The sequence below is a fragment of the Glycine max genome, chromosome 5, assembly GCF_000004515.6.
Source record: "Glycine max cultivar Williams 82 chromosome 5, Glycine_max_v4.0, whole genome shotgun sequence".
Taxonomy (NCBI): domain Eukaryota; kingdom Viridiplantae; phylum Streptophyta; class Magnoliopsida; order Fabales; family Fabaceae; genus Glycine; species Glycine max.
Window position 1 is genome coordinate 40,381,690 of NC_038241.2, and position 133,484 is coordinate 40,515,173.

The window sequence follows — 133,484 nt, forward strand, 5'->3', positions numbered from 1 at the left end:
GCTGTGTCTTCACCCTCGGAGGCTAATTCATAATTCTAAAATTCCAATACTGATGTCTCTTTTTCAAGAATCAATTGCGGTCAGAATTTCGAAAAACTCCACGCAACATATAAAAGTCATAAACTACTTACCAAACCTTAATTTAAATATTTTAGCGATATAAAACTTTTGTATATAATAATTATTGATTAATGATTATTATATATTGTAAGGTTGATGAATTTTGTAGTAACTGGCCAGAGATCATATGTTTTTATTTGGTATTTGAGAATGATAAAAAAGACAGAACACAAGACACTGCATTAAGAGAATATATTTAGGGTGGTTTTCAATCGATTAACAATGTAAAAATGTATATGAAAATTAAACTTTTAAGTGTGTGTTTAGATTTATAGTAACAAAATTGATTTTGAATGAAATTAATTTTATAGAATTAATTTTGATAAAAATAGAAGTTACTTATACTTGTTTTAAAATTTATCATATATTTTTATATCTTAATTGATTCACTATAGTCTATCATAATTTTAAAAGTTATCTAAACACACTAAAGACAATATAGTAATATTTGAAATTAAAATAAAAGAAACAGATATATATTGATGATAAAAGGAAATAAGTTTCCATTTTAGGGGGTCATCGCTTAGGGTTTGCATTGGTGGTTGGTTGTTCCATTTAGCATGTATCATACATATGCCTTTATTCGTTTGTCATTCTCTTTTGGTGAGGAATAATGATTGATGTCTTATCTAAGAGAAGCAAGCATGCTGGGTGTGGGTAGGTGCAAACGTGGAGGATAATCCACAGGTGTAGCTCTAGAATTGTGGATCCAACTGTGTGGACAGCTTTGGAGTATGAATTGCGATAGCATCAGCTAGGCATGTGAAAAAGGACGAATAAGTAGTGTAGGGGAGTCTAAGCATCAATCGCTTTGCCAAACTTGAAGCAGCAACCATAAACTAGGGTCACGCGATATAGCCCAAGAACATTTAAGTGTAAAAATATAATCAATCTTTGTTATATTCACTGCTAGATTATATATTTTTTTTATCATATCCCAATAAATTCTGATATTTCAGGAACGATTTTGATACCTGATCTAACTAGATGTATCAAGACGATTTTAATATTTCACGGACAATTTTGATACTGAAAATGCCTGAATGTACCTCGTGGGTGCTTACGTATAAGTTGTATAACGTGACTAGATAGAGTGTTTAGGACACGATTGACATTTGAGCCACCGTTTACACAACGATTAAAGGATATACAACCGTCAGCCTTAAATGTGTGGCACAAAAAAACTAAAATGATGACAAATGATTATTCAATCATATAAATAGTTTCTCAGTTTCAAGGGTATACCACAAAGACTCAAATGATGACAAATGGGCTGGCGCTTATCTGATGACATATAATAATTTATAAAATAATATACATCAATTTTTTTAATCCATCGTCAATTATTTAATACTAAGATCGGTATCCCAATTGATTTTGAATAATTTAAAAATGGAAGTTTTTATTAAAAAAGTTATTAGATGAAAATGAAAATTATAAAAATATAGTAAAGTAAATAATAGTTTTTTAATATATGATACGGATACGGTTGGTACTAGAAGTGGCGAGGGAGAGGTGGAAGTCACGTGAGGAAGGGACAGATAGCCTTTGCGAAGGACATGAAGGGCATCCACAAGCCGACAGAATACATCCTCTCCGTACCATGAACTCAGATTTCGATTGCGACACATGTACGGATTCATCCCCTATCCACGCGTCTTCCTTTGACCAAACACGTGTGCCATGTCCTTTTCCCCTACTCCTCCCACCAGTTGCCCATACTCTTGCCACGCGGCATCTTCTTCTTCCCCGCTCTCGAGATTCGCCTGAATACTCTTTTTATTGCCCAACTCTATCCATCTTTCTATTAAAAAAAAAACTAGTTTTAATGCCTTGATATTATCCTCCACATGAAAAGGAATGGGCAGAGTCGCCAATACCATACTGCACTCATAAATATTAAATAATAATAAAACTAATCATACGCGAATATTTCATTAATATTTTTATTTCTATTTTTTTTATCACTTTATAAATCTTATTATCGCATCACGAAAAGGTAGAATAAGATGATAGATTCATAACCCTGAGTTTTTTTTATCAAACTATATGACTTGAATTATGAGTCTAAATATAGTAGGGAGTAGCTTTCCCATTTTTAATTTGTGATTTAGATTTAAGCATAGGCTCACGTACTACCCTTGGTTAGTTGGATAGCTTATCTTTATTTCAACGCAGACAAAAGATATGAACATCTACCATTAATTGGGTACTGTTTGCTTACCTACTATGCAAGGTATAAACATGTAGAACCCTAACATTTTATTAGCGAGAGGAGCTTTAATTGGCCACTGTTTGCTTACCTACTATGTAAGGTAAGGTATAAATTAAACATGCAGAACCCCCCAACATTTTATTTGCGACATGTGCAGGCTTGGGTGTATCGATTTACTATATCTAGGTAAGTTTTTTAACTTTTACAAACTTTTCAAAGCACGGAAAGAAATCGAAAATCGAATGGAACCAACTGATTTTGCTTTAGATTTTGTTTTAATCGGATTTTTTGTGTGGGTGAAGTATAACCTTATTAAATTAAGTATAACAATTTGTAGCTTACTTAAAGAAAGCTTTCCTCTTACCACTGAAACTATAATATTGAAATTTGGATTAAAAAAATATGCATTCTTATAGAATATTTTGGTAGTGATCCTTAAAGAATACATTTTTAATTAATATAAAAAATTTAAAAATGTAAATTAAAAGAAAAATATTTGAAATTATTATGTAAAATACCTAAATAATTTATATAAATGAGTAAAATTATAAGTAGCCTTGAGGAGAAAAGAGTAACATTTAAAAATAATAATTTGAGTCTTTTTTTATGGTTTATACAAGTTGACCAATTATTAATAATTAATTCTTTTCGAAACATAAACGACATGAAGGTTATAATAATAAGTTTTGTTTCTCTCTATTCAAATAATCATAAATATTACAACCCTTGACTAATAACATGTTTAAGTAACTCAACAATCTTTTTAATATAAATTACATGTATTCTTTTATTAGAAATACACACTCCTATTTAAGTTATACTGTTGTAAGCAATAAACTCAACTATCTATAAATTATGTTGAACTTATTGGTATGGGTATTAACATCAAGAAGAAAAGTGTTAAGGTTGAGATTAATTAAGGAGAAAAAAATGTATAAAATTTAAAAGCAAAATTTTTAAATTAATTAATAATCTGATAACTTATATATAGAGAGATTATAAATTACATTTGTGAAATTGAGTATCGCAAAGAGAAAACATGGTCCTTTATTTTTAGAAAAAATCAATCTAATAATTTATCTTTTAAATTTATATTAAATTGATCTTTCCGTCAGTTTAAAGATACGTTGTTAATAATTTTCAGATAATGTGGATAAAAAATTTCCATAAAACAATACTTATTGGCATGAATTTTTTTTTGAAAGCGTAATTGACATGATTATAGTTTTAACCATTACTAACTGTCACTATAATATAAAAAAATATAAAAATTTAAAATCATTTTGGGAAGAACTACTTCATTTTCATACTCAATTCCTCAAACCGTGGGTTCAATTCCTTTTATCTGTTCGAAAAAAAATACACTTGAACAAACTAACAGTTGCCTATACAAAAAACATCCAAAATATATAAATTAAAAACATTATTATTTTAAATGATGAAAGAAGAACAAAGTATAATAAGAGACATTCTTTTATTAAAGACTTAAAAAACAATACGAACAATTTAAAAGAGTTAAAACTTTTAAATTGATAATTAAATTATTAAAATAAAATACACGAATCAACATTTAATTTGATGTAATAATTTAAAATTAAATTCACGAATTTTATATTTATTTGTTTGGATATTTTTAGAATTAATAACTAGATAATTTGGGATTCATAAAATTTAAGTAATAGCATGTACGTAAATAAAATAAAAATTAGTGCAGTTCACCCCTAAATAAAATATTTCGTGTAAAAACCATGATTTATGTACATAATTTTTCAAAAATAAAATTGCATATCTTACCCAGTGTCATCATGAAAACCGCATCAATCATTGAGACATTGGATTAGCGGATTAGAGGTCAAATTGGTAGACTACTTATTGATTAGGTTGACTATATATATATATATATATAACAAAATTTAAATATCATGATCAAACTATAAATATTGTATATTTTTTTAGGTATTATCATTAAATAACTAATAAAACTATTATTTTCAGAACTAAATATAAAAAGTGATCGGGTGACTATAAATAAATCTAGTGAAAATATATAAAACATGTAAATATTACATGATATAATAATAATAATTATATGATAACAATTATTATATATTATTATTAAGATAAAAATAATAATATTATAGAAGTATATTATATGTGATTTAATAATTAACTATTAATAATTTACACGTCATAGAATTGGGAAAAAAAATTCAACTGAATCAAACTAGATTAATTTAGTCTGAGTTATATGTGCCATTAAATCTGACTACATCAAACTAGATCAATTGTATTTTTTGATCTTATACTTTAACTAGACCATCTTTAACACTAGTTTCAAATTAAATCGATTGTTCAGATCTTTAATGACTATGCTCTCGTCCCGTCTCCATGTGTCTTTATTCATTCTCATCGTATGATTAAATTAATTAAATAGAATTAATTTAAATAAAATTAATGATAAATTCTTAAATAATTAAAATATTCGTAAAAATGAATTTAAACTGTGGATTATATAAAACACATTTTTTTATTAAACATATGAAAATGAAGCTTACGGCTTTTAAAATATAATTGATCACCTTGATGGGTGACCTTGGGAGGATATTACAGTGCACTAACGAAAGTAAGTTGCTACTTGTGGGGCTGTCAACATTCGCCGGATTTGGAAGATCTACTTACCTGTGCACCTAAAAGTGATTGAACCAAACGAAAGTAGTCAAATTAAATTAGATATGTTTATTTTACTTTTTAGTTTAATTTTCATGTATTGTTTGTATAAAAGAATCTGCTATATCGTTTAATTTAAAATAATTATTTATATAAATTTTAAAATATTATTATAAAACTCAATAAATTTATCATGATAATTTACAATTATATAATAATGTTAAAAAAACTATTAATACATATTACATACACTATTTATTTTTTACTACTTTTTAGAAAAAGAGATAATATCTTCTAGATATAAATAGAAGTATATTTGATAGTGCAAGTGGTGACTTAAGTATTTATTCAAATTTTAAAATTATTAACATACACACACAAAATAGGATAATAACTAATAATTTAATTTTAAAAAAAACATATCTAAATATATGTATTTTTGCCCGATTCTTTTAAAAATTATGTTGATACGTCTTAGCAAATTCTATTATTTGATAAATTATTATAATTTTTTATGCATGATAAATTATTATATAAAAATATATATAGTAAACTTGATTGTAAATTTAATAAAATAAGTAAAAGAATTATATCGAACTATAAATTGTTTTTTATAAATCCATAAAAATCTATAAAACGATAAATAGACGAGTCGGCAAAGGTTTGTGGTGCGTGGTCTGTGTTCGTCTAAAGTGGTAGACGCACGGACGCTATAATTTCGTTTCAATGTTTCGTCTAGGAAAGAACTTCATATTAGCCACAGAAAATATGATATACATAGCAAGTTTTAATGAACATGTAATTAGTAACTATAGCTTTTATTTTATTGATGTTTTACGATAATTTTTTAACTTGGTAAATGCATATTTGAGTGGAATTATTTTTGACAAAATAATTATTTTTTTCAAAATTTCTCTTAAGAATTAAAAATAATTCTTTTCAAAATAATTAATATAAATACATACTTAATATGCTATGAAAATGTTACAGATAGAAATATTATGTGTTGTTAATAAATAATAATTCGATGCAAAAAAAATGTTATTTTTTCATTTTTCTTCTTCTTTCTTTCAAATTTGAATACTAACAATTGAGAGGAGGATTTTAATTTTTATACTCAAAAAGTTTCGGAAGTTTTCTTCTTCTCTTAAAATTGTCCTAAGATATCTATCATTTTCATCGTCAATGTACCAAAAAAAGAAATCATCTAGTGTAATTTTGTTCTTTGTTCTATGTGCGTATGCTCAAATATAATATTAACAAAAAGCTATAGCAAACAGAAGAGTGTGAAGTTCTTTAAAAAAAAAAAAGAGTGTGAAGTATTTGAATAAAAAATTAATGGTTATGTACTGTTACTATAAAATATTTTAAAATGTTAGTCAATAAAAAAAATATAATTAATATAGCATTTAAGGTAGTTATTGTGTAGTGTTTTGTCTTAAATTGAGTAATTGAAAAGTCTAAAATCAGAATAACACTTGATATGAGTCACCCTTTTATTTATGTTGGTGCATTTTTTAATCTAATATTTTAACACATTAGTATTAATTATAGTTGAAAAGAGAAAATATATATTAATTAAGAAGATTATGTAAAAAAAATTAACGTCAGAGATATTGCTTTACTTCTTAATTAATGTATGTATTATGACCTTAAATCATATTTAAAGAGAAACAGAAGGAGAAAGAAAAATAAGAAGAGAAGGAAAAAGTAAGAATCAATGAATGTGAAATCTTGGAAGGGTATTAGTCCATAAATCAAAATGTAGAAATGTTAACAAAGAAATTAGTGGGTTAGTTTGGCGTGGGCCTGAAGGTTGAACTGAGAAAGTGAAAGTCATTAGACAATATATCCATCATCCATTCTTATCCAGTTATGTCCTGTTAACAAAGCACGCCACCAAGTACCTATCATTGCACTATAGTCCTTAGATTGTATGCAAGAGGCTGAGGAGTATAAAAATAATCGGGATTAGTTATGAGTTTGATTCAATTTATTTTAAAGAAACAATTATTTTTTATTTGTCGAGAAATTAAAAACATATATAATTTTAAAATTAAACTGTATCAAACATGCGACAGCTGTGTTGGTTTAGTTGAAGTTAATCAAAAGTTCTTTTCTATTTTTTTTTTCTGAAAAATTGAAGATTAACTTCAATGGTTCAATTACTATATAGATGGATCAAGAGAGGGAGGGGAAGAAAAATGAAAAGCGAGTCCAGTGATTTTTAAACAATGGCATACGTTCACCCATTATTGGGGTGAATTTCGGTGAGAAGTAAAGAGACGAGAAGGAAAAAAAAAATAGATAAAGTGGTGAATGTAATAAATAACTGATAATGTAATGAGGAAATAAGAGATTGATGAAAAAACATATAATGAAAATTAGATGAAAGAGAAAAGTAAGTGTATGTTATGTATTTTCATTTTTAAATGTGTATGTTATCTTGTTGTGACAATATTTTCAAAATGGTGTCGTTTTCCTCGTAAGGTAATGGAAATGGGCTGGACCACGACAGCCGGGTGGCCCATAATTGCTAAGTTCTCTAGATAATAGGGCTTGCCTTATTTGGATGAGCTTATTACCTTCGAAGCCCGCGTTTATAGATTTGTACTTTATAATTATCCTAGGTAGGGGCCCATATGTGATTAATTTCGCCTTGGTGTTCAAATTTAATACATTTGACCGAAGATTTTTTGTTACTGGAAGGAAAGAAAAAGAGGAAAAGAGGGGCTACAAAGGGCTCTATTTCTATCATATTCTCAAATAATGAATAATAAAATGAAACATAAGTTATAAGTTTTGCGGTTAAATCGATGAAACTTATAACTTAACGCGTTAGCTTTAGATAAAAAGAGCTATATTGAAACATTGTTAAAAATTAAAGGATTTAATTGAACTTTTCAAAAATAAAAAAACTCAATTAAGCATTTTGAAATAATAAAGGTACGAAATTAGTAATTAAGCTCCACATTTTATTGGTTGTAAGTGAACTGGCTGATGACTCAAATGAAGTTATTTAGCACGTGGGTGTAATAATAAGTTAAGATTTTGCTAACTGATTTAATAACTTGTGGACATATTTGTCCCAACCGACAAGTATCTTTTTTTACAATGCTGTTTGAGGCTTGCAAAACAAAAAGCAGAAAAACTTTTGAAAAAGAAGAGAGAGTAAACCAGGTTACAGTTTTGTTTTGTTGTGGGAGTTGCTATTGCCACCCAGCTTTTTCTATTCTCATCACCCTCATATTTTGAAAAACATACCAAATGACATTCTTGCCCTCTCTTATTTTCCTACCCCCTTCCCCTCACTCCTTACCCTCTCCCCCCCACTTTCCCCTCTCTTGTCTCTTGCTATACATTTTTATTTTTATTTTTTAATTTAGTTATGATTAAATGAAGATATAATTCATATGATACTGATTACTACTAAAAAAGGTACTAGTAAATCATATCTTAATTAAATTAATTTTTATTTAAATAATGTGGATAATTTGTATCACCATTAATTTGACTAGATTAAAAAAGTACCTCCATCAACAATTAATCACAAATTTTTTATTTGCATTATGTAAGAGAGGTACAAAAAAGTAGATAACAGAATGTGAAACAGTATTTTGTTGTGTAAAAGGAGTGTGAAATAATATACAACAACAAAAATACATTTTTATTGCATATTTGATACAATGGAAATACATATATGTGGTATTTTTTTTGGTATCCCACCCTTACACAACAAAAATACATTCCATTATATATGTATATAATGAAAACATAGTTTGGTCAATTGAGAATTGTTTTTTTCTAAAACACGTTGGGGTGTGATAGCAAAATTTGGGATGTGAATCTAATCTTATACCCAGTCCCCACACTGCACAGCATCGGCTACTAGCACAATTTTAAAATCAAATCTGTGAATAACGTGACAAATAAATAGAATTGTTATTCCTGGCGCTCAGTGGTTGTTGGGTACAGCTAGTCAGCTACTACTCTTTGTCTGTATGTTGAATTGAATGCAAGGAAATCACGCGTGATACACACCACAGATATCAATCATATCATAATATACTGCTACTGAAACGATTTCTTAATTAAATGAAGATAATTCCTATATGTCCTTTTTAATTCTTCATTTGTTAACATTTACTTTTATAATAATCTGAATTAGGAAGAAAAGTAAGATAATTTTGCTCACTTTTATACTTTAAGATGTGATCTTATTAGTATTTAATATTTGTATGATTGAAACAATCAACATGAGTATTAAAATGCTGCAAAAGAAAGAAAGATATTTAGAGTAGAATGTAAGGTGCCGAAATTAAATTGAAAGTCAGCAGATTAGTCGATTGTGAGTAGATGCCTCGTCAGAAGGAGAAAGGTTCAGCTCGAGTCTTGTACTAAACCTCAAGATATGATCCCCACGTAACTCTGACTCATGCTTATCTTCTTCTTCATAAATTTTATGTTGCCCCTCCTCAAGAAACAATCTATTTCGTTTACGACCCCTGTACTTTGTCTCTCACACACACCTACATTTTTTTATTTTTTTTATAATTTTACCCATTCTCTTTTTAAATAATAACTATTATAACTTGTTTTTTTTTTAAATACATCACATACTTTAACCAAACATAAAATGAAGATAACATAATTTAATTAAAAAATCATGAACGTATATTGCTTTAGTATTTGACAAAAAAATAAGAGTATATTTTTACTGTGTTTGGAAGTTTCTTACAACTTCGGTTTGATATTTTATGCTCAGAAGAAGATTTTTTTTTTTTTTTTTTTCTGTTGAGGACTCCGAGCTTCCAAATTCTCTGGGAAGGACATTTCATGGGACTATATATACCCTCTTGTCAAACTAGGCTGCCACCACACTCATTTCTTTTTCTCTATCTTTTGTTCTGCTCAGCTCGATCTACCTACCTTGGTTCTTCTCTGTTCTGTTATTTCAGTGCAGCAGCAGAAAATGACCATCCTCATTGAGCAACCTGCCCTTGGTATGATTTTTGTTTTGTTTTTATTTTGGTTCCCTATTGTTACACCATCATAAGTACTAAGGTCACATTGCATGTCTTTAGAGTTACAAGTTGAAGGCAACAATGTGCATGCTGAAGAAACCAATGAGCTTGTATTGGAAGGTGGATTTCCATTGCCAAAGGATGGATATATGGCCCCAGAAATCAATTCATTTGGCCACTCCTTCAGGTTTTAATCCCATTTCATATTTTCTGTTCTAAGTTTTTTTCCAATTTCAAGTCATCTTTAATTATAATTTTAGTATGTATTAGGAATTAAAGTTTAAAGTTTCTTTATAACGAAACCGACACTGGACAATGGAAATATTTGGCAGAGAATATGATGCTGAAAGTGAGAGGCAAAAAGGTGTGGAGGAATTTTATAGGTTGCAACACATCAACCAGACATATGACTTTGTAAGCAAAAGCCATGTTTCATTTTCACCAATTATGTGTCTACTTGGCGATTTCAAACGAAGGAAATGCAATGCTGATGGAAATCCAATTTGCTAACTGCTAAATAATGTAGGTGAAGAGAATGCGGGAGGAATATGGGAAATTGGACAAAGCTGAAATGGGCATTTGGGAATGTTGTGAGCTGCTGAATGAATTGGTAGATGAGAGCGATCCTGATTTGGACGAACCTCAAATTCAACATTTGTTACAGTCTGCTGAGACCATCAGAAAAGACTATCCTAATGAAGATTGGCTGCATTTGACCGCACTCATCCATGGTACATACCCTTCGAATCTGTTTACAAGAGAAGTGCAACCAATAATACACTCTTACTAATACACATTTTATCGTTAATTAAAATTTATTGAAAATGTGTTAAATTTATTCAATAATAAAAATGTGTTCAAAAGAGTGCACTTAAAAGTATATTATCTTTTTAGAATGCTCTTTTCGTATACGATAGATCATAGAGTGTTTGTCTAAAAGGTCAATTTATAATTTAGAAGGGATAGTTATCCTTTTCCTTATTTGACCTGATATGATGACTTGAATGTTTGGATCCCATTCTATATATATAAAAATATAGCGCCAGTTGTATATTCAAAGAGAGGTCATTTTCAACTAACAGAGACTAAATTAATATTGTTGACACCTTTTTCAGATCTTGGAAAGATTCTTGCGCTTCCTAGCTTTGGTGAGCTTCCTCAGTGGGCTGTTGTTGGTGAGAGCGGTTCCTTAATCCTTATTTGTATTAGCTTTAGTTTTTCCTTACTTCTAAATTGCTTTAAATTTGAATCCAACATTTTAATTGAATGGCCAATGGGATATTTGCAGGAGATACATTTCCTCTGGGCTGTGCCTTTGATGAGTCAAATGTTCATCATAAGGTAATTAATTTCTTCTATGAAGCCCGTTAATGACACTACTTTTTAATCTTAAATTTTAAACTGAACTAATTTCTCTGCTGCTGCAGTATTTCAAGGACAACCCGGATTACAAATGCCCTGCTTATAGCACTAAAAATGGGATCTACACAGAAGGGTGTGGATTAGACAACATAGTGATGTCATGGGGACATGATGATTACATGTATATGGTGAGTCTGCATGTAGTTTTTGATTGAAAGTCTATATATAGCTCATCACGTAGATGTTTTAAATTTTATACATATAGCGCCTAATATGTAAGATCTAATACATGGGGCATTGGAAACTGCAGGTTGCCAAGGCAAATGGCACCACTTTGCCATCTGCAGGATTGTTCATTATCAGATATCATTCTTTCTATCGTAATCATTTTAATCGTTTTTTGTTTATTTTTAAACTTTGCTATGTAGTAGGTTCTCTGTGTCCACTGTCCAGCAAATATAATGACTGTAACATATAATTTTGCAGCATTACACAAGGAAGGTGCATATACTCACTTCATGAATGAAGAAGACGTTGAGAATTTGAAGTGGCTCAAAATTTTTAAGTATGCTTCTGTTTTTACTTCTGTAGATTTGTTTATATGTGCACATCTTAATTTTACAGCTTGTCACATAATTAACCAAGAATATGAAATAATTTTGTACAGCAAATATGATCTCTACAGCAAGAGCAAAGTTCTAGTTGATGTGGAGAAAGTTAAGCCATACTATGTGTCACTCATTGAGAAGGTGAGAGTCAAATTCAGACAATCTCCATGATTTGGGCAATTTTATTTTATTTAGTAGTTGTTCTTTTATGTGGGGTTCTTATTTTCTTTTTGGCCACGTACTTTCTTTGCAGTATTTCCCTGCCAAGGTTAGATGGTGAACCATTTGAATTCAAGCCAAGGTTTTGAGGAGATTGATAGATAATTATTCTGGCGAGCGAGCAATGTATCAAATAATTTTAGTTCTTTTTTTCTTTTATACAAGGATTCAGACTGCACCTTATTATATTGAATTCACCCGCAAAATTGCAATCTTCAAATAGTAAAATTTCATATCCAGTCAAGAAATAAATAAATGATTTCATATTGCGATGTCCGAATGATCCTCTCGATCTGCACGATTATTTCTTCGTTATTGACCGATAAATTACATATCGTCATATCGAGATTCACTCAAATAAATGCAACCTTCCAATATGTAATGAACAGTGCTGCAAAATTGCTAAAGGAAAAAGAAAACTAAGAATAGTGCTGTAATAACTATAGGTAACTGTGATAGTTATAAATACAGAGGGACGCTTGTTGTCGCACTTATCTTAGATTCCAAGTGGGTATCAATTATCAAATGCATTAGGATTTCAAAGCGGAATTGGGTTGACTGGTTGAAGAAAACAATCACCATCCATGGCAGAAAGCTGGGCTTTGTTTCAAGCAATTCAGTGGGTAACACATTGGCTATGACAAGGTCATTTTTTTAGAGTGATTGCAAGATGGTTGCTGACTATATCAATCATGTAACTACTGGTATCTATAGCCTTCATATATATAATATATGTTGTATTCTAGCAAAATGTAGAGGAAGCCTTTTACACTTTTTAAACTCCATAAGTTTTATTAGGAAACAAGTTAATCATGTTGTCCATTGTAAGGATTTCACGATTTTATGCTCGTAACTAAGTCTTTGATTATGCTCCCAATTGTATTTGATAATTGATTTCGAATGAAATTTCATAATCGCATTTTTCATTAAAAAAATCCATTAAAGTATTGTTTCCTATTTTATTATTATATTTATTATTTGATTAAAAGTTTCATTTGACAAGATTCTTATTAAAATTGGAGAATTGTTATATTATGATAAAGAAAAATAAAATTTATTATAAAATTCTTGTGAAGAGAACTTTAGAAATTCAAATACATTAATATATATATGGCGTTGTACATAGCTCATAATATCTGGACGAACAAATTTTGGTTGAAGTAGAATGAGGCAAGGAATGCGTAAGCAAACCAAACTGGAGTGAAATAATACTATAATTTTTTTTTTCATACACACTGTTAAAAAATTAAATCACTGCGAACATATTACGTACTACTTCATTGTGGTACACAATGGGTACATGAAGTGCGTAACCTCTTCAATTATTTCTTGCAAGACTATCAAATTTATTCTTTATATATCAAGGCAAAAGACCAACAAAGATCCTATATTGTTTCACGTCTTAACAAACTAAGGATTAGGCAGCGAAATTTCTTATTCTATCATATAAGGAATAGAGGAGAATTTGTTAGAGATCCAACATTGATTTATTAATATATAAATAGAGGAGAATTTTTACCTTAAAAATCAAAATTATAATATGATATGAAATTATTCTATTGATTAATAAAACGTTTAAATATAAGTGATTAATGTATTGAATTTAAGGTTGAATCGTTAAGATAATATCTTAGTTTGATTTTTGAGACAAATAATTCTCGATCAAATTTTATTTACCTCCCGATCAAATTCTAAATTAATTATAATTCATTTCTCCTCATGGATTGAACGATTAAGAAAACAAATTCCCATTGATTGTTGTTGGGGACACAAATGTTTGTTCCTCATGCTCTACGGGAAAAAAAGTAAGAGTGACTCCTTAGGAGTTATTTTTCAAATTTTTTTCTTAATGTTTTATCTCTTTCTACGTCTTTTACATCTTTATTTCTAACTTAAATTTCACTAATTTTTAACTAGAAATTAAATTTATTATTATTATTATATCATTATTTTGTTTCACCGAAATTAATTATTTGAATATTGCATTTTGACAATCTCCTCAGGAACCTAGGCTTAGGCTTAACCTCAAATGGTTCACCATTTAAGCTTGGCAGGGAAATACGGCGATGCAAGTGGCCAAAAAGAAAATATGAACCAAATGTCGCAGTCATTTCTTTCCCAATTAAAAGGTCAATTTTAAACTTACAAGGCATAATTATCCTGATCCATATTATTTATTATTTAAAATTTAAAAGAGAGACATTTTCAACCATCGAGTGATTAACATGCATAATGTTGTTGGCTAGTTTCAGATCTTGGAAAGATCATTCTCCTTCCTAAATTTGGTGAGCTTCCTCAATGATCTGTTGTTGGTAAGAATCCTTCTTTAATCCTTAATCTGTATAACTACCTTTATTTTTTTTTTTCCTACTTAATTCCAATTTGTTTTCAATTTGAATCCAACATTCTAATTGAATGGTTAATGGGATATTTGCAGGAGATACATTTCCGGTAGGCTGCGCCTTTGATAAGGCAAATATTCATGACAAGGTAATTAATTATGTTTCTTCTAAGAAACCTATATATGACGTTTCATTTTTATTCTTAAATTATCAATGGACCTAATTTCATTCTTGTTTCAGTAATTCAAGGACAACCCGGATTCCGAATACCCTGCTAACAACACTAAAAAGGGGATCTACGCCGAAGGATGTGGACTAGAGAACGTAACGATGTCTTGGGAACATGATGAATACATGTATATGGTGAGCCTATATATACAAAGTTCATCACTCGGATGTTTTTAGCATTTATCTTTAATGTAAGATCTAATACATGGTGCATTGGAATCTGCAGGTTGCTAAGGAAAATAGCACCACTCTTCCATCTACTGGATTGTTCATTATCAGATTTCACTCTATCGTAAGCATTTTCCTCTTAATTATGTTTTGGATCTTGTATGTAAAATTGTGCTATGAACTTGCCTCTGTGTGTCCACAATCCAGCAAATAGAATCACTACAAGTCTACAACATATAATTTTGCAGCTTTACATATGGAAGGTGCATATACTCACTTCATGAATAATGAGGAAGACGTTGAGAACTTGAAATGGCTCAATTTATTTAAGTGTGTTTCTGTTTTGACTTCTGTAGATTTGTGTATTTGTGCACATCTTATCTTCACAGCTTTTCACATAATTAACTTATAATATGAAATAATTTTGTACATCAAGAGTTTTATTTTATTTTATTTTCTATGTGGGGTTCTTATTTTCTTTTTGGCCACCTGAATTGCAGTATTTCCCTGGAAAGGTTAGATGGTGAACCATTTGAGGTCAAGGCCAAGGCTTTGAGGAGATTGGCTTTTAGTAATATTCTGGGCAGCGAGCAATTTACTAAATGCACTTATGTATTCACTTGCAAGATGCAATCTTCAATAGTAATAAATTTCATATCCAGTCAAATGATTATTTCTTATGATTCGCATTTTTTTTTATTACGATGCCCAAATGATCCATTCTGGTTATGCACGATACTTTCTTCGTTATTAATTTACCGATAAATTAAATCGGAATTTACTCAAATAAATACAACCATCCAAGATAGTAAATAGCTATGACTATGATAAAATTATATAACAGAGGGATATTTTTGGTTTGACTTGCACAGCGTTGACCGTTCACGATGTGCATGCACGCACCTAGAGGCTTTGATAACAAAAAGGAATTTGTAAATTTGTGTATTGTGGTAGAAAAATATATCACAGAAGCAATTTCATGTGGTCTAATTGAAATAATTCGGTGAGCTATTTTTTTCCTTTGTTTTTTAGCCTGTCAACTTGTTACAGTTAATCTCATTGGCGTAGTACATTAACCAAATCGATTGTTATACAAGAAAAAAAATTGCTCACTAAAAACGTTTTATTGATACACATTTTTTATTGCAATATTATATAAGCATAGGAAACAATATTTTTTCCCTGTAACTTGGAGCTGGGCTTCTATTTAACATCGTATGCTTGACATGTAAGAGAAAAAATTGTAAGAAACAAATTAATTTTTATCTATTATAAGGGTTTTTTGGTGTACATCTATAGCAGGGCTTTAAAGATCATGTTACAAAATTTTCTTGTTAAAATGTGATATAAAATATTTTTTATAAATTAATTAATAATTATAATTTTTTATTATTTTCTTATATATAGTTATTAATGCTCTTACATTTTACCTTCATAACTTATATATATTTATAAAGACTTTTGGGAAAAATGTATTTTTTGTTTCAAATGCTTTTAAATAGACAAATTTACCCGTTTGAAAATACAGGATTAGAAAAATGCTAATTGACACTCTCTCTAAAACCAAGTTTAAGTAAAAAGTATAGAAACGTTAAACATATTTTCCTATTATATTTTTTCTCATTGCAAATGTGTTTTATGTCATGTCTCATTATTTATTTTTCATCATAACGTATTTATCTTTGTAATTTAATTTTATTGTACAATGTGGAGTGATATATTAATATGTAAATCATTGTAATAAATGTAGTTACTTTTTAAACCACGAGCTTTTAACCAGAACTTATTTTTAAAAAGGTACAGTGCAGCGTAATAAGCACGAGAAAAAAATGATACAACAAACTATAATTATAGGAAAAAAAATCTTGAATATGTCGCTTATTTTGGTCTTACAACTGAAATGCCTACTACAACAAATGATATGTATGATATATAAAAATAAATAACAAACACATGAAAATAATTTTCGCAGCAGCAGCAGAGTGGCAGTGAATGTGTGACACAACAAACTACAATTACAGAAAGAAAAAAAACTGACTAAATTGGTGAGATAAGAATTAAGACTGTTAGACACGGAATCCCATTTGGAATTTGTGATAGAAGAAAAAATTTCGCTGCCTAATCCTTAATTAGTTTGTGAATAAGACGTGAAACTATATAAGAAAGAAATATAATAGAGTTGTGGGATAGAAAATTGAAGAGTTACGCCTCATGTCATGTACTCATTGTGAATTGTGATGCACGAAAAACTAGTACTATTTCATTTTATTAGAGAGAATAAATTTTAGTAACTCTTTAAATGCGTAATGGAATGAGAAGAATCCCAGGAAAACACAAAGTCGCGACGGAGAGTGATTGATCTTATATCTACTAACACAACAACCTCAATGAAGGAAGAAACAAAATCAAATATATGATTGATCTTATATGGTTTAATTTTCGATAATGTTATGACTTTTTTAAGGGACAAAGTTTATTATCATAATTTATATACTACCAAGTATTAGTTTCTAGCTTTTACTCGGGAGATAATGTTTTATATATAAAAAATTAATTTTCAATTTTTACACACACCCAAAAAGTATTCTCAAAATCTCAATTCTGGAGGTATAATTAGTTGCAACTTTTGAACATTTTTTTCTTAAATATGGTACAACTAAATAAAGTATAATAAGAGGATATTCGTTTTCATTTGTGAATATATGATACAAACATATTAAAAATATTTCTCTATTAACATACTCTTCAAGATAATCCAAGAGGTGTAACACAAGCTATTAGTAATTTGAACCCTTTAAGCATATGTTAGAAGTTCAATTCTTGGGAATGAAATAACATTTGTGGAGAGAAAAATTGTCTCTTAACTCATGACTTTCAACGGTGAAATATTTTGTTTTTAAAAAAAAATACTCTTAATAATACATTGTTTATTATTAAGTAAAAATAATAGTAATAAATATGATTCATTAAAATAAATAGTAAAATTAACACAATTTTATAATATTTGATAAATTTACCCCATTGATAAAAATATATATTAAAAAAATGTTATTACCATTCATTTTATATAAAAGAGTGATAATATATAATCACTTCTATATACCAATATCTCGTTAATACATATTATTTTTCTGTATTTTTATGGCATCATATATCATTTATCATATTCATATGTTTTTTGGTAATACAAAAATTTAGCAAGTCAACCATTGAAAGAAGAACAGAGAAAGTGATGGTTTGACTGGGAAGGCATTAATAACGTGAGAAAGAAGAAAGGAGTCAACCGAAGAGAAGACGCGAAGGAGCGAGGTGCACGTGGCGTACGTGCGTGTTGCCCCACCGTAGGTAGTAGCGGCGCTCCCCTTCGTCCCTTTCCTTTCATTTCTCCCTCCGTTCCCTCCTCTTACCTTCTTAACTTCAAACTTGTTCTTCTTCTTCTCTACACTTTCTTTACTCTTTTCCTTTTTCTTCATATTAATATATTTTTCTCTCTCTCACAGTTTTCTTCTTCAGCGCTAAGTTTCCTAATTCCTCACCATTTCATTTCCTCTTCCCCCAAACCCCCAAACCCCCAAACCCTATTCCCTTCACAATCAACAATCTCTCTGTGATGAGTTTGCCTCCTTTTTAATGGCTCACACTCTTCACAAACCCTTTTCCATACTATTATTGTTATACTTCACTTTTTCCTTCGCTTCACAACACTCACACCATGGATTCTCGATCCTCGATTCCGATTTCGACGCGCTCTACGGCGACTACACGCCCCCTTCTCCGCCGCCGCCGCCTCCGTTGCCTCACCCGCCCTCCCTCACGTGCCTGGAGGGTCTCAACGGGACGGGCTCCCTGACCACCACATGCGATCTCAATTCCAGCCTAATTTTCAATAGCGACGTGTACATAGAAGGGAACGGAAGCTTGAACATACTTCCCGGCGTGAATTTGAGTTGCCCCGTGTCTGGCTGCGTTATTTTGATTAACGTCAGTAACGAATTTAGTTTGCAGAGTGGTGCGGCAATAGTTGCAGGGACAGTGCTTGTGGCGTCGCGGAACGCCACCTTGTTTGGCGGTTCCGTAATAAACGTGACCGGATTGGCCGGGGCGCCACCGGCGCAGACGAGTGGGACGCCGTCGGGGACGCAGGGGGCGGGCGGAGGGCACGGCGGGAGAGGTGCCACGTGTGTTTCGGATAATACAAAGCTTCCGGACGATGTGTGGGGTGGGGATGCGTATTCTTGGTCGTCGTTGGATGAGCCGTGGAGTTATGGGAGTAAGGGTGGGACGACTAGTAAGGAGGAGAAGTATGGTGGGGAAGGAGGCGGGAGGATTAAGTTTGCAGTTGTGGACTCCATTGATGTGTCTGGGGATCTCTTGGCAAATGGAGGGGATGGAGGGATGAAGGGTGGAGGAGGTTCTGGTGGCAGCATTTATGTTAAAGCTCATAGAATGTAATGTATCGTGTCTTCTTCCCTTGAATCTTAGTCTTGCTTTTGTTAATTGAGTTTTATGATGATATTTTATACTCTTTTAATTATTATGCTTGGTAGGTACTAGTTAGTTTCGCTGTAGAATTAGGAATGAATGTGTTAGAGAGAAAATTGAGGTTGCGTACTGTAGAAAAAATGGTTAGATTTCGGCTTAGGTGATTTGAGCTTGTGTGGAGAGGATTTGTAGAATCTTCCAGTTAGGGGAATAAATAAAATGCAGGGTAGCCTAATCACTAGAGACAGAGAGAGGCTAGGAAAAACTATAGGCAAAACTATTAAGAAGGATTTAGAGGGTCAATAGTTTTGTCTATAGAAGATATCTATGATAGAATATCAATTGATCTGTGTAGATGATCTCACCTAATGGAAAAGGTTTGGTTGTTGTTTGTAGTCAGTATCACTGTCAGTACCCGACCTCATAGTATGCTGTTGTAGCTTGTACTTGTTTTTGCAGAAATACATGTGAAAAAGATTTTTGGAGTCTCTTGATTTTGATGCTTTTTATTTCTTGTCTGTGGTGTGGAATGTTAAAGAATGTTTTCAGAGTGGTGTGGTGATAATTGAGGTTGCATGAATGGTAGAAAAAATGGTAAAATTTTGGCTTTGTTGATTTGGACACTGTAAAGATTTGTGGAATCTCCCAATTAAGGGAATAGATCAGATGCAGGGTAGCCTAATCACTAGAGGCAGAGTGAGTCTAAGAAGAGCTATAGGCTAAATTATTCAGAAGAATTTAGAGGTCAATGGTTTGTCTATACTCTACAGACGTGATCTATGATAGAATATTATGCTGTTGATTGATTTTTGTAGCTGACCTCACCTAATGGAATAAGGCTTGGTTGTTGTTAGTAGTTAATGTCACTATTAATTTAGTACATGATCTCATAGTATGTTGTTGTAGCTGTTACTTGGTTTTGCTGAAGTATATGTAAATAAGATTTGATCTTATTGCTTTTTATTTCTTGTCTGTGGTGTGGAATGTTAAAGAATGTTTGCACAGTGGTTGCATGCAATTGAGTAGTCTCCAACAGGAAAAAACTAAACAAACATTGCATCGCGTAACTTCAGTTATTCTCTATTTCTCTGCGTAACTTCAGATTTCTTGTTCTAATAAAATAGTTTGCAACTAATCGTGTCCTCTACCAAGTGCAGAACTGGAACTGGCACAATCAGTGCCACTGGAGGTGGTGGGTTTGCTGGCGGTGGAGGAGGAAGAGTTTCAATTAATGTCTTCAGCAGACATGACAATACAAAATTCTTCATTCATGGTGTGATATGATGACTACTGTGTTAAAGATGCAATATTCTTGACCTCCATATCACTTTCATTTTAATTTTAGAGTAAAACTTTGGTTCTAATAGCCTGACATATAATTTAAGATGAATAAGTACATACATGCTACATAAAGCTTGTTTTGTTTCTTGCAGGAGGAATTAGTCTTGGATGTTCCAGAAATGCTGGTGCTGCAGGGACATATTATGACGCTGTTCCTCGGAGTCTTACCATTTGCAATCATAACTTGTCTACTCAAACTGATACTCTTCTGTTAGAGTTTCCTAAAGTGCCTCTTTGGACAAATGTTTATGTCCAGAATCAGGCCAAAGCATTGTTTCCTTTATATTGGAGCCGTGTTCAGGTGATTTAAATACTGAAATAAGATGTATTAATATTAGGAAAAAGGAAGAAGAATTTTTTCGAAGAAAAAAGTTAGAAGAGGGACATAAATAAGATGAGAAAACTCTTTATAAACATATTCAGAAGAAGACCTGGCTAATAATTAGTTACCGTTGGAACTTCAAATAAATTTTGAAGTTACTTGATTTGGATACCCTTTTTGCTTGTGGTCAATGTCTTATGACTTTTCTGTTTGGGAAAATATTTTTCAAATAATTACCAGGAATTGATAATAGACTAAGCAAATTTGATACATTTAGTTACTATTAGAACTTTTAAAGGAAGTCTACATTGTTTCATTTGGAGGGCTTTGTATTGTGTTTTTTATTAATGCCATCTTTTGTATCATCTCAATTGAGATTTGAAGGATAGCCAAAATACCATTTTTATTAACTTGCAGGTTGGTGGACTAATTCGCTTGACTTATGGTGCTGTTCTAAGCTTTGGGCTTGCTCATTATGGTTCATCAGAGTTTGAGTTAATGGCGGAAGAGCTTTTAATGAGTGACTCTGTAGTCAAGGCAAGTAGAACTATTAGACTTCTCTTTCTAAGAACAATTGTATTTTTCTACTTGGGTTCTGGGGTTTTCTTATGCTGCTTGCTTCCACTTTTGACTTGCTATGTGTTAACTAAGAACTGCCAGTATTAAGTTTACTATTTATTTCCCACTCTTATCCAATTTTTATCAGAAACCATATCCTACAATTAGTTTAGTATTTTTATGAGATGGTTATTTTATGAGACTAATAATGTCTTCCCATCCATGATCTTTTACCCTTCTTTTTTGTTTTTTTAAATTAGATATATGGAGCTCTTCGTATGTCTGTCAAGATTCACCTGATGTTGAATTCAAAGATGCTTATAGATGCCAATGGTGATCAAATTGTTGCAACATCCTTACTTGAAGCTAGCAACTTAGTAGTTCTCAAGGTTGTTATCCTTTGCATTTTTCTTGCTTCCAGCAGAACTATAATTTGTATTGCTCTGCCTTAAAAAAAAAATTGTATTGCTTACTTGGGAGATGCTAAATCATGTGGATTGTGGCTATGATCAGGATTCTTCTGTTATTCATTCTAATGCAAATTTGGGAGTTCACGGGCAAGGATCTTTGAACTTGTCCGGAGCTGGAAACTTGATTGAAGCGCAACATCTGATTTTGTCATTGTTTTTTAGTATCAATGTAAGTCGAAATCTCATATTCTCATATTGCTGTTTATATGTTTTACTGTTTCTTTAGAACCATTTAAAAGACTATTGAAGAATGTTCATCCTTCTCTATGTTGACTTGATATATATGCACACTTGATATGAAAGCTGGGATAGTCACGTGGTTCACTTTGATGGAATTTCTTATAAGAAAGCTTCGGTAATATTAAAAGTTCCATTTATTATGGTATTTCATATTATGAATTTATGTTGACAGTTGAAGACATAGGAATTTTTAAGCAATGGGCTAGGGTTTATAAACTTGGTGGATTGAAGGTTTAAGGTGGGATACTAATTATTCTAATTGGGTATTACAAATTTAGGTTGAAGATAAAAAGAATTAAGAATTTCAAGCAATGGATTGGGATTTAATGATATTTGAATGGCTTAGAATTTTGGCAGATTGAAGGTTTAAGTTGGGATATTTTGTATGCTAATGGATCACTGATAACTGATTAACACCAAACTTGGGCTATTTGGGTGCTGCAAAGATTGCAATGTAAAGTTGGTTTATTGTTGGATCGGTGTAGCTCACATTAAGGGATGAATAGTCAATAGTTATAATTTTTTTTAGACAAAAATTCTGTTTGAGGCCTTTCTTTCTTAGATAGAAAGTTCTGATGATTATATTAATTGAATTGAGTCATATTATATAATATTTTTTATATACCATTTGATGTTGAGATTTGGTAGTTTTAAGCCACTATGTCACTACCCTTTTTAATTTAAATATTTTTACCATGTTAAGAGCAAAGAAGATTGAATTTGATAAATATGTAGTAATGAAACCTCTGCCCTTTTGCACATACAACAATTGACATGGATAAGTTAAGTATTGCCTACTTGTTCCTTGTATAGTTATGCCGCTTCCAATTTTGAAATTCTAAAAATTGATTTCTTAACCTTTAAACTGTGTACATGTATTATTATTTCTGTACTAATGCATTAACTATCATCTTTGAAACACAAAGGTTGGCCCTGGATCTGTTCTAAGAGGACCTTTAGAGGCTTCTGGTGATGATATGTAAGTTTATGCAATGCATGTTAAGAAAGCTTTGGCGTGCATTTCTTTATTTGGTTTAATATTTCCTTTTGCGTTATTGTGTAAAATGGTAGGACTCCACAACTTTACTGTGAAGTTGAAAATTGCCCTGTGGAATTGCTTCATCCACCTGAAGATTGTAATGTTAATTCATCACTGGCTTTCACTCTTCAGGTTTTTCTTTAGCACAATAAAGACTTAAATTGGTCAGATCTCTTTGTATAAAAGAAAATAATTTTTCTTGTTTTCTACTGCAGATATGTCGGGTTGAAGATGTTATTGTTGAAGGCACCATAACTGGTTCTGTTGTGCACTTTCACTGGATTAGAAATATAGATGTTTCTTATTCAGGAGTAATCAGTGTGTCTGGGCTGGGTATTGTCATGCCCTCTTAATACTCTTCTCCCTACTGAATTTCATACATCACTTGATAGCTTGCATTATGTTATGATGGTCTATTAAACTGTTGTTATTTGAACCATTTGCAGGCTGTACTGGTGGGTTAGGTAGGGCAAGGTATTTTGAAAATGGTATTGGTGGTGGAGGTGGACATGGAGGATATGGTGGGGATGGATATTACAATGGCAATTTCATTGAAGGTGGTTCCACATATGGGGATGTTGATTTGCCGTGTGAACTTGGAAGTGGCAGTGGAAATAATAGCCTAGCTGGTGCAACTGCTGGTGGTGGCATCATTGGTAAGATCTGAATTTAAATTGAGTTGTGACAGAACAAATATTGTTATTCAACATTCTTTGGTGAAAAGGTGATTTTATGTTATTATCTTTTCTTTTGACAGTGATGGGTTCACTGGAGCACTCACTGTCAAGTTTGACTTTGAATGGCTCACTTAGAGCCGATGGGGAAAGCTTTGGAGATGACCCAAGAGGGAAGGATGGTGGGATTACTTCAAGCATTGGTCCTGGTGGTGGTTCTGGTGGAACTGTTCTTTTGTTTATTCAGACTTTGGCACTTGGTGACTCTTCTATAATCTCAACTGCTGGAGGACAAGGTAGTCCTAGTGGTGGTGGGGGTGGAGGTGGCGGAAGGGTTCACTTTCATTGGTCTAATATTCCAGTTGGAGATGAATATGTCCCTTTAGCAAGTGTTAAGGGAAGCATTATTACTGGGTTGGTACATTACAAAGTATACTTATAATCTGCATTTGTTTTAAGCATCTGTGACTGAAGAAATGTTTGATTGTCCCAGTTCATGGATTATCTGATTCTTAAGAGTTAGAGGCAAGTTCATGACTATTGAAATAGTGATGGTACTTATGGCTTTTTGGATAAAGCCAACAGTTCCCTCACTGGGGACTAGTACTAATGTTACTCTTTCTAGATGAATTGATGTATGCTACTGTGCTTGAATATGTTACACTGTAGGAGAAACCAGAATTTTTCTTTTGCATTGGGGCAAGGCTTGCAAATTTGTAATCATATAACTACATTGTCGTTTGCAATTGCTCCTTAAATTGACTTGCAAGGCTTGTGATTTTGTAATTTAAAAGTTATGCTTTGGGGTTAGTTTGGGCCATCTAGCAGATCAATTTTTTTAAAAAAAATTCAATTCTAGTGATTATATCCGGGAAGCTTTGACTGTGTTCATATCTGACATATATCATCCAGCAGACCCTGACCACACCTTTCAACTCTTTTTGGCTTTGATTTTTTTAAGCTAGTGTATATCATGTGCATGGGCATGGATATGTGCTTACATTTGTGTTAAGTTTCATCTATCTTGACCAGTTTGGTTGAGTTTTTATTTCTGATTACAGAGGAGGATTTGGTGGAGGTCAGGGCCTTCCTGGAAAAAATGGATCTATCAGTGGAACTGCTTGTCCCAGAGGGCTTTATGGTATCTTTTGTGAGGTAGATGAACATTCATCCTTCAGAATTTTCAGTAACTATTTGTGTGGTTGGAATGGGATTTAGAGGATTAGGTAGCTCAACATCATGAACTTTAGTTCGTTGGGATCATTTTCTGTTACTCTCATATTATTTTATCAATATAATCTGTAAATTCCTGTTTCTATAATTGAGATGAAATTTTGAAGATCAACTTCTATGTTGCTCTGACTCTGTTGCTTGCATTTAACTCTGTTGCAGGAATGCCCTGTTGGTACTTATAAAGATGTCAGTGGGTCTGATAGAGCTCTTTGTCATGATTGTCCCCCTGATGAGCTTCCACATCGTGCCATATATATTTCTGTTCGAGGTATTTTTAATAATTAGTTTGCTTTTATCACACCATAAGAGAAGAGTAAAGGCTAAGTTATTTATGTGTGCATTTAATTATAAAATTTATTGCATGAGTTTTACTTGATTAGATTTCCTATTTCCTTTTCAAAAGGTGGTGTGGCAGAGACTCCTTGTCCATACAAGTGCATTTCTGATAGATATCACATGCCAAACTGCTATACAGCTTTTGAAGAGTTGGTCTACACTTTTGGTGGGCCATGGCTCTTCGGTCTTCTACTCTTGGGTCTTCTTATCTTGCTTGCTCTAGTTCTCAGTGTTGCACGAATGAAATATGTAGCTGGCGATGATTTACCAGCTGTTACGCCTGCTCGAAATGACACTCGACTGAACCACTCTTTTCCTTTTCTTGAATCACTGAATGAGGTCCATAACCAACTTGTGAATTTCAGGGATACTCACCAACTTTGGAACGTTACAATCAAATTTAACTTTGCATTTCTGTGATCTTTCAGATTATGGAAACAAACAGAAGTGAGGAATCTCAGAGTCATGTGCACAGGTTGTATTTCCATGGCCCAAATACATTCAGTGAACCTTGGCATCTACTTCATTGTCCTCCAGAGCAAGTAAAAGATATTGTGTATGCCTCTTTTTCCTTAAAACATAGTTGATCCTCATTTAGTGTCGATGTATTTAGTATTTTAGTTATGTACACCCTGCAAGAGGCTTTCAGTTCATGTTATGCATTAAAATTGACCATTTAACTATTAAGCATATCACTTCATAATGCAGATATGAAGATGCCTTCAATAGATTTGTGGATGACATTAATAGTTTAGCTACTTATCACTGGTGGGAAGGGTCTATTTACAGTATCCTTTGCATCATTGCATATCCCCTTGCTTGGTCATGGCTTCAAATGTGTCGGAGAAAGAAATTACAGAAACTTAGAGAATTTGTTCGATCAGAGTATGACCATGCATGCTTGCGCTCTTGCCGTTCACGAGCACTTTATGAAGGGCTGAAGGTACTTCAGAGTAAATTTTATGAATTTGTTCCTTACCCTAAATTGGGCTCTTGGCATACTAAATTTTTGTCTCAGTTCATTCATTACTGCCCTACTGAACTTAATTTACGTTATGTTTATACAATTTAAAATATCTGTAATAAACTAAACATGGGTTCCTTGATAACAGTGACCTGGTGATAGAACTGGATCAGAATATAGGAAAGTTGTGCAGGGTTTATAGACAGAAACCTCTTGTCCATTGATCTGTATCAATGAGATATAAGATCAGAGATGAGGGGAATGTGGATACGTGATAGTACAACACTCTTGTAGCCTTCGAGGTGTTTGAGTCTGAGAGACCAGAGCTTTCCCTCCCAAATTCAACTCCAAAACCAAAAACACTCCTCACTATCATTTCCCTCCTATTAATTTTATTGTTCCTCATAACTAGGGGATTTGCTTCCCTTCTCTAACCAACTAATGATTCCAACTAACTGTTGCTTCTTGTTTGGGGGGGGGGGGGGGGGCAGATTCTTTGATGGATTTTTTTTTCTTAGTTGGTTTTAACATGCTACAGGTAGCTGCAACATCTGATCTGATGCTGGGATATCTGGATTTCTTCCTTGGTGGGGATGAGAAAAGACCTGATCTGCCTCCTCGTCTTTATCAAAGATTTCCCATGTCTATAATTTTTGGGGGAGATGGAAGTTACATGAGTCCTTTCTCTATTCACAGTGATAATATTCTTACTAGCATCATGAGTCAGGTTTGCTCAACTCAAAATTTAGTCTTTTTTATGAGATCTGGATGTTTAATATGTTTGCTGATTATTATGTTTGTCTGCTTTCTAGTCTGTTCCACCAACTATATGGTATCGATTAGTGGCTGGTCTTAATGCTCAACTACGATTGGTTCGCCGTGGACATCTAAAAATAACTTTTGGTCCTGTTATCAGCTGGCTTGATGTATATGCAAACCCTAAGTTGGCTACATATGGGGTACGTGTTGATCTTGCATGGTTTCAACCTACAGCTTCTGGATATTGCCAATTTGGACTTGTGGTATATGCTACTGAGAATGAAAGCATGTCCTCATCATGCGAAGGTTATGATGATTCAAGAATAACTGAAAAGGAGACATGGTAATGCTAACTTATTATTTGTTTTGTTGATTATTTTATGAATTTAATTTCTGAGTTCTATGCTTTTTTATGTGCAGTTTACTTTCAAGTCCCAGAAACCCTGCGCGCTACATGAGAAGCAATGAACACCTGATGATGCCTAGAAGGATATCTGGTGGGATATTGCATGCCAAAAGCCTAAGAACACTTAAAGAGAAGAAAACTGTATGCTATCCGTTTGCTTTTATTATTTATAATACAAAGCCAGTCAGTCATCAGGTATTAAAATATTTCCCTTGTCAATTGTATGTTATCCTCAAATGTTTTCTTACTCTCTTGTATTATTACAGGATCTAGTTGGTCTGGTTATCTCTATAATACTCCTGGGAGATTTTATCTTAGTATTGCTCACCTTGCTTCAGATGTACTCGCTGTCTCTGTTGAGCTTCTTCTTAGTTTTATTTGTCCTCCCTCTTGGTGTCCTATTTCCATTTCCATCTGGAATCAGCGCTTTGTTTAGTCAAGGACCTAGGAGATCAGCTGGGCTTGCTCGACTGTATGCTTTGTGGAATCTAATGTCCCTAGTCAACGTAGTAAGTTGTGCTAAAGTTGTACTTGTTTTAAACTAATGTGACACAATAGTTACAAGTGTAACCATTATTGAATTATTTAGTTTACCTGCGTACTTCTTGTATGCAGTACTTAGTTTTTCATTGTATTTCAATATCGTTTTTCAAAGTGGGGTCAAATAAGCTCCCAGATATTTGTTTTAACGTTTAACAGTAAAATGGATCTCTTGAAACAGGTAGTTGCCTTCTTTTGTGGCTTTATACATTATACAGCTCGTTCACATAAGCTTTACAACTTTCAATCCTGGAATTTTAGTATGTAAGTAGCTTTTACCATTTTACCATAATTTTGGCAGATAATGAAAATTGATGCCACAGATTTATTTACAGTCACTATTTGACAACTTTCTGTATACCTTTGTGCTACGCTGTGGGCCAATGCAGGGATGAAAGTGAATGGTGGATACTTCCATCTGGTCTGGCCCTCTGCAAAATCATTCAAGCGCGTCTTGTTGATTGTCATGTGGCCAACCAGGAAATACAAGATCCCTCATTGTATAGCAGTGACACTAACGTCTTTTGGAATTCTTGAAAGTTTTACTTTTTTGGTCTTTTTTTTTTTTTTTTTGCATTTATTGAAGTGTAAAGCTTTAATGGGTGGGAGCAGTCACGTTAAGTGGCATTGTGTAAATTCTAAAATGTTAGGAAAGGTTCGGTAAAATGTGTCGTGTGGAGTGTGTTGATTATATTGTTTGTTTGATGATCATCTGTTACTATAGTTGTACAATTGACATAAGAATTTAAGGCTTTAGCCCTTCTGTAAAGGTTGGCGATTCTGTTAATATATTTATCTGACGCATACTGATTAAAATTTCTTGGTCTCTATTATCTCATGACACGTTTTACCTAAGCAGTGGAAGTTGCTAAAGACGGTATTGTAGATTAAAATTCTAACATTGCAAACAAGACGATGACCAGTCCCACGTTTAAAAACATCCATGCAACAACCGCCAACTTGTAAGGAGAAGCGGTGACAAGAAATACGGGGAAACATAATTGCAGCTTAGAGAAAGGGTCACAAGCGGTGTACATTACTATTGGTGAATAGTAAACATAAAATTTGTTCAAACTTGATTTATTTATTAAAGCGAGTCAAAGTTCAAGCCTGAATTAATCTTGTACAAAAATATGAAGCTGAAACTTAACTCTATTACCTCATTTAAGACAATTATTATTGTTATGCTCAAAGATGAATTCAAAATAGAAACAAAATATTTATATATATTCATAAAAATGTCTTAAAGCCGAAAGGTGAAAAATATACTGATGGAGATGATAGAATTATCAAGGTGATAAATGAGATATTTTCAAGCTAGTAATGTTGAGCCTTGAACTTAACTAATTTAAATGATCCTATATAATTTCAAGCTTGAACTTTTTTGTTTACTTAACAAACAAGATTGAAACATTAGTACAGTTGAATTGGAATAATTGACGAATAGGTCAATTCATTTATGTCCTCCTTTCTCCAGCTTTTACAAAACAATATTCGGTGAAAGATACTTGACAAACAATTCATATATGAACACTTGTTGTCTACTTGCCACAGTAATTTAAACGAAAGAATTCCTCATCAGGTTGAGATGTTTCATGAAGAAATTGATGGTAATAAAGGGATCTATTGCTTCGACGAAATCCTCAATATAAAATAAAACTAAGGAGTTCAATCCCAGTAACAACTAACAACTAACAAGGGATTGGAGCATCTCTTATTCAAATACTGGAAAGTCCTTTTAAGATCCATTCCACGAAATTTAAGCATTATGATATTAGATAACCACATGTTACAGCTCATGGTCGACCAAGTACCATGAAACGTTTTTTTAACCCTTTAAACCCATATACATCAATAGTCAATTCAATACAATCAAGGGGGAGGGAGAAAAATGAAATGAATTAAGATCTTTGGTGTTTTATAGATAAAGAAAATTGGAGATTAACTGCGGTGGTTTTTCACTTTATCTTACACATAAAGTAATTGCAGAGAGAGCCAACAATGGTATAGAAATTACCAGGAATGCTTGTTTTATTTCTCTTAAGAAGTTTTATCCAGCAGCTGAATTGGAGACAGAATATTTGCTTTGCTTGTCTCCACAATGCAACCATTCATGACAATTTCCTCCAACATAAAATGTACCTTTTCTAAATGAAACATGATATCTAGCTCATTCTGAAAATTTAAGTTGACAAAAAATGTAAAATCAATGTTCGGTGGAAGCTAAGATCAGGAAATGGAAGGAATTGAAAAGAAAGACATTTAGAAAGTATGGCAGGGAGACAAATTCCTTTCAATAAAACATTAAACTCCACAGAATAATCACAGCAGCACTAACCACATTGCCAAAGTGTCGATCCATTGTTTCGACTAAAAGATGTATAAATTCCAAAATAGCAAGTTCGTTCTGCAAAACCATTCAAGTAGAAGCAGGTTTTCAAATGATATCATATTTATTTATGAAAAAAGTGATACATTAATTTAAAACTTTGTTGAACATATGTTTAACAAGGCAATTAACTTCAAGTTTTTAGCTTACAAGAGAAACATCCTGTGTGTTTCTTTGGTTTTCATTTTGGTCTAAGAGACAGGTCACATATGAAGACATTTGCAATAGGCTAAGATCAAAGCTAGACTATATATTTCATGAGTTACTAAGCATTTAATATTTAAGATTATCTGCCTGTTTCAACTTATTCATTATCTTTGTATGAATCAATTCAGAATGAGACATATTAAAAAATAATTTGGTTTACCTCGTCAACATCAACTCCAACCAAGAAAAACAAAGATGCATAGCGTCTATACACAATTCTGTAGTTGCGGTGCTCAACAAATGAACACTTTCCATAACGAAAAATGCATCAGCTACAACTATGTAAATCAATTATTATAAGTGAACAACAACAACTACTACATCAAGATGCCTCAGCTGGTATAAACTGACAATAAACTCTCGTGATAGAAATGAATAACGTAACGGATCAATTCTTGTGTGATTACAATAAAGTTTAAGAGTACACGCATACTTTATCATCTTTTCATTATTATTTTAATGCATCACTTTTTTGTTTTTTTTTTTTATTATTGATTATCTCCGTAGGCACTATGCATGCTGGTGCAAAAACTATTAATATAAGGAACATATAACAAATAATAACCAATAAGCCATTTCTCTGGAAAGTTTAATATACTTGTACTTGTACAACGTGCCTCTTTGAAAAGTAAGCCTAGTAGTTGGCCTACACCAGGTGATCTTAGGCACTATGTGTCTAACTAGTTGTTTCATTTTTTTAAAATAAAAAAATAAAAGTTAGTTGGTGATTTGTGAAAGTAATTTCATAAATAAAACAATAATTTATAAATATAATTATATAAATAAAATAAATATAAAAATATGTGCACCAAAACATCCTATTTTCTTTATATATATATATATATATATATATATATATATATATATATATATATATATATATATATATATATATATATATATAGTTATAGTTATAGTTATAGATTACCTAACTAAAATAATAATACACCAGGTGATCTTAGGCACTATGTGTCTAACTAGTTTTTTCATTTTTTTAAATAAAAAAATAAAAGTTAGTAGGTGATTTGTGAAAGTAATTTCATAAATAAAACAATAGCTTATAAATATAATTATATAAATAAAATAAATATAAAAATATGTGCACAAAAACATTCTATTTTCTTTATATATATATATATATATATATATATATATATATTATATAGTTATAGATTACCTAACTAAAATAATAATTCGGTAGTAATGTGACAAAATTACACTTTAATCAATGAGGATAGAATAAGGTGGATGTAAATTCTTTTTTTAATATGCATACTTTTTTCTACCTTAGACCAGAACATCATCCTTTCGCCTTTAAAATTATGAGGAAAAAAATTAGTGAATTAAAAATGTAAAAAAAACATCATTAATATTTTTCTTTTCACTAATGTTATTTCGTATGGAAAAATGACATTTCCTTCATTTCATTAAGACTCGTATGATTTAAAGATGCATGAAAACTGTTGAATATAATTGAAATGTGTGCATTTTTTTTTACATGCCATAAGTATTTTTATTTTTACGGGAAGCAATAGTAAGACCACATTAATTCACGTACTTGGTAATATATGCATAAATTAATCTAATCATATAGATTTATTGAAACATGTATTTTTATTAGAAACTACAGAAATTAAATTTTAGCTTTGTAAAATATGTCCCCTAATTTTGTCCGTTTCACTATAAATTGATTTTCTTAATTTTTTTAATTCACTATCTTGAATTTTTTTAGGATGAAAAACATATTCCTTTATCGTTACATTCTCAAGTATTCATTTGAATATCTGATGCAAAATATATTATTAATATATGTTTAATTTTATGTGAAAATTAACACTATATTAATATTTGGTGCAAAATATAATAAAATATAATATATAAAATAAAAATAAAACTTATACCAGTATACATATTCTAATTTATGAGAAAATATAATAATTTGCACCAAATATTTAAATGAGTATTTAAATATAATATATAGTGATAAATGTGTATGTTTCTTATTTCAAGGACTATGATTCCATTTTTTCTTCAAATATTTTTAATGTTCTTATTTTTTAAAAAAATATTGATCAACTTTTTAGTCTAATCAATATTTGAAACCTTAAATTTTTAACGACCAATTTTACCGTTAAACCTTAAATTTTCAACTCTAAAAGAAAGACTTCCTAATGAGACACTTAGGCAATAGGTTACGGATTCAGTTGACACAGGGAAATGAGACACTTAGGGAAGTAATAGGTGACGAAAAAGTAGTAATAGTTGGTTAAAATGAAAAATAATCCTCCAATCAAAATTATTGGTAAAATACTTACGAATTGACTTTCCTACTAAAGCAAAAATAATTATTCTGCTAGAAATAAAATGAAAAGCCTTTTTTTATTTTTGCTGACAACCATTATTATGTAAGCACATAAATGAAAGAAAATAACAATTCAGTCTCGATTCATGATGACGGTTCATCTAGTGGAACTATCAACGTGCATTTAATTCTTGTGGAAGTTGGTTTGGGTAATTTCTTTACGAAATATTTGATCTTTGTATAAACGTTTTCCAATTTCTAAGTCGCATACTTTTAGCGTGCATCATAGTTATTTCTCTCTTTTCAACCAGTTTAGCCAAGTTGATAGATACAGTGCATGTTCAGCAGTTGAATGTTGAAACCTTCACAACACGTAACCTTGACATTTGGTGAGTCGTGGTATTCTAAACTTCGGATATTCTAGTCCACATTGGTGTCTTTCATATGCCAAAGTCCTAACACCTTCATTGAGCAAATTATATACTTGAGAAGCTGTACCACTAAGTGAGTCATGGATAAGAAATTGAAACTAAAATTCATTTGTGGATAAATCTGAACTCTTTCGAATGATTAGCATACGGGACTAAACATAATAAAAGAATAATATAATACTTCCTCGTGTAATGCTGAGCTCTTCACAGCCATCTTTTGGACTTGGAAGGACAAAAAAATAACTCAAACATATTATATATATATATATATATATATATATTACTTACAGTGCAAGATATAATAAGATAAAATGAATACAATAACATGTACATATATAGCAGGGTGAAAAATGCTGCCGACTTTTTTCTAAGCCAAATGGTTATTTGAACAATACCCTTACTCATGGCCGTTTGCTTCTTCTTCCCTCTTTTCTTCAGAGACAGTCTTAGCAATCGTAAAGCTGGGCTGATTTGTTGAAGACAGAAGCCTAGCCCACATTCTATCAGTAATTATCACTTTGTTCTGTCCCTCAGTGATCCTCTGCATAACAAAGCAACCAACATTAATGCTCCTAATTCTATAATTTTCTACTCAAAATTACAAATTCATTCACCTAATCATAAACTTGAAAACTAATTTTGAATTGAAAAGTTTAAATTCTCTACATTTTTAACAAATAAATCATTTCTATGCGAACTCACATAAAATGGTATGTAAGTTTGTCTTCCATTGACAAGCCCACTTGTAAATCCAGTGTAACCTGCCATCGCTCCATGAACAGCACTTTGAGCAAGAAGTGTGCAGTACACGTTGTCAGAAGCATTGCTTGGAACAGCTCGGATCATATACGTTGGATCTGTCAAATAGTAAAAAAAATGCAATGCTTGATTTCCTCCTTTCAGTATGCAATGCATACATAAATATAATCAAACATGCACACATACGTATAATTGTATAGTTTGTCTTAACGAACCTATATATTTGAGATTTATGGTCATTGTCTTCTGTTTTGTAAAATGATCCTGCAATATCAAAGAATTAAAATGCTTAACATAAAAGGTAGAACATATCTTCATAAATAATTTCTTCAATTACAAAATATTGTATTTTAAGAATAAAGCATATTTTGTCACACTATACATCCATCGGCGACCATGTATCCACCACAAGATCCTTGAAGACTGTTGCAGCTTTTGAGATTCTAATAAACCAAGTGCAAATGGGAATGCTTCTTTAGAACAACTTTTAGCAAGATGTCATAACGAAGTCATCAATTGAAAAGTGAAAACCAAAACAATGGAAAACATTTTTAATATTCATCAAATGGATTCTGAACTTTCTTCCAAACATGCAAACTAATGGGGCAGGGATTGAAGGTAATTGTAGCCTAGCCTAGATGGACATGGCTGTAAGGAAGCAAACAAGCCAGACCTCAATCAGAATTCAAGAAAGGAATTAAGAGTATAACGCATTTGAGATATCCAGCACAAACGGAACAAACAAGAAACCACACCTTTATCTTTTGGGATATCCATAGCCCAACATCTTGAAGAAGTTTGTTTCCAGAAGCATCCTGCTTGTGCAAGGATTGGATGCTCTCAGAAACAAGTTCCTGTCCTGCCCCTTCAGCAATCACAATAACCATGTGGCCGTTTTCCTTTAGCCTTTTCTCTGTAAACTCAAAAAGTCCACCTGGACCCTCAAGGTGAAAGGGTGACTCTGGAATTAAGCAACAGTCCACATCCCTACTGGCCAGAGTAGCATACATTGCAATAAACCCTGCACCATGCACCATGTATCAAGAAAATAATTAACATAATATGTCAATGAAGTACAGGATGCTAATGATTAATCTGATCAGTGGAGGCATTCAAGAAACTTACCACTGTACCGGCCCATCAATTTAACAACACCTATGCCATTTTCACCACTTTCAGCCTCAACATGTGCTGCATTTATAGCACGTTGAGCCTCCTCAACAGCTGTGTCAAAGCCGAAGGACTTATCAATAACCTATTAAGCCAGAGACAACATGCATTAAACCATTTTACAAGTTCATGGTGCTAATGCAAGAGCTGCTATCCATGATATTGATAATGGACAGAAAAGAGATGTACCGGGATGTCATTATCTATGGTTTTGGGGATTCCTACAACTGCAACTTTGAGACGACGCCTTCTAATTTCCTGCGTGGATAATCAGGATGCATTTGCTACTTTGGTGAAATCAATTTTCACAATCACAGATGTCAAATATCAACAGTGATTAAGTATGTATTTGTGCATGAAGCTCAGTTATATTCCTAAACACAGAAGTCTAATATCCTCATTATTAAAATTAAAATTATATATACCTCAAAAATCCTATCTGCACCCCTCTGAGTTCCATCTCCTCCAATTATATAAACCTGGTGGAATTGATTGAGTAATTTATTAGACTACTGATGTTACTACATACAAAATGAAGTTATATGTTGTAATAAATAGAATGCAATGCAGACCTGATTAATTCCCCGATCTTGAATACTGTCAACTATCTTAGTGGTGTCATGTCCACCTCGTGATGAACCAAGGATAGTTCCCCCACGCTTATGTATATCATTCACGCTTTTAGGAGTTAGAGTGATTGTATTGTGAGCATAAAAACCCTTGTATCCTCCCTTCAAATCACAATATCATGTTTTAGTTAACGAGACTAAATAAAATTCAAGTAATTAGTTAGCACTATTAGCTGGAGATGTATTCTGTCAGATTGCATTTTAATTTGCAATTACATATATTCATTTGAATTTTGTATGAAAATCATTAAAATTTGAAATCCATAAGATCCACTTACATTGATTCCCAAAATTTTCTTGACGCCATACATGTGATATAGCGCACATACAAGTTCCCTAATGACGGTGTTGAGACCAGGGCATAGACCACCACATGTCACAATTGCAGCCTGAACATCATCTGATTCGAAATACACCTGAATATATGTATATATCCAGTATCATACGGTCATAAACACAAGAATTTTCCTTAAGAGATAAACCCATACACACATGGTATTATAGAAACATAACATACCCTTTGACGAGGTCCGGCACGTCGAAAATGTACCCCTCTTGGACTATCTTTATTAGCAATTATCTGTCAGCAAAAATGACATAAATTAAAGCACTTGTGCTTCAATCGCAAATAGCGTTCCAGAAACTTTACAATAACCTATCAGAAACTCTCGTGCCACCGTTTTTCCAATAAAATAAAACTAGTCCAAGTGGTTAACTTTTTTTTTTTCTTCCTTCCATTCACTTGGATCGATCCGATGATGTCCATATTTTGAGAAATCGTGAATTCGTGATGACATACGTTTTATAATATGTTATTATTACAAGATTATATAAGATTAACGCGACAGAATAAATTCGATTTCTGTAACACGTATTATGTTCATTCCAATTCAATTCAAACAGTCCATGCGGTTATTCATTAATTTGGATACCATGATGTTCCATACTTGGAGAAATCGTTAATTCGTGATGTATGGTTGAGGTATATACCCTTAACGACATAGGTTTTATAAGTTATTATAAGATTAACGTGACACGATTATGTTTTCATCAGTGCAGGAGTGGTGGGGATTTTCGAGGCCCTTTTAATCAACAATTGACTCCCAAAAGATAAAAATGAAATAGAATCTAACCTTCTGCGGAACACTGTCATCGATGTGCACGAAATACTGCCTGAGAAGTGGCAAGTATATTTAAATTAATATCAGACAAACATGCAAAGCAAAAAGTAAGAAATATATGAAACTTACTTGACAACTGAGTAAGCAGGATTGTTCTGCAAAGGATTAGAATATGTCTGCGAAACACAAAAATGATAGTTTTAATTGAGAATGTAGAAGAAGCAGCAAGTTTTAAGAGGTGAAAGACGTACTGGAAGATCAGGAATGTAATCAGCCATATGTGGAACATCCTCCAACACATAACCTGCGGTGCCTCTAATGATCTTAGGCTTTGAATTCGGCGACGAACCCATTCTAACGTAACACAAACACTGTGTGCGTAAAGAGAGAAAATGCTGTATTGTATGTGATTAATTGTGTTTGTGAATTGTAATTGAGGGAAGAAAAGGATACGTTGAAGGGTGTAACGAGTGGATCAGAGAAGGGTCTTATATTTATAGTAAAGGTGCTTCACCATTGTAAAATGAACCAGTGATATTAATCAAATATAAATAGGAAACATAGAGAGTGCCCAAATCGAGGTTCTCCGAAACTCAGGGCTGTTTTTGGTTTTCTTTGAATTAAATAGCAACATCTCTTTTTATGGTTGAAATAAATGAAAGTAAAACAGGTGGCACAAAATGGTTTCCAAGAAGCTCTATGCTTTGACGCAGAGATGGAAATGGTAGTCCACGAGCATCATGTTTCGGACAATTCTTATTTATTACGGCCTCACCTCTTCAATCAAATTCATTCACTAATACTATATATTCAAAGAAAGAGTAGCTAGGATTGGTCAATATGTTACAATTTTAGCTTACGTTGTTTGTTTTTTGCGCAAGAAACAGATCCCCTCCTTGCTTGTCAAATACAGTACTATGTTTTTTTGGTTTGAGTTATACTCATATTCTTCCCATCTAAAACATGATTTTTAGATAAAATCGAGGTAAGCATCTTTGAAATATTTCTTGCTACAATTTCCTTGTCTCTTTAATTAGGACATCCGTATGATAACTAGACATCTACAATGTCTTCCTAAGTATGTATCTCCATGAAACTATATTATGATATTCATGTCTCAACCTAAAGGCCTTGAGGAGCCTCAGATATGAGATACCACATCTTGTTTGTAGACTAGCCTACTAACCCTGGCAACAAAGACTCTATGTATCAAATGGGATGAGTGTTTGTTGGTGATACTCTAATTATTAATTTTAAAAAAACCCTCATATCAAAGTTCACTTTAAGCTTAAAAATGGGTTTGGCCGACCCTGCATACTAAGCGCATAGAATTTGGTGTACACTTCATTCAATATCAAGTTTTAGATTTAATTACTTGAAGTGTTATGTTTCCACCTTTACAATTGAACTCACAGAGTCATTTTCTCACCCAAATTGTAGTATTTCTTAGACAATTTTTTCACAATTGCTTGTCATGCAAATAAATTATATAAATATTAGCATCTAAAATCCAAACATGATAAAGGGATCACAATGGAATTATTTATGCCTGGGAAGCACAAAGGGAAATAAATGGCTGGACATGAGATGACTTATCGTCTATCGAACAAGACAAGTTTTTAATATTCTTATAAACTGAAGAAAAAAGATAGGTTAAACTCTATTTAAAATAGATTTGTAAAAGATGGGAATAATTTCTAAATTTATTTACAATTCAACCTAGTTTTTTATCCCTACAAAAACTCAACGCAATTCCAAGTTTATTTAAATATCTATGTTATATGAATTAAGAATTTAACTTAAATATATTCATAGGCAATGCCATCAAACCATAAATATTATATTTAGAGTGATCTATAATTGGTTAACAATATAAAGTATCATGTATACGCTTTATGTGTGTTAGTTTAAAAAATAATATGTAAATAATTTATGTAAATAAATTGTTGAAAAAAAAATAATTAATCAAATAGTTAAGAGTAAATTACACATATTCTTCTTGAAATTTATTCTTATTATACCTGACATTCCTTTATTTTTTTACATTACATTGATTTTCCTAAGGGGAGGATCATGTAAACATTTTTTACAGCTAAGAGGAGGACCGATGTAGCGATTAATTTACGCCTAAAAGAGGAATCAGTGTAACGAAAGTTTAAATATTAAGAATTTTTTTAAGAATTCAAAAATAAATATTATTGAATGATTAAAAGCTAACCTGAGGAGTGATAGTTGTAATTTACTTAATAATTAATTAACCCAAATGATTTATTTAATTAAGTAATCAATTTAAAAATTAAATAATTGCAATAAAGCATGTCAAAATTAAACTAATTATTTATATATTTTTTACTATTTATTATAGAAATTTAAAAATAATAATCAGTTAATAATTCTATAAAAAAATTACAACAAAAAGTTAAATCAAGCAATGAATCAGTTAATCAAATCAAATTATTTAATTGTTTATATATATATATATATATATATAAAGATATTATAAATATAAACCAAGTTTTTTATTTTATATTATTGTCTATAGACATATATTATAAATATCGTGTGTGCCTCATTTCATTAAACAGTTTAGAGAATATTCCCAAACGATTCTGCGTCGCCTCTCCTGGATCTTTGTTGCCTCTTGCTTCTCAATGACGGACAATAAGACCATTATTACTACTGGAATATTTTTTTGCATAATAGTAATAATATTTGTATAAAATTTTTCTTAAACCCTTCAAAAAATTTAAATAAATTTGTTTAGACCATTAAAACGAAATTATATTGAATTAATGCAGTCGTAGTGCGTAGAGGGAGGCACCCCCTCCCTCTTTTTCCTTTAAGATTCATTACTTTTACAAACATTTTTTTTTTAGTTTCCTTAGCATGGACCAGACTATAAAAGTTCCCCTTCACATAAAGATAATACCATAAATTGTGAAAAGGATTTAAGACCAAAAACAAATATGAAAAGGAATAAAGCAGGACACGTTAACTCCAATCAGGACTAATTTATGGCACAATGCAGCACTATTTTTTTCCTTTTATTTCTTATGTATTTCGATTGGAGTAAGGGTAAATTTGTTACATTGAGCAATTTCCCCTCCTCTTTTGCAAGTAATGTTTTGAATGCAGAATCTAATCTTCTAAAAAGTATAGTTGGTTTACCATTATACTCAATATTTTATGACCTAATTACGAGAATTGGATCCAGTAGAAGTGATTAATTTTTTATAACATGACAAACTATGATTCAAGTTTTCACTAGACATATTCTTAAGATGAAATAAGTAAAATCAATATGAAAATATTACATTGTCCTCTAATATTGTATTAAAATTTACACCATTATTTTTTTGACATTCTTAATATGAGAATATTACATTGTCCTTAACACATACTGTACGTGAAAAAATGAAGCTTAAACAATGACACTCCAACTCTCATTTTTTTTTTTCTTACTACTGGTCTTCAAAAAAACATGGGCACATCACACATATAATACCACATAAGATATAAGATAACTAGAGACACAAAATAGCAACAGTATGGAGAGGATACCAAATCGGAGAAATGAAGATAGCAAGAAATTAAAAGTGTAACTAAGACAAAAACAACCCTTATTTTTACAACACGGCAGACAAATGAGCAATATTGCTATGCTAGTTCTTCACTTTCGTTATCAATTTGACATATAGTTAATGGTTGATACAAATTTGCAAAATTAAAATTATTGGATTAAATTCGTTAAAAATAATTGAAAGACTAAATTTGTGAAATTAAAAAATAGGAGGACCAAATTAAAAAAAATAAATTATAAATAATTTTTGATTTTTTTTAAATAAAAAAGACTACTCAGATATTGTTTTCATAACTTTTTTGACAGAAAAATATTTTTACTTTTACTTTTTTAAGAAAATAGAAACAAATATCATACACGACTTCTTCTTTTTAACTCTAATAGCCACGTAGGATTATCATCGTAGTGATTGATAAAAAAACTTATTTGTTTCTTTGTTGTGTAAATATATCAACACTAATCGGTTGATAAGTGTTTATGTTGAATTTTTTAGGAAAAAAAATTAGATACAGTTTCAAAAGTGTTTTTAGTACTATTCTTCAATCAGAATTCAAATTTTATCTCGATAATCTACATTGATCTTTAATGAAAACTTTCATTACATAAAATGACTATGGTAAAATATTAATTCTAATTAGAAAACAGTACTAGAAATATTTAAAGAGCTCTTTTTCCACACAAAAAAATAAAAGATTTTAATATACTGAGAAGTCTCTATCTTTCAATCAAGAAATGCTCTGGCTTTTAAAAAAAGTAGCTCATTTTTTTTGAAAAAAAGCTTAAAACCGCAAGTGAGATCATGCTCCTAAATTAATTAGTTCGACTCGTAGAATGACTCAAAGCAGTGTAACACAGCTGTGTACAAAGTAGTGTTTCAATATTGACAGAACAATTTCACAAAAGCAATGAATCACATGAAGTTGTGACTAGAGAAAGAGTAAATAAGAAAAAGCCAGGAAGTTCACAGACACAACACAACATAACGCCAAACAAAGTTGATTCACGAGTGGTTACCATCTATACTAACGCATATGCAACTGCGCATGCAAACTCCAAACCTTATGGCATGCATGTTATGAACTACATTAATTCTTCAAATGTAAACAACACACTTGGAACGGAAAAGAAAAATAAAAAGCTTATTCCGTCTTGTTAAAAAGATATATATCTGACTTTTCAAATATAAATCACCGATTCTTTTTCAAACTATAAATTCTAAATATAGGATTTTCAATCTTTCAACTATTTTAGCTACTGATTTTAATATCTGATTTATGTCATTAATAATTTATAAAAGGACTAAATTGATATACATTTATCTAAATATAGGATTTTCAATCTTTTAACCATTTTTCATTCATAACAAGGCTTGAAAGTAAGGAGATCAGATTTAGTTCTACTCGAATGTTGGTATTTTTTTTTAATTTTTAGTTTATTAAAAAGAATATGAAATTTTAGACATTAATTAACAATTATGTTACCAAAGGATAAGATTTCATTAATATTTTTTAATTTGCTAATTTATTAAGAAAAAAAAAATATATTTAAACCTGAAAATATATAAGTTTTTTCTCATTTATATACTCTTTAAGCATGTTATGAATTTCAATATTTCTATATTAAACTTTTTTATCAGATATATTTATCTATTTTGAAGCATTTATATTTTTATTATTTTTATTGATATAAATAAAAATTATAATTACATTATTATTATAAAATATAAATAAAAAAAATAATTATATCCAATAATTTTATAAATGAAATTTTTTTAGATATAATTTTTAGACTTAGGCTATATTTAACAAGACATTTTAGTGGCCAGCTTTTTTTAGGAGTGTTGACGCGATTTCATTTGATTTTTAGACAAAAAAATCATTTAAATCAAATATAAAATAAAAATATGATTTAATCTAAATATAACATCAAATATAAATTAAACCAAATCAAAATTTTGCAATTTGATTTGATTTGGTTTGATAATTTTTTTATTTTTTATTCTATTATCATACTTTAAAATTTATGAACTAAATTTACATAATTATTATGTTATATTATTTAAAAAATGAATTTTATTTTTTCATTAAATCTTGTTTAACATATTTTAGTTAAAAATTATTATTTTTACTTTTACTTAACATTATCAACTCTTTTGTAGCATAATAATAATTTATGTTTTACTTGATATTTAATATCATTTTTTTAACAATATTAATACATTTTTCACATATGAAAGTAAAATATACATCTTGACTATAAAGTAAATGAAAAGTAATAAATTATTTAATATTTATAATTAATAATTGTAATAAAAATCAATATATTTATAATATACGGTTTATTCAGATTCTTTTAATTTTTTATAATAAGATTAAAAAATCGAACCAAACCAAAAAATTATATGATTTTTTAAGTTTTTTTAGTTTTTTGGTTTTTGATTTTTTTTAATTAATTTGATGATTTCGAACAATTTAGTTTGATTTTAAACATTCTTAACTTTATTGAAAAATTTATTTGACAGTTTGATAAACATATTTTTTTTAATAAATTTTAATATTTTTTGAAATGCTACTTTTATCTTTTAGTTTTTTATATTTTATATTTTTATCTTTAATATATTTATCCAATTTTCTAATTATTTTTTTAAAATAAATCATAGTTTTACCAAATATACTTATTAATTAATAAACTAATTTCTCAAGTTTGGACTTTGAAGCCAACATAACCTTGGTGAGCCATGAAAACCTTGTTTGGTTGGTGTTAGAGAGCCCAGACTTGAAAAAGCGAAGAACAGACAACACTGACTAGTCCCAGAGCGACGGCTAAGCCTCTTTGTTCTCTGTCCCAAGCTTCGAGCAGAAGAAGAATCAAATATCACTACTTTGATTTTGAGCTCTATTGCCTTTGCCATCAACCGGCAGCCATGTACAGAAACGCTGCTTCACGTCTTAGGGCCATCAAGGTTACTATCTTCCCTAATTCTATTCATATGTTTCTGTCTTTCAATTATTTTGTGCCCTAGTTCTCACCGTTCTCTGCACTTACTTTTTATTACAACAAAATCAGCACTTAGTTTTTATTCAGTTGATTAGTCCCTTTACAACTCTTCCCCGTATTCTCGGACTTGTGTTTAACAACTACTGCATTACGATTCGAAATTCCTGTTAACTACTGCATTAGCTAGTGTAGTAGCTCAGGCTGAAAGTCTAAAATAATTTACATTCTGTGATTCTGTGCTTCTGCTGTTTTTTTTTTCAAACGTTATCACTTGATTTACTGTGCCTAGAAAATTATTTTAGATTTTGAGCTTGATTGTCAGTCTGATAGTTTGGATTTCGGATAGGCCCGTTCGTGCAGCAGCAGCAGCAGGGTACCTGCCAGTGCCAGATTTGCAAGTTCCGTTGCCACGCAACAATCCTCTTCTTCTGGTTTGGGTGGTTTATTTGGATGGCTCACTGGAGACCGAACCAGTTCTTTACCATCTCTGGGTTTTCCACTTCCAGGCGTTACACTTCCCCCTCCATTGCCTGATTATGTTGCGCCGGGTAAAACTATTATTACTACACTCCCAAATGGACTCAAAGTGGCCTCTGAAACATCACCGGTATGAATTATCTGATGATGTCCTTGCAAAATGTCTAACATTTAAATATAATAATGACAACATTTTTCTGGTTCTTCAGAGTCCCACTGCGTCAATAGGTTTATATGTAGATTGTGGTTCAATATATGAGAGTCCGATAAGTTTTGGGGCTACGCATCTGCTTGAACGAATGGCTTTCAAGACCACTAGAAACCGGAGTCACTTTCGGGTAGTTCGTGAGGTAGAGGCAATTGGTGGCAATGTGCAGGCCTCAGCTTCTAGAGAGCAGATGGGTTACACTTTTGATGCTTTGAAGACCTATGTTCCTGAAATGGTGGAACTGCTTGTTGATTGTGTCAGGAATCCTGTTTTCCTTGATTGGGAGGTTAACGAGCAGGTACCTTTCCAATCTCCATCTCCCTGTCAAGAATGCTTTTAGTCATAGCTTCTCTTACTAATATTGCAATTATATGCAGCTTCTGAAAGTGAAGGCTGAGATTGGTGAAGCTTCCAAAAATCCTCAAGATTTACTTTTGGAAGCAATTCATTCTGCTGGTTTTTCTGGTGCCTTGGCAAATCCTCTTTTAGCTTCAGAATCAGCAGTAAATAGACTAAATAGTACAATTCTGGAGGAGTTTGTTGCTGTAAGTCTTCATAATTAATCTTTATATGTTACTTAATTATTTAATACGTGTTCATTTGTCTCTCAAAATTTAAAGATTCTTTATAAGATGTTCTTTACCTTTCTTATAAGACTTATACTTTTATGAAACATCAGGAGAACTATACGGCACCTCGGATAGTACTTGCAGCATCTGGTGTTGAACATGAGGAATTGTTATCTATTGCAGAACCTCTTTTGTCTGATCTACCCAGTGTCCCGCGTCCAGAGGAGCCAAAATCAGTGTATACTGGTGGTGATTATAGATGTCAAAAGGAATCAGGGGTATGCAATAGAAAAATATAGCTTCTGTTCACACATCAGGTTTTTACTTTTTGGGATGAAATTTGTCAAGTCTAACATTCCTTGAATGACCAGAGGACCCATTTTGCTCTAGCATTTGAACTTCCTGGTGGCTGGCATAAGTTGAAGGATGCTATGGTTTTGACTGTTCTTCAGGTTTTGATAATGTCTTATATTTTCTTGCTTTTCTGCACTTGAAATTTCCTTTTCTTCTTTTAAGGTGGCTTAAAATATATCAGTGTAATGTATGTCTAGTTGGTTTCTTAAAGTATGTTTACTCTTTACAATATGATTCATTAAGTTTGTATTTTACTGTATTTTCTCATTTCACTATAGATGCTATTGGGAGGCGGTGGATCATTCTCAGCTGGTGGACCTGGTAAAGGGATGTATTCACGGCTATGTAAGTTATTTTGAAATATTCAGTCTCTTCTAACTTTCTACTTGAAGCTAGGAACAGAGAATGAAATGGCTGATACTCAGTTACATATAAGACTGCAGTAAATGACAACTATTATTTGTGATGCTCAATATTTGATGTATAATTTTTGTACTTGCTTTTCTCTATTGCACAATCTTTGTGCAACTAAGCATTTTATGTGCTCCCTCTCTTCCCCCAAAAAATGTATTCTTTTGATTGTTCGTAAATTGTATCACCTTAACATTGTTGGTTTTATCACATGCAGATCAAAATGTTCTGAATGAATATCCACAAGTTCATGAAATTTCAGCATTCAACAATATTTACAATGACACTGGCATTTTTGGTATCCAAGTTACAACAGTAAGCCCCTTTGAGTCCTGTCCATTATGAAATTATGGTTTCTGGATATATTGGAATATTTATGTCTGCCAATTTTTGAATGTATCATAGTTGAGGGTGATCCTATTAAACCCTTGTAATGAAAGAGACCAGAACCAAAATTTCAGCATGCTTTCAAGTTCAACAACTGTATAATAATTCTAACTCCCCTTAAATCACCAGTATTAATGATGAACGAGAATTGGTGCCTTATTCTATAAATGAGCTTGGCAGGTTTAAGTTTAACAGATTTGTGCTGTGTCTTTTGGGCTAGATTTCAGCTTATTATGTATGGTTGATTTATTTAGACTAGATGAGTTTTTGCGCAATCCTTAATTATCAATCCTGGAATCTCTACAGTAAAGTAATATAAATATCCATATGCAGAACTTATGTCACATGCTATTCATAGATCTTTGCATAACATGGTGACAATGACAAGTAGGAAGGTGGAAAATATAGGTTGGAATGAAAATCATTTTCAACCAAAGCTATTCACTAGTGAGAACAAATACTTTTTTTTTTTACCTTCTCACATTTTTGTCTTGCCAAGAAAGTGGAAAGTGTTTTTCATTCCAAAATTGCCATTTCCCTACTTTCCAAAATGCCTGGAATTGTTGAGCTTATATACATATGGTGGATATGATCCATGTGATCTGTTCCTTGCTCGAGTCTTGACTATGACTATCTGTCAATCTACATTAGTGTCAGAATTTTTTTTAATAATCTGTGACCCCATTTGTGTTTATGCATTAGGGCTCAGATTTTGTATCAAAAGCCATTGATATAGCTGCTAATGAGATTCTTGCTGTTGCTACTCCTGGACAAGGTTTGCTGTTATGCTCTTGACTAGTATTTTGCTTCTTGATTATCACTTTTATACTCCATTTGGATTAGAAGTATAATACAAAGAAAAGAAATAAGAAGGATAGAAATAAAAGAGAAATAAACTAGAAAAAATCTGCTGTTTGGATGGATAAAAAAAGTGAAGAAATCTCTCTTCATTTGTTTGGATGATTGAAAAAGGCATCATTGAGAAAAAGAGGGCTTTCCCCCTATGATATAATAATAAATCATTGGTTTAACTGAATAACTAAAAGAAAATGGGACTCTCCTCTTTGTCTCAGTTTGATGGAAAAGAGAGTAGAAATAAATAAATTGTATGAAAAATGATTTTAATCTAATTAAAAAAATTAGTTTTTTACTTCATTGTTTTTTCCCTTAAACATAAATTATTTTTTCAACTTTTTATGCTATATAAATATTTTTTATAGAAATTAAAACAAAAAATAAAAAGAGAGATCATGTCTTCCATCCCATAGAAAATTTCCCTTCTTCCAATTTCTCCTTTCAACCGAACAGTAGAAATTTGATATTTCAATCCATTTCCCTTTCCATTTCTTTCATCTCTATTTCCATATAAACAAACAAAGGATTGGATTGGTAGTTTTACACTTATCCTTTTGGTTTCTATCTGCAGTTGACCAGGTACAGCTGGATCGAGCCAAACAGGCTACCAAATCTGCAATTTTGATGAATTTGGAATCAAGAGTAAGTAAATACATCTCAAATGAAATTTTATATGGAAATTACAATGGCAAAAATTTATTTTTCAATTTTCATTCAGTTTTTCTTATTGTGCTTTTTTTTTGGTAACTATCTAATCACTACTGAACTTTATGTTTTTTTCAGATGGTTGTTTCAGAAGATATAGGAAGACAAATTTTGACATATGGTGAGAGGTATGGCTCAGTAAGGACATTCTAATTCAGTTAATTTGAGCTTTTAGTAATTACCTAACTGGTATTTTTTGTTTCTGGATGAATTCCTTGCATACATGTTTGCTGGCTTGTTTACTGATTTTTTCTGTTTGTTTTCCTCTTCAGCATTTCATTTTCTTTGGTGGTTTAGTATCTTGGTGTATTGCAATTCTGTTCTGCAATGAGTATAAGAGTGCGGACATGATGGTGAAATATACGTTTGATTTTTTCAAAAAATAAAATTAGCATTGAACGTGTTATTGTACCTATAGAAAGATATAGGCTTGGCCATTGCTTTAGTATTCTTTTAGATTGGAGACTCCATATTCCTGTTCATGTGGAATTGAAAGTTATATGCTGAATATGGATTGACACCACTGTTAGTTTTTGTACAAAATGTTGCCTATTGTTGCTTGCATTTGTTTTATACTCGAAATGCTATATTGCCTGTAGCTAAAGGATGTCTTCTCCCTACTCAGGAAACCTGTGGAGGATTTCTTGAAGGCAGTGGATGAAGTAACCTCGAAGGATATCACTTCAATTTCGCGAAAGCTCATTTGTTCTCCTCTCACAATGGCATCATATGGAGATGGTATTTGTTTTTGTGAAAATTTCTCCTTGATTGTTTTTGTATCTTGTTCTTGAGTTTTAATCTTACCTCCCCACTTTCTGCAGTTCTCTATGTTCCAAGCTATGAATCAGTGAGTCTCAAATTCCGTGCCTAATGAGATTGCTTTCATCCACCCATCATATTGAGTCTTCTTTATATACAATCAAGTCTTGTACGGATGAAAGGTGTAAAATTAAGTTAAACTTCCTAACTATCCTTGTTGTAGTCAATAAATTAGTGATTTTCACATCTCATTATTTCTGGGTACATAAACATTGATCTGAGAGTTCTCACATGACTATTTTTTGGACTGAACTTAAAACTACTGGATTATTTTTTGGATTGAATCTCTTTGGGAAACCAAATCATAATCGAATATCGTTGTTATCCATTGGTACGGTTTAAACTGTCCTTTTTCATAGATCCTCTACAAGTTGACATGCGAAAGGTAGTTGTAGATTGGCGTCTTCTTTGTGTGGATTGACTAATTTTCATCTAATCTGTGACCGTGAACCAAGAAAAAAAATATACCTTCATTCTATCTTATGATGTCATCTTTATAGCCCCACGGAAGTTATGATAATTATTGCATGTTTGTTTTAGTTAAAACTTAAAATCATTACACGGAACCGTTATAAAAAAAATCATTATAGCTAGCACTTAATTTTACTGAAAATAAAATGTTTTTGTTTTGTTTAAATTCTTTCAACCACTGCAGTTTCGATTCTCCCATCAGTTGGATTTGTGTCGTCGGTATCAATATTGGCTAACTAATGAAGGCTTATTTGGATGTCTATATGACTTATCCATGTAATTGGCACCATAGTTTTTAATTTAGCGTGTCATAATTACTTTCATTTCATTGGACTACATTTTAATTATTGTAAATTTTTCATACAGTACAGGCTTTAGGTATGTTTCACATATCTGCACTGTTCTTTACAAAACATATAACTTGATATTTTCGTGACTGAGACAATTTTGAATATCAAATAGTATGAGTTCGAAATAGTATTTGAGTTCGATCTTAGAGGAAATAATTCTTATCAGGTTTTATTTATTTTTCGATCGAATTTTAGATTATTCAATATTTTTTTTCTTGAACAACAGAAAGAGTAAGATTAAAAAAATCAACTATTTGTTGAAATAAGAAAAGTTAACTGATTTATTGTTTTAAACACTTTTGAACAATAATTATATTAAATATAGCCAATTACACATAAATTGTCTAATTAATTGATTTGATGATTGATTCTCTTCAACATGTGCGTATAAATGTCATTGCTAGAAGTCTATTAAGACTATAATTAAAATATATTCTCAACAGTTTCCTGCCAAACATGTCATGTCTATGTTATTCCTCTTTCTGTTGTACTTGTAACATGTTGCTCTTGCCGAGAAGGTACCTTGGCTCCAATTAGTCAGAACTATATTTTGACGAGTAATATAGAAGAAAGCTATCTAGTATCAGATAAACCAATCAACATTTTCAGATATTCTTTACCATATTTCATGCGGTCATTCCCACTTTTGTAGTTACCAATACCAATTTTTTTTCTTTAAAGAAGACAGCTCTTGAAAATAATTGTTCTTAATTTTAATTAGAAAATTGGATCACTTAACCAAGTGCATATTCGTGGAGGCTTAATTCGAATGTTGTGAATTTGTGCTCCCTAATAAAGTTTTCATCTACACCTTTCACCCAACAAAGAATTACACTTCACAAGGAAAGTCGAAGAGACGTCAATGTCAAAAACAATCCATAGATGGGTTAAATTAATTACATGTCCTCTCTTTTAGCAAAAAGAAATAATGAGAATAGGGGCCCTTATAGTAATTCCTTTCCCATTGCCGACAAGGGCGCTCACTAAACATATATAATTAGGCATATTATATGAAATATGAAACGAGATCATGTTGTTTCCTTGTCAAAATCATTGTAAGTTCTCAACAAAAGTTAGAGAAGTACTTGACCTCTTACCTTTTGGAGATCTTTGGGTGATGGTGAAAACTTAAATCTGCTTAACAATTTTGTAAAAAGAAAAATTGAAAATTCATTGAAATCCTACTTTAGCGTCAAGAAGATACTATTAAAAAAATCATATACTAATGATTGGATTTTGGGTTTGTCTCAGATGGTATAACTTCTGCGTGTTTTTAAATTTGTAAAAATATATTATTTTGATAATCGATTATAAATATAATTATAATTGATTATATGGGATAATTTTTATGTTAGGATATGTTGGGTGAAAAGTATTCTTATGACAATGTATTTCATGTGTAAAAAAACTTTTTTTTGGCTTTAAAATTACAACAAAGAAATGAAGTTATTTATACTAGCCAGTTTTGTATTTAAATTAAAGGTTAAAATGTATTTCTAGTCTCTAAAAATAGGACAATGTTTGCTTTTAATCACTAAAAAACAAATAATCTCTTTAGTCTTTTATTTATGAAAATATCATATATAATCTTTATTTTAGTAAAACAATAGAGGTGACAAATTAAGCCGCTGGACCAAAACATGTTGGGCCAAGGTGTGAAAGCAAGCTACACCAACTTGAATTTCTTATGGGTTAGAGATTTGTTGGGATGGCTTGACCCATTGGATTGTATCAAATTTCAAGTCTAAATTTATAAAAATTTTATCAAGAAAAAATTAAAATAATAAATAATATTGACCAAATAGGCAAGTTGTTTTCAAGTCCATATTTCATAAGCCTATGTCTAATTTGCCCAATTTTTCAGGCTCAATAGTTTATAACCCAATCTGACCTTATTCACGTGTTATTCAGGTTGATTTCAAACTCATTTTGACACTTTTATAAATGAGGACAAAAAAAAAAGATTTTTTTTGGTAAAGAACAATATGATCAATATTGATAAAAAAAATCATTTTTATAATTTTTGAGAGTTTATATTTTTTATATGCAAAAGTTTAAAAAAAAACTAATAGACTATTATTTTTTCCCCAAATTTTTCTTTATCTAAAAATATTAAATAACTATTGCCTATTTAATTATCAAAAACTATATCTGAAAACATTTCTCATGTGATTTAATAATGGTTATATAATTTTTTCTAAATATTTATGGCAAACAATGAAAAAAAAAAGTTCTTATAATTTTAAGAACAGTTAAATAATTATTAATAAATTTTAAGAATGGTTATACTACTATTTTTTATGCAATAGTTATAAGAAAAAATTCTCTAAATAATTATTAAATACAATATAAATATAATAATATAAGAATTATAACTAGAACGTAACGATGCATATTTTTAATAGCACAACTGCACAAGATCAATTCTCACTTAATTACTATTATTATCTCTACTATACTACTATTAATAACAATTATGAGGAAAAAATCTCTATAAATTTATTAAATACAATAAATATAGAAATGTAAAATTGTAACTATGATATAATAATTAATAATCCTAATCCATGTTAAGGCCTGTGGGCATGGGTAGGGATGGCAAATAAGATGAATGTGTCCCCAATTTAGTATTGCTTGCTCTGCTGTCTTGCAATGTTTTCTTATTTTTATTTTACCTTGTAATTAATTACTCTATACTTATTTTATGAGAATCCTCATGATGCGACTTTTTTGTCTCCCATATTAGATTAATTAATGATGATAATAACAACTCTATTGGTTGAAAATAATTAGATTTTTAGAATTGAATAAACTACCTAGACCAGTAATAAATACTCGTGCAAGTGCAAGAATTGCTAAATTTACAAAGTATTTATAGTTAAATACTTAAATCTTTTGTGTAATCTGGAATATAGGTATACTGATATACACCGTGTCAATAATTGCAGTCCTATAAGAATTATTCTTAAAGGTGGATTATGCAGAACAAAGAAAGAGTATTTTGGAATATTTGAATGTGTATAAAACTAAATCCTCCGAGTATAATAACTAAAACTAGTATAACTGGTTATATTCTCCCGGAACTGTGTTACCAGCCATATATAAATAACAAATATTATAAATTAACAGTGGAATATTTATGCATTAATTGCATTCCATTGCAATCGCGAACCGGGGGATATATGATACATAGAACTTTATTAACATGTGGGCTCCATGGATTGGTTCGTCAAAGGTCAATTTAAATGGATAATAAAACAATCCAATTCTCCTTTTTTTTTTCTTTTTTACTTAAATTTTAGTTACAAAGAAAAATATTTGAAACAACTACCTAATGAACAAAATTGTTTCATCTAAACTAATAATTTAAATATTTAATTTTTTATTATTTATAATAATCCTAATTCAAACAAATTATCATTAATAATATCAAAAAAGAAGAAATATTTGAAACGATGTTTAAGAATATTTTTTTGGTACCTTTGCTAATTTCTAGGCCCAAGTTAATTAACTATGTTCTACCCATAACATAGGATATATTCCTCACTCCTCCGGACTGTCTCTTGATCTTTTTGGTGAAAATTCTGATCCCTCTCCTCATTTTCAGCTCCTTGAAATAAAATAAAAGTTTGAAATTTGCGAAGACAAGGAGGCATCATCGCAATCTATGTATACTGAAAACATCATTAGGGCCCCTCCATCATTTTTATCTTGACTACACCAAAGAATATGTAGTTATAAACGTGAAATCTAACCATCATCTGATTATGTTACTTTATGCTGAAGGCCGGACCCACATAATGCTGAAGATTTACTTCATCATGCTAGTTCTTATATTATGTGAAACTACATAAGTTGTGTGCGACTGACCAATACTTTAGACAGCCCCTGAATAGAAATAACACAGGCGGCAAAGATGATGACAAAAAAAGAGGGAACATAATAGTACTAAAAAAAAATTATAACTATCCATTAATTTGATATTCTGCAGAGATAACAGTAAATTATTCGGCTTCTAGTTCAAGCTAGTTTCATTTATTAATTTATGGACTTTTTTTAATGTACATTGATGTTATTTTCCTAAATGATAGATGAGATTAATCCTTGTTAAGATACAGAGATCATCGAAAATATTATATGTAGTCAGGATTATTGTTCTTATTTGTCAATTGTCTCGGACTTCAATTCCATTATTATTTAAACACCAAAACATTCACTTCGTACGTATGTATATAACTATTTCTATCTCAGAGTTACTTTTCATTCTCTATAAATACATTTCAAAAAATACACCGCAATTTTGTGCTCTAAGACATTTTCGCTTGTACTTTTTTTTTTGGACAATAACAAACTTACTTCGTTTCATTCATAATAGAAGAGAGAATACAATTTGAAACATACTTAAAAACATGGTTGCTAGTGTAAAATTTTGAAGCCGATCGAAGGTGGACTACATGCATATGATTTGCTTGTCTCCTAATGAAACTTACCATAGAATTTTGTAAAGATGGAAGAGTAATTCTCCACTTAGATAAAATTACATGAAATTTAGAAGAGCCTATAGTTTTAGTTGAAATAGCATAAGCCACGACTTTACAGTCTAGCTCGATTTCTGTACTTTTATTTGATCAAATGTACATGTTTATGCATGTTTTATATATAAATAGGATTTATATAGCATAAGTTGAAGTAATTAATTAGAAGAGAGAAGGTGGTGGTCCATCAAGTACGTTTGCTCATTTTCCTTGATTATCAAGCAAGCTCCTAACCCATCTCGCTGCGTGTGAGCGCAAAACATTCATGGCCAAAGCATCATGATCTGCGCGCACTCCACCTCAATACCCATGTGAGTTTCTATCATCCTTTTTCCCGTTTTTTTATCCGGGTGTCTCTATCTCTCCACAACATATTAAAAATTTGGCTTTATATATTACACTCTGACATTAATCTGTTATATATATGTGAGAATAATCAGAGACTGTTAATTCTGCCCAGGTTGTCTTTACTACTCCACTCTATGTTCTAAGCCGTGTGACACTGACACGTATTTAGAGAAAGTGAGGTTTTACATGTAACCATGTAAAACTCTAACCAAAAAAGAGAAAGTGAGTTTTCACGTTGAGATGGTTAAACTGTAACCATTATTATTAAACTACTTATTCCTAATCTGTTAATTAGAGCTTTTTTTATTAGGGTTATTTCTTTTTCCCTTTGAGTTTAATCGACGTATATTATGAGTTAAATCGTCATATATATACTGTGGGTGTAATTAACTATCAATCAGTAAAAAATTATCACTTTAATTACTTTAGTTGATAAATTTATTATATATGATAATTTGTGATCGGATGAAATGTCTTTTACATTAATAATTAATATGTATAAATTTTTGTCACAAATATATATGATTTTCTTTGATTAATAACAGCTATGTGACCGTTTATTGCTTTATTGCTTTTGCGGTCAAGGCTGAAAGAAAGGTGTAGGGTGGCTACAGTATATTAGGATGAATATGTAAGTAAGATATGATAGAGGAGAGAGCTGTTTTAGTTAGAAAAAAACGAACCGGGTTTTCTTTCTTTGTTTCTCTCTCTCTCTCTCTCTATTTCTCACATAAACCGCCTACATGCATGCGGTTCATAAATCAGCAAAGCCTTGAAAAGTTGCTGTGTGTGTTCGAAGAAGACAACTTTTCCTTTATTATTTATTTTTCTCACTGAGCTTCAGTTAAAGTAGCTAGCTAGCTAGAGGGAATTCTGCTGTTTTCCATGGCTAAAGCAGGTTTATAGCTCAACCGTATTCTAACAGTTTCCTCTTTTCCTCCTTCTTTCTCTTCTCTCTTCACACTCTCATCCTTATGTTCTGCAGAATTTATTGCTATGGATTTGATTTTTTCCCTGAAATAGCTAGCCACATCATATGCTTGAGAAACAATACATTCAATTTTTTTTCCTTTTGTCTATACTCAAGGTTTTTATTTTTTTATTCTTTGCTTAATTAGTGTTTATATGTTGGTATTCTTCTTTAGCTAGTTTCTGAATTATATTGAATCATCGCCTGTTCAACCATCTATTTCTTGATGGCTAATTTATAAACTTGTGAAAGCCAAATCCCACTTCTTATTATTAATTTTTTTTATTTTCTCTTTCAAGTTAGTGACTATGATTGTAACATGCCATCCAATTTCTTCTCTTGATATTTTAGGAAAGTTTTTGTTTTGATCTCAATCAAGCTCCTGTTATATACGAGAGAGAGAGAGAGATGCTGTGTTTCCAAAGTAAGAGAAATCCAATTGAAGGCCTCATAAAGTTTGATCAAGAGGGATAGCAATAGCATCATATCTATCCATCACACCATGAATAAGATCAGCAACTTGAGTTGTGTTAGGAGCTCTGATCTCATAGATGCCAAGCTTGAAGAGCATCAACTGTGTGGATCTAAACAGTGCCCCGGTTGTGGTCACAAATTTGAAGGGAAGCCGGTACGGGAAAAGAAAAAAAAATTAAATATCAGTAATATTCTTGCCTTCAACAAAAAGCCTTTGACAATATGAAGAAGAATCACACGACAAAAGAATACCATATTCACATGTTTACGGCTGGTCTATCATTAATTGGACTAGTTCAATTAATTTAATGCTGTACACATATGTATATCGGTATCCCTTTTCTCCGTTACCTATTAATTAGCCTTAGCCTATTACTAAAGTTTATCGTCTTCTTTCTTTAATTTCTTTCTCTCTCTTATATATACTCTTCTTCTTCTTATCTCTCCCTTTTGCTTTCTTGTTTTAATTTGAATTTGAATTTGAATTTCAATGGGACCGGCAGGACTGGTTAGGTCTACCAGCGGGAGTGAAGTTTGATCCAACAGACCAAGAACTCATAGAACATCTTGAAGCCAAAATAGAGGCAAAGAATATGAAATCACACCCTCTCATAGATGAGTTCATTCCCACTATTGAAGGAGAAGATGGGATCTGTTACACCCATCCTGAGAAACTTCCAGGTTGTGATATAATAAAAAAAAAGTCTTACCAATACAATTTTTATAATATACTTTCTTTTACTAGTTAAAGTTTATTAGAAATTATAAGATGATCAGTAAAACTCATTCAGATAAGAATGAGAGATTATATTAACCTGTATTTTTTAATAAATTTTAAGTAAATGAGTATGTTAAAAATGAAAATATTAACATTTCTCAATAACAAAATAGTAATAGTCTCTCACTTTTCCACTCAGGATGTTTAGAGTGAGAAGAACATATATCTCCAGTGAAAACATAAAAGCTATTTTATTTAACAAGTGTATATTTAACAGTAGAAAGTCTGCCTTGATAATTGTGCAATACTTAGATACTTGGTCAAAAGTTTTTTGTATTACATGTGGTTCACCTAAGTTGACCTAACTTTGATTTTGGTTTTTCGATCAGGAGTGACAAGAGATGGCTTAAGCAGACACTTCTTCCACAGGCCCTCAAAGGCATACACAACAGGAACACGAAAGAGGAGAAAGATTCAAAACGAATGCGACTTGCAAGGAGGGGAAACCCGGTGGCACAAGACAGGTAAAACCAGACCCGTGATGGTGAATGGGAAACAAAAGGGTTACAAGAAAATTCTAGTGCTATACACCAACTTCGGGAAGAACAGAAAACCCGAAAAGACCAACTGGGTGATGCACCAGTACCATATGGGCCAGCACGAGGAAGAGAAAGAGGGAGAGCTTGTGGTGTCAAAGATATTCTACCAGACACAACCGAGGCAATGCAATTGGTCAGATAGAAGTGCCACAACCGGTGAAGGAAGTGGAGAACAACAACCTAACAACAATAATGGAAGAAGAGACAGTGGAAGTGGCAGCTGTTCTTCTTCTAAGGAAATTGTTACTCACAGAGATGAAATGTCTGCTGTTGTTGGGGTCCCTCCCATAACAACCTTCAACACTTCCTTGGACATTCAACAACTCAAATCCAACCATTTTGGTTTCATCCCATTCAGAAAAGGCTTCGATGAGGTACAAACATTTTTATCTTAATTTATAGGCAACTTTCTTAATTAAGAGCAATTAATGAACATGATGTTTCACTTACATTACATGCAGATATTGTGCGAGTCAGATTTATTCTTTTTAATTACTCTCATGTAAAAAAGACTCTCTTACTATATATATAATTTGCCTGATTTGAACATACGTTTGGTAAATATGAACTGTACAAAAAAGGTGAAAGAACGTAAAAGGGTTATAGGGAAGGCGTTGACATAACCATTGCTTGCATAATCCGCATAAAAATTGAATGGACCTGGCCTGACAATAAATCAGCGTCAGCCAACCACCGCTTGCTTATTACCCACCTTAAAAAGATAACTTTTGATGTTATTGAATTATTGATGAATGAATTAATTTGTGTCACATGCATGCATGTTGATTGTTAGAGCTATCGAGAGGCTCAAGAAAAGAAAAGAAAAGAAAAAGATAACAAGTTGAAAAGACTAGATAGCTAGCTAGCCAGTTTGATCAACCATATTTGGTGATTGATTGTTTAGAATTTCTGATGATGACCATTGCAGGTTGGAATAGGAGAAGCCTCCACAGCAAGAGAAGTGCAAGCATCAGGGTCATGCAATGAAGTACATGAACGGCATGTAGCACATCATCATCAACAACAACAACAAAATCAGCATGCGCACCAACAAATTGCAACCACAGCCTTCCATATCAGTAGTCCTTCGCTTCCAATCTCCACCATCATCTCTCCTCCACCCTTTCACCATGCATCCATCATCCTAGACGACAACTCGTACCATGTCTCCAGGATAATGCTCCAAAATGAAAATTTCCAGGTATCATCCACCAAACCACAGTTCATTATTATTGGTTGCTTATAATATTTTCTTGAGTAAATCCTCACATTGGTTTTTGAAATTGTAAATATCATTCACTTTAGTTTTGAATTTACAAAACTACTATTATTTTAGTCTCTATTTTATATAAAAATGTAGTTAAAACGGTTAAAGTGAATGATATTTTGTAAAATCAAGTAATAAAATAAAGTTAGGGAACTGACGCATACAATTTTAGTAGTAATGGTTTACTCATTTTTCTCCTTTAATTTTGATGATCTAAATATAGATAGGTACTAAATAATAGACTGAATATATATATATAAAAAAAAAGGTGTCGGTAGACTGACTCAATTCACATTTGGCAAAGAAGAAAGGATTTTAGGAAGAATATTACTCACAATTGTATATATAGCAGATGTTCATAATCAGTAGGAAAAAGGAAATGGTAGTCTGGGTAGTGCAATCAAAGTACCCAAAAAAAAGTGCTGAATTAAGTCCAAAATAGACTGATTCTGGATGGTATGGTGCACGAGGCTGCTTCATTAACTGAGAAAACTTTTATAAGTGCTTGCTAATTTACGAGCATGAAACTGTCTTTTCGCTTTTGGACTGCTGTTCAACAATGATGATTGAGATGTGGTCTTTGAATTTGATTGTTATCTTTTTAAAAGAATTAACGTATAATGTATATCCACATGCCAGCAACAGCAGCAACAACATCATAAACTAGGAGGAAGGTCTGCGTCTGGTTTGGAGGAACTCATCATGGGGTGCACTTCAACTGATATCAAAGCGGTAATTAAGAACCTTTTGACTCTGAAATATATGAACTTTGTTGCTATAATGGGACTAGGGAAACAGGAAAGAGGGTCAAGAATAAACAGTGGAGAAAATTTTCTTCTCCAACAAAGAGTGATAGGAGAAGAGAGAAAAATGTGTAAGAACATGATGGATGTGATAAAGAGAAATAGAAAAAGTATTTCAATTATTTTTATTTGAATTGCAGTACCTTCATCTTTTATTACTTTATGCTGTTCTAATCATGTTTGCATATCTGAACAATAGAGTATCTTTCTTTACACCATAGAAAAGCTTCTGTTAACATCTTCTCCCATCGAAACACTGCTCCTAATGTTGAATATTTCTTTAAAAATTTTAATCTTTTGCTATAAGAAGGAACAATTGGAAAAGGTGGCAGTGATTTAAAATATCTTGATTTTTTCATTCCTGGCCTTATTAGGAAAGAAATGCTCAATGACTTAATTTTGACTATATGAGATGGAAAAGCAAGAGCCAACCAATTTTCATTTAACAAAACAAACCCTAATTAATCTTTTTCATTAACTGCAATTTCCTTGCAGGAGTCATCCATTACAAACCCACAAGAAGCTGAATGGTTGAAGTACTCTTCTTACTGGCCAGACCCTGGCAACATGCAGGATCATCGTGAGTAGGAGGAGAAAACAAAAAATAGAGAATAAGAAGGGGAAAAAAACCACAAACAAGACAACATCATCGTCGTCATCATTAATGCTTCAACAAAAAGCCAAGTAATCAGATCCATGGTTTGCTCATTTTCTTTCTTTTTCCAATGCATGGTGCAAGTTTATGATAAGCTTTGGTGGCTCTCAGAGGAACTATAACTACTGTGTGCAACGGAACAAATTGGAAGGAAACGAAAAAGAAAAGAAATGGCAAAGCTGCTCTCACTCCTGACACATATGGTGAGGGAGAACGACCAAAGACACAAAGTTAAATGCATCCTGCTGCATAAAAATCATCACTTATATGATGAAAGTATCATTCTCTCTTATTATACATTCATATTATTTTATTATTTTAAGATGTTTGTATTAGTTCACTTTTCCTATTTTTTACACAAGAAATATACCAATGAGATTGAGCAAACTTAGGACCACCTTGTTGCCCGTGCCACATACTGAATTAGCTTGGTATTCTATAGATTATGATAAGATGAGGTGAGATTTTTACATTAAAACAATTAAGTATATCGTTTGAGAATCTAGCTTGTACACAAAACAATTCAGATAATTTTCATACGACAAAGCATTTTTCAATTTTACTGAATAATTAATTTGAACCATTGATTTTTCTCATATATATGTCATTTTTTCTCCTTAATTATTAATGTTCTGTAAAGTAAATGTTTGTCGTCGGGTTTCACTTTCTACTTCTTTCCACGTTTTTTAAAGGCCAGAGAGGAATCATATATAACTTTTGCTTTCTCTTTTAGAATTTACTATCGAGAACTTTAGGGGGAACCTCAAGCTAGCGCTGCAAGATTTCCAAGGACCAAGTTTATGTTACTCGTGGCCTTCATTCAGAATTCAAATTGTTGGTCCTGTCATAAAATACAGCAGGTAGATGCTCATTTTGGTTGATATATTTGAATTAAAGATGTCATAGAGTTGATTGATTTAAGAACTAAATTAAGTATACATAAATTTTGAGGAACCAAATTAATTACCATTTAAATATATTAAAGACGAACTAAATTGAATTAATAATTTTAGTTATTTTATGTATCTTTCTTATTTAAAATTATGAAATTTTTAACATTCATAAAAATATATTAAATTATTTAATAAATGAAGGGGAAAATGTCAATTCAATAATAAAAATTTAACCAGTCGAATATATATTTAAACACGATTAAAATAATAAAATCCAAATCATCGATTCGTAATTAATAATTTTATAACTAAACTATTTAATTTATTAATCAAATCAAGTAAATTATAAAATGTTTGATTCCGAGCATAAGCTTAACGTTTATACTATATATAACCCTAAAAATAAAGCGATCGAGAACAGCATGAAACAGAAAGGGACGGATTTCACACTAGATTTGAGGTATATAACTTATCACACGCATTTTGCTCAATTCACCATCATACATTTTAAAAAGTGGTGTGTGACTGTGTGTAACAACTACACTTTAATGACATGTACATATATAGCCAAAAAAACACCAACGTAACGTTCGTAAATAAGCTGATTTTGCTTTTAATATTATGATTTAGTTTTTTGCAAAAATACAAAACATAAACTATATATTGCCATTTATATATGCTTCATATTATTTTTTATCAGCAACAAAGAATTTTATTAATTACAGAGTAGAAAGAATTCTCTTACCCATAAACATTGCATATATTATCTTCTATCCATATATATGCTAAATTTTCATAATTTCATAGATTACTCGTTATGTTAAGTATCAGTGTAGTACTTCACGTGAATATATAGAGGGTGGATGCAACGAATTAAAATAATTTGTATGTCCAGTCATGCATTCACGTCTACGCTTTCTTTGCGCCATGACCATGTAAAGAAATCTGCAGTAAATATCGCTGCTTCCTTTAGAGCTTTTACTTGTGCTGATGTTTGCCTAACACAAAAAGAAATTTTACTTTAGGAGATGAGTTTCAAGAAGATCTTTTAGTTTTGATGGGTCCCTTAATTGACGAAAGAGTACTCTGTGTGTTTCAAGTTTGAACCGCAACGTATACACAAACGCTTTTTCCTTCTCCCTTCATGTTTTAATTAAATTGCATGCACATACCACTTATGAAAATGATTAATCAACTTCTACCAATTAATGATTTCGCGAAGCTGCAGTGCTGCACGTTACTTTCTAAAGGCATGTATGTACGGCTTTTGTGTCCGCCATATTTAGGGAATTAAGGAGGGAAATTCAATTTCTTATTGAATATTTTGAGCTTTAGACATTTTATAGTAGAGGTTCTCTTAATTTTCTTATTTGGTTTTTTATAAAGAGAGTGATACTAGGAGGCAGACACATCTTTATTGCTTTATTCCGAATTAGATTCGAGCTTTTCCTGGTGTATTAATTATTAGAGCAAAGATGTGCTTATCTCATCTTAGAGAGAGAAAGAGTAACTTGCATGCATGTTAATTAATGCTTTAAACTTAAAGGAACATGCATGCAATAAAGCTATAAGCTCAAGGTGAAAGAAGGGTAATTTCATAGTAGTTTCTGAAGGGAATAAAGACGGGACTAAATAGAGAATGAGAAGACAAGAATAAACATTTTCGGTTCTTTTATTACTTTACTCTTTTTAAGTAACTGCGTACCATACCCAAACTCCTAGCTAGCCATATATACTTCCTCTCAGTATATATATATATATAGGAGAGAGAAAGACAACCCACTATAATTATACATCCCATTTTATATATTTACACTATATATGATCGTGTAAAAGATACGATACCTATAGCTTTCGATATCTTACAATCAAATATTAGGAGAATCTTTAAACTATTGTTCTTAGATTGATATTGTATTTAAAATAAACAATAAAAAAGAGAGAATGAGTTAAGACGAAGTTAACAAGCTAGAGGAAGTATCCGTTTTCATATTCTATAATTTAAAATTTAAAGAAGATCAAAAAAGGTGATATTCAGTTCTTTGGCTTTATGGAAGATTTTGGATGCTTTTGAAAGGAGCATATATATGGAGAGAGTATAAGTGTACTACCAATGTTATGGTTTCTTGGTATGCCTTAGATTTGGTCCCGTAAAGAAGTCGCAGGAGGAATGGTGGTAGTGCAAGGACGAATATAACAACATGCTCTTATCGACCTTTTTCAGATTCTTCCACAGACCCCACCAATTGGTTACTTTAAGTTTGTGCTTTCATTCTCCTGTAGAGATGTTGAATCGCACGTATTTTGTTAAGCCATTTTAGAAACTGTTCTGGCCCGTCAAGCCTACTTAGATTCGTGTAAGCAAATAAATTAAGTAATATATATGTAAGCTTATATAGTATTACTAAGTCCAATTATTTGTTATTTGACCATAACCCAACGTCCTTTATGACTCGAGAAATTTTCTCACTAGAAACCAAAGCTTATGTAGGATTATGAACATAATTCGTTAATAACAAATATAGCAAATCAAGGGATTCGCTTCATACTTCATGCATAGGCACCTGTCACACATTTTAATCTATGAGAAATTCAGAAAGTCAGCATTCTCAGTAACGACCTAATTCCTCACTCGGGACCTCATTGGATTCACAAGGGAAAGAATCCAAGCTTTGGGATATTGGGCTAGGTAATCATCAACAAGACTCCCATTGCCAAGACAATGAAGGTTAAATTCTTGCTCGTTGACCGTCCATAAACACACAATGTCATCCACAGGAAATCATGATTAGTGCTCGAGGAAATAGTCCTCACACCTTATATTAATCATTGTGTAATCCTGTAAAACTCTCATTTTTAATGCTTATTTTGGTTAGACATAGAATGATTTAGGGTTTTTAGTTAGAAAAAGGGACTAAATGTTAAAGATTATATTGAATTTGTCTTCGATCTTTAATTGACTAATAATTACTTGAATTGAAAGCTTTAATCATTATTGTTTCTCTAATTAGCGATCACTGTGACTTGTTGTCCTGTGTTCTATTTTGTATTCTAATTTTTTTCTCTCTTGGAAATCACTTAATTTTTTTTTTATATAGGAACGGACTTATAATATTTCACTATTCAAACTTTCAGCAATGCTGGCAGGAACAGCATCATATTAGCAGTGGCCAGCTTGAAACTTGCATTGGTTTCAGAAATGCTAAAAATTATTTCATGCTTATATTTTTTTTAAAGGCTACAATTTTTTTTTCGTTCAAACATAATCCTTTTGGAAGAAAAAAATATTGCTTCCTTTTAATGAGTATCATAATCTGCGTTTCAAAGATCTTAACAGTTAGTTTTGCCTCATAACGTGTACTCTATTAAGAAAAGGTATAATCAAATATGTGTACATAGTAATCTAATACGTTGAGGCCAGAGCTGTTTTAGAAAAAATCTTATTTTATGGACCAAAAAAACGAACATATTGTAGAGGAAGTTACACAAAGAAAATTAACTTTAGGCCTTATCATTCAAGTGCAAGTTTTTTTTGTCTGCATATCCCTAAATAGTATTTGCGTTTATGCATCTTCTTCTTGTAAAAAAAAAAAGATCTTGGACCTTTCTATTTGTTTTAAGTTTCTAAAAATAATATTTTAGGCCCAAATTAGCGCGGGCAAATGCATGGTTTGGAGCGAATGCTAAGATGTACACTGCCCACTAATCCAGAATATAAATTCTTGCCGCTGTTCATGAGAACTTTGTTTAGTTATCCTTCTTTCATGAATCTACCTCTCAATCCCAATGAAATGGTGGAATCATTTGGAGATGCTGATGCCTGACAGTATATGCTCCATTCCACATACATGTGGCTATAATGACTCGGGTGTCTTGTCATTTGCTTGAAATGGTTGGTTGTCAATTTTTGGAATGAAATATATATTTGACCGAGCTTAATTTTTATACATTTTTTATGAAAAACTATTCACATTATCAACTAATTAAATATGAGCATAAATACTACTTTTAAAATAATTACAAATTTAATCTTACAATTATATAATTAATATATTCTAATTAAATTCTTTAAATTTCCCACTATTAAAAAAATTAGCTTGATTCATCACATCATGATATACAGCAGGAAGATGTAATAAATGCTTAAATTAAAATTTGTTAAGTGAAAACTTAAGTTTGGAAAAGTAACTCAAGTGTTGCTTTTTACAAATCTTAATTTCTTTGTTTCACTAATAACTACTATTTTAAATATATCATGGCACGGAATTTTCATGTTTAGTCGTAATTTTGAAAGTAATCAAACATATCACTGAAATAAATTTACTCTCCAAACTCCCAAAAAAAATAAAACTTAGTCACAGCAAAGCGCAAGCGTGAGTAGTTTCCTGACCAAAAAAAGTTTGAAATATTTTCACAATCATTCCAATTTCCAAGCAGAAACACGAGGATCAATTAAGGGGCAGCAACCAATTGACATGTTGACCATTGAGCAACAACAGTAACAAATTTTATCTTTACTGATTTCAGGCTCGACTGTAGAAGCCAGTTTAACCGTTTCCTTTATTATTATTAGGTTCAATCGAGTCTAATCAGCCATTAGTCCGGACCAAGCGTTGATGTAAATCAAAGGTGTAACTAAACCAGTCAAACCCAGTCAAAAACAATGGAAGAGTAGCATAAAACAGTATCACTAGGGTGAATCGGGGTAAAACATTGAATTTGATTTCAAACTAAAGACTCTTCTCGACTCAAGTAAAAAGTCTACTGAATTTATCCATGAGTTTAATTGAGAATTAACTCATTTTCTCTATCTAGAATTGAAAACTTTTGAGAGTCAATTGGTTAACTCGGGAGTTTGACAACAATATTGCATAGTATTCGGGGTACAAATTAGGTAGGTGATTTGGCTATGGTTTTGTGTCAGTAAAGACAAGTAAACATTAGGTCACCACCTGATCTCACATAAATAATGCTTTAACTTGCACGAGGATTCCATTCGATTAACAAACATGCAAAAGGCAAATATATGTACAAGAAACTACATGTTCCTCTTAACCTGTAACACAACATTGGAGAAACCTTCTCTCCTATCTTTCTTTCTTTCTATGCATCCTCTCTTCATGAAACACAATTGTACCGACTTTGGGAAATTATCAAACTTCACTTATTTTCATCATCATCTTCTGTACAGGCCACCTGCTTGACAGCATATCAAGATGACTTAGCAAGCACGTGACTCAGAAACCGGCAACCGCCTGGTCATTGGTACACTACTGCCGGATACTTTTAAGGATGCAAACAGACAAGATAATCTTGCAATCATGGGCTTAGTCTTCAGCATTTTAGGAACTATCGCCAGTTCCATACCAGCATCACCTGTGCTATGATAGCCTTCAAGATCAGCTTTGGTTATAAGTACTGCATCCCCAGAGGGGGAGTATGGTAAAGGAGAAGGCCTTCGCTTGTTATAGTTTTGAACAGCCTGCTTACAACGCAAGCAAAAATTACAGAATCCAAATGCCGAGGAACGAAATAATTACAAAAAAAGTACTACAAAAGTTGCATTGAATCAGTAGCCTTGTAGAGGGAAGGGGACACACAAAAAGGACTTGGTTATACCTTCCACTGTGACGGTGCTAGTAGCACTCTAGGTCTTCGAGACCGAACATATTCCAGGGCAGTAGCAGGCGTCATGTGTTTGTATTCAACCTAGAAAACACAAGTAGACCGCAAGGAAAACATTCAGCACCTTGAAGCCTTCAATGATGGTACAACTCAGTCATAAAGATAATCACTTACCAGATAACAAAGCACAATTGTTGTACTCCTCCCCCGACCAGCTTTACAGTGAACATAAGTAGTTTTACCGCAAGTTGCATTCTCTGCCATAATACAAAGGAAATACACATACGACTATATTTCACCACCAACAACCAAAAAATAACAAAGAACCACATAGACATGCATTTACACCCCACACTTTCCCGAAATTAAATTGAAAAGAAAACACCCACGATGAATGAACTGCACAGCCCGGTTGATATCCACAAATGAGGGGGCAAAGAGATAATCTCTGGTGGGAATCACCAAATGATCAATCCCGTGAGCCTGAAACAAACCAAGATATCATCAATGGTCTATTTCTCCTAAAAACAAATATACTAAAATACATTGTGAAACTATTATTTCTGTATCCATTAAACACAAACCACACATTACCAACATCAGAGATTTGACAAGTTTCCAACTGCAAGTAGGATTTAGTAGCACACAAAGTGCAAAAACAGACATTCCAATAAAAGAAAGGGGATATTGCTGACCCGATACAACGACGATGGCACCAAGGTTTCATAGGGCTCGTTGAGAGTAATCACACCACCCACACCAAGCTTCTTCAAGTGAGGAACGTCTTTGGGGAACGGAACAGCGCCCAGTAACAAAAACTAGCAATGACAACAAACAAAATTTCAGTAAAACCTCAATTACGAGTATCAGCAAACAAGGCACAAATCCATCAACGGGTTATACAACAATTCAAAACAACAAAACCACGATTAATCAAGAACGAAAATGAATAGGATTGAGAGAGAGAGAGAGAGTAAAACCTCGTCAATTTGATCCCACCACCTGAACTCAGCTTCAATCTTGTTACGAAGCACATTATACAAGAGTGTGGGATAGAACAGGATCCGAGCACCTGCTCCAACCAACGCTCTCTTGGCATCAACGCTCACAATCTGCCTCTCAAACTTCTCTTCATGGTCCCTACTACACTCTCCATCGTCCAATTCCTCGATCTTCATCGCACGCGCCAAACTAAACCCTAAAACCGCAACACCGATCCCAATTTGGTTCGGTTAGAAACATGAAAATTGAAGGGAATCGAAAAGCAATCGTACCTTAACGCTGACTTGGAAACGAAGGAAGACTCGAATTTGGGAGAAACGAGATCGATGGGAAAAAGAGAAAAGCACGAAGTTTGGGGGCTGAGAGTGGTGAGATGTTCATAAATCATAAGAAAGAGTACTCCTAGAGTGTGGAAGGTCCTTTAACTAAAATGCCCTTGCTACTCCACAAAATTACCCTTCTATTATTGCTGGAAACCATGCCTAAAGGGTGTGCTTTTTAGTAAGTGTCATTTACTAGGTAGATTATTAGTCAATGGTCCAAATTCATGAAATAATAAATAAATTATTAATTATTATTTGCAGGTCATTCAAGAAATTTAATTTATTAATTGTTCTAAAATTTGTAGAGATATTATCTTCACTGTTTAGTGTGTAAAACAAATAATTAATATTTATGTTGATGGCTAAAGATGGTCAAATATTTTACTCTTTTCTTTAGTGTCTCCTTTCTTAATACTTGACAAAATAATCTTTCAAAATGGAGATCCCTACAAAAAGATATTCTAACCCTCAAGTTACATTTTGGCGTCAAAAGCAAGGGTGACCGTACATAGTGTGAAAGAGAGTCATGGTCTCGTGCTTTTTTAATCTAATTTTTTTTAGTACGTAAAATGTATAATATTTTAATAATAAAATAATTATTTTTATTTAAAGAGTTTGATTGTATAAAATAATAATATTGAAGTAATAATTTTTTATTTTATTTTATTTTTGATAAATAATTTTTCCTTTTTTATAGTATTTATTGTGAAAATAATGACATTTTTCTCTCTTTTAAGACACATATACTGTTTTTTATAAATATTATTTTTCTTTTAAGGATAGTTTTGAAAATAAAAATATTAATTTAAGGTAAATTTAATACTATTAATTAAATTAATCAAATTCTTTAATGCTGTTAAAATAGTTAATCTTACCTTATAATAAAAATTGAAGGTAGTGTTACTTTAGAAATACTCAGTTAAATAGTAATTATAATTAATGAGTCTACTCATAATTTAAAACGTAAATTTTTCTGACAAATGAATGTAGCTTATACTTTTTGGTCTTTTCGTTAAAAAAACTAATTAATAAAAAAATAGTTAAATTATTTAATTTTAATTATTAATGTAATAAGTTTAAATTTTATTCCATAAATATCTATAAAATAATATATATGAAATTATTCTCATTCTCAATCACATTTATTACATATAATAATGATAGAGAGATGGATAAAAAATAATATTGTAAAAATTAGTATGGATTCTTATAATCCCATCTCTATTTAGCCAATAATTAGCTTACAACACTAAAGTGATTAATTAAGGTTAAATATTAATTTGTAACTTAACGTATGCATACGTGGGATTTTTTTTATTCATGGGGAGATAAAAAGAAAGCAAAGAGGATCAAGTTCTTAGAAAATCTGTTAAAAAAATAAAGTTCTTTGAAAAATCAATTCAAAGGAATAATATGTGCAAAATGAAAAATTAAGAATTCCATTATATATAGTTATACAAATCAAAATATGCAATTGACTGCTACATTGTTATTATATATACACGATAGTATAAAATTTATATATGATAGTTATTAATATATATTATAAAGATTTATTATATATGCGGATAAGCCCAATTGTACTTTTAATGGATAAAGTGACTTATTTTATTTTTGTTAGGAACTAAACAAAACAAAAGGAAACTTCATTACCGGGCAGGACAAGGTTACTGGGGTCCCCACAAGATCATCCCGTTAAATAAGGAAACAAGAGAAGAAGGATCTTCATCTAATTGAAAATATATAATTACAAAATTTTGTGTCTATAGAAGCCAAACAAAATAGTCATGGATTGTTTTGAATATATTGATATGGCTATTTATTAGATAAATAATATAGTTTTCTTATAATTGATTGTATATCAAATATATAAATTTAAAATATTACTAAAAGTTTTATGTTTTTTTTTTCAAAATAAAATGATAAAATCCAAACAAAATATAATTGGTGAATTTTTAAGATGGAATCCGGTTACAATTACCGTCTTTAATGAAGATCAAATTGAGTTCAATAATTCAATAAGGATACATCCGATGTTTGGTAATTAGTTTAAGAACGGTATAATTCCAATGTTGGTAATCAATCTAATATTTATAAATGAAAAAAAAAATCTTACAAGAGTGCAGATTTTTTTATATATATAGAAAGAGATCGAGATGTGAAAAGAACATTCATTTTTTTATTATTATTTTCTTTTATGGAGGAAGGTGCTGTGCTATATTGTTTTTGTCCATAGATGAATGCTAATATGCAATGATGTACATCCATAATGAAGAAGAACGTCTATTTACCTAGACTGTGACAAATTAGGTGTTTGTATAATAAAGCCAATTCTAAACTGGACCGCATTTAAAAATAATCATTTTCAATTCAATTGGTAACCAGGATTACGTTTGCTAGTTTCTATCCATTGAGTGGCAAAATATGCTATCACTACAGGTTATGTTGAATAATTCCATGAAATATATCTGTTTAAGATAATAAGATCAAGATAAATATATTTTATTCCAACTTTTTTATTTAATATGAGTATAAATAATTATTTTATTTATCACCAAACATTTGGATACTTGTGTGACATTTGGTGATATAACAAAAAAAAATAACAAAGGGATTGTTAGTTAATTATTCATTGACGCATGAATCAATAATTTCATCTAATATTGTTTTTTTCGGATGTTCATTTTTATTGTTTTATTGATCAATTGTGTTGAAATTTAAAATAAATTTAGGCATATTTAGGCTATCTCAATTAGAAAATTAAATGAAAGAATGAAATCTTATTTGTCCATTTCCTTTAGAGTATGTTTGGATGGAGAAATTTAATAGGGTAATTCAATTTTTTAAAGGATTTTAATTACTTTTCAATTAAATAGGATGTTTGGATAAAAATTTGAAAAGAAATTGAAATTTGAGTATTTTGATAAGGGATTTTAGTTAACTTAAATATTTGCATTTCAAATTCTTTCATTTATGAAAAAAATTCAAATTCTTTTCTGCTTTGTAGGATACACAGCTTCTCTCAAAAACCTCATTCATTCTCTCACTATTCTCTCTCTTGCAATATGTTCTCGTGAAAACCTCTGCACTTGTTCAGCTGTCGGCGGTGGTTTCCGGTGACTGCATCGAAAAGTTTGTGCTGGTCATAAGCAAGGTCAATTCTCGCCTCTTCTCTCACTCTTGACTGCATCGAAAATCTCCTTCATTCTTGACTACAACGGAAAGTTTGATTGCATCAAAAACCTCTTTCATTCTTGCAAAGTTTCTCACTCTTCTCTCTCTCTTACAACAGTTTCTCCCTCTGCATTAAAGAATTGACCAAATACACACATTTTTTTTTAATATTTGAGTCTATATGATAATTAGGTTCATTTATAGGCTCAATCACAACATACGTGTGCTAGCCATCACATACCTTAACCAAAGCCGAAGGTCAACTGAACCAGAATCCCAAAGGGCTAGTTATGGGTCTAATTTTGGGTGGTCAAGTTTGAGGGGTATTTCTATTAACATTACCAATATTGCTATTCACACCACCAATGTGGGTAATTTTTTAATAATATTCAAAAATATCATTCCAATGAAAATATCCTTCTATTGTATTGTTGTGTACAAAATCTACCATGAAAACATATTTTTGTTGTAGTATAAGAGTGTGTGGGCAAAACATAAAACAAGAACACATTTTTATTATAGATTTTATACGTGGGAACCTGTTTCCATTTTATATATTGTATGCACCCACTATTCTATGACAAAAATACATTTTTATTGTAGATTTTGTATGTAGTTGTCATGTCATAGTGAAAATGTATTTCTGTTATAGTATAGGAGGTTTGTACAAAACCTAAAACACAAACACATTTCCACATAAAAAAGTTACAACAAAATCATGTTTTCGCATACAAAATCTTAAATGGATTGTTTAAGATTTTGTACACACCCCATGCATGTATAACGAAATCATGATTCTATCATGAGTTTTAAAAATTAAAAAAACAAAAACACATTTCCGCGTGCAATATTCACAATGAAAATGGGTTTTCACGCACAAAATTCACAATGGAAACATATTTTCGTTTTAGATTTTGTATGTATCCCATGTTTGTACAACAAACATGTGGCAAAAAATAAAATAAGTGAGAGAGGAAGGGAGAAGGATTGGAATTGTAGGAAAACCTCTGAAGGAGAGAATAGCCATTTACTAAAACTAGGTATTGTCAATAGTAATTTTGATAATGATAATAGTAACTCCCATTTTGAGTGGATTGGGTCTTTTGAGCCTAAAATAATCATAATCAATCCTAGTTTCTAACATTATATTAAATGATCTTTTTTATCACTATAAAATTTGTAAACGTATCTATTAATTTAGTTGAGAAAACTAACTATAATGAAGTTTTCTCTCTCATTTTGTGAGAAAATAAATATAAATCTCATTGGCTATAAATAGAAAATAAAATGAAAAACCAAATTACTAATTACAAAAATTGAAGTTTTAAAAAGAAAATTAACATATCTTAATGTTGTAAGTAACTTGGTATTAGCTCCTTGATAGAAGTTGACACTACTTGCAGGGTTAACAAATAACCTTCAACACCTCTACGAAGAAAAAACTTACGATTCCTAAGCAAGGGAATGATATAACTCATATAAGTAGTGAGTGGATGCAATGTAAGAAATGAAATTTAAATGGAGGAACAATTGTTTATTCTCTTCACAAACAGAGAAAAAATAATGATAAAATCTTTGTACCAGATGAAAGAATAATGATAAAAACTTGTTTTTGTAAAGATAACCGAAGCTATTAGAGTTTAAAATCTTGTTAGTGTTTGAATATTAGGAAAATTGTTGGAGAGAAGAGAGTGAGAGTGTGAGGTACACTATAGGAACATTAGTTGCATAGTAAAACTTGAAAACAGAAATTAATGTGAATAAGAATAGTAAAGAGAGGGAAATTTGTAAAACTTTATATAATAATAAATTCTAATTTATATTTCTGGTAGTTGAATTCTAATTTATATAATGAGGCGGATGGTATTTGATAAAAAAAAATATAAATAACCCATTGAAAATGATATTTGGATTAAATGTTGTCGTTTTTCTCTGCACAGCTACACTATTAACATAGGAATCCATCAGGAACCTATTAATTTTCTTTTCATTCGTCCAACCGTCCTAATCCTACAATGATACAAATGCTGGGCACCAACATTCGGATGAGATAAAGAGAGGAGGGAGTAGACGTAAAGGCCAAGCAAGAAAACATTTATGCATTGCAAGCAACTAACCCAAAAATCCTTGGCAAGAATTAAAGGTAGGACAGAATTTGCCTTTTTTTAAGTGTTTATATGATATTGTTTTCTAGTTAAAATTAGAATCTTTTTAACCTTTAATGTCCAAATTAGCAAAATAAAACTTTTAATTTTGATTGGAACACCACAACTAAAGTACTACACTTTTGTCTAATCACACCCATGTTACAATAATTCCAGAAGGTGACCACACCAGCAGTCCTATTCCTATTGGCGATAGCACATGGAACGCGAGGATCGATGTCAAAAGCAAAGAGTCCATTGATAGAGGCCAAATATTCTTATGTTACGGTGATTTATTTGAAATAAACAACCCCCGAGACTTATTCCAAGTTTAATCTTATCTTTGGAATTGTGTCACTTTCAGTTTTCCATCTGTTTAATTCCCTTAAAGTAAGATTTGGAATGAATTAACGGATGAATACCTAACTTAAGAACATGCATTAGACTTGTCCTACCTCTGCCGGTTTTTGCGGGGTGGGTTGGTAGGTAGCATCATCGTTATAAAATGTACTACTATAAGCTTGGTGGCTACTTTTTCGATCACCTTTTATTGGTTCTCTTTTCCTCCTTTTTCTTGTGAAGTGGAACAATAGTTCATGACCATCCATGGAACTTGGAAACTAGCTGTCCCATTAGTGGTCAAAATGGTGTGCGCTCTTCTTCCCTATCCTTTTCACACCAAGATCACTCCTTTTCTTTTCATGGTGCTGAAAATTTTAAGTTTAGATGAATTAGATTTTGAGAGCTCATTAGAATTATGACATACTACGAAGTTTAAAAAACACTTATACATTACCTTTTAACAAGTTCATGACATTGACAAACAAAAAACAGGTTCATGACTTCGATAATAGGTTTTAAACTCACGTTCTTATAAGATATGAGTATCATGTTTACTGATTGGATAACCTTTGTTGGCCAAGATCACTCCTCTAATCATTGGTTTCAGGACCGTTCTCCCATTATTTAGGCAAGGGAATTGAACCCTGCGCGTCCCACTAACTTTTGTTGAACTGTACATATTACAGCACAATATTGAATTCCACAAGAATACAATTTCAAATACAACATTATTTGAAAATAGAACGCTATATACTCCACTTTGGATCAACCCAAGTTGCTATGAAGCAATAAACCCTGCCCGAACTCCGTTACACCAATAATTAGTTTTGCACCATCATGTGTTTCAGTGGTTGACGATGTTTTAAGGAGCACGAGTTAGTCAAAGTATTTCGATTATTATAAGACAATTCTCTAATAAGTCTTTGATTACATCCTGAAATGTTTGATCGGGCAGTGCTTGTTTTTTTTAAGAAGACTACATTAGCATTGAAAAGTTAAGAGCTAGCTAGAAATTAAGACACAACTTTTCACGACCGTTGGCTGGTAGCTACCATCTGGCAACCATTTATCGCAACTTGAATTCCCTCTACCAGCCCCGCTGCTACAATTGCTTTTTTCTCCTTATTGCTGGTGGAAATCTGAAGGATTCAACCTCTCAAGTGACCTAACTTAACCAAACCTATGTGTGTTAATTATGCTATAGGCTCCTAGAGATGTTGTGCAAATCAAAGAGGACTAGAACGTTGAAAGAGCTCCCAAAGCTGCAGTCAGTAATCAGTACTCTAGTCTTGGCGTCTATTTCAAGTTTAACCAAGTGTGAAGAAACAGATTAATCAATACATATAATGACATTGGAGATGACTCGCTCTTACTTCACAATATGTTTTTGAGTAAATTAATTAATTAATAAACATAGGTTTAGTTAAATTAGGTACCTCCCAATCTTTTTACTCTGCTGTCTAGAGTTAATTAGCAGCATCAGTATCTTTAATTTTGCTCTACTTAACTTTTAATGACGGAGAGTTATAAGATCAACTTAGTCAAAAATATTTTAAATTTGAATTTATTCCACTAACAAAACTTAACCATTAACATACTAACATTTGTGATAAAAAAAATTACTAATAACTATAACCACACATGTTTTTGCTTACTATAAAAGCAACACAGCCAGTTATATTTTTTGCCTTTTTATCCCCTGCAATAGATACTGTATTTACCAACTCTCTTAATCTTTATCGCTATCTCCATCTTTAATTTAAATGGGAAGCGTAGCCGTAACATCAATGAAATATTGATGGTTATGTCTGCGCAATATACCGGCTTTTCATTAAATTTATGAGCTAGTAACTGTATATATACAGCCTATATCTTCTTAAAATAATGTACACATTTTTATTTATGTTTGGTCATATTAAGAACTACACCAAATATTAAAAAATCCAAATAAAAATATTAAGAGTTGCACCGCCCAATGCATACATCAACAATTCTTCTAATTTTGTTACACGTCTTAAGTTTGAATAAATGTAATTGTATTAAAAATGTATAGAAAAAAAACTTCACTGCTCATAATCATTATTCATAAAATTAAGAATTTTTTTTGTTACAAGATAATTAAGAGATAAAAACTAAAAAAAAAAAAAAGTTTCTAAAACTGAAAATTGTCAATCACATTAATTTAACTATTACGTGGAACACGTCTCACTTAAGTTTAGAAGTGAAGATGACAACAAATAATAAGTTTAGAGACTCAAATAGCACAATCGATAATTTTGAACATTTATTTATAATTTTCTTTGTTTTAGAATCCATTTGACGGCACTTAATGTTTTCAGAGACAAAAGGGTAATTTACTCTGATCATTTTATCCATTCCGATTTTAATTAATTGTTCAATGTTATGTGATATATCGATGTGAGTAGTCGTAGCCCCGAAAAGTTACACTAAAAGGTCACAGTATAATTATAAAAAAAACATATAAAAAAGTTATGCTAAAAGTTGTCCATTTATTAAAAATTATGCTCTCCATCACTTAAGATGTCTCGTAATTTCACAATCATAATTAAAAATAAGTGCAAATTTGTAATCATATTATTATCTACTAAAATATAGAAACATTTCAAAAATGTTTTAAAGGGCTTACCACGTGATTGTATCCTAATTTTATTTTATTGGTAGGTGTTTGAGAGCCTCAAATATTAATCCAACAGAAGTCAACATCGTCTGTGCTTATTCAAAGCTACAGCCCAAAAGCATTTTATAATGTAAACACTAAAAAATTTAACACTACTTTTCTTTTCACACCATTGAGTGACAAGAAGAAACCAGTGTATAATAATAAAATAAGTAACTTTATGTGACTATTTAAGTGAGTTATTTATGTGTCATTCCAAAAGAAAATGGTGAATGAAGAACCCAACCCCCAATCCAACCCATTTATGTCTTGAATGTAGAAACTTGATTTGGACAAGCTCAAGAGCATTCCATCAGTATCTTGAGCTCCAAATGGAGAACACCTGGATCCTGAGTTTTCACCTTCTCCTCCTCCTGCTCCATCCAAATGCAGCAAAAGGGGCCATCAGTGTTGGTGTTGGTGTTGGTGTGGGTGTTGGTGTTGGTGTTGGCATTGGCATTGGCAACAGCCCAGGCCCCTCTGGCTCCACTGGATCAAACCTGAAGAATGCCTTCACAGCACTCCAGGCATGGAAATCTGCCATCACTGATGACCCATTGAAGATTTTGGATACTTGGGTTGGTTCCAATGTGTGTTCCTACAAAGGTGTCTTCTGTGCAAACTCTGAGGATGATAATGGAATCGTGACAACAGCAGCAACTGAGTCTTCTGTTGTTGCAGGAATAGATCTCAACCATGCAAACCTCCAAGGGACTCTTGTCAAAGAGCTCTCTTTGCTCTCTGACATCACACTTTTCCACCTCAACAGCAACAGGTTTTCTGGCTCACTTCCTGACACATTCAGGGACCTCACTTCACTCGAAGAGTTGGACCTCAGCAACAACCAACTCTCAGGCCCTTTCCCCATGGCCACTCTATCCATGCCAAACCTCATCTACTTGGACCTCAGATTCAACAACTTCTCTGGCCAACTTCCTGATCAACTCTTCAACAAGAAACTTGATGCTATATTCCTCAACAACAACAACTTTGGAGGTGAAATTCCAGACAATTTGGGAAACTCACCTGCCTCAGTGATCAACTTGGCCAACAACAAGTTGAGCGGAAGCATCCCTTTCAGCTTTGGCTTCATGGGTTCAAGACTAAAGGAGATTCTCTTCCTTAACAACCAGTTAACAGGTTGCATTCCCCAGGGAGTAGGGATCTTCACTGAGATGCAAGTTTTTGATGTCAGTTTCAACTCACTCATGGGCCATTTGCCTGACACAATGAGTTGCTTGCAAGACATAGAGGTTCTTAATTTGGCACATAACAAGCTTTCTGGGGAATTATCCGAAGTGGTATGCTCCTTGAGAAGCCTATTAAATCTAACCGTTGCTTACAATTTCTTCTCTGGGCTGAGCCAGGAATGTTCAAGGCTATTCAGTGTGGGGTTTGATTTCTCGGATAACTGTATTCCTGGAAGGGATATGCAAAGACCACAACCAGAGTGCTCTATAATCCCTGGTGGTAGTCTAAATTGTCTTAGAATTCCTACTCCAAAGCCTCTTGTTTGCGCTGCAACTTTGTCTAAGCACACAAATTCACGTTCCTCTTCTCCCTGATGGATTGGCGGCTACTACAGGTTCGTTGGTCGTGGATTCGGTATACAAGATGTGCCTTGATTTGATGGTGTTAACAAACAAGATAATTTATATGTCACGTGGCATGCTTGCTTGATTTCATTGCCACAATCGGTGTACAACTACCACGGCTTTTTAATTTAGATTGTGTATTCAGTATTCTGCTTCGTTCCCCTCATAAATACTATGGCAACTCCCTACTTCATTGCTTGTGTTGTTTGTCACTACTGAAACTTGATCCCATAGTTACGTTATAGGCTACTTACCTAAATTACGCAAGTTACGTCAAATTTTTCTTTTACCTGTCCAAAAAAACATTGCCAGGAGTTTGCTTGTCAAACTGCTACATTCATTTGGTTGTTCGCTCTAGCTATGTAACACAATTGACATTTATTAGACAGCAATTAATGCGAATAAAAATGAGAATAAATTTACACTTCAAAAGAAGTATCATCGATTCAGATAACCTAACAGCTTAGGCATTTTATTTTTTTTGTGTTATTGGGTGAAAAAACTGGTAATGTTTAAGTAGTATTTCTAACATAACTAATGATGCCACTAAAATCTCTTCAGGTTAATAACTAAATCCTACTATACCGGACATGGTTTTCCTATAAAAAGTTATCGAGGGCTTTTACAACTAATAGTCAAGAAAAAAAAAATAGATAGCAATGATCTTCATTCTTCATAACAGAAAATGTAATTTCCCTGATAATTAAGGTGAAAGGTTTTGAACTAAGACTTTGAAAGATCGTGTAGCCACTTCATAACTGGACAAGCCATTATATTCATCTCCTAAACTGTATTGAATCCTTAGAGTCTTTGTTTTCATTAACAAAGAATTTCAAGTTATCATCAGTACGTAGCAAGATGTGAAACAAGGTATAAACATGATGAACATAAGCAAGAAAATTCATATAAACAATTGTGTTGGTTATACCATTCGATGAATTCAGTTGAAGCAGATTATGTGTTTTATGTTTTTTCTTTCTTGTGTTGAAGTTCCCACTTTTTGTAAACAAAATGCATGTTGAACACATTTTGGTGACGAAAGAATAGATGTCATTTTCGTCACGAGTTGCCTTAATAATAACAACTACTTAAGTTGCAAAAATTTTGTAGTCAACCAAAATTCCATATGTGAGAGTTATTTATACAATTTAAAGAGTAACAAAAGAATAATTGAAGATAAATATGAAATTTAGAAGAGTATAATTAGTTAAAAATTGAAAATGAAAAATGAAATAAATACTAATATTTTGAGAGTTAATAAAATAAAATATATTAAATTAATGTGTATAAAATAATATTCTTCAACAATTGATTAAAACACACTTCTCACCAGAAATATGTTAAACAGTTGTGAACTAATATATCATAAGGAGAAATAAAAAAATAAGGATTATCCATTAATAAAAATAAAAATAAAATCTATTTATTATATAAAAATGAATGCAAAACCACTTTTGTGCAAACAAAACACAAAATTTACTAAAAGAGTACTGTTTTTAAAAAAAAATTACAACCAAGGTTATGAAACTGAAAAGTAATTATTTATATGGCATACTGACTGCTTAGTTATTAAATCAAGTGTCAAACTATTAATAACATTTCATTAGTCTAAAGATATTTATGGATTAGATTAAATTAATTTTGAGAAGAAAAGTCATATAATTTAATCCTATTGATTTTCTAATTTTACGATACAATTCATTTGATTTTAAATTTATGATACAATTGCATCCAATTCAATTAATTTTTTTGTTTTAATTATACTTTTTTTAAAAAGTAGTAAATAAACTTAAATACATATTTAATTAATGTTCTCCTTACCAAAAAAAAGAGTCCTTACCAAAAAACCAGTGTTCTCTACTTATTAAAATTTATTTTTCTTTGCATAAAAAATATTTTTCTTATTTTTATTTTTAATTAAACTTAGATATAAAATTAAAAACATAAATGTATATCATTACTATTATTATTATTATTGAATAAGTACTCATAAATTATCGATAACATGATATTAATTTAATATATAATAATAATTTTATTTAATAATTAAATATATTTTACATACTTCAATTACTATTAGAAATTTTTAATCAAAATATTCAATAAAAAATGTTGGTCATTTTTATTATAAATAAACCAATACAAACCAAATAAGAATGATGTACAAAATAAATAAGTAAAAAATCATAATCATTGAATATTTCAAATAAGAGAAGAAATGGAATTATAATCAGATATTTGCAAACAAATATTTATAAACAGAGATGTGCATTTAATCTTTTGTACATTTCAAATCTTCCGTTGAGATTTACATACCCAATAACCGGACAATGTTGTTCAGCTGTTAAATCACACATACCCCTAACGCAACCTGTTGAAAAAACCCAACTGGAAGGGACTATAGCAACTGCCTGCGATATCTTTATGCAACACTGTGATTAGCTAGAGTAGAGGTAGGCCTATGAACCTTAACAACCCAAATTAATCGGATAAAACTAAAAGCACTCCCAGATGAAGGCAAAAAGAAGGTGAGACAAAATCAGAAGGAGGGGTGAAATTTTGGATTGCAGCTGCACATATCTGCTCAAACCAAAACAACTCACTTCTACACTCTAGTGAGCTAGGAACATATGCTACCATCTGAGAGGGTTGGAAGATAATGTAGTCAGAGGATGAGAATCCTTAAGTCGTGTGTGTTGAGAGTTAAATGACTCTCTCAACTAGCAAGAAAAGAACATTACCCGTGCATGAACTCTTGATTGGATGCAAGCTATGAAAAGGAATCTTGTTCATGATAGCAAAGCTCCTTTCTAAGTTTATGTGAGAAAAGCCTGCAAGCATCCATGCTAAGATCAACAGAAGCAGAGAGCGCAATGAAGAGAGCAGCATCAGCCATGCACGTGACATGCTGTGCCCCAACTTGCACAACAGGTTTGCTAACTTTGCCTTCACCATCCACAGTTGAACCCATCACAAAGCCTTCTTCCCCTGGCAACCTTGAACCCAATCCAGCATCCTTCATGACCTTGTAATCAATGCAGAACTGGCCACCCTTTTTGACGCTCATTGTGCCTTCGGCAATGGGTATTCTATTGGCTGGTCCATTGTCAGAGAAAAGCTCAACCTTGTAGCCCAAGCCATCAACGGGACCTCTTTCTCGCCACGCCTCGAGACGACCCCATGGCTTCCAGCTACTCTCTGAGGCCCCGTTGGGGCGGAGAATGAGCCAGGCACCGGGGTTTGATCGGGACACGCGATCTGAGCCAGGGGATGGGACAAACGGTGTCACCATGGAGGCTGCAGCAACTGGTGAGCCAGAGAGATCATGAATCATTATCATCCAACCCTTTCTGTCCCTTCCTTGATGCTCTTTCTCACCTGTGGTGGATCTTCTCCACCCACTTCGATTCTTTGTAAAATCTGATGGAAGAGACCTGAGTTTTCAATTAGAGGAAAGCAAATTCATAACAATGAACATTTGTAAAATAAATTAACATTACATGGTCCAAAACCATTATGGTCTCGACCAATTTTCACTTAAATTGAAAATAGCAGTTAAATGTCAAGTAAAGATTGGAGGGATACGTAGTTCAGAAACATATGATAATTTCTCGTTTTGAAATGTATGTAGACTATGGGAAGAAAATGTAATAGGAAAAAAAGACAGAGAAATAGAAAGAAAATAAAGTAAAAAAGAGCTGAAGGAGAACAATGACTGTATCATTGGGTGTTAACAAACATAATGAAATTGTCGAACAGTGATGGCATAATTAATCAACTTGTAATCAGTAAGAAACAGTGACTGCTGCCTAGTTGCTGTCACATGGGATGGAATCCTAGGTAGTATATGTTTTCCCTTTTCAAGTTTTGAAGATCTTAACTTGTCTGCTTTACCGAACATGGGCATGCAGTAACAATTAGTGGAAGTCCCATTTATTATTATTATTATTATTATTATTATTATTAGCTCTTAAACGGAATTATGTAGTTCTAGTTTTGGATGTGGGCTTTTTCATTTGAAGGGTAAAAAAAATGAAGGACCAAAAGTTTAAGTATAAGCAAAAAGGAAAAGAAGTGCAAAATTAAATTTGAGTAATGGATTCTTGAATTGCGCGAAAACCAGCTGAGCCGGTAATTACGAAAAAGAAAAGGCCATAAGAGAGTTTAGTTTAAAATCATGAGATATAGATATTATGGTTCAAGTGGAGGAGACAGTTCGTCTTCACTAAGTCGTCACAATTAAGATTGTCTTTTTTCGTAAACCTCAAGTTAATCATCATAAAATTGGCAAAACCAAAAGGATTAAAAGATAAAAACGGTTTTATCTATAAAAAAAAAAAAGCTTAAAGATAACTTAATTGAAGCATGGAAATTGTAAAACCGGTACCATGTTGATGTTAAGGAAAGGTGATAATTGTAACGTCAATTACCGTTTTCTAAAACTGGAATTATCATCCAGGCAATGGAAAACGACAGATGAAAACGAAAATTTCGCAGAGGCACTGTCACTTTTCATGTTTATTTCAACAGAAAAAGAAAGAAAAAAACAGTAGGTAATGATATCCACCGACAAGGAAAATGAATTCAGTTCAATAAGGCATGGCCCAACCAGACACCCACATGCCTAAACTAAAAATTAGACATCGTATTGTTCCTAGAATAAGATCGTAGTACAATTTTCTGTGTACATTATTCATTATAAAAAAAATGTTGCATAAACAATACTACGACTAGATCAAATTAACAGGATGCATTACCAAATTCCCCTGTATCTAAAATTTTATTGAATTATTTTAATTTATTTCCGTATTAAAAGAGAGAGTAAGTGGACTGACCGGGATCTGTAGTTGCGATCCGCACTGAACTTGCAACTGAAAATGGGTTGTCTTATATTTCCCTGAATTTGGAAAACCACGGGGCTGCATTCCGGTTCGCCTCCGAACTGAAAGACGAAGCGAGGGTCCGGTTCGGAGCGGACCACGAGGTGAAGCTGGGCGGATGGTTTATTATTATTATTATTGTGGGGCCCACCACGGAGGTTGAGCCAGCCGTTATGGAAGGTGTTGGAGTGAGAGAGGGCAGCGGGGAGGTTAATGGTGAGGTGGAGGCTGCCCAAAAGCTTGGCGCCGCGGACCCCGCAGGAGCGGCCCATTGGGCCGTTGTAGACGGAGAGAGCGAGGGTGAGGGGCTTGGCGGAGAGGCGGCGGAGGGCGGCGGGGTCGAGGTGGAAGGCGGGGGCGGAGGTGGTGGTGTCGGGGGCAGAGGCGGAGGAAGAGAGAGGGAGGAGGGCGGTGTGGGAAGGGAAAGTGTTGATACGGATTTTGCAGAAGCAGGGGGTGGTGGAAGGGTGGACACCGGAGAGGGGTGGGGGTTTGGCCGGAGAGGAAGGGAGCTTGAGAGCGAGGGATTCCACCAAGAGGCGAAGGAAGGGGCAAGGGTCCATGACTCTGGCTCAGACATTGGGAACATCTACCTTTGTGGACTACAAATATGGCTGTCGGCTTCGGGTTAAAAACACAATCTTTCTTTTTTGGCTGTTTTCGCGGGAAAAATCACTCCATCACAGTACTATCACGACGATATTGTAATATATAAAAAATTAAATACTTAATTTTGTTAACTTTAATTAATAATATCATATATTTAAATTTTATTTCAAAAATACTCATTGAATCAAATAATTTAAGTGGTGGTTATATGACACTGCTTGTTTTTTTAAGAGATAATTTGTTTCACCAATAATATAACTTATCTCATCAGTAATTTTTACAATAAATAAGAGTATAAAAATAAATTAGTAATTAATGCATTTAAAGGTAATATATGCTTCTTATTTGAAAACAAAAAAAAAATATTCTAATTTGTTTCTTGTATATAAAAATATAACATTTATTTAATCTAATGAGTATTTAGAATTTATTTTAAATTAGGTATCACACTTAAAAGTTAAAGAGTAATCTCATGTGATATTCAGATTTATTTAAGAGGTTAATCTTTTTTAACACATTTTTTCTATATTAATGAGTTAAGGATCTAATCCATAATCATATATTTAAAGGATAAAATTATCTATGTTATATTATATTAATTTAAAATAAGTTTTATACACATAAGAGAATAGAATAAAAAAAATGAGATATTACTCAAATTCACACGATGAACATTTTGCTATATGCATGTCAATTAACAAGAGTCATTTTAATAATATCACCTTATTATATATATATATATATAAATTATTTTTTATCCTTAAAGTGAATATTAATTTATTGGCATTGTGAATAATTAATTATATTTTATATTTTTAACTATATATCTATAACAGATAATCATAATTAATAATTAAAAATATTATATTCAAATGAATAAAAAATACATATAATATTTAAATATTTTATAAAAATGTTCATAAATAAAGTTTAACTGTGCATATTTGGAGAGACAAAGGGTCTATTCTGTGCTAGAATTTTAGAATCTTAATAATACTAATAATATTTCTTCATTCTCTTCTCTCATCATACTAATGCTACACTATTACTTATTACTAATGCATACCACCATAAGGTATTTATTTTTTGCACGTACCGTAGATATTATAGAGTAGACGTGTCTGTTTTCTTAAGGTATGTTATTTTTTAATTTAGAAGTAGTTTTCTTTAGAAAAAATGACAAGTAGTTTTTTTTTTAATTTTCAATTAAGAAAGGTATAAAACATTCTTTTTAGCCCCGAACCATTGTTGTGTTATAAGGCCTCTTTATTATAAATATACATACATACATATATATATATATATATATATATATATATATATATATATATATATATAACATGTTATGTATATAGAGTATACACCAAATATCCTTTTATATTTAATAAAATCTTTCATTTCAACTACATTATTTTATGAACAAGTCTTATATCCATTACATTACTTAAGTAATTCAAATTTAATTTCACTTGGATTGGTAACGTTGGTAGAGGTATATATTTATAAAAAAAAAGTATTTGGGATATTAAATTTATATTGTTTTGTTTTAAAGGTTGTTAACTAGAAAATATTTATTTAAAATAGAAATCTACTCTATTTTTCTCTGATATCCCAATTCTTAAGTACAGCACAAGCAAATTTGGAGAGGCAAATTAAAGGGTCTATACTATACTCCCCCATTTTACTAAACTGATGGGATCGTTTCTACTTCTCATCATCGTCTCGTTACTATAAAATAGTTTTTCAGTTTTATGCATTAAATAAGAAATGAACTTTTTTTGTTATGTTAAAACCCAAATATATTATACATTTATTTCAATTAATTATTAATGTTTAAAATATATTTAATGTTCCTTTAATATATTTAATACATTGAATAATTTTTTTTTATAAAATTACATTCTCATTTAAAATATATACGTAGTCTATCTCTAATTATTTTGTATAATTCTCAGTAATTATAATAAGTTTATCTCTAATTATTTTGCATAATCCTTTTTAACACTTACTTTTGTATCTGTTGAGAAAAGTTTATTTATTCTCTCTCTCTTCCTCTCTATTTATTTTAATTGTGTGATGATAATAATCATAATATGATACTTTTTAAAAAAATGAATAAAGTATTAAAAAATAAAATGAAAAGAACATTTTTTTTATTATACATAATTGATGACATTCTTTCTTTTATATCTGGTTACATATGAGATCGGATGAGCCCAGCACAGCCTGGATAAATCATTTGCGCATTCTAATAAACTTATTTTTCGAGAGTCAAGTCACCCCGTGCGTGATTCTTCATTGTCGACAGAACATCCAGCCAATTGAACTATGTTATTTTTAAGATACACCAAGTTTCACACACACGCACACATATATATTTTAATTTTCTTTTGTCAGGACTCAGGAGGGTACAAGAAAAATGAGTCTAATCGCTTATTTTTCAATTTCAGTTTGATTAGTTTAAAAATATAATTTTTAACTAAATTCTTAAAAACATTTTTATATAAATTAATTAAACTAAAACAAACGTGCAGAACTCAAAGTTTAACAAAAAGAAGGAAGTACTTTCACTAAAAACAAAAATGTGGAGGAAACTAAACTAGTGGCTGAAATTAATGTCTGAAAATTTGGTGAATGAAACAGAAAGTGTAAGTGCAGCCAGAGAAGCAGGTCTTCCTTCTTTCTTTTCAGTTTACAGTGACAAATTGACAACGGGATGATACCCTCAACCAAGCTGTATTTTGTCCCCACCCCGCCCACCTTAATTTCTTCTCTTTACATTCATCACTTTCTTCTTAATCTTTCCACAAATTCAGATCCTGTATCTTCTATTTCATTTAGGTTTAAATAAATGGCAGGTAACCTACTTTTCTCTTTCTTTTCTAATGAAATACAATACTATATTTTTTGTATTTAAAACTAAATTCTTTACTAAAAATTAATGGACACTCTCTTTTTCGATGAATTTTTCATTTATTTCATTTTCTTACCTTTTAAAAAATTATTTTAAAAGGATTTAAAATCATGCAGGAAAATAAGAATGTAGAAAAGATAATATAATACTGCTACTAGTCTCACTTTTTTATTTGACACTCTTTATATTCTTTGTAAAATATTAATTTCAAATCATATATATAATGAAAAGGAATAAAAGATCATTTTGTTTCTACGTGTAAATGTGAGAATATAAAAGGTTCTTGTAAATGATTATGGTTTTGAAATATATTTGAGAATATGTCTTGCGCGGGTTTAAGTAGGGCAATGTAACTGTATATAAAAAAATAGGGTATTGTAACTAATGTAACAAAACCAAGGGTAAGGAATTGTAGGATTTGAATTCCATGTAGTAAAAAAAAAAACTACAGGGAGAATGCATTTAAATTTATCCTAAGTTTATATACTTTTTTAAAATATTACTAATATTAATGTTTTTGTTTTTTCTTCTAAATATATGTTAATACATCATCTCATTTAATTAATAGTATTTTAGTTTAAAAATAATTAATAAAAAAATTATAATTTATCTTATAAAAAATAATAAACATTACTTTTAATTTGAGTTTTATAAATAGAGATTAAGGTAATATTCCTTTTGAACTAAAATATAAAACAAATATAAAACTTGTATTCCATTATTAAGGAACTACAATAAATTTTATAAAAAATAATAATAAATTCAAATACTTGTTACTTAGCCATAGCCAGCTATAGCTATGTTAGTTATTACCTTTCATTAGTTAATACTCAAACATAGGTTGAAGTGACGCATGTTAACTACTACTTTGATGTATCGCGTATAGTATGCAAATGATTAGATAGAACAACCAATAATGTCTATAAGTAGATATATAGTAGGAAATTGAATAAATTTATCCCCAAAAAAAAGAATTAGGACATTCTTCAAGTGAAACAAGTTATTGCCTTTCATTATTGGTTAAACCAAGGTTGAAGTGACGAATGTTAACTACCAGTAATAGTATAATGTAGTACTATCATGTATAGTATGCATTGATTGCCAATTAATCAGGCATGTCTTTAAGTGGTTGGGTAATTGAATGAAATTTATCCAAATTAAACGACAAGAATGCATGAGAACATGATTGGATAATTTTTTAAGTAAGAAGAAAATAAAAAGTAAAATAAATTATTTTATTTTATAAGTTATAATCAGTTTATATGCATCAGTTTTGAAAAAAAAAAAGAAAAATTATATAAGAATTAACATGCATAAGTTAATTTTAATTAATAGAAAAAGATAAATTTATATTTTTCTTCTTTTATTTTCTTCTATCGCGCGTAAATGTTTACAGAGAATTGGTAGAAACGGAGGTAAATTATTTTATTATCGTGATTTAGTAGTTTAAAGTGAAATAGTTATGGTGTTAACATAACTCCCAGGTCCCAGTGGAATGAATTATTTGTGAACAAAAGCATTAAGTAAATCAGCAAATAACTTGATTCCTTTATTTTCATGACTCTACTTTTTGCACTTTGTCTTTTTCATTGATCCCAATTGAAGGCGACCCAACGAAGCTGTGTTGCTATGCTATGCTATGCTAGATTTTGCCACCCCCTTCTCTTCTCTTTTCTTTTCTTTCACTGCTTTGTTTCCTTTTTACGCTACCAATAATATATGATCTTCATCCACACAGTCACCCAACCCAACCAAAATTCATTATTCCACCGTCCAGGTCACACTTCGCTTTATGATCAATTCCTCATTCTAATGGACAAAAAAAATCTAAATACAAGCACGAAACAGATGATAATGTAAATATCATCAAATTATAAATATTATTTAGTATAAATTTATCATTTTTTATAATAATTATCATAAAATTAAATAAACCTATCATACGTAACAATTTATAATTCAATGTTATATTGTTAATGGATATATTATTTATTCAAATTGTATTTTTCTTTTGTATGTCCCGTGACCAAATTAATATTCTTTAAAGATAAGTTTGAATTAAATAGAAATAATAATAATAATAATAATAATAAAACAGAAAATTCACTTATCTGACAAAGTAAATAATGTTTGCTAACATTGTAAAAATAAATATTATGATTTAATTACAAATCGTTGTATGCAATAAACTTACTTATTTTTTAATAATTATTTTTAAAATTACAGCAAAAATTATTTATGATTGATTGATAATATATATAAAAAAACAAATTATATTATGCAAGCATGGAAATTAAATTCTAATCAATAATAGTACTAATGTCAGATGCTTAAATATTAAAAGAGCTCCCTATATCTCTTGCGAGCACTCTGGCAGCGTCCAAAGGGAGTGTTTGATTAATTGATTTGTATACGAGAAGTGGAGAAGCAAGCACATACAATACAACAACAATTTCCCATGATTGATGAAGTTGGGATTGATGTTTTGGTCCAACACAACACCTCTCCGTGGATCCACCATTGTTTTACTAGTACTTTGCATGCTATTAATTAATTGATTCCTTTAATCAACGACATTTCAGTGGCACTGAATTCATTGCAAGGACAAACACCAACCATTATACTAATAGTTAACAATGATTAGCATCCGTAATCCTTCAAAACAACACGCCGTATGTAATGACCTAGTTTTATCGAGTGCATTGCACCACCAATAATGGGTCTTGATGCTTGATTTAGATCAGTCTTGAGGGAGGAAAAAACACACTCTTTATTTTAAATAAAATTTATCAAAATTCACAAAATCTTGAGCATTCTAAAAATAATTCATTTATCGAACCTTTACCGTAATGTGAAATAATATTTACAATTTTTTATGATCAATTTGTATAAAAAACTTGATGGGTTACTTTTACTTTCAATAGTTTTTTCTCTTAATTTTTTATCTACAGAAATTAAATTCAAAGACTTAATTTAAATTAAAAATTTGAGTCTAATTTTATTAAGATTAACATGTTATTGCTAGACAAATGATATGATATAAAAAATTACTTGTCAAGTACTACTACATAATTGACCCACACTAGAATAATTCTAAAACCAGCACCCAAAGCGCTCATTTTTGTAGTTTTATTTTCAACCTATATGTTTTTATTATAATTATTATAAAAATATCACATTATTTTATTTTGTTTCTCATTTTTAAAATTTTGTAAAAGAAAACGGTGGAGAGTCATTACTTGGAAACCAACTATAGAGTGATTCATGAGAAAAATTTGTTATTAATCCTTACCATCCTTCAAAATTTTAAGATTACCTTTCTCTAAAAAGTATTACAACATCGTGTTTTGATTGCATAAAAGGATGTGTAAATTTTTTGCGGGAAAAAATACACAACAAAATCATGATTTTGTTGTGTAAGGGGATTAAAACATGATAGTACTAAGAAAGTATGATCAACATGTACAACAGAGTCATAATCTCATTGTACATTTTTTTGGGAAAAAATAGAAAGAAACATAATGCCATAATGTTTTTCAAGAAGGGAAAAGATACACAACAAAATCATAATTTCATTATATAAGGAGTTAAAACATGATAGTATTACAAAAGTATGATCAACATGTACAACTGAGTCATAAAATTTCACACGGTGAAATTATGATTTTGTTTTGCAACAAAACCTTTTGCACAATCAAATCATGATTCGTTGTGCATCAACGTCATTAAAAATAACAAAATAAAATCCTGATTCTGCTGTCTAAAAGTTCACAATGAAATCATGATTTTGTTTGATCATAAAAATGAAGAAAAAAATATCTTGCAGTGTGAGTGCAGGATGGGGTGGTGATGGGTGAGGAAGGGGGTAGTTTGGTAGTTACTCTTTGACTAGTAGGGTCAAGAGCAATTTGTTTGAGAAATAGTAACACCCGTCGTGTGAAGAAAGACCATGAATGGCCCAACAACCTTCGTGAAGAATTGAAAGTGGTTGTCTTAAAACGGCCCACATAAAACTGGGCCATCACGGGTTTCGGCGGTCACGTGAGAGGAGGGTGCAGGGAAGCTTCTGGGTCTGGGGGAGACGATTTCACAGGAAGATCTGAAATTCTGAACTGGAATCAGGGTTTTGTTTTTTCGTTATCTTCCTCAGTAAGCAATGTCTTCTCCCGCTGAGTAATTCTCTGGATCCTTCATTCTTCGTTTTATCATTGTCCAAATAAATACAATGCTGATGAATCTCTTTAATTATAATTAATTTGACCTATCAAACTTTTCCTGTCGAATTATATCCAATTTTAAGTCAATGAAGAGGTTTTTGTATGAATGTTTTCTCTTTTCACAAACCTAATTTGAGCGCTTTCCAGTTTCAGTAGTGACTGAAGTAATCATTTAATCGTGTTATTACAAGTTTCCATTCATTAATATACTCGGATTAGGTGTAAATTTTTTCTTGGATCAATTACTTTGTTTAATGCTTCAAAATTTGCATGCTTTCAGGTTTTATCACTCTCTTCCGCCAATAACGAAGGCATATGGCACCGTTTGCCTGTTGGCTACCGCAACTTACCATCTTGGATTAGATCATCCAGCTTACATTGCACTATTGTACGATAAAGTGTTCTACGGTTTTCAGGTGAGAATTCCATCATATCAGAATATGAGGAATATGCTGTTATTGCTTTTGCAAAGTATTGCATTCATTCTCTGAGGCTTCCCTTTTGATATCCCTATCTGCTTGTCTTTGATGTGGAGATTTTTTTATTTATAAGACAGATTGAGGATCTTTTTGTGTTTCTTATTGGCCAAATTATAAGAAACGTTATGGAGGTTTACTTGGTTTTACTATGAACTGTTTGTAACATAACCAGATTTGCAGCCAAAGACTACCCTCCAATTGCCAACCAGATTATTCTAGATTTTCATGATTGTTTGTATATCAAATCATGTGCTGCATATACATGTACTTTTGAGGTCAACTTTGTTATTTTCATGTGTATCGAATGATTGTTTGGGCTCTATAGAGATGCTCTCTACTTCTTTATAGACTGCTGTAGAAAATTTCTATCTAATCAGTAGCATCCACCAATTCCTTTTGGCTACATTTTCTGATACATGTGGAGAAAGTGATGAGGCACTGTGGATACTGTGCACTACACTGCTCCATTAAGTAGGCAAGGGTTTAATCCTATGGTAACCGACAGGTTGCAGATTGTTTGGGGAGACTTTTTTGACTAATAAGTAGTAAATTAGAGTTTTATTGCTGAAGTGTATGATTTCCCTTAAGCTTAACTTGCCGTTGACAACCTTGTGTAATAATTTTAGTGTTTTCTTGAGTTGAACTATTTAGTAAATCTCTTGTAACTTTGCATCATCTGTAGGCTTGGAGGTTGTTCACTAACTTATTTTTCCTTGGACCGTTCTCTATCAATTTTGGGATCCGTCTCCTAATGATGTAAGTAATTCAAGGATAATGTATGCAACTACAATCTCTGTTTTCTTGCATATTAAACAAGAAGCTTATATAAATTAATAATTCTTAAATTCTACAGAGTAAGGTATGGTGTCCAACTTGAGAAAGGACCATTTGACCGACGGACTGCTGATTTCTTGTGGATGATGATATTTGGTGCCTTTGCACTATTGGTATGTGTGATCATCTATATATCTTTTGCATCTTATGATTATTTATGTGACAATTTTTTCCTTCAAAATGGTGGCAGCTTTATTCTGTAGAATCTATTCTAGTGGTTCTGGTTTATGGATCTGGACAAGAAGATGACAAACCTTCTTTTTGGATAAAAATGGAAAATTTGATTGGTCTAATTTAATTTGTTTATCTGTCTTCCCATTGGCCAATTCTGCCTGCGAAAGTTATGCTCCACATGTCTTTAAGAATACTAGTATTAGCATATGATCACAGAAAATATTTGGTGATAAATTGTGCTTGATTTCTTTTTAGTGATTCATATATGCATGTAATGGATTTAATTGATGATGATGGCTATGAGGATTGAGGATGGTTAAATAAACTATGCATGATTAGGCTTTAACAAATGAGTGATGGCTGTGATTGATTGTCAGAAATGGCTAATGGTATGTGAAAGATGGTTTTTAGTTGCTAATTTGATATGAGGTGACTGATGGTTGGAGAATCTGTGGGAGACTAAGGAAGATAAATGCTGGTTAGGTAGGATAGGAAGTGTCAGTGAAGGCTTGAATGTTCTGTACCAAACAACTAGTTCAGTGGAGAAAACCATTTGGGAACTTCAGAAAAATATTTGAGGAAAAGTTAATTTTAGCAAAACAAAGTTCTGATAAAATGATCACATGTTTAATTGTTGTTAACATTACACTATCTTCATTTTCCCATTCCTAGTTGCTTTCTTCGTAGTTTCATTTTTAACTTGGTGTCTTAATTTCAGTTTCTTTCTTTGCAATCTTATTTCCTCAATTATAGGTTTTATCTGCTATACCCATATTTTGGTCCCCATTTTTGGCAGTACCACTTGTTTTTATGCTCCTTTATGTTTGGAGTAGAGAATTTCCGAATGCCCAAATCAACATATATGGGCTTGTTGCACTTAAGGTATGTTTCAATCTTCTGTAAGTTAGTCTTGTTCTTATGCATCTGGTACAGGAGCTCTATCAGGTATATCTTTCATTGTCTGATAGGACCCTTTTCTTTGTTTTTCCCAGGCCTTCTATCTTCCATGGGCGATGCTGGCTTTGGACATCATTTTTGGATCGCCTCTTATACCTGACCTCTTAGGTATCATTGCAGGACATCTGTACTACTTCTTGACAGTGTTGCATCCACTAGCAGGTGGAAAGAACATTTTGAAGACTCCAATGTGGGTGTATCCTTCTTGTTTACTGTTCTTTAAGGTGTTAAGCATATGCTGTTGTCATTTTAAGTATTTTTATTTTGTACTGTCATGTAGGTTTATTTATTTACTTTTTTGGGAAGCTGAACCCAACATAAACCCTATCCTTCCTCTTCAAGCTCTTCCATCCAAATACACCACTAGTTGTTCCTCAATTTCTCTTTGCAGCATTGTAGGGGCAGGACCTACAGCAGTGCTCCTATTCTTTAGTCAATGATTTCTAACTCCTTTTTGGCCAAAAACTCGAAGCTAGTTCTGTTGCATTCTTAACTGTTATTTTCCAGACATAAATTGGTAGCAAGATGGATAATTGGAGTGCAACCAATTAGCCGTGGGCAGGCTGCTAATGACCCTCAGCAAGAGAGGGGCTCGGGAGTTGCTTTCAGGGGAAGATCCTATCGACTTGGTGGATAGATGTAATTTCCTGATCAATTGTTTCATCTTCACTTATTGGTTATTGACATGACACCACTGACAAATTGAGCTAAACATCGGCTGGACAGTTCATTGAAAAACAAACTTTCTTTTGGGGACAGCCTTATAATTTTCAATGAATTCTCTGCGGAGGTTTTACTTGTAAGAAAGAGTTAGTAAAAGGTTTATGGATTAATTGTCGAATGTTCATTCTGATTTCTTTTGGATTGAACATGATGTGTCCATAGAGCTGTCAAAACGGGTCAGCCCGGCTCACGTGGGTTGGTCTACAACGGGTTGAACTAAAAGTGGGCTAGTCTAGCTCGGCTCACTTTTGTGTGGACTAATGAAATGTTAGCCCGGTCCGGCCCATCACGGGTTGGTGGGTTATGTGGGTTGACCCACTTTTTTGTAAAAAAAATAAATTATTTCAAACAACTTAAAATAAAATTCAATATAAAAATCAAACTAAATCAAATACAAACATTCAGTATTAAAGTGATTGAAGTCTTCAGAATAAACATCCAACATTAAGATAATTGAAATTTAAATGTCATCAAAAATAAATTTCTAAACTATTGAAATTAAACATTAGAGTCATGAACTGTGAAATCCAGAATAATTTTCTCGTTTTTCTTAACATCACCATTACAAAAATAAAAAATAAACAATATCATTAATAAGTCAAATAAATAAAACAACACACATTATTGTTATGATTATTTTAAGAACAATTATTGTTATGTTTTTACCCATTACTAATTATGTGGGTGAGAAATTATATAAATGTGAAATTTACTCACATTATTGTTATGATTATTTTAAGAACAATTATTATGATTATATGTTATAAAATTATACTCATATCTTTAATTATTTTAAAGTTAAGTTAATTATTTTATATTTGACTCTTTTTACTTATTTAAATATTAATAAATATGAAATATACAGGTTATAAGAAAATATATGATAAATTACTTTAATAAATCATAATATTTGATATATTCTATTTTATAATGATAATCTCATGAAAAGATTGATCATCAATATATTTAATTTTAAAAGATATTCATAATACTTACAAATTTCATTAATAATGAATTATTTATAATAAATTATAAAATAATAAAAAAATTATTTTATAAATATTTTATAATGCAAAAGTTTAATGAATTTAAATTTAAATAATTATAAATTTATATTTACTATTTTCTTTTTAATTTTTACACATAAGGAGCAAATCATAAAATTTTTCAATAGGCTTAAATATGTTTGAAGATAATACCTGCTTAATCAATGATAATAATAATAAAATAAAAATTTAATTTCTTAACAATTATAAATTTATAATAATAAAAAAAATAAAATAATATATTATTTAAATATGATGGGTTAACGGGTTGGTCTACTAACTCACGGCTTGAATTCACCTAACCCATGAGTTAGATGGGATGGGTTGAAAAATTGTCAATTTTTTTTTTAAATTGAGCTCGATCCACCTCTAACCCACAGTGGGCCGGACTGGCCCATGGAACAGAATCCATTTTGACCGCTCTTTGTGTCCAAATGAAGAAAACTTGAAGCACTACCTAAAGTTCATATATCTTAATATTTGTTTAGCATGACATAATATAAAAATCTTTGCATTGTATTCTTTAATTATTTATATTTATGAACAAATTAATTTACTTTAAATTAATAATAATAATAACGAGTAATTCAGTTGATGAATTAACTATCTCTAATCTATTTGTGGACATAAAGTAACAGGAATAGGAAAATAGAGAGTTAGATCCTAGAATGAAGGAGAATGTGATTGGATGGCAAGAACTGAATGGAGGTAAAGTAAAGAAATGGTAGAGCGAGCATCAGCCTTCATCCATGATCCAACCCTTATTTAAAACTAAATTTGAAGTTGATAAATACAAACACATCACAAAACAATACAATACTAGCTAGCACCACAAGAAGAAGAAACACAGAATAAGATGTCGTGGCAAACTTACGTTGATGATCATTTGATGTGTGATATTGATGGCACAGGCCACCACCTCACTGCAGCTGCCATCATCGGCCATGATGGCTCTGTTTGGGCTCAAAGCTCTTCTTTTCCTCAGGCACGTAATAACTTTCTTTTCATTTTATTTGCTCATTCTACCCCGGTTCCATTCATAGACCTGCCTATAATTATCATCCAACCTTGTTTAGAGACAATTTCCATGTGAATTTTTTCATCTCGGCAAAAGCTGTTAGTTTTATCTTCTAGATTTTTTTTTATCTAGCATACATAGATCTATTGTCATTTTTTCTTTTTTTATTTGACGTGTGATGATTTTTTTTTTTTTTTGCATATTGTTTATTTATACTTCTTTTCATAACCATTGTAAGAAAACTTTTATTTCCTTCTCCTTTTACCCTATCATATAATTTGACATGTAATATAATGGGTTGTAAAAAGCAAAATGAAGTGGATCAAATATATATAACATTGTTACTTTTTATCTTGCGACGACATTTTTATCTATTACTTCCTCTGCAGATTAGACCTCAAGAAATCACTGATATCATGAAAGATTTCGATGAACCGGGTCATCTTGCTCCTACAGGTTTGCACCTTGCAGGAACCAAATATATGGTCATCCAAGGAGAGTCAGGAGCTGTCATTCGTGGAAAGAAGGTATCACGTCATGCCATTTTACACTTGTAATATTCATATCATCTGTGAGTTTTTATAAACATTTTAATATATGGTTGTACATTGTATTGATAATTGAACTTCCATGTGCATCCAATTTAATGTGTTTTCTTTTTCTTTTTCTTTACTTCAACCTATACTCCAATCCAAGACTCCAAAAATAAATTTATGTATTGAACACCGGTATAGTTTGTTTATATAAATGTGTCCTCTTTTGAACAAATGTGCAAAGTATGAGTGTATGGTGCATATACTCCTTAATTCAAAATAAAATAACTTGTAAAATTAGTCCATTTTGAAATAGAAAATTATATATCCTTACTTTCTTACTTTACTCACCTGCTCACTTTAAAGGACTTAAATCTTTTAATACATTTTTTGTTACAGTTTTTGTTGTTACTTATTCCTATAAACATATGCATTTATGTTTGTTTTTTCTTTCAGAATCTTTATTCATAAATACTGTAGTTTTTTTTTTCCTTTCCAATGATGTGAAAAAGGTCTGATCATATTACTAGATATATGCGTGCCTTTGTTTTATTTTCCTCATTTACATTGTCGTCAAAATCTCATTTTATTTTTGTTCTAGACATTTTAACTAAGGTGGTTAACATTTGCAATTGAATTGGATGAGTAGAATTCTATGCTTTAGTTTTGGCTATTTTTGAAGTTTAAGGGAACTAATATCTTTGGTTTGTTTTGGCAGGGACCTGGAGGCATCACCATAAAGAAAACTGGTCAAGCTTTAGTTTTTGGTGTCTATGAGGAACCTGTGACTCCTGGACAATGCAACATGGTTGTTGAGAGGTTGGGAGATTACCTCATTGATCAAGGTCTCTAGACCTAGCTAGATCTATATATCATGTTTGGAACATTTTTGTTTCTTGGATATTATACGTTGTTATTTTCATATTTTTGACTTGTATCTACGATATATCAACCCTAAATTGGGAGTTGTTGCAGACAATAAACAGATGAGAATCAAGCAATTGTTTGTTGTTTGGATTAAGTTGCATTTCCCTCTCATTTCTTTTTCTCTCATATGCCTTCTATTCATTTGACTCTTTCTTAAAATATTCGCCTTTTCTTAGTTCTTAAGTTGGTGGTAAAGTAACATATGTATACAGCTCATGGGGAAAGCAAATTAGAAAAACAAATTGTTGTATATATTTTTGGATCGTATTTATAATAGGTGACATAACTATTAGATTAGTGTACAAAAAGTAAGGTAGGATTGACTTTTTTTTTCCATAAATAGGTAGGATTGACTATAATTAAGTATAAAACTTTACAGAATATAAAGTGATGCGTGAATGTTAAAAAATGCCAAAATTATTTTCCTATTGAGCAAGACTAAGGGAAGATTAACAAAAGTTGATATTCCACCATGGTTCTTGCTAGAAGTAGTTATTTTTAATGGGACGAGGAAATGAGTGTGACTAACTTGTCTTCCTCCCCGCCTTGAAATTTCCTCAGTCGTAGCTCGTGTCCACCTTGGTTTCAAACATTTAGTTTTCACATAAATAAATGATATATATTTGATTCATGTAAGAAAGTGAAACAAAAGAAAAGGAGTAAAAAATATGCTGATTTTATAAGTTATGCCAAAAAAGATCATGATGTATTATAAGTATAAAATAATTTTATATCGTCATTTAATGATAATTTATTATATTGATAAATTTATTGATTTTTATGATTTTATCATATCAATAATGATTTATGATTGGATGGTTATTTTACACTACATAATCATTTAGAAGCTTTGATTCTTTTTATCAATTAATCTTCAATTCAAAATTTAGTTATACTTAATATTTTTTACTCTTCTCAAAAATATCTTCTCAAAAATATATTATGTACATTATGTGAGGATCAAATAAATCATTTTCTAGAAACTCAGTTGCTTTACCAATTAAACTACATTAAATTTTTTTGTTTGATTATATATAAAGCGAAAGAAAAGAGCAAATGTACACAAAATTACATAAATATTCTTAATAAAAAAAAATACGTTAAAATAGTGACATTTTGGTATTTTAGTTTTATAAAAAAAATTTACCTACCTTTTCAATTTGGAAGGAAAGCAGAAAATGTAGATCCCACTTTTTATTTATTACTATATATATATATATATATATATATATATATATATATATATATATATATATATATATATATACTCCTAATAAAAGGAAATAATAAAATCATCCCACCTTAATTGTTAAGAAAATTTATTTATAGATGTCTTATAAAAAAACTAATTTGTAGATTTCTGCAAGGGTGTTTCCTTTCTTTTTTGGATTGTGATAGATATTCATAAAAAAATACATATAAATCTCAAAGATTTTGAATTAATTAATTCTTCAAATGATTTAACTGCTCATAATTAAGTATTAATTGAAATCTCATTTTTTTTTTTATATATTTCGCATATTAATGAGTTTTTTTTAAAGTTCTTTTAACTAAATTATTTTTAGCAATTTAATATTTTTTAGAAGAAAATTTAAAATATTTTTAAAACTTCTATTCGAAAGTAAAATGAATAACTTCCACAAATAAATAATTATACCATAAAATATTTTAAAATTTATCTAAACGCATTTTATATATAAATATATGATGTAAAAAGGTGTTAACTATAAGTAGTTTAATAGTTAATTGTTTTAGGATTTTAAAATTTGCGGGGTTTTGTATAAAATTTCCATTCAAAGTCAAAACAATTACAACTCTTCAAATTGAATCCGAAACACTCATAATAAAAATAAAAATCTTAACGTATGGAATATGGATACATTTTTATTGGAGTTTATGTATTTAACGCCTTAGACTTCGCTACAAACACGACAAATCATAGGAGATAAATAATAGAATTAGCACGTCGCTCTTTGAAAAAGAAAGGAAACCAAAAAGGAAAAGGAGAAAGTTTACAAGTGACGCTGAACCTTCAATGACCCGAAACCCATATTTATTATTTTTTTAAGCTTAGATATGTTTTTTTCAGTGTAAATTAGTGTTAGTTTTTTAATTTTAATCATTAAAAATCTGTACTTTTCAATTTTAACACCTGTAATATATTCTGTTTAATTTTAATTCAGATTAAAAAATATTAAATTATAAATTAAAATTAAAAAAATAACTTATATAAACTAAAAAAAAATATATATATTTAAGTCTTTCTTTAAAAGAATGGATAAAAGTTATAAAATCGTATATTATTTATTTATTTTCCTCTCTTTTTATCTGCCAGCCCGAAACAGCGAAATAGGGTAATGTAAAAGGGCAATTCAGTAATTTCAAGGCGGCTATACCGATTTATATAGGTGCATATAGCTCCGTGGAATCAACGCAGCCAAAGAAAAGAAAATCCTCAATTTTCTGAGCAGCCAAACACTCTCTCTCTGTCTCTCGAAAATTCTCAGTTTGCAGAGAAAATCTGAATCATGTCGTGGCAAGCGTATGTCGACGATCACCTTCTGTGTGACATCGAAGGTAACCACCTCACTCACGCTGCTATCATCGGCCAAGACGGCAGCGTTTGGGCTCAGAGTACCGACTTCCCTCAGGTAAGCTTTCCATTTTCCTTTACTCTTTTTCCCAGTCGGATCTCGATTTATTGTTAATTGCTTAGGGAAAGTTCTAGATTCGCCGATCTATGCTCACTTGTTATGGAGATTGAAGAAAAAGAATCAACATGCAAAAATATTTCTGAAATCAGCAACGGCAGTTCAGTGCATCTTCATCTTCTCTGATAATTAACAATTAACTAATTAACAAGAAAACCAGAGGATCACTTGTGTTGATTCAGATTCTGTACTTGCCAGCAACTATTGTATTTTAATGCTAACATAACATTGTTTTTTATTTTTATTTTTGGTTTTGATGTGTGACTGATTCATGCGGTAACAGATCTGTTTTTTTTGTTGATCTGTTCTAATGTATTGATTTTTATTTAGTTCAAACCTGAGGAGATAACTGCCATCATGAATGACTTTAATGAGCCTGGATCACTTGCTCCAACTGGATTGTATCTCGGTGGCACCAAATATATGGTCATCCAGGGTGAACCCGGTGCTGTCATTCGAGGGAAGAAGGTAACCGCCGTTTCTGATCTTTGCCTGAAATTTGTTCATAGATTCGTATGTGTTTGAACGAGCATTTGCTAAATTGATTCTGAACTAATATTATTTGTGTATGGATGATTTTATTCTAGAACCATGTTAGTAGTAAAACTCATTATAATTTTTTTGATTTAATGCAAAACCAGTTCTGAATTCAAGTCAATTCCTCAACATGGAAGTTGGAACAACATTTGTCTAAAATTACAATAGTTGGTATTTGAATGTTATATTGGATCATCTAATGTGAATCCAAATATGCTATACTAACTTATATGTGATGGTACTGTTTCTGTGAAGATATGCTTTTCCATTTTTTTTAACTATATAGATTTTAGTTTTAGAATCATGCAATAAAATCACAGTCTGTGCTACAATCTAGTAAAAAAATTACCTCTTTTGAGGTTGACGTTGAGGGCAACATGAACATGGCTGGGGCTTGCAGGTGTACTGCAGTAATTTAGTTGTGCAACTGTATATTGCATGTGATTTTATAAGCAAAATATAAACGTTTTCTAAACCTTTGCACATTTTTGGAATCCATCGATGTGTTTGTGGATTGCATGTGAAACAAATTATAATTTATAAGCAAATGCAAATGTAAATAGACGACACCTTTGTGCAGAGTAATTATTGTTTGCATCCTCTCAAGTCTAAACAATTAAATACCGGGATTGTCTTATAAATTGTTACCTTCAATTTTAATCTTTAATAGAACATTTGTGTTTCTTGCACTGTATCTTAGTGCATACTTTGACCATTATAGTTGTAATATCAACCTTTATCTTTATTATCCAGGGTCCTGGTGGTGTTACTGTGAAGAAGACCGGTGCGGCCTTGATCATTGGCATTTATGATGAACCAATGACTCCAGGTCAATGCAACATGGTAGTTGAAAGGCTTGGTGATTATCTCATTGAACAGGGTCTCTAATCTTTGCTTAATGTCTTGTTATCGTGCATATTTCATTGGCTTCTGTACAAGTTTTTGCATCGACCTGGACTGGAATGCTTTGATTGCAGTGTAATAATCTTGTGAGTATGAAAAGTCACGGGATCTGCGTGTTGCGAAGAAAGTGTTTGATGCTTGAGAAATGATGACTATAATCTCTATCTTTGTACTTTTTTAGTGGGGTACCTGTATACATTACACTGGTTTTAAATTTTTAATGCTATGGTATAATGGTTGGCATATTTATCAAAAGTTTGCAGATTCTTCTTGTCCATCTGGCCAAAAGCCTTCGTATTTATACTTCCGTATTCCTCCCAACCCCCCCCCCCCCCCCTTTTCCTGATGCAAATGATTTTATCAGTTAAACTAGTGCATTAAAGCTCTTTTATAGTGTGTTTGGTTGAGCCTCCCGCCTGGGAAAATCATGCCCAATTCTCCCGTTAAGGTCAAAGCTACTTTGTATTTCTTCCTATGTTTGGGGTTTGGAGGTAGATCCAAACACCCACTTATTATTTGTATTTTAAGTGCGTTTGGTAAAAGCAAAATTCTTTTGTTTCAAGAAATTTTCATTAGAGATCCTTTTAAAGATCAAACTCGGTTTGACTCATTACACAATCAGACACCCTCATTCATTGTACGGCATGGCAGATCATGTATGTCAGGCTATCAGTAATATTTGGTCTGTATCCAAGTTGTGGGAATCTCTGTTATCATTATTACTTGACGATGATAACCAAGTGAACCTGTTGAAACCTCTGGTAATTGCAATGTTGGGGATTGTGGTCTCTGTTTTGTGCTCGACGTCTTGGCATATCAAGAAAAGAAAGCGACGGATCTGTAATGGATTTGTTCCCGAATCCGAGCTTGTACATTGGTTATTGTTCGGGTTGGCTGGGACTTAGGTGAAAGTCCATGATGACAGTTTCCAGCGAACAATGACCCGTTTTCTCCTTAAACTATTTAGTTAAAACTTTTTAAAATGTTTAATTTAATTTGTCATGTTATTAGGATTGTAGACCAAAATAATTTAATCTGCAAGTTTTGCTATCCGACTCATGTAGTCTAGCAGTTAAGCGGGTCAAAACTCCATCTTTATTTTCGATCTTGACAATTTAGCGTGCACATTTATTTGGATAAATGTACCGAAACGGGTCAGAATAATTTATTCTCCATCTTTATGTAACTAAAATGTGTTTGATCTTGAATAGCTGCAGCCTGCAAGCCAAATATACCATTTCTTTTGCTGTTTTTTTTATACGACACACTGGTAGAATTGAGTGAGGTGGGCTAGCTTATATTAACAGCTCAATCATTAAAGTCAAGACAAACGATAGTTATTGCTTGCAAGATCCTAAAGACGTCTTCCTTTCCAAAGCACTCGAACCTATTAGATAATGGGAATTCATAGAGAAGCATTCGAATTGAAAAAAAAATGTTGAGAAAGAAAAATAAATGATACGAAATGAATAAATTAAAGTGCGAAAAAATTGTGATTGTTGAGCAAACTAAAATTGTAAAAAATGGAATCAAATTTTAATCAGAAAATGGAGGTTTGAATCGATGCTGAAACAAAAAATGAAGCAAAGGCTTCAATATCTAAAATGGAAAAAAAGAATTAGGTAATTATTTAAAAAAATGTTTTTTTTAAGTTCTCTCAAAAGTTGGTAAAAAGAAAAATACTATTTCTTCAAAATAAATTAAACCAAACATGTACTAAGAATGTGATTGATAAAGGTTATTTTCAAAATAAACATCTTCTAAGGATAATAACTATTTTTAAAAATCTAACACATTTGGAAAATTATCTTAGAAATTAAAGTATAATTTTGTTATGATAAATAAAATATTAGAGCTTATAATTAAATGTATCAGGTTATTTAGCTAACTTTTATATTCACATTTTACTTTTGATAATTGAATATTTTGAATATATAACCCGTTGATCATATAAAGAATTTCACACCTTCTTAATTTATTATAATTCTTTTGAAATAATTCAAACGAAATAAAATATTTTAAAATTATTTTTCACCAAACACGTTCAAACGTAAGTTTAATTTTTTACAATTGATTATAATCATAATAAGTTGTTGTGTATGGTTCATATTTTATGGGAGAATAGATGTTGGAGCAATGGAGCGGTGGAGCACAACAGAGCTGAGGAAGAAGTCCCGCAATACGGTATAAATAAGATATTGAAACATTGTATGTTGATAAAATGTTGTGCACGGTTAAAATATTGTACACATATGTAGAATGAACGATATTGTATGCGGTTAAAAAATTGTACCACTACTATGTTTCGATGGCATGGACATACTTGCTAGATCTAGATCTCGTCAAATCTCTTTAATCTATGTGTGTGCGTGTGGTTTCTTTCATCTCCTTTAGAATATTCTGGTTGATATTGCTAACTTTGTCACTTTTAAGCTTTGTGGACACTTGTCATACCCATTAAATATGTTTCTTAGGCTTGATACGTGCTTTAGTTGGTTCGTTCCATTATTTGATGACAAATCTTGTGCTTTTAATCACATGAAAAAAATTCATATATAACCTCAACATGGCAAGTCTTAGAACTTAAAATTTTACCTATTGACAATTTGTTATTATATATATAGAATCTTCATTGAAGGGGCTTAACCTCAAAATGATCCTTTTAGGATGAGGCTGGGAATGGTGGCTGTGTGGATTTACTGGTTCTGTTCAATCATGTAATATTGGTTCACTCCGATTCTGACAGTAATTCAAACCATTGTGGAGAGCAGGCATTTCATTAAGATGTGGTTTTATTAGAAAATAACACATTTGATAAGTATCGAGGTTGTAAAATGCTTATATTACTGAGGTGTGTTATATGATAGATACGTACTTGAGTTTAAAAGCTTTTTGTCTTAGAGTGCATGTCCTAAAGTTTACTAAAAATAACACATTTGATAAGTATCGACATTGTAAAATGCTTATGCTAACTTGACAGACAAAGCTTTTTGGCACTCTAACAAATAAAGCCTCACAATGATAGTTCTCTTTGTAGGATAATAGGTTAAGAAAATTAGTATAACAAGATGATTATAATTAGTTTCTATAACAGTCTTATGATTTATTTATTGTCATTAAAACTTGAGGGCTGGATTGGCTTAAATCTAACAATCTTTTCTTTTTTAAGATAACAAACAAATATAAGATGATAAGTACCAAGCTCTCTGTATAAATAGGTTTTCTAAATAAACAAAATGAAAACAACACTCTCTACGATGAGAGGAACCATTTTCAGTATTAATCATCAAGGTTCAAAGCAAAACAATAAAATTGGAAATAATTTCTGGTTTATGCCATTGGCTGATAAAAACTAGACAATCACATGTGTATCATCTTTTATACAGAATAGTTACATTTATTCTCACAATTTTGTTTCTACATACTACATAGATATCTTTTTCGGCTATAAATCAATACTAAACTTTGCAACAATGAATTTCTTATGCACTATCTGTTGGTATACATTGAAATGAAAATTAGTGAAAAGTTTATTATAGATTTAATTATAAATGAATTTCTTAGCACGTCAAAGAGGCATTTTATGTTTTAAGAAATTATTAATGTAAGTAATGTTTTAACACATAATTATAATTATTTTGTATGAATTTTGACGTGTATATATTGAAAATAAAAATAGATATAGTTTTGTTGGAATAGTATAAAATGAAGTCTTCCATCAAAAATAAAATTCATAAACCTAATCTTTAAAATTTTGAATTAAGTGTGATGTCAGGTTTACGTGTATGATTGTTCATGATTTATGTGTAATCATTTTTAAGAATGCTTATACTTAATTAAACAAATTTTAGTCATTTTGAGAATCATAATTTTCAGAATTCATGAATTTCAAAAATTGATTCTCAAATATGAAAAATGTTTTTGCTCTACTAAATCCTCTTAAAATAAAAAAATATTAAGGTATGAATATTTGTATTCGTGTTTATGAATCTTTAGTCACCTTGCAAGTTTTTTTTTAATGAAATTACACCTTTGAATTTTTGTTTAAAAGTATCAACAACATGTGTACTCACCTTATATTATTTCAACTTAACTAAAGATTTTAAATTCTAATTTTTAGATATATAATTGTTTTAAATATTTGAAGAGATAATTTTGTCGCACATTGTGATTTTATCTAACTCAAAAAATATTATTTTTGGTAGAGAATTTTTGTGATTTAAGTGTGTGTTTGATTTTACATTAAATAATTGATTCTCAATTCAAAATTGATTTTAAATCAATTTTTACGTGTTTAATTTTACGTTGAATAAAATTTTTAAATTGATTTTAGATCCAGAATTAATTCTAATTTAAAAAGTAACTTTGAGTAACTTTTATTTAGATTGAAAAATTTGTATTAAGATTTTTTTTTAACTTGATTTTATAATAAAAATATTTAAATATAAATCATATCACTTTAAAATAAATTTTAACCAAAATTAATTTTATAAAATCAATTTTATCATCCTTCATCTAAATGCATAATAAATCCAACAAAATTCTAGTACAAACGTGGTAAATAATAGTGATAATTACTAGAAGCCAATAATAGAACGTGGCTATTTGAAAAAGAAAGGAACCGTAAAGAGAAAGGCAAAAAAGCTTGGAAGTGAAGCGACGTTGAACCTTTTAAGGAAAGAAAATGACAACCTTTCCTTTTTTAACTTTGAAATTGAAACTGTTAAACACATTTGAGTCTCGATTCGATTAATGTGAACTTTATTGGCAATACTTTTAACTCACATGAAAAATTATTTTATTAACTAAAAATATTATTGTTTAACTAAAATAAACTTATTTAGAAAATTTGTTTATTTTAATAAGATTAATTTAATCATCACATCTTAAATAATTTGTTTTTTTGAAATAATTCCTTAATTAAAAAAATATATAACTAGTTTAATATATATATATATATATATATATATATATATATATATATATATATAATTGAGCCTTGCTCTTGTATTTATTTATAATTGAATTCTTTGAGTTGGTTTATAACGGTTTCAAAACGTTAAAAAGTGATCATCTGTTTTCTAAACCTTTGCACATTTTGGGAATCCATCATTGTGTATGGAATTGCATTTCGATCTCAATCAAATTATAGTTTACAAGCAAATGCATATGTACATGGACACCATTGCATCCTCTCCACAATTAAATACCGTGTACCAGGATTGTCTAATGTAAATTGTTACCTTCAATTTTAATGTTAATAACATTTTTTTATTCAATAGTGAAAGATGAACATATATAGTCATGTTTCATGCGCAATATGTTGGTGCAGATATCTTAGTGCATATTTTTGGCCATTATAGTTGTAATATCAGTCTTTAATTATTCCCATTATCCAGGGTCCTGGTGGTGTTACTGTGAAGAAGACCGGCGCGGCCTTGATCATTGGCATTTATGACGAACCAATGGCTCCAGGTCAATGCAACATGGTAGTGGAAAGGCTTGGTGATTATCTCATTGAACAGGGTCTCTAATCCTCTAATTATGTCTTGTTATCGTGCATATTTCATTGCCTTCTTTACAAGTTTTTTCATGGATCTCGACTGGAATGCTTTGATTGCGGTGTAATAATGTTGTTGGGTGGATATCAAAAGTCACGGCATGTGCGTGTTGCGAAGAAAAAGTGTTTTTGGTGCTTGAGAAATTATGACTATAATTCTCTATCGTTGTACTTTTTTTGTGGGGTACCTGTATACATTACAGTGATTTTAAATTTTTAATGTTATGGTATAATGGTTCTCACATTTATCAGAAGTCTTCAGATTCATATCTATCTGGCAGATGATACTCTTCATATTTATATCTCCTAACTCCTAACTCCTTTTACTTCTTCTCTGAATGCAAATAATTTTATTTTAGTTAACTATGTTACGAACTATTAAGTAACTACATTGTTCTACGTGGCAGATCATGTATGTCAGGTTATTAGTAATATTTTCCTGTATCATGTCCGAATCCCTGTTATCATTGGTTCTAGAAGATAGCTGGTATCATGAAAACTTATTCAAGTGAACTTGTTCCATACCTCTGGTAAGTGCAATATTGAGAATTGTGACCTGTTTTGTGCTATAGGTTTTTGTACAGGAAGGAAGAAAGTGTTGTTGATCCCCACGTGGCTTGTTCCTAAATACGACTTTGTGCATTGGCAATTCTTATTGAAGTTGTTCAGGAATTTGGCTTGGTCTTTAACCGAAAAAACAAAGCATAGTAACCATTTTAAAAATCTAAGCCATAGTAATGTTTCCTTTTAAAATCTAGTTTTGTTGTTAAGACTGTTGACACAAACGATTCAATTTCTTGTTTAAATATGTGTTTGTGAGTTAGATTTTGAAGGAAAAGGAACGAAAGGGAGATTAATTTTTTTAATAAATATTTGTTAAAATCAATAGTTTTCTTTAAATAAAAGTAATAAATAGCGAAAACTTAATCTTATATTTGGTTTGCTTTTATAAGTATTACATATTTCTTTGAATTTTTTTTTAAATTGTCTTCTCATTAGAATTGTTTTTATACACACTAATTGTCTTCTTTCATTTAAATGAGTTTGTATTCAACGAGTGTGTATAAGTATAAAGTAAAAACCTGCTGACCAAGGCAAAATAAATCGGTTCGTATAACTATTAATGTTATGAAAATCAAAATACTTGATTTGTGGGTTGGCTTGTATTAGCCAGCCTAATCTAACTTTAAATTAGTTAAATATTTTTTAAAATGTTTTTATTTACTAATTTTTACTGATTAAGATTGTAGACCAAATTCATGGAACCTTTAAATACACTTTTTTCTGATATGAAAGTTTATCTGAGTTGGGTTGCGAGCACTTATCAGAATCAAGGTGTATTTTAAGGCTTAAAGAACATTTATAGAAAATACTTAAAGATTATCTATTAACATATTTTTAAATCGAGGGTGGAAATCAAGTGTAGAATATGAGTATGTTCTTTGGACCAAACCTTTGTTGGTTTCTTGAAATAGACTTTAACTTTACCTTGGTGGGCTGCAACTAATACATCCAGCTCTATTTTCTGAACTTGACACTTAAGCGCATGAATTTTTATTTTTTTTGACAGATGTGTTTGGTATTATCTTGAATAGATGCAATTTAGATGATACAAGTATCACAATTTTATCAAAATTGAACAAATAATAATTAAATATATATTAATATTATATAGAATATTTAGTAATAAAATAAAGTAAAAATTTAAATTAACATAAAAAAAAATCATATTACGTGTCTTAGAAAAGAAAAGATTAAAACAATTAGTTAAATAATAACAATCTATATCTATATATCATAAATAAGCCTTTATTTATTTATTTTAAAAAATGTTTTAGAATTAAAAAATTTAAAATAATAAATAAAAAACAGCTCAAATAAGTTTTTTTTAAAAAAAACTGGCTCACGACTGGTTTTTAACTCTGGATTTTTTAAATGTAGTATTAGTAACTTAATTGGTTGCATCTTCTAAGGTCGTCCCAGTGGTAAAATGGTAAAAGGTTGACATAAATGTATGAGAATTTATGTTTAGACTTTCATTGTTGTCATTGCACATAATAAAAAAATAATTTAATAAACTAGATTAGTAACTTATTTTGTGTGCAATTGTTGCCTCTTCAATAATCAAATACTACAAGAATTTATTTTGCTACAAATTTTACATACAAAATAATTAATTACAGTAAAGTTGACAGTAGAAGATGTATCAATAAATATAATAAATTAATGGTGGATTTGTTTCGGCCACATATCCATATCAACATACTGAATTACAATTCAAAAGATTTAGATAGTTAAAATCAATTCTAATTGAAAGTCTCCAAACACTATTCCAATGAAAAGCAATTTTCTAAACGAAAAAAAAAATCAAGTTACTCTAAACTCAAATTTACTTTCATGTGTTTGGATACACATTTCAACCGAGGAAATCCTGTCAATTCTCTTAAAAAGACGTGGAAGCTTCAACTATTTGCTTCCTAGATGAAATGAAAAATCATGTCATCACCGCCGCGTTCCAAACATGCCAGTAACACGTTGGATTCGCAATCAATTCTACAAAGACACATCCACAGACACGCACTTATCCCCTGTCCTGATTTACTTGCTTGGTGATATTAGTATCACTCTATTAAGAATTATCTAAGTGGCACTAAGACTCGAGATAATCTCAAGAACGAAGCAGTTTTATATTACAAAGTTACAATAAGGTGCCAACACATGCATAGCTAAAATAAATTATCGATGACAAGTCCAATTATCTTTGCATGCTGTTTTGTGTTATCACTTGGCACACAAAACTAGTACCAAAGTTTTGGCGTATCACACAGCTCTAATGCAGTGAAAAAAACAATTCTTATATAACAGCAACGGAGTTTAGACTTTTCTGATGCATAGCATAGAGCATATGAAAGCTCTCCACTAAACCATTACCTTCCCAATGCATTTCAAACGCAGCATACATGCTCAACAAAGCAAAATCAAGCAGCACTTTCAACAATCAATCTTGTCAGTGTCGTTGAATATGCATTAGAGCAAAGAGACAAGTTACAAGAAGAAAAGTAAAAATTGACGAAGAATTTCCATTCTGTGAAGAGGATGAAGTGGAAGAAATTGCTGTTGTATTGCTTGTCACTGTTTTATTACTTCTGCAAAAGCAAAATGGAAGAAAAACCCAAATGTTATATCAGGTCCTAAAAATTGAATTTATATAATTTAAGGTCATCCAAAATAAAAGGAACAAACTAAATATCATGCCCTATATTATTGAACTTACCCAACTCTCGTGTAGATGCAGTTGTCATAGCCTGCAGAAATGACAATTAGTTTATCAGTGACACATAAAGCAGTGACAGGAAAAAGAAATAGACAATTAAATAAAGCAACTTTCAGAAACATTGATAATGCAACAAACAACTATGACAGCAGCCTGTTTCACAGATATCAAACAACTTCCATACAAAACACACCACTCCTCTACAAATTAATACTTTCTTCAACTAAAATAATTGCATTATGACTAGCTTTCTTCAAATCATATGTAGCATATGTATGTATACAATAGTTTCAGAGAAATACAGCACATGGCAAAAACAATGAAACTAAATGCAGTATTTATGATGAGTTGTGATGAACATACTTGGATCCTTATCAACTGTTACACCTGTTCCTCCAAAACTGCACGCAACATCAGAAGCCCCATTTTGCTGGTAATAGCTATTAAACGCAAAAGATGCATGTGAAGCAAGGTTATCTGGCTCAAAACAAGGCTGGCTAGGCTGGATAGCTGTACAGTCCACATTGCCAGGACCACAGGCCCAATCTATGGCATTCTGCAAGTCAATTTGTGAGGCCTTACTTGAAGCAATGCACCATGTGGTTCCATTTGACCTGGTTATATTTGCCTCAGTGGTCATATCAACCGCACCGCGTCCAGTGAAATCTAGGCTATACACACTTGTCTGGTCAGGATAAAATAATCCCCAGTTCCTCTCAGATTCCATTCCAGGCTTCCTATTTTCATTGAACAATGAGAAAATATAAACATCTAGCTCCTCTCCAGGTTTTGCAGGAGTACCAGTGTTGTTGATAACGTGCCTTATCAGATTAGTATTATATGTTTGAGCATTATCAGGCGTTGCAGCTATCTCCTTAGGAGACCCTTTGGAAGGCCAACCCGTCTCAGTGACCATGACCTTAATTGTTCTGAAGTTTAAGGCCATCAGTGCAAAGTAAATAGCATCAATCTGGGCATCAAACATGTTTGTGTAAAGCAAACCAGTGTTTGGATCAATGACTTCAGAGGATGCCTCAAAAAGGGCATAGTCTAAAGACACTTTACTCCGGGAATCACGGTAAGCATAATAAGGATATATATCAATCATAAAAGGTGACTGATTTTCAGCAAGAAATTCTAGCATTGGCTTCAGGAAATGTGCATGGCTGCTATTGAAAGCCCCAGCAGAAGGCGGGAAGGATCGGGACAAAACCCCAAGGGAATGGGTGCTGGAAACTTTAATCTTTTTGTGCAGCCCAAGTTTCTTGAGTGCTGTAAGCACATTGGTCATGGCAGGCACTACAAATGAAGATGCATTATTAGGACTCTCAGTGACTTCGGCGCCGACAGTTATGTATGTGATCTTTGTAGCCGGATAGTAAGGAAGGACGCTGTTTTTCAGCCAAGAGTCTGCATTAGATTGGAACTGAGACAATGACAGCAAATCTGAATTTGGAACCCCAATCATAAGCTCAATTCCAGTGTTTGCAAAGGCCTTCAGAACCTGTAAATTAGAATCATAAATCCTGACATATTTGATTTTATGAAGTTGAACCAACTGTGCCACCTTGTCCGGTGTAGGGAGGTCATCAGCACTTCTTCCATAGCAGACCCCAACAAAACTCCCAGAGCAACAATCTGACACAGAATATTTCGTAACATTAAACTAAATAAAAATTATGCATTACAAAGAGGACTTATTCTTTGTGAGTAAAAAATGCCAGCTGTATCTGGAAGTCCAAAACACTCGGTCATTACATTTTTTCAAGGACAAAACTTAGATGCAGTTTCATATGTGTTTTTTGGTATTGTTCTCCGATCAGAATTGGAGTTCACCTCCATAATCTATATAATAAGGGTTTGCATTAAAGATCAATGCAATGGTATGACGAGGTGAAACTTGAACTGGAGAACAGCACAAAAAACACATAAGGAACTGTATCTAAGTCTTGTCTTTTTATAATCGAGACAACACAATGTGGGGTAAGATGTCACGTAAACCAAACTATGAGATAACAAGCGATCTATACACACGAGCTGTATCACAAATTGAAAAAGAAGCGCAAGCTCGGTTGAAAGGGTAGGATTTTGAAGAAGAACTCAATTAAAACGCATTTCAATGAAAACAAAGCATTTTCCATCCTCCCTCAAGTACAACGGTTGTTGGTTTATAAAGAAAGAAGGTTGTTCCACAAATTGCATGCATAATCATAAACCTAGTTTCTAATATAAGACAGACATAGAGTGAGGTATCAATTAGTATTTTTTTATTTAAAGGACCAACATTGTTAGAAGCACAGTAGGAAAATGGAATGAAAAAAGAGATGCATAAGGAAAGGATTAGGAAGGTACGAACCAAGAAGCAAAAGGAAAAGTGAAGCCGCGGAGATGAGAGTGAAGCCAGTGGGCATTGCTGTGACTGTGAGTGAAGCGAAGCTACAAGTACTACTTACTACTTTGTTGTTGTTGAGAGAGTTGTGAAGTGAAACCTAACGTTCCAATGCTCAGAAAGTAACGGCTATTGTCTCTCTGTCTAGAGATTGGAGCTCGAGAGTGCCCAGGAGCTCCACTAATGCACATTTTTTTTTATTCATAAAATATATATATATGCAGAGAGGGACACCTTAATTATAATTATAATATTATTATCTATCTATAACTATTATTCCCTCCTTTCTAATAATATTCTTTTAAAAAATTTGTTTCTTAATATTTTTTTTATAATTTTTAAATATATTAATTATTTTTTTCTATATATAATTATTTAATTATTTTATCTCTAAACATTAATAAAAAATAATTAAGTGAATAAAAAGATGAGAAAAGAATAATTTTAAGATAATAATATAATTAATTGACATATTTAATGTGGTTGATTAAACTGAGTTAAAAAAACTTGAATTAATTGTATAATGACAATTATCTCATTTATTATATGTATATATATTTATTTATTTATTATTCCCAATTTATCTTCAATTGTTTTTTCCATTACCATTTATATGGGGGAAAAAAGTATTACTACTCTTCAGATGTGGACAACAAGCATACTAAATTGTCTCACTATCATACCAACTCAATTGTTTAGGCATAAATTGTCTCATTTGCCACTAGCTTATATAATAATAATAGTATTATGTTTTTATAATATGATATATATTGCATTATTTTTTATTTTTTTTATCTTTCTCATAATTATATTAGCTTACATAGTTTTATTGTAAGAAATAATTTTTCAGTTAATTATAAAAATATATATTAAAAACCATTATAAAAAATATTACATGGAAGAATATATTGATAATATTTTTAACATCTGTAGGCATTCTCATTTTCTTTAGCTTATTTTTAAATATAATTATTCAAGGTAGATGCTTTTTACACTTTGAAAAGGTATGTATATATCGAGCAAATGGATAAATGTGACGAAGAAAAGAAAGATTAATAAAAATATAGGTAAATATAAAAGCTAAGTATAAAATTTAAATTGATAATTTTTTTTACATTCCAAAACCAAACGAACTGTTATCATTATTATTACTGGTTGAAAGAACTGCGTCACTGTGCCTTCTGTCTTAATTGTATTGTTTTTAGTTATATGTAATATAATAACCGGCATGAAAAGCTATTAGAAAATAATAATTGCATGTGATTGTAAGTAATTTTAAAATTAGTCAAAAGATAAATTAAGAATAAAAAATGTATATACGAAATGAGATAATTATTATTATTAATAGTTATATATTACTACTTTTAATAATAATTATTATTATTTTACAATACTCTATATATTGAATAAGTTATTTATTTTAGAAATAATAATTTTTAATGTTTGAATTTATTTTAATAATATTTAATATAATAAAATATTGTAGTGATATATAATCTTATTTATAAAACCTGTAAAATATTTAAGATATTACTAAATTGTTTTCCTCCTTGTTTCAAATGATTATATTTTAAATTTGTAAAACCTTAATTACAAATTTTTCTATTCTTATTTTATGAAATCGTAATATTTAAAAATAGTTAATACTATTGTTCATTATCATTTTAAATAATAAAAATAAGCATAAATACTTTAGAACGATTTTTTGGTGAATTTTAGAATGAATTTAAAGCACGTAAAGGAACAACTATTCTGAAAACAGAGAACTACTACTATTTGCTGGCGACAGAGAATTTAATATGTGACTGCAACACATCACAACACAATACAACGAGAAAGCGCCGGTCCTCAGTTTTATTATTCAATTCAGTTTATACATCTTTCTCGATTCCGAAATTTCGTATGTTTGTCCTGCTTTTCTTTGTGATTTTCTTAAATGGTTTTTGTAGTCTTATATTACTATTATTTTACTTTAATACTTGATGTTTGAAAATAGGCATTTATCAAAAAATACAGTATTTAAAATATATATTTATTCCGTGTGACAAATATTAACCAATGTTTTTAACAGAAAACATATTATACACTTACATTTTAATATAATTTTACATTATCATTTAATCATAAATCATTGTGTTGAATTTTATAATAATCATTTTATAAATCATACTAAATATGAATTTATGATTAAATAATAATATAAAATTATTTTACAATATATCACGATTAAATCAGTTTAAAAAATTCATTAATGTGAATTTATTATTAATTGTAATGCTTATTATTATCATTATTATTATTTTATTCTCTAATTTTTTTAAAATCATTTTTAGTTCCTAATTTATTTTGAATAGTTTTATTTTCTTATTTTTTTTCTTTACTTTTAGTCTTTTGTTAGGAGACTAAATATAAAAATAAGGACGAAAAAAGTTAACAAACAAGCAAGGATGAAACAAAAAAAGTTAAGAAATGTTAACTAGTAATCTATAGTCTATAGTATACAATACTATACATACAATAATTTCTTAAAAGAATGTTGACACCTGTCATTTTCCAGAATTATAAGCAATTAATTGTTTTTTAATTTTAATTTTAAATTAAAAAATTATATATAGTTAATGAGTACCAATTCAAATGATGTAATTAGATCAAATTAATGATTAATTACAATTAATTTATAATTATGATATTCATATAATTTTATAATAGACTAATATACTATAGTTACTAATTCTATGACGTTCAAATTAAATCAATTAAAAATTATGGAAAGAAAAAATAAAAAGAAATTTATTATACTCATTTTATAGATACCAATTATCTTGCTATCTAACTTGATTTTTTTGTGTGTGTAACAAAATTATTTGTTGTTATATATCTAAGACTAAAATAGTTTAATGATTACTTGAAATATACCCAAATAACTTTTAAAACGAATTTATGATATTTTAAAAATCATAATCTACTAGATATATAATCAATCATATATATAATGGGTAATAATTATTAATAATTAAAAATGTACGTTATACTTTATAATCCATGATAAAAATAAATAAATAAAGAATTTAATTGTAAATGTTTTTAATATATATTTAAGAAAATATTTATTATTTAAAATATTTATAATAATATTCATGTTTATAAATAATGTTTACCGGTACGTGAGAGGTCACAACAGCAATACAATGCAGCACCGCACCCTTTCAAAGATTTCTCTGTTATAAAATCAATCAATTGAACTCTGCACTTGCTTCTACCTTCGAGCAGAGCAAAGGGAAGAAACACAACCAAAATTTATCAGCTCCACTGCTATAAAAAAATACATTTTAGTTGGAATAGGTTAACAAACTACATCATCAATATATTTTAAAAATTTTAGTCAAATCTCACATATATATATACAGTGTCAAAGAATGAAAATAACTGAGAAATACAATAGAATGAAATAACTAATGGCCCACATTTGTTTTTATTTCTTTTTTCGCTTATTTCCTTGTACCACATACATTTACTTTTAAATTTCACATTTATTTCTTTAATTTCTTACTATCCTAGCTATTTCATCTTCACGAAACAAACAACAAATGTGTGAAATAAGAAAGTAATATTGTATTGATCTACCGTTAATTTTTTTTATATGCAGTTCATAATTTTTTTGATTCAGTGATAAGTGTATAACTAATCTTAAAAAAGTAATTAAATACATTCATACTCTTTTACTTTATATATTTGTTTATTTTAAAGGAGTCTAAATCCAATCCACTCAGTTCATTTCAAAACATAATCGATGATATCTCATGCTATTTGAACTATAATTATATGAACAGTTTTTGGGTCGAACCGGCTATCTATCAATTGGAATTTAATCACTATATATGGTACTGGTTGGCAACAGGTTTTGAATAAAAATAGTGAATCTTATCCACCAGTCCATATATACACATATAGTTAATTTCCAGCAGAGGGGGAATAAAGCTTAGTGGTGCATTTCGATCCTGACCAATGAAGAAAACTATAAGATCGATAGCGAAATTCGTGAGTGTATTATGTATGTATATATATACACACACACACGTACGTTGTAAGGATTTTGATGCCTGGTTTGCGTGGGAGGTTCTAGCTAGCTAGGAGAGGCAAGGGAACGAGAGTGGATCGAGTCAAGGGTTCATCCATTTGATCATTCCATGGACCTGAAACCATCATGGGATTAAAATGAGAAAAAGGGTCATAATCTAATCAGTGGTGGGCACATATAAAGATTCTGAAGAAACATCATCTTATTTCCCCCCCTAATTAAACAAGATATTGGGAGGCCTATCTGCCCTAGCTTGTCAGTGCCAATACAATACAATAACATCATGTGGTCGTCGTTTCATTGCCATTCAAATGTCACCACATCATTCTTGTACCCAAGTCAACCTTCTTATCCTCACACACTCACATATCTTTATTGTACGTACCAATCCAGCTCATTCTAAATAGGAAAGGTGTTTTTTAACAAACATTTTTATAATCAAAATATAACACAGAATCCCTTATAATAACAATTTGTTGGTAAGTGACATGTATGTATATAAATAGATGTGGATCATATATAGAGATTTTTTTAAAATAACAGATCTTGCAATTAACAAAAGAAAGATATTTTTGTGATATCTAGTAAATATATAAGTTGGGATTAATTCTAACAGCTTTAATTCTTTTTATTGTATCTAACAATTGTGAGATTTATCTATATTTATTCAACAATAATTAACGTATTAGTTATGAAGGTTATTACATTGTGAATACTAGTGATAACGTGATTTGATAGACAAAACTGCATGACTAATGCTTGAGGGACGGGGAAAACGTTCAACCAATTGGAATATGCCAATACAGCCCATGAGTTTTAAGGGTCGTAAAACACGTGGATTGAATAATTAGTTAGCTATGAGTAAAAAGAATTTTGGAGGTCAAGTAACAGCAGCATATGGCTGAGCTACCAAAAAAGAAGAAGAAGAATTTGTCAATTCAAATATAGTTTTGTTTGAGACTAAAAAAGTAGAAGAAGTGATGTTTATCGTGAACACTTCACGCCAAAGGTCAATACATATTTCTATTTGTATGTAGTTTTAAAAAAGAAACTAAATATGATGTTGTTGGTTGATATTTGAGAGTTGAGATGAAGGTTAAGCCAAAACAATGTTTAGTGGGATTCGGGCGTACCTTTTTTAATAAACAGGAAGGTGTTGTTTTCCTTCTACCGGATCAATATATTCATTCTTACAATAAAATGATATTTGTGTTGTTATTTTATATCAAGTTGAAATTAAACCTCAAATCTTAATTAAAGTATTCAAATACAAAACTACTTTTATCAACAATTTTTTATTTTTCAGGAGTACTTTTTACCAGGTAGCATTCGGTGCATGACAAATTAATATAATTATTAGCTGTTATAGATCGATATTTGAAGCTTACAATTAATTTTATTCATATATATTTTTAAGGTCAAATTACTAATTTTGGTAATTATAGTTTCACAATTTTTATCTTTTTAGTTCTTATAGTTTGAAAGTGATTTTTTTAATCATTAAAATTTATATTTTAATTCTTTTTTAGTTCTTATAGTTTAAAAGTATTTTTTTTAATTTTTATAGTTTGTATTTTAATTTTATTTTAATTTGAATAATTTTTTTAGTTCCTATAGTTTGTATTTTAATTACCTTTTAATCCTTATTAAAAAAATATAAAAATAATTAACTGCAAATTAATTATAAATTATCAATTATTTTTTTATTACAAATTATCTTTCGATAAATTAGTTACGAATTACTTATTAATATTTTTATAGTTAATTATAATTGATAATATAATATTACTCATATATTGATGGTAAGGACTAAAAAAAATTTAAATATAAGAATATAAGAATTAAAATTACTACTTTCAAACTACAGACTAAAATGAAATTAAAATCTAAATTATAAAGAATAAAAAATCACTTTCAAAAACTATAAAGATTAAAAGAGAATTAAAATGTAAATTATAAGAATTAAGAAACTACTTTAACTAAAAGGTATAAATGATAAAATTATATGAATTAAATGAATAATTAAACCTATCTTTAATCTTCGATTTATATATCCTTTTCTTATTTATAGTATATTTGAAATGCAGGTACACCAATAGTGTTCCCATTCCTAACCAAAGTTCCGAACCAAAATCAGCAAAATGGCCAACGTGACCATTTCAACGACACTTGACCTAAGGTCATAGCAGTAGCATTAACTAAAAATGTTATATAAAATTAAAATGGAAAAATATTCAAAAACGCCCAATATATTATTATACATTTTACGTGAGAGAAAGACAAAAAAGAAATATATATATATATATATATATATATATATATATATATATATATATATATATATATATATTGTGATGCAAGATAAGAAAAGAAATAAAAAAGTTATAGGTATTAATTAAGTGTTTAAAAAATATGAATATTCATTTATTATTACTCAAATAAAATATACACATAATACATGGTGTGATAAACGATGCATTAAAAGGTGGGAATATACCCATCTGTCATGGCTTTAAGAAGCAAAGTTGGCGAAATGGGGGACCACAGTTTCACACGCCAAAAATGAAAAGAAGTTAATAACAGTGTGGTGACTCAGGATATGGATGTCTTCAAATTTAGTCCTTATCCTCTACATGTGAGAGAAGGGTGTTAAGTTTGCACGATATAACGTGATTTGACAATGACAATATTTAGGATAGAGTGTTATAATTGATAAACTTGAATAAACAATAATGCTATCCAGTTATTCATTGATAATTAATCCTATAAATAAGATCACCCATTAGGCCATTATATATTTTATCTGTTAAATGTAACTGCTCCAATCAGATGCTATCATATCTGTGAGATTATATACAGATAAGCTTCCACAATGAATTGAAGGGCTAGCTATTCCGTTTTCATAAAGTAGGGAAAGAGATCGATCTTCTTCTTCATCTTTCTTCTCCTTTTCTATTCTTGGTTTCTTCTTTTAGAAATGAACGTGAAGGGTATCATGGATGGTAAAATTGAAGCTGGGAACACCAATTGTATTGTTAAGGAGGATGTGAATGATGATTCGATATCCATTGGATCAGTATCAGAAGATTCAATGAACTCTGTGTGTTCATCTTCTTCATCAGAATTGGCTGAGGATGCATCATCCTCTTCAGCATCTTATTTGTCAACCTCATCATCGCATTCAAACGGCCCTTTGTTTGAACTATCAGAGCTAATGAGTCAACTCCCTATCAAGTAAGCAATTTCCTGCATGATATTGTTCACCTTGTTTTAACTTTAATTTTATTCAATCTCCTAGCTTCTTTGGAAATTAATGTTATGAATTGGTGTAAGTTGGTGAGTTGAATTAATAGTTTATATATATTATCACATGTGATGTGCAGGAGAGGCTTGTCTATGTTTTATCAAGGGAAGGCTCAGTCTTTCAGTTCTCTAGCAAGCGTGGAGAGCATAGGGGATCTTCCTAAGAAGAAAGAGAGATTTTACAGGAAGAAAATGAAATCATGCAAAAGCTTCGCGGGAGGCTTGGATAGCAGCCACAGAATATCGTTCGCTCCAAAGGCTACAATATCAAAGAAATCTTCGAGAGCAACTTTTGTATCCGTGCTAACTAAAAGAGGGAGTTTCCTTGGAGGCTCCAGAACTTCCTTTTCTGTACAGAAGAACTTTTGATATCCAACCTTGTTAATTAGAGCTTAGTTAATATTTCATGCACAAAATAGGGAAAATTTTGAGTCCCTCACCTTCAGCTTTTCTCACACGAAGAAGTCATGTCATATTGTTTATTGGTAAATAATTAATATACATATGATTCATTAATTAGTATACCATTACTGCTTTGTTTTTCATGATAACAGGATCCTGCGCTGGCCTATGTTTCATTATTACTAGCATGATATGAGTGCTAATTAGCACATATATATGCAAGGATTTTTAGGTAGTTGCTCGTGATAATTGAGAGATAGGCTAGCTGTGGAATATATATGAAGCAGTTATGTGGGAAATTAGTTCACATGAGACTATGATAAAATCAGCCAATGATATATAAAGAGAATTAATTTGAGCTTACACATAATAATCAGAATATTCCAGGTTTATGATCATTAGTTGTACTACTGATTAGTGATCACTTCTAAATATATCTTATCAAATATAAAACTGAAGCAAGAACGTATAACATTAATCAGTATGAAAAATTACTATAAATATATATCCTGTTAAATAATCAGCAGCAGATATATATGATACCAGAAATAATCTTCTGTTTCTTACGGTTCGTCATGAAGATCAAAGCATATGTGAATCGGAGGCAAATATATATATCGTGACTTAATTTCTTTATTCTTCGCATGCTTGTTTTGTTTTAGCAATATTGAGTTGGGAGAGAGTTAGTCACCGGTGGGTTACCTTAATTTGTATAGGAGCCTCGAGCGTGTAGTTCTTCGTTCTCTAGAGCCTTGAGCTTTATTTTCTGTTGATTAATAACAAAAGTCGCTGCCAAAAAAATCACTTTGGTGTTCCATCTATCAGTTGGTCCAAACAAAAAATGAAGAGATAAGTGCGCAACAAAATTGAGAAATTAAAATAATTAAGAAGCTTGCAACCGATAAGATAGCAATGCACTGGTGTATAAAAAAAACTGCATATCATTCAATTTTTAATATTATGCCTCATCATTTTTAATCTATGTTAATAATTGTTTTTTTAGCTATAAAATAAAAATTTTAATAGTTATACACATCCAATCATAAGTCATCAACTTTTAAATAATTATATTAAAAGTAAAAAAAATATTATATATAATAATTTGTGATTAAATAATCATATAACATTATTTTATGAAATAATTTTTATTAAGATTGCTTTCAATTTCCAAATCCAAATCCAAAGTGATAAGATAATATTTTTTTTAGAAGCTAAATATATCCTTCACTTAGGTCAATCATACTCGAGATCATTAATTAATTAATTATAAGCAACACCGACAAATTCGTGTTTAGAGTATTTGATATATCGACACATTCATGATTTAAACTTGAAATCACTTACAGCACCATATATATCGGGAATTAATGTAATTAAAGGCATTATAGTATTTGTTTTCTTCCATTTTTAAATTACAGGGGTAAAAATAGGACACTTTCTTTTATGATTAAAACCAAACTCAAAAAAACATTATAGAAACTAAAAATATATTTTATTCTTTTTTTTAATAATAATTAAAAAATAATTTTAGTTATTTTTAAAAAATAGTTCACATCATTATTTAGTAATGAGATGACATGCTTTTAAACATGTCATGTGATCATGGTATGTGATATTACATGTCTAGTTGCTTGATACGCAAATGGTGATAGAAATCATGCATTGTTAAAACTTTTAAAATTTATAAGAAATAAAATTAAAAAAAAACGAATTCGAATACTGTTAGGGAATATATGTTTGGTGTATGATAAATTTTATGATACAATATAAAAAAATAAAGAAAAATAAAAATTATTAATTAGGTGTTTAAAATAAAAAGTAATTTATCTATCCTTATTCTTAGACATATACTGTAATAAAAAATATACTTTAAATTCTATTTGTACATGTATACTTCTAGTTAAAATACAATATTGTATAAATATGAATACAATGGTTCTTAGACAATTATATCTTAAAAGCCAGCATCTAAGGCACGTATTTATAAAGCGGGATTACTTTTTATAACGCAGATGTTATTGTTTGATTCTAGTCAAACATTTATACTTATCTCATGTGTTGGGCTTGAATTATCTAAATGAACGTGTGGACTATTTTATGTTGCGGTTATATTTGGCTAATGGATCTGGATTCCACTTAAAAAACAAAAGTAGTTTCTCCCGTCGTATTCATATGCAATCAATTTGTAAGGTTGTTTCACGTCTAAAAGACATCGGGGTGAGACAAAAGGGTAACCGGAAAGAATAAATGGAAGGAAGAAACAAACACAATAGTAACTGACAGTTCACAAGTTGCATTAGAATTTAGAATAACCCAAATTTAATTAATTAATCATTTTTTCCCTATAGGAATCTTCTTTCTATTTCTTTCGAAAACAATCATGTTTTTTTCGTGCATTATATATGAAAAATTAATTACTGTAGCCATTATCTATTTTAATTATAAATTGTTTCCTGTTAATCACATTATTAATTTCGTGCATTAAAATTCTAAAACTACATATGGATTTCATTTTCTGAGATATTTTGATTAGTTAATATTGCGGTCAATTATTTTTACTCTAATCAAAGGGAGTTTTAAAAAAGAGAAAATGAGTGCTGCACGAGGAAACTTGCGTAAGTCAATCTGCACCGTGACCGTAGAAAACATCTGTGGGAGTTGCTATTCTCACCCTCCCTAGCTTTTTTTTTTTTAAAATACACTCTTGTCCTCCCGTATTTTCCTACACCCCCTTCCCCTCACTCCTCACTCTCCACCAGAAAGCCCTCATGGTCTTACAGTTATTTATTTTAACTGTATCTGCCCATCTGAACTGGAATTGATTTTGCTAACTTCATTTAATGTGTTTTTGGATAGTCTCCAAAATGATGATTGAACATGGTAAGGTGGATCAATCTTAATTTTGACCAAATTTTACATGTATAAAAATCACAATAGAATCAATTATGATGCATAAAAATAATGGTAAAGTTGAAGCAAATAGGACTAGTTTCTAACTTTCTATTTCTATCAAAATCAATTTTGTAAAATCAAATTTCATTCAAAATCAATTTTATCATCCTGAATCCAAATATACACTTAAGGCATGTTTGGATGTCCGTTTGAAATGTGGTGCATGGATTCCAAGGGAAATCTAATGGTCCACAAATTCTATTTTGCAAAAGAAAGACTATGAATGTTTCTGGGAAATGGAAGTTTCGAGAGGAAATTCAAACACGAACTTAAATGTGTGATATAACGGATTAAAGCATTGGTGAAAGTGACAGTGATTGAAATTTTGACTTTCTTGTAAATTCTAAACTCTGTTGGATTAGCTTCTCTTCAATTTATTTTAGAATACAGTGAGGTAGAAGCTGCTATTTCACTTTCTTGTAAACAGGAAACCAAAATAGGCCCGCCCTCTTACAATAAGCTGACAGCAAATACGCATTTCTCACGGCTCATGCCACTGATTCTGTCCTCTGTGCCAGTGTGATTGCGTTTTGGAAAACAATCTCATGTTGCGTCAACTCCTAAATCCTATTAGTTTAAATTGTTAAGTATAGGAACTTGATAAATTTATTGGATAGTCGTCATTCTTTTATACAAACCCAACAGACAAGATTTAAAATCAAATCAACTTGTTAAAAGTCAAAAAAAAAAAAAAGTTTTTTTACGGTTCAGAGAGTATTATATAAACAACGATTCCCAAACACGCCAACTAGATAAATTTTGATGCTTTATAATTTGATCACGGTTTTTAAACTCAAAAACCCTGTTGTAATCTGAATGGAATTGTAGAGAAGACAAAATCAGCATTGATAGTCTGGTTCAGATATCGTAATTCGCCTTGTGATTGGAATCATTGGACTGATGCATAATGCGTTATATTAGTTGTCTCTTATTAGTTAGTGGGGCCTTCAATCAACTATTAACCCTTTGATTACTTTTCCTTTCCTAAAGGTTTGGATCAATTCCAGCCTTTGTATACTGCACAATTTCACTGTATTATTTCTTCAAGAAACTTCATAAGTTTCTTGCTATTAGTATTTTTTTTCATAGATCAAAGGTGTCATCTTGTGTTTAAGTTAGGTAAGAATTATGATCACTATAAACGATAACGTTCTTTCTCTTAATATTTAAAACGGTGCACTGTATAAAAAGAACTTAAATTCAAGATTAGTGATTAAGCTGCTTAGCATCTATTGGGGGAATGAATATACTGTTAATACAAATATAATAATTTGCTTTTTAGATCAGAATAATTAATACGGTTTTTGCTCTTGTATTCTTTAATCTCTGCACTATTTTATAAGTAACAAAATAACACTTTGTTTGAATTATAAATGCTAACTCGTTCATATACCGCAATCATCATGTAACCAAAAAAATATGCCGCAATCGCCATCCTATAAAAAATGAAGAGTTCTCACTGCAGTATTTAATTTGAGTTTGGATAAAATTTGCCAATAGTATACAAATACTTTTAAAAGAACCAAAAATGATCCAGCAAGAGAAGCCACTCAGCTGATGATAGTGGGATTAAAAATAAAGTAAACTTAGAATCTACCAAAAAGAAAACCAGTACTTCTTTACAACAAAATTTGATAGTTCTCCAAAACACGAACAAATAGTGGCTATTTATGCCTTATAGTGAGTTCTTTCACGTCATTGAAGTTATAACTTATGGCTTCAACATTGCTTTGTTACTTTTGCCAATTATTCCTTGGGAGTCCATGGTGCTTCTCTGATTCACCAACTACTATGAGTTTAGAATTGGGAATCAACCTCAACCATTAGAAGTTTTCAAATAGAAATAATCAACTAAACAACAAGCACTTAATTATTTATACGAGAGTCCAACAATTGGACGACGATGATTCAAGGTGGGTAGGTACTATAACTATAAGCATGTAGCTGCACAAATGTTATCAGAGTAAAATATATTTTACAAGATATGCTATTCTTAGAAGCACAATCTGAAACGACCCGTCATCTCAACAAGAATAATTTCACGATCGCACACAAACAGAAAGAGAGGGGCTCACGGGCAGCACCAAACAAACAGCAACAATTACAACAAAGTAAAAGTGGCGAAACACTAACAAAAAATAAAAATTCAAACAACATTTTTATAGGCAAAAAGTGCAACCTGCCCTGTGGTTTAGATTGTTCATTTCTCTCTCTCTCTCTCTCTCTCTCTCAATAGATGTCAGTAGAAGCACCCGTGAACTCTCTCTCTCTCTGTCATTGATTCTCTGATTCAGCTTCACTTTCCAGTCCCACCTATAAACAAGTACTAATAACTTGTATATAAACCGTGACACAAGCCAATTTACACAGCACTTTGTAATTCCAAACCACATTCCCCACCTTATCATTCTTTTGCTCACATTCTCTCTGAGAATGTCAAATTTGCATTTTATTTTCTATGGTTTAGTAGTTATTCTTCTTCTACAAAATCCCAGTGCAACACAATGCCATACCAAGGGAATTCAGCCTAAGCCAGGGAATGGATTATCTACCAACATGACCAGAGTCGAATTTTCAGAACAACAGTTCATGAAATGGGTGAAATTTGTAGGTGGCCTCAAACATTCTGTCTTTAGGACAGCAAATAATAAGCTTTTTCCTTCTCACACTTTGCACGTTTCTAAGAAGCATGGTAAAGGAGGTTTTTCGTCAATTCAAGCAGCCATTGATTCCCTTCCATTCATCAATGTAGTGAGAGTGGTAATTAAGGTTCATGCAGGGGTTTACACGTAAGTACAAGCATTATATTTCTTGTTATGTATCACTTGAATTCTGTCACATTCTAGTCTTTTTGCTATGCGTTGTTTGTTTATGGTCTTTGTTCATGTGAGACATGGGGTTTGGTGTTTGTCCTGTCCACGTTCATTATTTTATTTTATTTTTTGTTTTTGTGTGATATGGTACATAGGGGAGTGACAATAACTTGGGTGTCTTTTTCCTTGTGACTCAAATGCCCTGAGAATTGCTCTTTGACTACAGAAGACTTTGCACCTAATGAGTTCTTTCTTTCAGACTTGTCCTCTTTTTATTATTTTTATTTCATTTTATTAATCTCTTCCTTTCACAACAAGCAAGTTTTCTTCTATGTGTTATTGTTTAACAAATTGTGAATTACATTCATTTGAAAATCTCTTATTTACTACTTTCTTTTGTGTTTTTTTTTCTTTAATTATACAGTGAGAAAGTGAACATTTCTCCTTTCAAATCCTTCATAACAATACAAGGAGAAGGAGCAGATAAGACCATTGTTCAATGGGGTGACACTGCTCAAAGCCAGCCATTAGGAACCTATGGTTCTGCAACATTTGCTGTGAATTCAGCTTATTTCATAGCCAAGAACATCACATTCAAAGCAAGTGACAAGCTCCATTCCAATCTTCCTCTATCCGTGTGTTTTACAAGCAAATATTAATGTGCAACTTGCATGCAGAACACTGCCCCAATTCCAGCACCAGGAGCAGTTGGAAAGCAGGGAGTGGCATTGAGAATTTCAGCAGACACAGCAGTATTCCAAGGTTGCAAATTCTTAGGAGCACAGGACACACTCTATGATCATATTGGTAGGCATTACTATAAGGATTGCTACATTGAAGGCTCTGTTGATTTCATATTTGGCAACGCTCTGTCTCTCTTTGAGGTTAGATTTTTCTCTCTACAATTTTACAGCTGTGAACTTGAATTATTGCTGTTGAATAATCTGAGGATTTGTACTATATAATAGTCTATTTGTATTAATTTAAGTCAAATCAGTACAACCAACCTAAACAATTGTGTCTTACATTATTCAATAAATTAACCTGAAATGGAATCTAATTTGTTCCTTCTTCCTTCCCTCTATCCATTCCATTTATGTTATTTTCAAATGACTTGTCTTGTAATTAATTACATTGGTAACTCTTACTAGGGATGTCACGTGCATGCCATAGCACAACTTACAGGGGCCTTAACAGCGCAAGGAAGGAGCAGTTTATTAGAAGACACGGGTTTCTCGTTTGTTCACTGTAAGGTCACGGGCTCAGGGGCACTTTACCTTGGAAGGGCTTGGGGTCCCTTTTCTCGCGTTGTCTTTGCTTACACTTACATGGACAACATCATCATTCCCAAAGGCTGGTATAACTGGGGCGACCCTAACCGTGAAATGTAAGTTCTTTTTTTTTATCTCTTTCTCCTTCTCACACGCATCGAGTATAGACACACGTGTATTCACATAATTAACTGTCAACTTTTTCTAATTGAATATAAAATGTAACTCATTGGAACCAAGAAGCTGTTGATTTGTCTGTTAGTATTATATTCACCCATATGTAATTTCCTAGACTTGCCTAGAAACAAATTGTCGGAATACAAATGTGTAAAGTGAAATTCTACATTGAATAAGAACGAAAAGATTCAGTATTATATAATTGATAAAAAAAAATTATAAATTTAAGTTAAAATTTTAAATTAAAGTTTGATATTAATTTTATTTATGTAGTTATTTGTGGTTTATTACTATAAATCTCCCTCCGTCTTTATCCTCTTATTTCCTTAACTCACATAAACCCTTCTTTTTTCTCCAATCTTTTTTAATCCTTATATGTTTAGTTTAATGTGATTACATGGCCAAAACTTCGTTTTATCTGTCTTCAATGTAAATGACCATGATCTCTTGTCCATTGGTAAATACCAATATGTAAAAATGTTGACTATAAGTAGTCTATGTTGTAAAGGCAGTAAGAATGTCATTAGTAGAAGAATATTTGTTTCATATCACTTTTGTTTTATGTTTCGCATAAAATGTCAAATTAGCTAAAGAGGAAATAGAGTGAAAAAAATGTTTTTCAATGCGTAAGTAGGTGGGTGTAAAAAGCATATATGAAATAAAAGGTTGAACAAATTAAATTACAATTTATAAACTAGGTGCGGTTAAGAGTATATTTCACCAGAGTCATCTCTCTCACTAACGGAAAGTACAAGGTTGAAAGAGTATGTTTTGTTGTTCCGTTCCGAATTACCTTTTGCACTAGTAACTAGTAGGGGCAACAATGTTTGTCCTTTTGCCCTTTATGCAGAGAAATTCGCACTTGACAAATCACAAGTAGCCCCAGCAATTCTCAATGGTTTTATGCTTAAGTGGCAAACAAACGCACTTAGTAAGTCAGCCTCTAGTATCAGTCTCCACCTATCCATTGTACCATATAGAATAATGAACTAGTCTACTCTCTCATGTTAGAGTGACCTAACATGTGTGGTGGAAATCTACGTGTTGTGCTCATGAACCTTGGAATGCACAAAATGCTAGAAAATGAACTCTGTAAAGTATAAGAAATTAGTAGCAGTTTTAAGAGAAAAATGGGTAGGTAAATATAGGGAGAGTCCTACCCCCAAACTACATATATATTTACTTGTATAGATAAGGCAGAGCAGCGTGCGCATAGAATCACACACAGCTTGATCAATGCGCATGTGAGTGCGTTTCTAATTTGTTTCCATGTATTTTGGTGTTTTTGGGTCCACTACACTAGGACTGTATTCTATGGACAGTACAAATGCACAGGACCAGGAGCAAGCTACGCGGGGAGAGTATCATGGTCAAGGGAGCTCACTGATGAGGAAGCTAAGCCTTTTATTTCACTTAGCTATATTGATGGCTCTGAATGGATCAATCTCTCTCTTTGATTTCATTACAGAATTTTTATGTATAAATATATAAATTACAATTTGATAGTGCCTTTCAGAATCACAACTCCTTTCAGTTAGCAGTCTCCAGCTGCTTCACATTTTTTATATTTTTTTACCTTTCTTTTGGTAAAAATGGGACCCAGGGGGATCCACAACATTATTGGGTACACTTCATTAATAGATCATTATTTCTATTTCTCAGTTATATTTTATCATTCTCGTATAAGTTAAAGGGGCAACTTTTTATTATGAAATATTTCCCTGGTGGACAGGGAACAAAACATGAGGGACTTCCTAGGCATCTCACTGTTTGTTCCTTTTAAAATTGTAAAAACTGAATTGGAAGGATTTCTCTCATTACACTTTGGTGGAGGGAACGATTTCGCTTGCTATGAAATCTTTTATAAATGTGCTACTGCTATCAGAATCATCACGGTAGTAAATTATAGGTTGAATGAGTAGAATTTATAAGGCTTCCACCGCTCTGGCAAAAGTTTCTCTTTACTGGTTTGTCATTTATCAATATGAAGTGCTGACTGTTACCATGGACTATTTTCTACTTTTTAAGTTAGAAACATTGTAAGTGTAAACGGTCGATTAATAAATAAAAAATATTTTTTTAATGTATTTGCTGAAAAAATTAATAAAATTATTATTAATATATGATAATTTGTGATTAGATAATAATATAAAATTAATTTATTTGTGAAGGTAGAATCGCATAAGAAAATAGGAAAAGAGGGAAGGGGGTGCTGCAGAATAAGGGGAAGGAGAAGGAAGTGTAGGAAAAAAAAGAAAGGAGACACAAAATTGTACTTCAGCGTTCAGCCAGATTTTGAAAAGAGGGGTGAGAATAATAATTCCCTTCTAGCAATATGGGCTTAAATCAACAGTGGTTCGGCCCCCTTATGTTGAGTAGCTGACATTAAAAATAAGGGAAATGCTAGGGCACCAGAAATTTTGCCGGTAGACCCAGCAAAACATGTAAAATTCCGGTTTTGCCCTTATGTAAGTTCAACCTTATGAGGCTTATGGATTGTCAATCCGTAAGTGGCCCATAGGATTGTTTTCTAATTATTTTTTTCAAAAATATAATTTACAAATTAATTTAAAATTAATGGTACAAGCAAGAATCAAACCTGTGATTTTTACATTATTAGCACAACGTTCTAACAAATTAAGCTAATAGATCAATTATGTTATAAAATAATTAATGTCGCTGTATATAACACTAATATTTCTTATGTATATTTAATACACATATAAATTTACATAATTAATTTTGTGATAATTAATTTTTATCTAATAATTAATTTGTTTACATATATAAATTATAAATAAAAATCATAGATTTAATAAAAATTTACATATGTAAAAAAATACCAAATTTATTTAATTATCAATTGTTGTAATAAACATTTAAATACATCATTCAATTAAATACCATATTTGTTTAATTTTTAATCACTGTAAAAAATATTCAAATACATCATTCAATTAAATATCAATTTTTTTCAACTATTAATTACTGTAATAAACATCTAAATACAACATTCAGTTAAATATCAAATTTGTTTGATTATCAAATTTTGTAAATAAATTAAATGTATACAAAAAATCTAAAAAATTATAATTTTATAAAAATTCAAAACATACGGATTGTCAATCCGTATGTTTTGAATTTTTTAATATGCATCTCTTCTTCTCCGACGATGAAAAACCACAAGGAACTCCACCGTATATTCATAAACAACACACATACACTACCAGCGACAACAAACACTCACAAAAAGATATTAACGGAAGCAAGTTACACTAAGGGAGTGCAGATTTACAAAAAACAAAAGGCACTACAAACATGAAAAAAACTAATATGCTATTTATAACCTAAAATACTCATAAGGACTTTTTTGATATTTTGGAAAATTGTTGAATGTACCATAAAAAATATAGGGTGCCCCAAGCAGTTCCTTGAAAATAAATAAACGCACTCGACCCAAAATAACTTTTTGTCTTAATTTTGAATTCATCAAAACATTTAATTTAGTATAATATACTTTAATTTTTTTGGTATAGGCCAGGCAAAAGAATAATTAACATAGTATATCCAAGACTTAATGTCTGGTTAAGCTAAAATAATGTGTATTAGTTCATCTACGTGCGCTCGATGAATAATATACTTTAATTTAATAGTAATTATTATTTATAATATTTAAAAGTTAAAGACCCTTCATTTCTTTCCAATTCACGTTGAACACAATTTGCTTCTCACATTGGATTGGCATTCAACGTGACCAAACTGTGATTCAAACAAATAAATGGCTGATATGTTACAAATATTCTTCTTCATTTTAATCTTCTTTTCGGTGCATAGTCTATTTTTTCATCCCATCTTAAGTATGTTTGAATCGTGCAACATTAGTTTTAGTTGTCCTGTTATCCTAATATTTTTTCTGATTGTTTTTCTCCAAATTGTCAACGGAATATTCCCTGTTTGAAGGTAAATTTTGACAATTTTCTGTCTTTTAGACATTTTTTATCTTAAAGCCATATGCACACCATGTGCAGATGATTTTATTAAAAGTAAGTAATTAACTACTAATTTAATTGAACATAAAAAGAAAAAAATGAATGAAAAGAAAATTTTATAATGAACTTTATAAAATCAAGGTGTATTAGTACATGCTTGATTTAATTTATTTAAAATTAATTTTTTTTTCTGAAATTAAGGACCCAATGAGAAAATTTTCATTTTTAATTACAAAACTGGCATTTTGTTTTCAATTTATTTCTTGAATTCAAATATTTGTATAGTAAACAATGAAAATAGTTTTTATTTTTAGTTTTTCTGTTTCCTGTATATAAAGCTTTGAAAGAAGAAAACAAATTGACAATAATTTTGTAATTGAAAGTGAAAACAAAAAAACAAAAACAGAAATTAAAAACAGAAGTAAATGATCTTATTATTTTCTAAACATGTAAATATTATACGTCACTTAACATGTGTGGCTGGAAAATTCAACCCGAGTGATAAACATTTTTATCATTAATTGGTGTAATAATTTGAGAGAATAAAATGCTTTAACCCAATTATTTTTTACCATCCAAAATAGTAATTAGAAGGAATTTTTATGGTGGATAAGCGTGTTACCTAGACATTCACTTGTGTGAAAATAATCGGATGAATGTGCAACGGATTACGAATGAGAACAGAGACGTATTCACATCTTCAATATTGCTACTGAATGCTGGTTGCTGCATGTGCATGTACTGAATGTAGCTAATGAATGCATTAGGCATGTAACGTTTCTACTGCAACTAGCTGTTAATTAATACTAGTAGGTTAGAATTGATGGCTGCAGTGTGAACGAAGGTTCCAACAAATAAGTTTAAAAAAGAGATTTAAGAAGAAAAAAAATACTACAGTACTTGGAAAAGAACAGTACAATTTTGGGATTATTATCTAAGCGACATGCATCAACATAACAAGCAATCAAAAACACCCTTACCCTACAGTAAAATTCAACAATTAAAAAACGATTTGAAGACAGCATATATAGCAGCTAGCTATCGTCCAATTATAGTACGAGTGAATGTGATGAATCAGAAGAGATGACCACTAACATGCGTTCTCTGACATTCAAGATTCCCCCGAAGTTAATAAACAAAAATCAAATTCCCTATCATTAATTGTTAATTATAGTTTCCACTGAATAATTGAATAGGTTGAACTCCCGAAAAGGATCCTCTGCAGTCATTATAATAACTGCACATTGTGCAGTTTAAATCTCACTGTCATTACTTTTTATTACTAGTATTCACTATAGATTATAAATCTTTGCTTTTTCGTGAAATAAATTATTTTAACAATCACCATTTTTTCATAAGAATTTTACAAATAGGCAAATCTTGAACTAATAATTTTTGGGAAAAAAAATAATCAATTTAGCTTTGTTGTAAGGCATTCGTGGTCTCAATGACATGTCAACAAAATTTAGTATAAGATCTTGTTAGTTAAGAGCGTGCGTAGATCCGAACCACTCAAACACTCTGTATGAACTTTGTTGTTTTATGGGTAGATCGACTTCACTCGTTCAAAGTCCATGTCCTTTGATTTGGACAACAAGATCTTATTTTTAAACCAGTGAATCAATGACCTAACGTATTATTTTATTTCAAATTTTGAGAAAATTTAGAACAATTTTTAACTTTTTGGACTTGACCTAACCAACTCATTAGTGATCATGTTACTTCAGTTCAGATATGACAAAAAAAAAAGAAGCCTAAATTCAACTCAACCCAAACTGAAGTATTTTGATTACGTCTCCAAACTAGACTTAAACCAACTAATGTACACCCCAATGGTGCTTCACTTTTTACATCCGTATTTTCTGTTCATAAATCTTGTTTAGAGTGAGGCTTTATGTGGTGCAACAAAACAAACTCAAATATGAAGGTGAAAATTAATTGCTGTAGCATTTGATTATAATGATAATATATGAAGATAATTCCATGACCAAATTATAACGGGGACCTTCTCATTGTTCTCCTTCTATTTTGTCTTGACTCCCCTGTTTCCTACCCACTATATGTTCTCAAATTGCCAATCATGGGGCGCAGAAACACACAGAACTATTACTAACAATGTGAAAAAGAAAGGCCACTTATCATGCATACTACTTTGTGGGCTG

The 133,484-nt window shown here is 31.1% G+C and overlaps 16 protein-coding genes, 1 long non-coding RNA gene and 1 other non-coding gene across 23 annotated transcripts in view; 11 read left to right on the plus strand and 7 right to left on the minus strand.

Moving 5' to 3' along the window:
- Positions 1–9,876: 9,876 nt before the first annotated feature.
- LOC100788665 (putative inositol oxygenase) lies at positions 9,877–12,495 on the plus strand. Its single transcript, NM_001255706.2, has 11 exons — positions 9,877–10,005; positions 10,087–10,213; positions 10,359–10,440; positions 10,553–10,757; positions 11,142–11,201; positions 11,315–11,367; positions 11,454–11,576; positions 11,699–11,768; positions 11,875–11,953; positions 12,056–12,137; positions 12,250–12,495. The coding sequence occupies exons 1-11, from the start codon at positions 9,975–9,977 to the stop codon at positions 12,274–12,276; spliced, it is 939 nt and encodes a 312-aa protein (NP_001242635.2). The 5' UTR covers positions 9,877–9,974; the 3' UTR covers positions 12,277–12,495.
- A 1,894-nt stretch (positions 12,496–14,389) lies between these two features.
- LOC106798751 (uncharacterized) lies at positions 14,390–15,735 on the plus strand. Its single transcript, XR_001388504.3, has 5 exons — positions 14,390–14,527; positions 14,653–14,705; positions 14,798–14,920; positions 15,012–15,077; positions 15,454–15,735. It is a non-coding gene; the product is annotated as an uncharacterized lncRNA (long non-coding RNA).
- Positions 15,736–18,219: 2,484 nt separating this feature from the next.
- Positions 18,220–29,086, plus strand: LOC100796396 (uncharacterized). Of its 2 annotated transcripts, XM_006580424.4 has the most exons (23): positions 18,226–18,298; positions 18,454–19,401; positions 20,593–20,708; positions 20,869–21,077; positions 21,516–21,635; positions 21,917–22,045; positions 22,170–22,295; positions 23,293–23,345; positions 23,438–23,537; positions 23,621–23,738; positions 23,852–24,061; positions 24,163–24,493; positions 25,141–25,234; positions 25,472–25,580; positions 25,716–25,987; positions 26,077–26,204; positions 26,357–26,591; positions 27,151–27,339; positions 27,425–27,714; positions 27,792–27,972; positions 28,044–28,286; positions 28,499–28,581; positions 28,707–29,086. In XM_006580424.4, the coding sequence occupies exons 2-23, from the start codon at positions 18,584–18,586 to the stop codon at positions 28,852–28,854; spliced, it is 4,302 nt and encodes a 1,433-aa protein (XP_006580487.1). In that variant the 5' UTR covers positions 18,226–18,298; positions 18,454–18,583; the 3' UTR covers positions 28,855–29,086. The 2 variants fall into 2 exon arrangements, with proteins under 2 accessions (XP_014631346.1, XP_006580487.1); XM_014775860.3 differs by having other exon boundaries at positions 18,220–19,401.
- On the minus strand, positions 28,874–33,860 carry LOC100795876 (AP-4 complex subunit sigma). Its single transcript, XM_014776065.2, has 4 exons — positions 33,828–33,860; positions 31,074–31,160; positions 30,656–30,724; positions 28,874–30,492 (listed from the first exon to the last, which is right to left on the minus strand). The coding sequence occupies exons 1-4, from the start codon at positions 33,858–33,860 to the stop codon at positions 30,358–30,360; spliced, it is 324 nt and encodes a 107-aa protein (XP_014631551.2). The 3' UTR covers positions 28,874–30,357.
- Positions 33,277–37,917, minus strand: LOC100795344 (ATP-dependent 6-phosphofructokinase 7). Of its 2 annotated transcripts, XM_003524364.5 has the most exons (14): positions 37,577–37,917; positions 37,455–37,501; positions 37,338–37,377; positions 36,722–36,784; positions 36,483–36,620; positions 36,148–36,306; positions 36,001–36,054; positions 35,765–35,833; positions 35,531–35,660; positions 35,161–35,426; positions 34,621–34,669; positions 34,349–34,503; positions 34,042–34,187; positions 33,277–33,677 (listed from the first exon to the last, which is right to left on the minus strand). In XM_003524364.5, the coding sequence occupies exons 1-13, from the start codon at positions 37,676–37,678 to the stop codon at positions 34,044–34,046; spliced, it is 1,416 nt and encodes a 471-aa protein (XP_003524412.1). In that variant the 5' UTR covers positions 37,679–37,917; the 3' UTR covers positions 33,277–33,677; positions 34,042–34,043. The 2 variants fall into 2 exon arrangements, with proteins under 2 accessions (XP_003524412.1, XP_040871615.1); XM_041015681.1 differs by lacking the exon at positions 33,277–33,677 and having other exon boundaries at positions 33,818–34,187.
- Positions 37,918–43,610: 5,693 nt separating this feature from the next.
- Positions 43,611–48,878, plus strand: LOC100787769 (mitochondrial-processing peptidase subunit alpha). Its single transcript, XM_003525248.5, has 13 exons — positions 43,611–43,867; positions 44,249–44,509; positions 44,589–44,885; positions 44,965–45,132; positions 45,267–45,434; positions 45,528–45,608; positions 45,789–45,855; positions 46,139–46,236; positions 47,011–47,083; positions 47,735–47,805; positions 47,947–47,996; positions 48,494–48,606; positions 48,690–48,878. Exons 1-13 carry the CDS (start codon positions 43,829–43,831, stop codon positions 48,737–48,739), a joined length of 1,536 nt encoding a protein of 511 aa, XP_003525296.1. The 5' UTR covers positions 43,611–43,828; the 3' UTR covers positions 48,740–48,878.
- A 6,157-nt stretch (positions 48,879–55,035) lies between these two features.
- On the plus strand, positions 55,036–59,842 carry LOC100794811 (NAC domain-containing protein 75). 2 transcript variants are annotated; one of them, XM_006580422.4, is made up of 7 exons: positions 55,036–55,289; positions 55,713–55,989; positions 56,339–56,516; positions 56,943–57,526; positions 58,081–58,353; positions 59,059–59,151; positions 59,718–59,842. In XM_006580422.4, the coding sequence occupies exons 2-7, from the start codon at positions 55,864–55,866 to the stop codon at positions 59,808–59,810; spliced, it is 1,347 nt and encodes a 448-aa protein (XP_006580485.1). In that variant the 5' UTR covers positions 55,036–55,289; positions 55,713–55,863; the 3' UTR covers positions 59,811–59,842. The 2 variants fall into 2 exon arrangements, with proteins under 2 accessions (XP_006580485.1, XP_040871616.1); XM_041015682.1 differs by lacking the exon at positions 55,036–55,289 and adding an exon at positions 55,324–55,478.
- Positions 59,843–65,612: 5,770 nt separating this feature from the next.
- Positions 65,613–67,830, minus strand: LOC100786889 (protein-tyrosine phosphatase mitochondrial 1-like). Its single transcript, NM_001255769.2, has 7 exons — positions 67,670–67,830; positions 67,376–67,593; positions 67,091–67,213; positions 66,785–66,878; positions 66,570–66,652; positions 66,390–66,479; positions 65,613–66,252 (listed from the first exon to the last, which is right to left on the minus strand). Exons 2-7 carry the CDS (start codon positions 67,571–67,573, stop codon positions 65,992–65,994), a joined length of 849 nt encoding a protein of 282 aa, NP_001242698.2. The 5' UTR covers positions 67,574–67,593; positions 67,670–67,830; the 3' UTR covers positions 65,613–65,991.
- An 8,397-nt stretch (positions 67,831–76,227) lies between these two features.
- Positions 76,228–77,999, plus strand: LOC100786358 (leucine-rich repeat extensin-like protein 6). The gene has a single exon (XM_003525245.5). The coding sequence runs from the start codon at positions 76,291–76,293 to the stop codon at positions 77,620–77,622; it is 1,332 nt and encodes a 443-aa protein (XP_003525293.2). The 5' UTR covers positions 76,228–76,290; the 3' UTR covers positions 77,623–77,999.
- A 1,890-nt stretch (positions 78,000–79,889) lies between these two features.
- On the minus strand, positions 79,890–83,209 carry LOC100785838 (uncharacterized). The gene is made up of 2 exons (XM_003525244.5): positions 82,488–83,209; positions 79,890–81,086 (listed from the first exon to the last, which is right to left on the minus strand). Exons 1-2 carry the CDS (start codon positions 83,093–83,095, stop codon positions 80,423–80,425), a joined length of 1,272 nt encoding a protein of 423 aa, XP_003525292.1. The 5' UTR covers positions 83,096–83,209; the 3' UTR covers positions 79,890–80,422.
- Positions 83,210–90,009: 6,800 nt separating this feature from the next.
- On the plus strand, positions 90,010–93,557 carry LOC100785303 (derlin-1). 2 transcript variants are annotated; one of them, XM_006580421.4, is made up of 7 exons: positions 90,010–90,228; positions 90,553–90,688; positions 91,434–91,507; positions 91,605–91,698; positions 92,513–92,641; positions 92,752–92,912; positions 93,108–93,557. In XM_006580421.4, the coding sequence occupies exons 1-7, from the start codon at positions 90,212–90,214 to the stop codon at positions 93,154–93,156; spliced, it is 660 nt and encodes a 219-aa protein (XP_006580484.1). In that variant the 5' UTR covers positions 90,010–90,211; the 3' UTR covers positions 93,157–93,557. The 2 variants fall into 2 exon arrangements, with proteins under 2 accessions (XP_006580484.1, XP_003525291.1); XM_003525243.5 differs by having other exon boundaries at positions 90,028–90,228; positions 93,224–93,557.
- A 1,475-nt stretch (positions 93,558–95,032) lies between these two features.
- Positions 95,033–97,037, plus strand: LOC100784770 (profilin). Its single transcript, XM_003525242.5, has 3 exons — positions 95,033–95,470; positions 95,893–96,030; positions 96,755–97,037. The coding sequence occupies exons 1-3, from the start codon at positions 95,342–95,344 to the stop codon at positions 96,887–96,889; spliced, it is 402 nt and encodes a 133-aa protein (XP_003525290.1). The 5' UTR covers positions 95,033–95,341; the 3' UTR covers positions 96,890–97,037.
- A 2,338-nt stretch (positions 97,038–99,375) lies between these two features.
- On the plus strand, positions 99,376–106,663 carry PRO2 (profilin). 2 transcript variants are annotated; one of them, XM_041015247.1, is made up of 3 exons: positions 99,376–99,614; positions 100,005–100,142; positions 106,514–106,663. In XM_041015247.1, exons 1-3 carry the CDS (start codon positions 99,492–99,494, stop codon positions 106,646–106,648), a joined length of 396 nt encoding a protein of 131 aa, XP_040871181.1. In that variant the 5' UTR covers positions 99,376–99,491; the 3' UTR covers positions 106,649–106,663. The 2 variants fall into 2 exon arrangements, with proteins under 2 accessions (XP_040871181.1, NP_001236192.2); NM_001249263.2 differs by lacking the exon at positions 106,514–106,663 and adding an exon at positions 100,965–101,398 and having other exon boundaries at positions 99,394–99,614.
- A 2,766-nt stretch (positions 106,664–109,429) lies between these two features.
- On the minus strand, positions 109,430–112,527 carry LOC100794295 (glucan endo-1,3-beta-glucosidase 13). The gene is made up of 4 exons (XM_006580420.4): positions 112,305–112,527; positions 110,312–111,586; positions 109,949–109,979; positions 109,430–109,820 (listed from the first exon to the last, which is right to left on the minus strand). The coding sequence occupies exons 1-4, from the start codon at positions 112,357–112,359 to the stop codon at positions 109,682–109,684; spliced, it is 1,500 nt and encodes a 499-aa protein (XP_006580483.1). The 5' UTR covers positions 112,360–112,527; the 3' UTR covers positions 109,430–109,681.
- On the minus strand, positions 111,723–111,898 carry MIR10419 (microRNA MIR10419). Its single transcript, NR_161688.1, has one exon. It is a non-coding gene; the product is annotated as a microRNA MIR10419 (primary transcript).
- Positions 112,528–119,237: 6,710 nt separating the features above from the next.
- On the plus strand, positions 119,238–120,201 carry LOC100526906 (uncharacterized). Its single transcript, NM_001248861.2, has 2 exons — positions 119,238–119,649; positions 119,799–120,201. Exons 1-2 carry the CDS (start codon positions 119,393–119,395, stop codon positions 120,085–120,087), a joined length of 546 nt encoding a protein of 181 aa, NP_001235790.1. The 5' UTR covers positions 119,238–119,392; the 3' UTR covers positions 120,088–120,201.
- Positions 120,202–125,306: 5,105 nt separating this feature from the next.
- LOC100793773 (probable pectinesterase 53) lies at positions 125,307–128,998 on the plus strand. Its single transcript, XM_003524361.5, has 5 exons — positions 125,307–125,861; positions 126,310–126,484; positions 126,563–126,769; positions 127,037–127,272; positions 128,637–128,998. Exons 1-5 carry the CDS (start codon positions 125,506–125,508, stop codon positions 128,788–128,790), a joined length of 1,128 nt encoding a protein of 375 aa, XP_003524409.1. The 5' UTR covers positions 125,307–125,505; the 3' UTR covers positions 128,791–128,998.
- Positions 128,999–133,242: 4,244 nt separating this feature from the next.
- Positions 133,243–133,484, minus strand: part of IQD16 (protein IQ-DOMAIN 16) — a 2,749-nt gene continuing 2,507 nt past the window's right edge. Inside the window, exon 4 of the mRNA XM_041015684.1 lies at positions 133,243–133,484. This exon is cut by the window's right edge and continues 614 nt beyond it. Within this exon, the coding sequence (XP_040871618.1) occupies positions 133,379–133,484 (106 nt within the window). The 3' untranslated portion in view covers positions 133,243–133,378.

Coding starts and splice junctions, on each gene's coding strand:
- LOC100787769 (XM_003525248.5), top strand. CDS start 43,829: ATGTACAGAAACGCTGCTTCACGTCTTAGGGCCATCAAG. Junction 47,084..47,734: donor TGTTGCTACTCCTGGACAAG/GTTTGCTGTTAT, acceptor TTCTATCTGCAG/TTGACCAGGTACAGCTGGAT. Junction 47,997..48,493: donor ATTTTGACATATGGTGAGAG/GTATGGCTCAGT, acceptor CTCCCTACTCAG/GAAACCTGTGGAGGATTTCT.
- LOC100794811 (XM_006580422.4), top strand. CDS start 55,864: ATGAATAAGATCAGCAACTTGAGTTGTGTTAGGAGCTCTGATCTCATA. Junction 55,990..56,338: donor ACAAATTTGAAGGGAAGCCG/GTACGGGAAAAG, acceptor TGGGACCGGCAG/GACTGGTTAGGTCTACCAGC. Junction 59,152..59,717: donor CTTCAACTGATATCAAAGCG/GTAATTAAGAAC, acceptor ATTTCCTTGCAG/GAGTCATCCATTACAAACCC.
- LOC100788665 (NM_001255706.2), top strand. CDS start 9,975: ATGACCATCCTCATTGAGCAACCTGCCCTTG. Junction 11,769..11,874: donor CAGATATCATTCTTTCTATC/GTAATCATTTTA, acceptor ATAATTTTGCAG/CATTACACAAGGAAGGTGCA. Junction 12,138..12,249: donor ATGTGTCACTCATTGAGAAG/GTGAGAGTCAAA, acceptor CTTTCTTTGCAG/TATTTCCCTGCCAAGGTTAG.
- PRO2 (XM_041015247.1), top strand. CDS start 99,492: ATGTCGTGGCAAGCGTATGTCGACGATCACCTTCTGTGTGACATCGAA. Junction 99,615..100,004: donor AGAGTACCGACTTCCCTCAG/GTAAGCTTTCCA, acceptor ATTTTTATTTAG/TTCAAACCTGAGGAGATAAC. Junction 100,143..106,513: donor CTGTCATTCGAGGGAAGAAG/GTAACCGCCGTT, acceptor CCCATTATCCAG/GGTCCTGGTGGTGTTACTGT.
- LOC100793773 (XM_003524361.5), top strand. CDS start 125,506: ATGTCAAATTTGCATTTTATTTTCTATGGTTTAGTAGTTATTCTTCTT. Junction 126,770..127,036: donor ACGCTCTGTCTCTCTTTGAG/GTTAGATTTTTC, acceptor AACTCTTACTAG/GGATGTCACGTGCATGCCAT. Junction 127,273..128,636: donor GGCGACCCTAACCGTGAAAT/GTAAGTTCTTTT, acceptor CCACTACACTAG/GACTGTATTCTATGGACAGT.
- LOC100784770 (XM_003525242.5), top strand. CDS start 95,342: ATGTCGTGGCAAACTTACGTTGATGATCATTTGATGTGTGATATTGAT. Junction 95,471..95,892: donor AAAGCTCTTCTTTTCCTCAG/GCACGTAATAAC, acceptor CTTCCTCTGCAG/ATTAGACCTCAAGAAATCAC. Junction 96,031..96,754: donor CTGTCATTCGTGGAAAGAAG/GTATCACGTCAT, acceptor TTGTTTTGGCAG/GGACCTGGAGGCATCACCAT.
- LOC100796396 (XM_014775860.3), top strand. CDS start 18,584: ATGGCTCACACTCTTCACAAACCCTTTTCCATACTATTATTGTTATAC. Junction 19,402..20,592: donor TATGTTAAAGCTCATAGAAT/GTAATGTATCGT, acceptor TACCAAGTGCAG/AACTGGAACTGGCACAATCA. Junction 21,078..21,515: donor TATATTGGAGCCGTGTTCAG/GTGATTTAAATA, acceptor ATTAACTTGCAG/GTTGGTGGACTAATTCGCTT.
- LOC100786358 (XM_003525245.5), top strand. CDS start 76,291: ATGAAGAACCCAACCCCCAATCCAACCCATTTATGTCTTGAATGTAGA.
- LOC100526906 (NM_001248861.2), top strand. CDS start 119,393: ATGAACGTGAAGGGTATCATGGATGGTAAAATTGAAGCTGGGAACACC. Junction 119,650..119,798: donor ATGAGTCAACTCCCTATCAA/GTAAGCAATTTC, acceptor TGTGATGTGCAG/GAGAGGCTTGTCTATGTTTT.
- LOC100795876 (XM_014776065.2), bottom strand. CDS start 33,860: ATGGCTGTGAAGAGCTCAGCATTACACGAGGAA. Junction 30,725..31,073: donor TTGGAGTTGATGTTGACGAG/GTAAACCAAATT, acceptor ATGGTTTTGCAG/AACGAACTTGCTATTTTGGA. Junction 30,493..30,655: donor ATCGACACTTTGGCAATGTG/GTTAGTGCTGCT, acceptor TTAAATTTTCAG/AATGAGCTAGATATCATGTT.
- LOC100785303 (XM_003525243.5), top strand. Junction 92,642..92,751: donor ATGGGCTTGTTGCACTTAAG/GTATGTTTCAAT, acceptor TGTTTTTCCCAG/GCCTTCTATCTTCCATGGGC. Junction 92,913..93,223: donor TTGAAGACTCCAATGTGGGT/GTATCCTTCTTG, acceptor GTTATTTTCCAG/ACATAAATTGGTAGCAAGAT.
- LOC100794295 (XM_006580420.4), bottom strand. CDS start 112,359: ATGCCCACTGGCTTCACTCTCATCTCCGCGGCTTCACTTTTCCTTTTG. Junction 111,587..112,304: donor ACTTTTCCTTTTGCTTCTTG/GTTCGTACCTTC, acceptor ATTCTGTGTCAG/ATTGTTGCTCTGGGAGTTTT. Junction 109,980..110,311: donor AACAGTTGATAAGGATCCAA/GTATGTTCATCA, acceptor TCATTTCTGCAG/GCTATGACAACTGCATCTAC.
- LOC100795344 (XM_003524364.5), bottom strand. CDS start 37,678: ATGGGTTCGTCGCCGAATTCAAAGCCTAAGATCATTAGAGGCACCGCA. Junction 37,502..37,576: donor ATTACATTCCTGATCTTCCA/GTACGTCTTTCA, acceptor TGTGTTTCGCAG/ACATATTCTAATCCTTTGCA. Junction 35,661..35,764: donor CCATAGATAATGACATCCCG/GTACATCTCTTT, acceptor CTGGCTTAATAG/GTTATTGATAAGTCCTTCGG.
- LOC100786889 (NM_001255769.2), bottom strand. CDS start 67,573: ATGAAGATCGAGGAATTGGACGATGGAGAGTGTAGTAGGGACCATGAA. Junction 67,214..67,375: donor GGTGGGATCAAATTGACGAG/GTTTTACTCTCT, acceptor TGTCATTGCTAG/TTTTTGTTACTGGGCGCTGT. Junction 66,879..67,090: donor TGCCATCGTCGTTGTATCGG/GTCAGCAATATC, acceptor GGTTTGTTTCAG/GCTCACGGGATTGATCATTT.
- LOC100785838 (XM_003525244.5), bottom strand. CDS start 83,095: ATGGACCCTTGCCCCTTCCTTCGCCTCTTGGTGGAATCCCTCGCTCTC. Junction 81,087..82,487: donor GATCGCAACTACAGATCCCG/GTCAGTCCACTT, acceptor TTGAAAACTCAG/GTCTCTTCCATCAGATTTTA.